Here is a 143,768-nt window from a genome sequence, read left to right on the forward strand (position 1 = left end):
CAAAGTTGAATTCACTGTCAACATATCGAGTACTGAATGTTATAAGATTTAGTTTGTTAAAAACACACAAATATGTATATATTAACAGCATAATTTCACTTTTAATTTCTTTGGATGTTACTGAAAGTACTTCACTGCTTCTTGTCTAGATTTTTTGTTGCAGAGCATTGCTGTTAGGTGCACTCTGTGCATGCATGTTAGCCATAGTTGAGAGTAAAAGCAGTAATCGTGCTTAAACACTCAAGAACTGGCAAGGTACTGAAATTTCCATTGAGGAAGTCGAGGAAGGCACATTGAGTGGTGTCTCTCCTTTGTAATGACTATGTCATGTCAGTGATTGCTTGTGTTATCCAGAGTTCTCAGAGCATTTCTAACATATGTTTTGTACTTTCACATCCCTTTTATATGATTTATTGTTTTGTTTATTTAGCTGAATGTTTGGGGATGTTTCCTTAATTGGATATGGTTATGGACCAACACTGGCACTGGTCAATGTTTATATTTTCTTACTTGTTGCCTTACAGGGTTTTTTGGGGCTTAAATAGACGTGTCTGTTTTGATTAATATTGTACAAGGTTTGATAATTAACTGATTTGTATTTTTTTCGGTAAAATTTTTATTTCCTAATAAATAATAAATTGGTCTTTTCTATGTCGTTTTTTAATTATTTTTACACTATCACAGTCTTGATAGAAAGAAAGTAAAAATGTTCTTTTTGATTTTTATTGAATTTATTAAAACAAAGATACAAAAACAAAACGTTTTAAGAGGGGAAATGTGAGACTATATCTGTCTCTCTCAGTTAACATGGTCACTGATCAAATTCATTACTTTACTATAAGAAAAGAGCTAAACAAGTATATGTTTTTCTATGTAAAGAATAAAACTTAACAGGACCTTAAATTTGAACAATCTAATTTTGACCGATGAGACCAACGTACCGACGTTTGGTGACAATATTAGCATAAAGTTTGGAGTAAATACAATATATACTGTATATACAAAATATATCTATATATTCCCTCATGCTAACTGTCAAGTACCATCGACCGTTCTTTATTGATGTTAATGGGTCATTGCCGATATCTGCTTGGTGTTCTGGTAGCAAATACTTCCACAGTGATGACAATTAAGTACAATTTTTCACATTTCAGCATTTGCAGATCTATTTGTGGAACTTGAATCCAGATTATGGGCCTAAAATTTGTGTTTTTGTGGATTTTTGGTAGAGCATATTTTAAATATGAGAGCTGGAATACGTAGCCACAATGCTACTTGGCTGGCATTTGTAAACCAGCCAATCGAAGAGCTGCATTTATTTCCCTTGGTGCTAATGGTCTGAACCCCAAAGTGTTTCCCCTATGCTTATTAATGAATATCAAGGTATATTTGGTATTTGAACTATTTTAATAGGCAGTTATAAACGGTTCTAGAGAGGAATCTTGAGTAGTTTAGTTATAGTATTTGTAGGTGTTTGTGGTCCTGCTAATACCGTGAATATAGAGTAAAGATTATACTGAATCCATGTAAACAGAAGAAATCGACAGCAGAAACGCCACCAGATATTTGCAAGAAGATTCTAGATGTGTATGACAAACATCTGAATGGTTCTGAACATAAACATAGAATTTTTGCTCTTCCCTTTTTGCTTTTGGACAGCTGCTATGACTCGTAAACGTAGAGGCAGAGTTTTACAGTAGAGCTGCTGGTTAGCATCTCAAAAGCTCAAAAATACCTGAACTATTACCCCAAATCCCAGAGGAGGCTTCATCAATGCAGAACAGGACCAGAGAGAAAAGAGAGAGAAGAAGGAAGTTTAAACAGCAACAGTCTTCAGTCAGAGGCGTCTTCAGATTCGTTGGAGGACTGACTGCTATTAGATAACCTTCACTATCCACAACAGCTCTTTGAAGATACTTGTATAAATTGCGTTTGGGATAAATAAAGTATTTTTGAATTGAATTAAATTGATAATATGTAGAAAACTCCAATTTTATAGTGTTATTTAAAGTATTAATTAGAATGCCTTCCCCTCAGTGACTAGACAACAGTGCATTTAGGTCAGGGGTGGGCACTCCTGGTCCTCGAGGGCCGGTGTCCTGCAACTCTTAGATGTCTCCCTGGTCCAACACACCTGAATCCAACAGCTGAATCTCCTCCTAAGTGCAGTCAAGTTCTCCAGAGTCCTGTTAACGACCTCATTATTTGACTCAGGTGTGTTGAAGTAGAGATGCATCTAAAAGTTGCAGGACACCGGCCCTCGAGGACCAGGAGTGCCCACCCCTGATTTAGGTGATTCCTCTTGACTTTGCACTTTCATTTTAAGTTGTCTTCGACCCCAAACCAAAATGTTCATCACAAATTTGGTTGTAAGCTAGATATTCACTTCTCTGTTTAAGCACAGCAGAACTATATTAATGATCAAATCCTACCACTTAAAAAGTGAAACCAGACTTCATGCTCAACTGAAACTATTGACTATCTATTGTGGTAATGTCTGGTCAGTTTAAAAATCACTAAGCAAAGAGAAAATAAAACGGATTGAAAGTTTCATTGTATTATCTGTGAGTTACAATGATGTATGCCTACACCTGGCATAGTGCTAATGCTATTAAAACCTCAGAAGCATGATAAGGTCATAAATTACCCTCACAAAACATCTGCACACGATTAGTTCTTCATGTAAACTTCAGTTATTTTTACCCAGTTTTCAAAGTATATACTGTGTATACCACAACTTCTTTCGAGGTTTTAGCTGTATGACTTTAGTTAGCCTACAAGCCCTAAACTACAAAACAAACATGGCCTCAAAGCACACAAAATGTTTAGCCTGTAGCTACAAAGTCAAAACATTTATTAGCAGTAGATGTTTCAAAATTCACACAATGTGGTAAAGAATTTCTGAAAGAGAATATGTTGCTGAAAAACTTACATAAAACATAATATGGTAGAAAGAACCAGAAAGATTTACTAACAGTCGCCCTCAGTTACCAGGCTAACCGCTATTGCTAGCTTACTAAGGCTAACAGTCTTTTTTTAATGCACTTTACTATTTTTATGTGATTGTTTACTTTTGAGTTGACAGTTTTCTTTGTGTTGGTGTTTTAATACCAGGTGGTGTTTATCTAAATTTAATTCAATTCATTTATAAAACACTTTATTAATCCTAAATTGAATTTAAATATTGTACTACCTAAGTTTCTTCAGAGAATTCCCACTAGCAGTCGGTATTACAGTGGTTCTCAAGACGCCTCTGACTGAAGACTTGTATTACAGTCTACTGAAGAGGATATTTTTCATTTATTAGATAGAAGAGTAGGTAGTATAGCCTGTTGAGGTAAGAATGAAAGTGAGGTGCAGAAGTTAATTGGACTGTAAATAACTACTTTGCACATGGCCACCGCCCTGCTCCAACCCTATTACTCACACATGCTGGAAGATTTATACTTGACACACTCTGTTGTTACAATAAGCAACACAATGGAGCCGGAAGATAATAAACAGAAGATTAAAAACAGGAAAGATTACTCTGCAAGATTTGTAATGTTATGTTGAAAAAGGAGAAAGAGTCCTATACATTTAATTTAGATCCTTTTCTTCCACCATGTTTGAATACTGAAAGAAAAAAGATCTGAAATGTCATTAATTCCTTCTATTTTCCCAAGATCCCTATAATGAACAAATCAAAACACCAGATAAGAAAACACACCAGGACTTTTCTAAAGTTTGTATTTCCTTTTATTTCCTGCTTTCACACCAAATCAGTTCATAAAAAAAAAGTTCTTCTGGAATCTAGACATTTCACACAGTCGCTTTTGTAAAATGATGCCGAAGAGGGAAAACACTTGAGGAACACACAGCTCTTCTGAAATGTCAAGTTTTTCATGTGATATTATGGGATTGACAAGCCACCTGTTGCATAATAAAGGAAATGTTGCAGCTGTTGAGCAAGGTCGTTTAAACTTTTAGTTTCAACTCCAACTGAACAGCAAACAGAAAAAATTTGATTTTTGATATTTTATTTCTCAGTGTAGCTTTGATTGATTTAATTATGAGTAACTTTTAAATAAGGTTCTACACAAGATCCTACAGACTTTTGTAAAAAAAAAATTGCAAATGAAAACCTCATAATCCTGTTTGTTTCTCTTTGATATAAATGAAAAAACTGATGAGATTAATGATAATGAAGCTGTCTATGTCATCGACTGAAATATATGTAACCTTATGAGTCAGACGACGTGCTGTCCTATCACATTTGAAACTAAACATTACCTCAGTTATCCGGTTCCAAGCATAAGAATCTCCACAGTGTTTAATTTGCAGTGACGTTAGCAGCGCAGCATCAACGTCTCAAACTGAGGGGTGTTCAGGATAGTTGGTTTTTAAATCATCACACAGGAACTTAATCTGCTCTAGCAGCTCTGACTTGTCAGGACACGGTCAGAGAATATTCTGGGTTTTTCCAAGTGATTCCATTTCTGAGTTGATTTGGCTGTTTTGGACCATAATGAACACCAACGTTTTAATTATCTGAAAAAGGCCACCGCATTATGTCTAAAAAATGTCTTTCCAGCAATGTTCTTGGTTCATTTCGAAGCAAACAGGCCCACATCATGACACATCCTCCACCGTTTTTAACAGTGGGCAGAAAGCGATTTTCAGAAATATTAATCCTGTTTGATGCCAGATATTTTTTTTGAAAGTTTATGTCTTTGATTCATGAGAGGTTCATTTTAACCAATTCTACATGCTTTTGTTTGTGATGGTAGGGCTGAAATTATTTTTTTCCTGGCTTGTAGATGGTGTCTGTTTTTGTAGAAGTTGGTAATCTCACAGATTAGGAAGAATTTATAGGCAAGGAGTTAGTAATTTATCTGATGCTGTATGTCCGGTTATTATTTACAGTTGTCATTATTACTTTGATTATTATTATTATGTATCTGTAGACTTTCTTGTCTTCTTATGAGAGTTAGTTTGCAACCATTTTGTCTGTCATATAATTTATTAGTTGCCTCTTTTGCACAGTATATTGAACAGGCACATGGTTTTAATTATACATTTTTGATCATTATTGAGTCAGAAAGTACTGTATATATGTTTTATTAAATTGAGACAAAGGGTAGGATTAAATAAGTGTTCACTTCTTCCTTTTAAAACAGAAAAATAATGGTAAACAAAAAAAGAACACCATATGTTCTCTTGTCTTTTCTATTTTGAAAAGTGGTTAAAAGAAGGAATGTAGAAGGTAAAGGTAATAAAGAACCTTGAAGGTAAAGCAGTAAAAAAAAGTCTGTCACATTTATTTTATAAAAACAATTTGACAAGTATTGTAAGTAAGTTGCATTTGCAAAAAACACAAAATCTTACAAAGTATTTTTGGTGTAGTTTCTAGTTCAAATATCTTACTATACTTGAAATAAAACAAAACCAGCTTACAAATAACTTTTCAGCAAAATATAGGAGCTTGTTTTAAGTAAATAAATCCTAAATATTAATTAAAAAACAACGTTCTAGGTCAATTTCACTTATAACATGGGAAACATTTCTTGGTATAAGTGAAAAAATTTGCCAGTGAAGTAAGAATTTTAAAAAAATATTAAGAAATGATTGACGTAAAACAAGCTCATCTTGCTGAAAAGTTAATTGTAAACTAGTTTTATTTTATTTCAAGTATAGTAAGATGTTTATACTAGAAACTACACCAAAAATACTTTGTGTTTTTTCAGTGTTTGTATTTTCCTCATTTCTCAGTGAGACTTATTGATACTTATTTTGCAAATTGATATGAAATGGAGGTTATAGGAGTGGTGGTGGTTTAAAGTAGATATTTTGTTAGAAAATATAATATTCCACAGTCTTTTTGCATCAACCTTGACTTTGTACAGAAAACCTTGGAGATAGAAACAATGATAACACCTGATCTGAGTTTATTTCTACTCCTGAAAATTCAGTTATGATCTTGTGAAGTTGAGGTTACTCAACACATCAGCAAAATGAAATCCACCAGGTTTGACCACATGGCTTCTTGTCATCTGCTCACATTCAAACTTGAAACTCACAGGATTCCACATTGTTGAAATGCATCGTCTCGTCTGGTTCTGACGAACAGGATTTTAGAAACTTTACGACTTAATTTTCTGAGCACACTTATAAGAAAAAGTGCTGTTTTTCTTTTTCAGAACAACAATGTAATGAACATTGATAGGGAATAAATCGACACTCTGATTCCAATCTTGTTTCTTGAAATCTTCTGGCAGTTACAATCAACGGAAAGCGTCATTACCAAGGAACCCAGGATGTGCTGCACTGGAGATGTTTGTTTCTCTTGTATTGGGAGACTGAAAAGAAATGCTGCATGTAGCTTCCTTCCTGTCTCGTTGTGTAGAACCACAGTGAACCCTGATTTAACCTCGCCGCACAAGGTACCGGCAGCAGTCTGCCTTTTAGTTATTATCAGGGTTAGTTCACGAGTACCAAAGGGTTTTTTTGGCTGAACTGAACATTTACGGACAATTTAGCCTAAAAGCCACTCTTATGAGCTGGTAAGCTCTGCCAGTAGCTCATCTTTGGTCTGACTTTTGTGCAGCTTTTTGCAGTTTTATATCTAAAAGGGCAGAGAGACCCAATTGAATCTCCCAATATGCATGCAATAAACCTAAATCCTTAAGCTGAAATGAATTCAACAAGCCAAATACTTGAGTTTCTCATTCTCAAATGTGGAGTGCAGAAAAGGAAATCTAAAAAATTGTGTTATCAATGCCAGTTTTCATTGACAGAGTGTGGCTAGATGTAATCTGAATTACTTACAAAACATTTCCAGCCAACCGACTGTGAATCAAAGCTGAATTTCCGCTGAGAAGTAGTGGAACTAAACAGCCAATCGTGTGTTGTTGCTAGGGAAAAATAACAAATTTGACCAATTTAATGTATTTGTGACGCTGGAAATTTCGCCCATGCCACAGAAAATGAAGGAAAGTTTTGGATCGCTATGGTTATGTTACAGAAAGAAGAAATGTACTCTCTTTTGGTTAAAGTAATCTTAAATGCTCTGCAGTCACCACTGCAGTGACACTGCTTTGGAAAATGTTTTTATACATTTACGATTTCTGTGTTCAAGTCACAATTAAATGTTTGTCACAGTTGATCATAACATGCTGATTGAAGGAATGAAAAGGTGGGTGGAAACAGTTCTTACTTGACAAACCAACACAATTATAAATTCATACAAACAAAAATCCCTTGTGGCGTTCCTCAAGGCACCATTCTCGGGTCACTTTTAATCAACATTCGCAAACAACTTTACTTAACCGGACTCGATGGAAGTAAAAGGCAGAGTTTGTTTTCTGTCTTAAAGTGAATTAATCTTCCTCTTTAAGTATGGTATCTTCATGAAAAAATGATAGTTGTACTTTATTTACGCAGAATAAAGTTTATTTTAGGCCTTCAGGGCTACAGAATTGAAATTTTTAGCACTAGAAAACCTGTTTATGTTGCACTTTTCAAAACATATAGTATTTTATAAATTTTATTAGGATTTAATTTGATTTTGATTTTTAATATAAATTCCAGAGATGTGCAGAAACTCTTTTTAAAACATATTAATGGTTTTTAAATGTCAATTTCTTCACCTCTGTTGCTTTATTTTTTATACAAATAAACATAACACCATGACAACGTGTAATAAAGCTGCCTCTTTCTAATAAAATGCAGTAACTTTGAGTTGTTTTTTGTTTAGTTGAACTTAAATAATATGTGTGTAGCTATTGCAAATTACCCTCAAACATGAACCAGGGGATGAAATAATGTATTATTGGTTAAATTATTGGTTAATAAGAAGAGGACAGACAGTCCTCAGGTCCTGCAGTGTTCAGTTTCATCATGACATTTCACTACTGCAGGAGGATGTATTTATCTGACGTCTATGCAGGGAGTTTTCGCAATGCAACGCTTCACTTCTGGGGCACGTGCACGTTCAGGGTGTTGTTTCTATGTGCACAGACTTACTCTGCTTTCATAGTGACAGTTTGTTACAGTGGCTCATTGCAACGTATATCATTGAATATTTCCTACCCATATCCTGGAAAAGGCAAGCTAGACCAGTTTAGCCACTTATTGCCAGTAAGGCCCCTCCTCTGCTGCTCTGTCTCCTCCCTCCTTCAACGCCCTCCCTTCCTTTTTGCAAACTGCAACCACTGGGTGACAACACCAGCTTTTTTCACCTGAATGAACGTTCTGTTATCTCAACAATTTAGAAAGGACCTACTACGTGACTGCAAACCTCGTCATCATTTGCATGACATAGTAGTGCTATACTGACGTAGCATTTAAAAAGATATCTGCCTCTGTAGTATTTCTTTTTTAGATATAATTTCCTGAAAGAAGTTGAACAGATTTCATGTCTGAATACAAGTTATGACAGAGTTTCCCCCAAAACAGATGACTTGTGCTCAAAAAACGCTAGACTTCAAGTATCTTTGTTCGCTTTTCCAACCCAGACAGGACTTCCTACTGAAATATGAATAATGGTTATTGCTTGTATGCTCGGCTCCTCCAATTTTTTGCAAACTTCCTGCAGCACATTTTAATTATAGGTATCCTTCGCTATGCATAGCTAAAACAGCTCCCCATGCAAGACCTAACTCATATTCGAGTGCAGGGAAAATCCCACAAAGCTCTATGAAAAACTTGTCGGGGTGTATGTGTGTGGTGTTTGGCAGGGTGTTTTATAGCTATATATTCTGCCTTAAGGTGGATAAATATTTTTCTCTTTTTAGTATACCGTCTGCATAAAGGAAATAGTGGTTGTTTAACTTTATTTAACTCAATTTCAAAGATGAGTATATTTTTGGGCTTTTAAGTAAACAGAGTTGACATTTTTGTCCCCAAAATATGTTTATTTTAGCCTATTGAAAATAGTATTCAAAACAAAGTGTATTTTATACAATTAGGATATAATTTAATGAATATAATAATGTTTTTCTTGACTCCTATGTAAACAAACTACTGGTGCTACTGTATTTTTGTGATTTGATTATTTATGATTTGCTAGCTAAGCTTCAGTTAAAACTAAAGCTAATTTTATAATATTTTCTTCTTTTACCAGATACATTTTTAATGAATATAATAAATATAAATGTTTTTTCTGGATGAATTATGCTGTACGCCGACGTACTACTTCTAATACTGTATTTTTACTATGTGATTAGTTATGCCTACCTAGCTAAGCTTCAGTCAGAACTATGCAAGTAATGGTTAATTTTCGGACTTCCCGTACTTATAATATATAGATTTTTTACATTTAAGTCAATTTAAGTCCCTAAGTTATAAGAGTACCAGATATATTTTTGGTGAATATAATAAATAAAGACTTTTTTCTGGATGAATCACGTTGCTCTCCCATGAAGACGAACTCCTGCCGCTACTGTATTTTTGCAGTTTGATTAGTTATGCCTAGCTAGCTATAATAAGCTTCAGTCAAAACCAAGTCTAACTTTCTCACTTCCCACACTTGTAATATCTCTTTTTTGACATTTATGTTACAATGTACTACATAAATATTTGATGAATATAATAAATAAAGTTGTTGTTAGTTTTTTTTTTTTTTATGAAACCTCTATAAAGACAAACAACTCTCGCTACTTTATTTTTGTTATTTGGTCTGTTATGGCTCGCTAGCTATCGCCTAAGTATCCATCCCAGCTAAAGCTAACTTATTGACTTCCTGTCTTCTTTTTTAAGCATTTGTGTCACTAACTTATAATGTAAATAAAATCTAATATAAATACTTGATGAATATTTATTGTCATTATTGCCAGAAAATAAAGATAAAGCTGTGTTTGGAAAATATATAGAACGTAAGCTAGGCTAACTAGCTCAACTAAGCTAGCTTATTCTTTTGTTATCCAAACAAAATGATAATGTAAAATGGAATACAAAGTTATTATGTTTTAAACCACGACTTTGGTTTAAAAAGAATCACCTCTTCAGGATTTTATGTTAACGACATAAATCTTTTAACATAATTTTGTTTTTACCAGCTTCTGGAATCAATTGCTTTAAAGTAAAAAAAAACTGAAACGCACAAAGCTGACAATATTTATTAGAAATAAAATAAAGAAAGTTGCATGTGAAAAACTATGTAGACCCCAGACCCCATTAACTTTTAGAAGAATGAATCTCTTTGTGTTTTTTCCACTTTGATGTTTAAAGTTTGCAGCAATCCTAACGTCTGCCCGGCGTTCGCTGCATTTCAAACAGGACAATGGCTGAACTTTGACTGAACCACTTCAGTTGATTCTTTTCTGTTTCAGCCATTTTGTTGTAGTTTTTCTTCTTTGGATCATTTTTACTGTTGAAGACCAAGTTTTGACTCTGAAATACTTTGATTCACAGAGGTCTACTCAATGACTGCAATGTGCCAAACACAAACCCAAATCATCAGCCCTTCATCACCGTGCTTAACACATGATATGAGCTTTCTAATTTTTTCTTATTTTTGGTTTTCTCCAACCATAATGCTGTATTTCACAAACATCTCTGCTTTGGTCTCATTTGTCTGTCGCAAACCAACCTTGTGCAGTTAAATAGTAGAGGCTTTCTTTACATGTTTCACACTTGTATAAAATGTTTCTCATCGTACAAAGATGGACTTCAAATTGTTTGGATTTGTTTTATTTCCAATAAGCAGAACCAATTTCTTCTTTAAGGCCCCTTGAAATCTTTTTGTCTTGGTATTGTGGTGGGTTCTTACTTTTCTGTTATTTTCTTTGTAGTCCAGACATTTTTCCACTTTTCTTGTTTTGTTAATTACTATTTTGCAATCTCTGTTAGAGCCTTGTTCAATTACCTTGGCTGCTGTTTGTTTTTACTGACATTGCAGGCTGGAGTGGTCTCTATGCACCCAAGTCAGAGTTCACACATGGAAGCTCTGTATCTTCCAGCAACATTTTTCTCTCAGTAGTTCCACTTTTGTAAATGCTTCCATCTAACTGTCTGGCCTGTGCAGAGCGCTCAAACACACACAAAGAGAAAGGGGGAACTAGAGAGTAAAAAGCACCCATATCACTCTCAGGCCAGTCCTGCGTGCTGCCCGTCAAAAGCACAGCAGGAACACTGGAACTTCAGCACAGCACAAGGTTTGCCAAGTTGGGGTGAAATCACCAGCCTGGGCAAATTGACGAGCATTATCTGACCTCAAGAATAGAAAGAGATGTGACAGATTGAGGACCTTGGGAAAAAACTCTGGGATTCTTGAATTCAGTTTACAATCCTTCCTGGTTATAATTCATTCTGGTTGTGCAAACAGAGGAATATACATGGTGGGCGTGTGACTTCCCCAGAAGTGTCCGTCTTTCTTGAAGTGTAAGACTGAGTTAATCATTGTCTGCAAATGAAAATATCTCACCAACCTTGGAAATAACAAATTGTTGTCTTACCAGAGTGGTCAGACAGACTCAAGACTCTTACATTCACTAAAACCTTATAAAAAGACCTGATAATGTTTTGACTCTAAGTGGGACTTTGTCTATGCCAACATAAAAACGACATTGCAAAAACACAAAGTTTTACCAAATATTTCTGGTCTTACTACTATTTCTTACTACATTTGAAATTAGACAAAACTAACTTACAATTAATCTTTCAGCAAGAAATATAAACTTGTTTTAAGTCAATAATTTCTTTATGTTGATGAAAAGGTTCTAGTTCCATTGTCAGATTATTTCATTTATAACAGGCAGAAAATGTTTTGTTATAAGTTAAACAATCTGATAATGAAACAAGCACTTTATTATTAATATTAAGGAATTATGTACTGAAAACAAGATCCTGTATCTCGCTGAAAAGTTGCTTTTAAGTTAGTTTTGTCTTATTTCAAGTGAACTGAGATATTTGCAGTAAAAATAAGACTGAAAATACTTTTGCAGTGGATTTGTTGAAAAAGGATTGTTGGATTTACTGAACCACTAAACAACATCTCCCACGAAATCTGAATCTCTCAGTTAATAGAAGCTGGGAAACACACATAAAAGAAGTCATAAACACATCATGCAGTCACCAACAGAGTAACCAAGAACAAACATTACACATTTTGTTAAGTGTCATAATCAAAATCATCAACACGCATCAAATTTGTTGGTCAAAGTTCCAGTGATAATGAGTTGGAAGCAACTCTAAACAGGTGGCCTTTAGGCTGGATTTAAAGGAGCTCAGTGTTTCGGCTGTTTTGTGGGATTACGTAGGAAAGCAATGGCCAGAATTATAAAAAAGACAGCAAACAAAAAAACTTTTTAATGACATTAAGAATTTACTCGAGGGGTTTAACTTTAAATCCTTTATAATTTGCATCTCTCCTCTGCAGAGCTGCTGATCGTTCACCATTTTCTGACCCCTGATCTTATCTTGTAACAGTACGAAAGGTTAGAAACCCCCAAATACCAGGAGGACGGGACACCAGCTCAAGCATCTGCCCACAGTCGGCGTCAGCAGGAGGGTGACACTTCGGATTCCCACCTGTGGCTCGGGATCCCTGACACCGTCAGGCCACAAACTAACAGCAGCAGCAGCTTTGTGCACCTACACCGGGGTATGACACAGGCAAACGCTGTCATGCTAGCTCTGGAGAATCTAGAGCGACAGCTCTGCACACACACCCTCCTACGCCCCACGACAACACTTGACATCACAGGACTCCCTCCTGAAACCACAGCCAACGCCCCCGCTGTAGCTAGCATGAAGAGCAGCCTCCCTCTCACACATGTCAGCCACCAGCAGCCCCCTGCATGTTTACTGACGTTAGTGAGAACATTATTTACATATCTGATCTCAGTGGTATTAAAAGCAGCATTACTTATCTGTTTTTTCAGACATAAAGAAGGCTGTAGTGACATAATCTACTGTTGAAAGTGATAGTTTTTGAAATTGTCTTTATATGTTTTAGAGTTAAATTTTGAAAACAAAATGATAATGATAGTTTAAGCTGTTTTTAGTATGTTTTTATGTCATTTTGTCTCAATTATTTCCATTCATTTTCAATATTCCAATCAGAAACATGTGTTCATGCTCTTTTGTAAAGGTTTGATGGGATTTTTTTTCGTCCTGAAATCTATTTTGTTTGTAAAATCAAGAAAATTGAAAATCATGAGCCATCCTCTCCATGAGACTGTCTTGAGAAAACAGAATGTTTTCAGTCAGAGGCTTCTTCAAATTCACTGTAATACAAACTGCTACAGGAGATCTTTTTTGCCAACAACCAACAATTTGAATTAATGAATTACAACAAAAATTATTTTCCCTTTTGGATCAATAAAGTATTTTTGAATTATTATTTCAATTAAATAAATGAAGAAATGAAGAAAGAAAGAAAGAAAGAGAGAGAGAAAGGAAGAAAGAAGAAAGAAAGGAAGAAAGAAAAAACAAGCAAACAAACAAAGAAAGTTGTCTTTAATTTAGCCATAAAATAATCACATTTTTATCTAATTTGTTTGTTTATTTGTTTAATTCATTTACAGTTTAAAATGGTCAGATGTTGACATAAACAAAAGATTTGAATAAAAAGTACTTGGGAGAAAAACATTTTTGTATGGTCTGCCCCTTCTCTCAATAGTCAATTAAGCAATTAAGCATCAATCAACCATCCACATCAGCACTGTGTATGTATAAAAATAACAATAAGTATTTTAAAAAACTTCTGATGGGTTGGCTTTTACAAATTATCTCTAAATACATTTTTGTGTTTGCTGACTGACTGTATGTACCTCTTTATGATCCCAAAACACATTTACAAGAGTACAAAATAGAGTAATCTAAAGTGTAGCTGTCAAATTTTCCCAGCTTCATTATTTTAAATACATATTACTGTCTTAAATTCCAACATATATGTAAAGAGACTTGGAACAAGTCAGTGTAATAATAATGACTGAATTATTATTATTATTACTATTGTTACTATTGTTATTGTTATTATTAATTATTTATTTATTTATTTTTGTTGTTGAGTTAATATGATTTGCAAAGTGAGGGAAATTCCCTCTACAACTTCTGTCGGTACTTTTTATGTACGTTGATGACTCATTTTTTTGATGTGCTACAGCACCCTCTGGTGGCCAATATTTTAAAAAGAACGTAACATGGGAGCAAGCTCTACTAATCGCACAGGCGGTATGTTTCGTTAGGATGGATGGTAGATAGTAACCAGTTATTTTCTTTTACTTTAGTAACCTTTTGGGGGAAAGAAATTAACTTTTAGTAGTAGTTTTACTGCAACATACTTTTTATATTGTTTGCCTGACGATTTTATATGTTTAATCAGATATTAAATTAGAGTAACTAATTCTACAAAATACTTTTTTACTCTTGAGTAATTTCTTCTATGGCTACTTTTTATTTTTGCTTGAGAAAATATGTGGAAGTAGTGTTGCTCTTACTTGAGTAAATTTTTTACGGTTGTTTTCCCCCAAGGTTAAACTAAAAGAACTCAAACACAACAATCGTCTGTCTATTATTTTGGTCTGACTGTGAGGTATGTTTGGGGACAGTGAGGCTTTTCGGGTGTAACAATAATTCCTAAATAATTTAATAGCAAATAATACAGATATGTAACAAATTTATCATAATGAATTTATTCAATGTCCTTTACAGGCGTATTAGGACATTTTGTGAACACACGTCGTGGAAATATAAAGTTTATTTTGGAATTATGAAAATTACGAGGTGTACTGAAAGGGAGCATCTAAAAACGGGTCAGCGGACTGGCCATAGACTTCGATGTGTGTGTTTTTTAAAGTTGTTTGTTTAATATTTTACGATGGATTCACATCCTCCCCCAAAGCCTTGGGAAAGGCGGATTCCAGGAGCTACTAGCGCACCTTTAAATTACAGGTAAAAAGGATTTATTTGGTTTATTTTGTCGGTCTTTGCTGCTAGCTTAAAGTAGCATTTGCTAATGTTGTGAGCTAGTTGATGGTAAAGTTGCTAAACCTGCGATCTAAACATTTAGCAGTGTTTTTGCAGAATAATTTGACACGATGAGTTTAACAATGCGTAATTCATCAGTTGCATGTTTTAGATTAATTAGTGAACAGCAACAAATTAATTAAAATGAGTAACTTCTCCTGCCTGCGGCCTGCTATTTACTTTATAGTCTTACGGCTGAATTTTACTGTTTTTGGGGGTTTTATAATTAAATATCATCGCAACAGTAGGGTGTTCAAGTTTCAATTTTTATGTTGAGTATTTAACTGGGCTATTGCTGCTAAAGATTGTCCTAAAAGCTGTTGTATAACGGAGGGCGCAGTGTGTTATAATGTTTATTTAATAGCCAATGACGTGGAATCTTTTGGATAGCAAAATGTGTTTAATAGAAGATTTTGTTTTTTTTACACAATTTAAATAAGTTGAAGCTAAAACTTTGCCACTGGAAAGAACATATTTGCAGATAAAAGTTTGTTTTTCTTATCTTAAATGCAAATGTATATATTTGTGTACATGTTTGGCTTAATTACTGCTCTGAGTATGTTGTTCTTCAAGTAAATTGCCTTTTTTAAGTCTATTCATTAGGGCTGAAACGATTAATGAAATTAATCGATTATTCAAATAATCATCAACCAATTTAATCAACCAAATTAATCATAAACTAGAGTATATAGAGACAAAGAAAGCCCATTTGCTTAAAAATCTACATATTCAGTGGAGCAAATAAGCCAGAACTGTAAAATATATGTATATATATTTATACATTTAAGATAAAAACATCTTTTGTAAAAAATGCTTTATGCAAAACTCCTCAAATGGGATAGTTTTAGCTTTTCCCAGTTCAAATTCACTAAAAGACTGCTGTGTTATTTTGCTTTAGGCAATAAAATGTTTATTTTCTTATTTAAAAAGGAGCTGAATTATTTATTTATTTGCATCTTTAAATTTTTTTTCTAATGTTGTACAAAAAGGCTACGTACTCTTTAAGTACGTAGTTAAATGAAAACTCTGTACAACCCTGTGCAGCTCTAGCATGCGCCAGTTAACAATCAAATTCTAAATTACTTGATAATTACTTAATAATAATCAGTTAATGACAATTAATCTGAATAATTTAATAAATCCGATTAATCATTTCAGCCATTATTGTAACAAATAGTTCTTAGTTTAGCTATCTCTTTGAACCCTTTTCCCAGAAAGCTCCTTCTTTACAACTCAGCTGTCTAAATTATTGCATGTTTGCTTCTTTTCTCACTGAACAGATCTGCAGACTTTGGACCGGCAGCTGTGGGGCCCTCCACGCCGGCAGGCCCTCCTGTTTTGACCAGAATGGCCCCTCCAGTACCTCCCCGCCCCATGCAGCAGTCCTACCGTCCATCCTACAGCTCTTTCACCTCCGCCTACAGTCCCTACGGGAGCTCCATCTACAACGGCTACTCCGGCTACAACCCCTATAGTTATGGCGGCGGTGGCGGCTACGGCCTGGGAGGCTACAGCCGCTTCCCTCACGCAGAAGAAGTCGCCCCCAGCCGGTTCGTGCAACAGGCAGAGGAGAGCAGCCGCGGCGCCTTCCAGTCGATTGAAAGCATCGTCCAGGCCTTTGCTTCGGTCAGCATGATGCTGGACGCCACCTTCTCAGCCGTCTACAACAGCTTTCGCGCTGTTCTGGACGTAGCCAACCACCTAACGAGGCTGCGCGCTCACCTCACAAGGGTTCTGTCGGCGTTCGCTTTGGTGCGAACGCTGCGCTACCTCTACCGACGGCTGAAGCAGCTGCTGGGGAGAGGGACGGACGCAGACGTGGAGGACTTGTGGGCCGACAGCACGACCGACGCCTTGGCTACAGCTTCGTCCAGAGCGTTTGGAGCGTCAGCCGAGGAACAGAGCGTGAAGTCCTGGCCGATCTTCCTCTTCTTCGCTGTAGTTCTTGGTGGACCCTATCTCATCTGGAAGCTGCTGAGCTCCACTGCCGGTTCTGAAGAAAGTGGTAAGGCTTGCATCTGATTTATCTCTAAATTTAAAGATATTCAGCCTCACAATGCTTGGTGTAGAGAATTGTTCTTAGTCAAAGAAAACAAAATGAACTGAAGCCACTGGAAGGGGCTACTGCTGACGTGCAGAGTATCCAAAAAATTTACTCAAGTAAGAGTAAAAATGTATTTGGTAAAAGTCTACTCAAGTACTGATCAAATTATCATTTAATATTTAAAATTTACATAATCAGACAGACCAAAATATAAATTTAAGTTTAAATGTTGGTATTTAAAAGACAAAAATGACAATAATTCATATAAATAAAAAGAAACAAAATCAAGCAGAAGGAAATTTTTCCAAATCTGTTTCTTTCAATAAAAAACTAACAACACCCGCAGGTGTGTGTCTGTCTGGTGAATCTTTGGTTAAAAAAATGTGGCTCTTATGTTTAGTTTTGGATTTGACATGAGTAAAGTATATTTGTAGATTATTGATAGTTTGGAGCCACTTACTGTTGAACTCAAAGGTGTTCAACACACCTTGTACTTTGTCCTCACTTTTAATCATGTTACAGCTAGGCCTGTCCCAATAAACAATAAATCAATTAATCGCATGATAAATTAAAGGGAAATCAATAATTTCCATTTGTATGATTTATTGTTTCTCTTTCATCTCTTTCTACCAAAAACTGCATGACAAAATCTTCAGTCTGGTGCTTCGGTTTCATTATGTACTACTTTATGTTGATCTAAAATACATGGAAGTGTTTTTTGTAGATTGTGTCATGAATACTTTTAAAAGTGTGTTTTTGTTTTGTTAATGAAGATGTTCTGCTTGTGTTCAGCCACCAACTGGGCCAGCGGGGAGGATGACCATGTTGTTGCCAAAGCAGAATACGATTTTACAGCTTCCTCAGAGGAGGAAGTTTCTCTGCGGGCCGGAGACATGCTTAACCTGGCTCCTAAAGGTGAGAACTCGTTAACATCTTTATGTAATATGCTGAAGGAATATCTGCTCCTCCAAAATATATAAAACACAATATTATTTCTGCTGGCTGATGAGATAGAAAATATATTTTCCTTGTAGTCAGTTGGTAGTTTCTGTGACGGAGAATTAGGACTACAATAAGAAAATAAAAAGTAAAATAAAATTACATGAGCAAAGTCACAAGACTCTTAATATTATGAAAACAAAGTCTTAATATCAAGAGAATAAGCTTGTATGAGAATAAAGTCATAGTATTACGAGAGAAAAGTCCAAAAACTGGACTTTATTACTTTGTGACTTATTGCTAGAATAAGTCACAAAATTACAAGAATAAAGTCATAATTTTATTACTTTATTCTCAAAATATTGACTTTATTCTTTTTTCCCCCGAAGAATTTTTGTGGTGCTAGTGGCCCATATTTTTGCGACAGTAGGCAGACAGGAAGGTGGGTGAGGAGAGGGGGGAAGGCATGCGGCAAAGGTCGTCGGGACCGGGAGTCGAACCCGCGGTGTCCGCGTCGAGGACTAAGGCCTCCAAACGTGGGGCATGCTAACCCCCTGCGCCACCACGGCACGCCCCATATTGACTTTATTCTTGAAATATTATGACTTTATTCTCGTAGTTTTATCCAAGAGTAAATTCATAGACTTTACTCTCGTAATATTATGACTATTTTTGTAATATTAAAACTTTATTCTAATAATATTCCGCCTTTATTCATGAAACATTGACTTTATCTCAAAATATTGACTATTCTTGAAGTACTATGAGTTTGTTCTCATATTAGTTCAAATTTATTCTCGTATAACTTTACCATCATAGTATTATGAGTAATTTTGCAATATTAACACTTTATTCTTGTAATATGACTTTAATCGCTTTAATGTCAAAATATTGACTATTGTTGAAATATTAAGAATTTATCCTTGTACGACTTTAATGTCGTCATTTTGTTTTTCTATTTTACATTTTTTCTTATTACTTCTTACTATGACATATTAAGAGCTTGTCTAATACGACATAAGTTTCCAGTGTTAGTTTAAAATCCTTGCTGTTTGCTATCCTCCTCGTCACGTTCAGAGCTACAGCCGCGGGTGCGTGGATGGCTGCTGGCCAGCGTGGACGGTCAGACCACGGGACTCGTCCCCGCCAACTACATCAAGATCCTGGGGAAACGGAGAGGCCGAAAGCACGCCGAGACGGAGAGGCTCGCTCAGGTGAAGCAACAGAGTGCCCAGACAGCCTCGCCTGCGCAGCCGCAGCCTGTTACGACCCGAGGTTTCACCCCTGACCTCTCCACGCTGCCCAACGCTGCGCCTGCAGAGCAGCTTCTGGAGTCTGCATACAGAGAAACTCCAGCTTCCTGCAGTCTGAGCACTGCAACCTCTGAGACGCAGTCCAACACTGTGCTGGACATCCCTGAAAAAAACGACCTCTGATGATGATGCCTTCGTGTGTAGAGGTTTATAATTAATTAGCTCGATCATTTCTTGTTTGCAGTCTTTAACTCTGGAAATAGACTAGGACTTGACAGCAGCGGTATCACAATGGACCTCATCAGAAATTTTCTAGAGTACTTCTTGATTCAGATCATTAGTCTGAATTCAAGGTTACTGATGGAAAGTAGTTTTTAAACAAATGCAAGGTTTTCTCTCCTCATTCAGAGGTTGCTTAATAAACTTTTGTGCAAGTTTGTTTTGTAAGGAAATGAGGTAAACTGGTACGTTGTCATTTTAAAGGACGGAGGCGTTAAGAACGTGATCATGTTAAGTTTGGGCGCTCTCTGTTGACAGGCGCCAGGTTTTCTGTGTTGTCTTTTGTCTGGAACGAATAGGATTGTTGTCAGAGCTGGAGAGGTGCAAGATGCAAATTTCCATCACTTTATTTGTCACAAAGTAATTTGTAAATATTTAATATAAACATTTTGAAAATAAATATTTTCAAAAACTGTTGTTTTTATTTGGTCACTGGTAAATGTATAAATGTCAAATTACCATGACACCTTCAGCAAGATGAAGTCCACTGTACAAATAAAACCCAAAACAGTCCCAGTTATAGTTTAAAAATAAAATTTAGAAGGAAAGGAGGGTGGACTCAGACCTGTGTTTCGCCCAGGGTCCCGAAAAGACTAAGATTGCCTCTGATACAGTTCCATCCATGGCCTAGAAACTCCTGAAATTCTGCTATAACTTTTAATTTTAATGTGCTATATGAGCATTATTAGAGTCCGCCATGTGGGCACCTCTAACAAGACTCTTCGTTTTATAAATCACGTCAATTCAATCAAAAAATACGTTACTACTCACAAAGGGAAGTTGAATGTAACTGATATGAGTCATTTAATATTAAGAGTTTGAAAACTACAACGTCAAAACACAGGCACATTATTCCCCGCTTAGTTTTATATTAATTAGCACTTAACTGACCCACCAATTGTCTTATTTTTTTGTTTCTGTTGTTTGAAAGGTTTACGAAGCAGTTTACGACATATATCCCGCATTTACGACAGTCGTCTCATGGTAACAGGACTCTTATGTTGCTGCAGTGCGACAACTGGGACGACTTTACAAACTAACGAGCTTTTAATGTGTATTAACAGCTTTGTTTAGTCAGGTGTTTGGTTTGTGTTTAAACGGAATGGCATGTGAATACTATTTTATACCGCAAACGAGGACGTAAATTTAGCGAACGCCTTCGTTGATGGTTAGCGTTCATGCTAACTAGTGAAGGCTTGTGCTGCCTTCAGGGACTATCGAAAATCATGTATTTAGGAAATAAGCTCCACTTATTGACCTGAATTTTACAATCATAAAGTGTAAGGCAAAAAAAGATGTCTTTTTTGAGAAAGTATATTTGATTTCTATAGTACCTTTCACTTGTAAAATAAAATCACAAACTTTCTCAAAGAGCGCATATAAGATAAATTGTGATAGAAGTACAAACAAATTTACTAATAATTTAAATAGTATATAAAACAATATCGAAGATATTTCCCGACATTAAAGTACATACTGATATCCATTTTAAAACTGAAACCTGAGTTGAGTGAAAATGAGATTCTGAAGGTAAAATTTCGGTGGTTACCTGAAGGCAGCAAACAGTCCGGTCCCGCAAAGTTAGCTAGTCTGGCAGTTAGCCGTTGGACCGCAGCATCAGCACCATTATCATCACCACAACGGCAGAAAGGATTCCGCTGCTGCCTTGACTCTGCTGGATGACGGTAAGCAGCAACCACGGTATCATTTTTCTGTACCAGCTTTTTCGTTTTTACTGTTTTGGTTGCATAAAAAAATGGGTTTGATTTGACCCGAAGCGGCTTATGAATCAGGAAGAGTTACTGGAGGCTCGGCCTGCGGTAGCACCACTTCCCACTGCGACGTCCCATTTTTATCATCACACAATTCAAATGCATCATCAGCCACCTATGTGCACTTTCTCGACTTGCTTGTATTGCTTGCATTGGAAACTGATTGATATATCTTCTTAATATTTTTATGATATAAACAATAGCATTAGTGAATATTTTTAAAAATTCAAGATATTTTTCACCTTTAAGCTGACACGTATCCAGTACAATTTAGGTGAAAAATATATAATATGTTTTAGATTTACTGTACTTCTGGACTCTGGCTAGGTGGTTTTTAACTTCAAGTCAAAAGTGATCAGTATTTGGAATTCAGGAAGTTTAACCCCACAGCATGATTCTGCCACTACTATGTTTCACTGGGAGTTTGGTGTTCATTTGGCAATGCAGAGTTGTTTTGTAAAATTTAAACCCAAAACTCACTTTTTGGTTTTATCCAGGTCTATACGATAAATCGATTTTAACAATTCATTAAATGTGCTGTTTATGACGACGACATTTTTGGAAAATGTAGATTTGTCTTAAAAAATAAAATAATATCTAAACAAAAGGAGGCTTCATGGATGCAGAGCAGAACTAAAGAGCAGAGAGAGAAGAAGAAAGTTCAAGCCATTTCTTCCACAGATCATAATATTCTCAACTCCAACATCTCTCTGCATGGATTTTCTCTGCTTTCTAACCAGATGGCCAAACAGAGATTTTAAAAGGAGCAGCAAAAGCAAATGAGGTGGATTAGCAGTGCTTGTAAACACCTGATTGTGTCATCCAGAACATTACTGTGGAATATTGTTTCTGCTGCCCTGAAATTGAGCTGCTAGCATGTCATACAGCAACAGTCTTCAGTCAGAGGCCACTTCACATTCATTGCGAGACTGACTGCTACTGGAGATCCTTCCCACAGCATCACAAACCACAACGACTGTTGGGTGATGAGTTACGACAACATTTAGTTTCCCTTTGGGATAAGTAAAGTAGGGTTTTTTTAGCATCCTGGTTGTTTCTGTGTCTTTCTATAATATTTTTTTATATTTGTTTAAATATACATAATTAATATTATTTATTTATTTGCACTGCCGTTGAGAGTCTCTACTTTTTAAAAAATTAGTTGTGCTTTCTTGCACAATGACAATAAAGTAATTTTGATTCTGACATTTCCTTCATGATTTTATTTTATTTTTTGCATGCAGTAAAATAATTTTCTAATGCAGTTGGAAATGTTAAATATTCTTTTTCAATTAAAACAAAAATGTTCAAGGAAATCAGGCTTTTTCAACTCTTTGCTGTTACTACATCATTGAAAAACAAAACAGTAACTGGCTGTTTCAACTAAATGCAATATCTGTGTTGAAAAGATCTAAAATAAATTTAAAAAGTGACTGTAGCTTTATAAAATCTAATCTGATTCTTAAAATGCAAACTCTTTCATTTTCTTTCAGAAAGTTCAGATCCGTTTGGTTCTTGTTGACTGAATGCATCTTGTTTGTTTGTTGACCGTCTGTCTGTGTAGAGATGAGTCGCTTCTGTTCGGACAACAATAATTTCCCCTATGACAACAATGTCCTGGTTCTGGACATGGTGCTGGGGTCTCTGTGGGGGGTCCCTCAGCCCATAAACTGGGAGAATGTGGCCAAACTGGTGCCAGGCTTCACTCCTAAGGAGGTAACTGCAGTGCTGCTGGGTAACTATGAATGCCTCCATCATCCATCTCCTCTTCATTTAATCCACCGTGTCCATCTTCTGCTCCATGGTTTATCAACAATTAGAGTAAATGAGAGGAAATCAGCAGCTTTGATGTGGTTTCACAGTGCGCCCATCGATTTGAGGAGCTGAAGGCCACGGCGGGGTTTCCCCAGGTGGATTATCAGTGTAATGACCTAACGAGAGGAAGCGGCTCACCGTCTGACAGCCTGTCTGCCCTGCTGGAAGCTGGAGATGTGATCAAGAGAGAAGGAGGCAGTCAAAGCTGCAGCAAAGTCGCAGGTCAGTTAACGCTGCCTCAAATATTCATAGATAAAACCTTCATTTCTGTTGGTTTAGGCAAAAATTCACATTCAATTTAGACCAAAGCTGAATCTGTGCAGGGCCTTGAAGGGGATCTATTATGCAAAATAATGAATTTGCAAAATCACTATTATGGAAATTTGTACTTCCATTTGGGTCTCTGCTGCTCCTAAAATCAGACCAGGTGCTTAAAGAAACATTCAGCTGCTTCTTTCAAATAAGTTAATGTTTTTTTGGTGTCTCAAAAATGAGCAGTTTCAAAAACCTCCCGGTTGTTAAGTTGCATTCTACGTTACCTAGCAACCCTAGCAAAGTTCCTCCTGTTACCTAGCAGCCTAAATGGAGTTCCAACAAGTTTGGTCAGCTGGTTTAGCTGTACAATAGAAAAAACAAGTCTTTTGTTGTTGACTTACCATCCAGAAAGCACTTGCTGCATTCTTGTTGGTTGTGCAGGAGCCTCCACTTCTGCTTTTCTAAGATGTATGGTTGTCTAATTGCGCATCTATTTGCAGCCATTTTCATGTGCGAGTGGAAACTTTGAGTTGGAGGGGGGCGTGGCCAGCAGCAGCAATTATTATGCAAGTGATATTTTCTCAGATTTTCTTAAATGGTCAATGCAAATGATGGTCAGTATAATTTTCAAGTCATGAACTATAACAGTATAAATAAATTTTACTGAACAGAGCTCCCCATGAGAACAATATTTTTTTCAAAAATAAAAGACTCAAAATGCACTGTTCCAAATTATTATGCACAGCAGATTTTCTAAACATTTTTGTAAATATGGACTATAAAGAACTGCAAACTGTCATTCTTTGATTGTGCAGCATTAAGTGGTCACATGTACTAAAATCAAAAGCTATTTCAGTCAAAAACATCTTAACAGGCCGAGTTACATGTTAATATAGGACCCTTCTTTGACATCACCTGCACAATTCTTGCATCCATTGAACTTGTGAGTTTGTGGAAAGTTTCTGCTTGAATTTCTTTGCAGGATGTCAATTTCTGTACTGAGATTAGATTGCACACAGGTGGACTCTATTTAGTCATTAACAGTCATAAGGCAACTTCTGGTTGTTCTCAGAGAAAAGGGGGCTGAATACTTTAGCACACCGCACTTTTCAGTTTTTATTTATATAATTTGTATACCACTTTGTGTTGGTCTTTCATGTTAAAATTCCAATAAAATATATTCATGTTTGCGGTTGTAATGTGACAAAATATATAAAAGTTCAAGGGGTATGAATACATTTGTAAGCCATTGTAATAGTGAATTGAACCTACATATTTTATTTTTATCTCCAAAGTGTGGTGCTGGAAAATTTGAAAACTTACCTTGAAAGTGCGGTGGGAAAAGTTTACCAACCCTGGATAAATTACATTGACGTTTGCTGTTCTAATGAGACAAAATGTGAAAAATTTCAAGATGTTTTGCTGTATTTTTTTCTCCTGATGTCTGCAGGCTCCAAGTCGCTCCCTGCTGGAAGGGGAGGAACGGTGGAGAAGGAGGAGTCGCAAGTCTCAGTGGAAGAGGATAAAAAACCTCAAAAACCACAGGAGTAAGTCGTATCTGTAGACCAGTCTCTCGAAAACTAGTGGTACGCGGTCGCCCCCTGGTGGTTAGCAAGGTACTGCATGTAAACGACGGTAAATGACGTGACGTCAGCTCAAAGTGCGACGCTACAGCTAGCTTACTCAGGGTCGTGTTTAAAAATAATAACGAATAGTGGCTTAAAACAAGGTCACTTAAAGAAAACTGAAGATACAAGTGAAAAGAAGGGAAACGTCAGGAATACGTATATAATCGGAGGAAGTTAAATCATGAGAGTAGTTCTGTGTCGTTCACGAGCGATTCGATTCTTTTGAACGACTCTACTCCGTGAACGTTAGGACTCAAGACTCGATTAATGAGAACTGTTCTTTGTTTTTATTTGATTTTTTTACGACTTTGTTTGCTTATAAGCATAGCTATTGCTATTTATTTAAAAGTAATTTAAGCAGTAAATAAAAACAAAGTTTTTTGATAGAAATGGGTCATTTTTCATTTCAGGAGACGATTTTTGTTTCTGACAAAGCAACTCAAATCTATTTTCCTCTTATTGTGCTTCTAAATTACAAAATAGCCATAAGATTATGTTTATTTCCATAAACACTTTCAGAATATGTAAATAACTCAAAATTTCCTGAGTAAACATTTTGGTGGTTTTGTCAAGGCCAGTCACATTTACAAAACAACGCCACCCTTCTCAATAAGATGAACAATAAGTGAGTTAAGGGAATAATATTTTCATTTCAGGTTGTATTACCATGTTGTGTTATTGTGGGGCAATTTCAAATTAGGTGGTCCTGAAAAAGTTTGAGAAACACGGCTGTACATAACTTCGCTTCACGTTTTGTATTCCAAGCAGTAAATATGACCCCTGTTCTCCAGTCTCAACATGGTGATCCACGTCTGTGATGAGACCAAGAACCTTAAGCAGGATTTCACCTGCCCCAGAGATCTTCTAGTCAAAGAGATGCGCTACTTCGCTGAGTATTTATCCGTGGACCAGCAGAGGTGGGAAGAGGTGGACATCTCGGTCCACTGCGACGTCCAGATCTTCGACTGGCTCATGAACTACGTCAGGAGGAACTCGGCAGGAGAGGGGAACAAGGACAAACCCCGGCTGGGTAAATTAGAAACAAAAGCACTGCAACATCTCACGTTTATTTTTATGCTTGCTCACCTTCTCCACCTGCTTGTTGTGAACCGTGGGTGGTGTTTGGTTTGTGTGTTCGGTGTCTGTCGGTTTCAGAGCCCAGCAACGTGATCTCCATCCTGATCTCCTCCGAGTTCTTAAAGATGGATACATTAGTAAGTGTTGTGGAGTTTATATATACAGTTCTAGAAAATTAAGAGGCCACTGCAAAATGATCCATTGTCTGATTTTACTTTATAGGTTTATGTTTTGAGTAAAATGAACATTGTTCTCTCTGAACTACTGACAACTTGTTTCTGAAATTCGTAGCAAAATTTAAGTATTTATTTGCAGAAAATGAGAAATGGTCAAAATACTGAAAAAGATGCAGTACTTTCAGTCCTCAAATAATGTAAAGAAAACAGGTTCATATTCACTTAGAACAATAATACTAAAGTTTTAACTCAGGAAGAGTTAAAACATTAGGTTTTCAATGGGTTCAGTGCAGTTATATCTTAATTTTTCCAGAATTGGGTTGCAACTAGTTAGAATTACTTGAGTAACCTTTTGGGAGAAATTAACTTACAGAAGTATTTCTAGTAAGCAGTACTTTTTACTTTTACTTGAGTAATTTTATTATGAAGTATCGCTGCTCTTACTTGAGTAAAATTTCTGGATACTCGACCCAATGTGAGTAACTTTACTGAGTGACCAAAAATGTTGTTAAAGTTACATAGGTTTTAAATTAAAGAAACTGATTTGGAAAACAGTTTCTTTTGCTTGATTTTGTTACTTTATAATCATGTTATTTATACATACATTGGTCCATTAAATACCAAAATTTCCACGTAACTTTATATTTTGGTCCATCTGATGATGTCATTTTTAAATTATTTGACCTGTTACTCAGTACCTGAGTTACCTTTTTACCAAATACTTTTTTTTACTATTACTTGAGTATAATACGTTAAAGTAATTTTGCTCTTACTTGAGTACAATTTTTAGGTCCTCTACCAAACTCTGTCTATATATTAGAGATTGGCATTTATCGTTTCGTTTATCATTTATCGTGATAAATGTCTTTTCATGATAGAAATTTAGATTTATCGTCACCATATATTCCAAGTAATGCTGCTTAAAACCCTCCGAAACTATCCCTATTGTCAGGATGATTTTTTTTTTTGGAGTTTAAAATCAGCCAAACTTCTACTTTTTTAATTTCAGATAGTTTTCAAACTACATTGCTATTCATTTTAGTGGAAAATGAAGCTACTACAACCAAACAAGTTCTTTTTAAGGCTTTTTGCATGTTTTTACCATCAGTGACAGTCAGTGTGACAGGAGTTATGCTCCATAGAAGCAGCTTCAGACAGTTATTTAATATTGATTTGTTTATCAAGCAGGTGAAAAATCTGCGGGAGTTTGAACATCTTCGTCTGTGTTCAGGTGGAGGAATGCATCCAGTACTGCCATAAACACATGAGCGCCATCGTTGCCACTCCCTGCAACATGAACTGCATCAATAGCAACCTGGCAACACGGATTGCCGAGCTCTTCAACCACAACGAGGCCGACGACATCCGCGACAAAAAAGATAAATTCAAGAGGTAGGAAGTTTAAAGCAACCCGCCTGTCAACAGGTGGCTAATTTAGAAGCTAACGCTGCTTTCCTCCTCTTCTTCTTCTGCGTCAAAGCAAACTGTTTCAGAAGAAGATCGAGCGGCTGTTTGATCCAAACCACCAGAACAAAGATTCACCAGGAAACGCCTCGACTCTCTACAGGTTGGTACAACCTCTTTGCTTCTGCAGTTTTTTTCTTTGTTGTAGAGCTTCTGAAAATGTGCTGCTGTTTTGTTTCGTCTCCGTAATGCAGGTGCGGTTTGTGCCTCAAGCTGCTGACCAAAGACACGGAGAGGAAGATTTCCTGCGTTCCAGGGAAAATCAACGTTGACGTCCGAGGACAGATCATCTATACGCACACAAGGTGCATAAATGTAAACAAGTAAATAAATGTAACAGAGGCTAGAGCTTTTAATTATTAATCATTTTATTACTAATGTAACTTCAGACCGCTGAACTCAGGCTGCACCTAATTCAGGTTCACCTCAGTTATTAAATCGTTTACACACATTTTCATATATATATGCATATATATGAGTGACATGCAGTGAGGTTCATAGCTGGTGAGGCACTGACATAATCATAATCATATTTACAAATATAGACCACCTGCATGTTATTTATATAAGGAAATTTCGCTCATGCAGACAACACTGGAGGGCAAGAAGACTATTCTTCTACATGTCATGCTAAGCTGCGCTGCCGCGGTAGAATAATCCCGTTAACTCAATCAAACTTGGACATGTAGATATTATTAATTTCGTGCTGTGCTCCACAGCAAAGGGAAAACCCGTTAAAGTACAACTCAAAACCACTTCTTTCTCGCTCTATGGATTGGCCAGGCTACACACATATGACATTGTCAGTTGCCATAGCAACTGACAACAACGCCCCTAAAAAAACACTAAAATATTTTCTACACAAAAAGCAGAACATTCAGTCTGTTGCAGTGGTATGGTTTTAAGCTTAATGTTTATTTTGCAATTATTAATAAGTGATTGCTGTTGTACAAGGATAAATATATCGGTGCACTTGACTGTATGGCTAGCTCCATGGCTAGCTCGCTGTTACTGTCTCTTACTCTGCAGTTGTGGAGTCACAATGTCTGGGATCATGAGCGCCCCCTGCCATGAGGCAAGAGAACTGCCTGCCTCACCTCAAATCTGTTCTCTGCCGTTTATGATCGCTTCTCAGCACACGAAACACGTTACACACACAGTTGGTGACATAAAACACTGTACATTATATAGATAAGCTTAATTATGGAAAATCAGTTCATACATTAAAAGTTTTTTAGCCATTTTATTGACGTACAGACAGGATGAGGAAACTCTCATAGAATGGCAGCCAGTGCAGTGTATGTATGTATATATATATAAAACTCTACAACAAAGAAATATATATTCTTAGTTTTATTGTGAGACTGTTCTTCATTAAGAGGTTATTTAATGTTGTTTTTAATGTGGTTTGGGTTCACAGAAAGAAGAGCTGGGATGTGCATGAATACACTACAGCTTTATATGAGGAGCTCAAGTCCTGGGTTCACGTTTACTGGAGAATCTGGGGAACCATCAACCACCTCACCTGCTCCCGCTGTCAGCAGGTCAGAGTCTCCTGACCCGACCCCAGAGTTGGGAGAAAACGATAGTTAGTGGGGATGATTATTATGTTTGGAATTTAGGTTGGAAGGAGAGTTGAAAGGAGTTGGAAACCTACTTCCTACCTTACCTCCACCCATAACTCCAACCTTACCTCCAAACCTCCTTCAACCATAATTTTACTCTCTTCTTCTGCAATTTTCACTAAAAACATTGCGCAAGCTGCTTATTTTTCTAAGAGTTTTCTGTGATGAGCTATTTTCTAAAACCCGTCTGTGTGTTTTGTGCAGGTGTTTGTTTGTGCAGAGCTGACCCAATGCAAATACCACCCAGACAGCGTGTTGTACCCCGGCATGGGCGCAGAGAAAGGCTGGCATGGGGCGGGAATATACCCCTGCTGCAACCAGAGGGTTCTCCGCTTTGACCCCACTGGGATACCAAAGGTTTCCAATTTAAGATATTTAAACTAAAAACCAGACCAAAAATACTTGAGTGTATATAGAGGGCCAAATATTTGCTCCTACATTTCTCAAAATATGGGAATCAATTTATCATTTAGCAACAAAAATCACAATTTTGTGTTGGAAAGTTCAAAACTGTCTAACATCAGAGAGATCAGGCTGACTGGTTAAGGTGTGTGTGTGTATGTGTGTGTGTGTTCGTTCGTTCAGGGTTGTAAGATGCGGGATCACATCGTGAACGTACCGGATGAGGAGAAATGCGACGAGGCGACGGCAGCTCAGACCAGAGTCCTTAACGACCTGCTGCTGCACAGAGACGCCGTGTGTTTGTCCAATGCGTCGCCGGCAGAGAGGTCCGTGTAAAGGCCATCGCCATGACGATTTTTGCCCGATTTCTGATAAAAGTTAAATGTCCTGCTTGTGCTCGTCAGCTCTGAGGAGAGTTCGCCCGGAGCAGAGAAAGTCCCAGACTGCAACGCTCTCCTGGAGCCGACACTCCTCGGACCTCTGAGAGGAGACGGCAGCTCTGTACGTCTCTTTAAAATAATTTTTAGTTCGTTTTTCTACAGATTCACATTCAATTTCCTTTGGTGTTTTTCACTCAGTTTTCCCTTTTCAAGAACTGGACTCTTCAGCTGGTAGGACGCTTCGTCGTTTTCAGAGATCCTGCTGACGGTTGTTGTGTCAGAAACTAAAAGTCTGCTCTTCCAGAGGCAGCAGTCTCTCCTGTCGGAGGACGAGGAGTACACCACGGGGTCAGAGGTCACCGAAGACGAGGTCGGGGACGAAGAAGAGCTGTCAAAGAAACAAGGTGAGAGTCTGGCAGAACAGTCAGATTGTGATGTTTAATCTGGTAGCAAAATATTTTTTGTTCCACCCACAACAAAAATGAGGAGCTCAAATATTGTTATTTAACAATAACTATGTTTGTTATTGTTAAAAATAACAAATAAGCTCATTACTGTCATTTCACTGAAACGTTCTGCTCCGGTCAGAATCACCAAACGTGTAAAAAACTACAAATATTTTTGCTGGAAAATTTCTGAGATTAATCTGAATATTTTTTTTAGACCTTTTCATCAAATTTTTGACTTTTCCAACTTAGAAGTTTTAACGTTTTTTCTAGAAAATTTCTGAGGTTAATTTGAAAGTTTCAGAGATTTTTTAACATGTTTTTGCTTTTCAAACTCAGAGGTTTCCTTGTCTTTTCAAAAACAAAAATTGAAATTAATCTCAAAACTTCATAATTTTTTCTAGCAAATTTTTAACTCTGAAATTTCCACGTTTTTTCAGGAAAATTTCTGAGATTAATCTCAAAAATTCTTGAAATTTACTCCTTGCTTTTTTCTTTCATTAGCCCTAATAAACTGTTGTACACTTAGCACTGAAACTGGAAGATATTTTGAATGTACAAAATAAAATACAACCAAAAATAGCTAAATAAAACTGAAATATAAATGATTATGTCTCTGTAAACAAAATCGCCTTTCAATAAATATTAATAATCAGAATGGAAAGTGTCAAACTCATTTTAAGTTGTCATACGAATAATTGATTAATTGCGATAACTTTGATGAATATTCAGCAGTTTTTTGCTTCCTCTGAATCTCCAGCTTTGTTTATTCAGTTCCTGTTTCCAGCCAGCAGGTGGCGACTGATGCATTCTGTTTATTCCTCTCTTCTCTGGTTTTTCCAGCTGCTAAGAAGGCGAAGAAGCCCCACAGACCTCTGAAGAAACAGCTTTCCTCTCCGAACTTCCAACGCAAAGACAAATCTGAGAAGGTAAGTTGCTGATTTCCTGGATTTATCCCTTCTTCTCCTTTATGGATCATTTCCAACTAACAGTGCTCATTATGGTGCTTGAAATCCTTGAATTTCCACCAGTTGTTTTGTAATAAAGTGCAATCTAATGTTTGATTTAAGGCTTAAATCTAGCAAATGTTATTTACAGTTGGAACCAAATATTTTCATACATCTAATAAAAAAATGTCTGAAGTTAAATCAAACTAAACTTGTATTGTTTTATAACCATTCAGAATGACCAATTTTCTAAAAGCCGGAAAACTTTGTGAGAACATTTTTGGAGTTTTTTTATAAATAATTTTCTTTGTATATTGTGTGTTTAGCATTTAATTTGAGCAGGAAGGTCATTGACCTTAGCACAATTTGTTTGGATTATTTGAATGTAATAAATATTTATTATTCTTAATTTCTCAATTACTTATTGATAATTTTATATTTTACACTTTAAAAGACGTTGATAAATGTTTTTTGTTAAATTAACGTTTTCTCAGATGTGAGAGATTTAAAAACATAAACATTTTTAATATTTTAGTTCATCTTCTCCTTACTGTAGAATGTAAAATACCATCACAAAACATTATTAATAAATAGAGGCGGACATTTATCGTATCATTAATCATTTATTGTGATAATTTTTCCCATAATAAGAATTTTGATTCATCACTGTCACGTATTGTTGGAATTGTTAGTTTTAGTATTTTCTCCCCTGTTTGTTCAATAATAGTCCCAGTAAATATCAATAAATGTAAAAAAATATGATTAAATATTATAGTTACTGTGGTCAGCTTAGTGATGCAAATCTCACTTTTTAATGTTAAAGAAATTGAAAATAGTTTTTCCAAGAGCAGTATTTGTGTTTGTCAGGCAATGATTGCAGTTATCTAAAAGAAAAGGAATAATAAATACCATTTATTTTCACTTTTATAGTGCCACAAAATATCATAATAGAACTTTAACTCTCTATCCTCCACCCCTACGTTTAACAGTAATAAATTATATCATATAATAGGGAATTTAAACTGTCTTTTTAGTTCATTTAACTCCAAAAAAGTTTGAAAACTTACCTTGAAAGTGCTGAAATTTTACCCCAGACTAAAACTTTATTGGCTGTTTCTCATATTTTACTTTAAGCTGTGTTTGTTTTTTTTCTTAGCCACAGTCCAGAGACAGCACACCTTTCACGTAAGCCTCACCAAACACCAAACACCTTTCTAAACCGAAGCTAAGCTAACCAGTGTGTGTGTGTGTGTGTGTGTGTGTGTGTGTGTGTTGTAGCGTGAGCCTCCAGAAGAGTAAGTGGGACAGTTCTCGCTCGCTGCGCTACAACCAGGACGCTCAGAGAGAGGAAGGTAAAGCAGGACGCATCAAATGCTGCTGACCCGGGAGGTAAACAGCATCAAACCGGGTTGGTTCTGCTCGTTTCAGACCAGCGCCGCATGGCGGAGCTCGTCGGCCACCTGACCAAGATGAGGTTCGGAGACCAGGAGCCGAGTAAATCCAAGGACACCAAAGAGGTGAGTGAGTCTACACTGCAAAAACACAGAACTCTACCGAGAATTTATTCTACTGAAAATATTTTAGTACAATTGAAATAAGACGAAACTAACTTACGAGTAACTTTTTAGCTTTTTTCAAGTAAAAAAAATTCATTAATATTGATTGAAAAAGTTCTAGATATAAGTGAAATAATTTGACAGAGAACAAATCATTTTCCCCACATTATAAGTGAGATTATTTCACTTATTTTAGTAGTACTTTTTAAATCAATATTAAACATCAGCTTATTTACTCAAAATAAGCTGAAAAGTCACTTGTAAGTTAGTTTTGTCTTATTTCAAGTGTTCTATGATATTTCCTGCAGGAACTAGAATAAAAACACTTGATAAGGTTTTGTTTTTTCGTATCCGGTTCCTCCTGCTGGGCGTCTGCAACCTTTCTTGCCCTCAATAGAACAAAATAAAACTCGATTAGAGCCAGAAATGTTACATGACTTTTTGAAAAAACGTAATTTCTCATTTTTGATAATCGTTTACTATTTTGTTTTTCTGAGTTTTAAAATAAAACATAAAAATCTTGCAAAAATGAAACAAAAGAATGGATACATTTTCTTTTGAGACGGTGATATTTGTAAAAAATTGAGTAACAAAAGCAAATAGGTAGTGAGGCTGAAATGATTAATCGTTAATCATGATTATTCGGTTATTAAAATAATCAACTAATTTAATAATCAGTTAAGTAGAGTAGGGTTTCAAAAGAACAAACTAGTCAGAGCAGTAATTTACCCAAAATTGTGTAAGAAAAAAATATATATATTTCATTTAATATAAAAAAACTTAATTTGTTGCATTTTAGGCAATAAAATGTTTATTTTTTTATTTGAAAAGGGATTGAATTGATTATTTTTGCATATTTTAATGCACTTCTAATGTATAAAATGTCATAAGTGGTTAAATAAAAAATCTGAAAAATGTGGCCATTTTAAAAAATCCAACTAATGAATTAATCAGAATAATCAACAGATTAATTAATTGCTAAAATAATTATTAGTTGTAGCCCAAGTAAAGTTAGAGTAAAAAATTACCATCATTAATTTATTTAGCCTGTCATCTTTCACAGTCATATTGTCACATTTAAAGAAAATATAACATAAAAATAGTGTTGTTCATACATTAATAAATGTCACGATTTCAGAACAAAATATTAGAAAAATAAAACAAAACCTGATGACAAGAAAAATAGATCTAAAAAATATTGCTGACTCTTTTAGTGTCGTTCTAAATTTAACTCAGTTTTTCCAAGAAACTGTTTGAAAACGGCTAAAACCGGCATTTACAAACATCCGTTTGTTCTCCGTGATTCTTACCAAAGTTTGGAGTCGCAGATTCCTGCTCCGTCTGAACTGGTGTTGGGTTGTTTCCAAACTGGTTTCTGTTTCTGCTGGTTCAGCCGGCCGGTGGGATCTACGCCCGGCTGGAGCTGCAGTTCAGAGGCGGCGCTCCGACCAGACCGACAGCGGAGAAAGCCCCCAGGTACGTTTGTTTTAAAGATTTTATTTTTACTTGAAAAAATGGGTTCAACAGTTTGAATTTAATCTACTGTATCAAATGTCAAGCTTGGCAGTGGGTGCATCATGCTGTGGGTTGCTTAGCTGCTTCACAGTAGAATATAGATACATAAACTCCATTAATATTGGGTCCATTTCTCTAATCTAGTCTAATTTTCTATCGTAATTCTGACTGGATTCTTGATGTTTCTTCCTGGATTAATTGTAGTTTGTAATCAAATAATCGACTAGTCTGGCGATTAATCGAATAATCTTTTGTAGCTACTTACACTAGTAAGAAAATTTCTTTGTTTAGATAAGAAAACATTTTATTGCTTAAAATGGAAAATGATTCAAACATCACTTTTAGTTTAAAGTTTGAAATATGGAAAAACTTTTTTTTTAAGTGTAAAAACTGATGCAAAAATAAAACAGACTTTAAAAATTTAAAAGCAAACTTAAATGGAGGCATTTAAGTTTGCCTCCATTTATGCTTTTTATGTTACACTTCACTTTCCTTTCAGGTTTTAAGTATGAAAAAATGTCTAAAATAAATATTTATAATCTATTGATTGATCAGCAAGTACATGCAATGTTAGCTAAACTGTATTTCTTCATAGATAAATTACATGACAGATTCTGTACCGTCAGTCGTTAAAGGGAAGAAAAATATTAGAAATACCTAAAAAAAATATAAATATTTAAAATTTTAAAATAAGAAAATAAACATTTTATTGCCTAAAATGCAATAACATAGCAATCCTTTTGATTATTCTGATTAATCATTTCAACCCTAATCTGAACATCATCTTCTCTTTTATGTTTTTCCACAGATCCAAGTCGCGTTACGCTCAGATCCGAACTACTTAACGATCCCGAAGTGATGAAAGATGGACAGAAACCCTGAAGATGAGGAGCCGTCTCCAGACGAGGGACAGGCAGGTGTGGACTTCCTGCTCTTTGCCGTCTCCGTACATGTGGACCTCCATCGGCCGCGCTGCGTGTTTGTGCAGCTGTGGCCGTTCCTCAATAAACAAGGCGAACCCCCATTGCTGCTTCATGAGCGCAGCAGGACCTCAAGCACCAGAAAACGTCGGCCATGTTGTTTATCTGAGAGATTCCCACGTTTTCCTCCTTACCGGATCTGATTTGTAATTTCTCTCGGTTTTGGTCAAAATGCTTCCATCTGTAACTGTATTCAACTAATAACACATCTATACACACAAAAACAAAATTAACAAGTTGCGTCTTTTGCCCACTAGGTGGCAGCATACAACCTTGGCAGAGGTTTTAAGTGATCAACTTTGCCCCAGTTTTACCCAGAACAAGTCACCTTTAGTCCCAACGCTCGGCCAGGTGATGCCAACAATGTGACCGAAGGGTTTTACTTCTTGGTGTGGATGAAGCGTCCAATCAGCTGCCAGCACCTTCTTGTTTAGGTCAGAGAGCTGGTTGCTGCACTGGGTGGAGGGTCAGGCCGGAGAGGTTCTGGTCGGTATTAATAACCCAGCTGCACACCAGGGCATAAGGGGACATGAAGAGGCAGTGTGGGCTGGGTTCTCCTCCCAAACCCCCTCATGGTGGGTGGGGGCTATCCCAGCTGTCCCTTCTTCTTCTCCTCGACAGCAGATGCCGAGAATGGCCGAGGATCTGTGGATGTGGGTGAGGGGGTCCGGTTACAGCAGGACTGAATTATGGGCCCACTGAGCGGCCCGGACGTAAGCACATCAAAGAAAACCAGGGGGGAGACAAAAAAAGTCCCCAAAACAAACTCAAATGTAGATTTAAGAGTGTAATCTGAAACAATTAATCGAGATTAATCAATTATTTCAATAATTATCAGCTAATTTAGTAACCGATTAATCGTTAACTGGAGCATACAGACTCAAAAAAGGCAATTTGCTGAAAGAACAACATATTCAGAGCTGTAATGAAGCCAAAACGGTACCAATTATTTTTAAACCTCTGGAATCTTACCTTTTTGATACCAGATAAATTAAGGCTGAAATGATTAATTGATTATTAAAATAATTGTTAACTACTTTAGTGACCAATTAATCATTAGCTGAAGTGCAAAAAAGGCAACTTTTTGAGCTGTAATTAAGACAAAACTGTACAAAAATATATACATCTTATATTTAAGATAACAGAAAAAACTGGCTGTAGCTGTTCTGCTATAAAAACCCCTCAAGTGGTTTAGTTTCATTTCACCTGGTTCAGATTCGTTAAGAAAATCTATTAAGGCCTTTCGCTAATCCAAAAAATAATCCAGATATTAATAAGTCAAACAGAAATGACTGAACTTTTCACATATTGATGTTAGAAATATTTCTTTTAGCTGCAGATGCAACATCTGGTTCAAATGCTCAAAGGAAAACTTACTGCATTTTAGGGAATAAAATGTTATTTACAAAAGGAATATACTCGTTTATTTCCATTTTTTAATGCATTTACATTATTGTATACACAAAGCTCAAATGAAAAAAACAGCAGAATGTGGCAATTTTTTTATTAGCTGATTAATCATCAGAATAATTGCTGAAATAATCATTAATAGCAGCTCTAAGAATGATTTAAATAAACTTTGTCTGCAAGTTACATTTCAACTTCTATTACTTATAAAAACCTGAGCAGAACTGATGGATGATTAATCAGAGTAGGGTTGAACCAATTAATAATCATTTAGTAATCAATAACTGGGACATACAGACAAAAAAAGGCCATTTGCTGAAAGAACACCAGACTCAATATTAATCAGAGTAATCTGAAATTATTTTTTCCAAAGAAGTTTCGTGATTGATCCTGGAACACTTTGCACTAATTTGATGGTTGAAAACAGATAAAAACAATAAATATCTTTGTTGTTGAACTTACATGTCTATTTATTTACTAATTTAACAGCAAAAGGATTTTTGAATTGAAAATGTTGCTTATTTCCAACATTTTCAATGTTGTTGAAAACATTTATTGGTTTTTGATTTAATCCAGTTACTTAATTAAACCCTGCATCTATCTCAATGTAATTTTTTAAATCAAGTCCCATTATTATTTGTAATCTTTAAAGAATAACCAATGGTCCCACAGCATGATGCATCCACTGCCTTGCATTTCTCTTCCTCCGATTGAGCTTGATTTCAGTCGCTCAGTCAAATCCTTCCCAGTCGTCCATTTTGAATTTTTCTCACCAAGGGTATTGGTGGAAAGGTTCAAATGGTTTTCTCTCCAAATTAAATTTAAGCTCATAATCTCTGAATTTTATGGTGATTTCTTTGCAGGAAACTTTTTTTTCCTTCCTTCTTAATCTCCCAGAAGATCCAGCAGCTGCGTCTGCTTGCATCAGAGTTGACGGGACGGCGGCGAGATGAACGTTTCGTCTTTCGGCGGCGGAGCGTCACCATCGGCTTTGGTGCAATACCAGTGTGTTAACAGAGATTAGTGGCCGGGTCGGTTTACACAGCAGCAAGCGCGGCCAAATGTGAGCGAGCGGAAGCGGTCGGATGTCGAGTCGTTCGTTCGCAGCGGGTCGTCTATCATCTTGCTCTTATTTTTACATCACCGTGAGAGAGAGAGAGAGTGGAAGGTTTTCCTTCTGCTCACTTTCACTGGACCGTCTGGAGTTTACTAAACATTTTTAAATAGAGGGCTCTTTTCCACAGTAGAATTCTGGTTCTGGTCCAATAATGGTTTAATTTACTGCAGATGTTTTTCATTCAGAACAGAATTTAAACAAAAACATGGACAGATGAAAATTGTTGGGCAGGTATTATTGGAAGAACTAATGGATGGACAAATGGGTAGACAATGGACAACAGGTGGACAAACTGACGTTTGGATAATGGATGGGTGAATTACGAATAGATGAATAAACATTCCCATGATGAAAATGTTAAATTTTCTATCAACCAAATGTAGATGGTTGATAAAAAATTGGACAAACGGACAGGTAGGAATGGAGGAGGTCAGTTTGACCAATCTTTGTTTAAAGGAAAAATTGGTCAAATAGACAAGTAGTTAGATGATTGGAGGGTTGGACAGATGGACAGGTAGATGTATGATGAGGAATTGGACTGGTAAATGGAGGAAACCAATTTGTCAAAGTTTTGTCCAGAGCCCTGGACAAATGGACACAGAGATGAAGATTAGTTTGACCAACCCTTGTCTAGAGGATTGGACAGTTATACTTGTAGAGATCAAGGAGGATTGGACAAATGGACAATTAGCTAGATGATTGAACAAATGGACAGGTAACTACGTCATTGGAGAAGTGTATTGATAGATGATTGAGACAATATATAGAAGAGTCAGAAGTGGAATCAAAGTACATTTTCCCATCCCACCCTCGGCTGTGGGAATGAAGACATCAGGCCCAAGCCGTGGTTATAAAATTCTCAACTTTAATCAGTTCAAAAAGTTCACAACAAAGTAACACCTCGAGAAGGGAGATTAGCCGTTAGCGATTGGGTGCTTATTTGGATTTATACATTCTTTCTCAATTAAACTTGTTGGCAATTCAGGTTCTACCAGGTTCAAAAAGCGTCTTTGTTTATTTGGACAGAACTTTAAATCAGCTACAAACAAAATATCCAAAACAAAATAGAAAATTAAATGTAAACCCATATTTATTTATTTATTAAAATTTGCTCTGTCAGGTAGTGTCCTGACGCACTACTGCATGGTAAACAATCTAAATTAGTACAGTTCAAAAAAATAAAATGGTGAAAGCCATCTGAGTTAAACAGGAGTCGTTATAAAGAAGCGACCAACCAACCAGGAACCCATAAATACGCCCCGCCTCGTCCGGAAAACATCCCCATGATGAACAATCCTCTTAGAGGAAAACGAAACGCCGATGTCGACTGAGCGACAGCACACACACGCACGCACACACCCACAAAAAAAGAATAAAAGAAAAAACAGTGTTCCCATGGTATTCAAGATGCTATACAATTGGGATGATATGCACAAATCCGGTTTAGTTTTCCCTAAAAACGAACAAAAAAAGAGGAAAAAAATACCCCCTGCTGATAGCAGGTTGGTTTTACTAGAACTTATGAGCAACAGAGCCTTCATTCGTTTTCTGTTAGATTCACATTCCAAGGAAACACGATCATCTGAAGCTTCTGCCGGCGCGATGCCGCTAACAGAAGATATTTACATACAAACACGTGTTGCAGAAAAAAACAAAAAAACAGGAAGAACTGGGAAACATAATCAAAAGGTGAACAAAAAACAAATCTTTGCCCTCCAACCGATTGTTACAAGTTTATCATGCAGGTCTGGGATGGACCAGAGACCACCGAAAACGTTACCGCCGGAAAGTTAATACGCAAAAAAGTCTCCATACAAAAACACAGAGTTATGTAAAAAGGGGCCACAGAGTGACGCGCTAATCATTTACAAGATATTATTGGCATTATTTTGGTCAACAAACATCCGGAGGGACAGCCCGCGCTGCAGAGGCTGGGCTGGGCTAACTCCCACCGTACGCCACCAAGTGCCTCTCTTAGGTTTTGTTGTGATCGGGGGTTTGTTGTTGTTGTTTGGATACTGTACAAGTTTTGCCTGAGCTGCAGCTCAGTCGCACATCTCCTCCGGGATCTCGTGGGGGTTCAGGATGCCCGGTACCGACATCTGGATCTTGTGTTTCTCCTCTTGGGCCTGACGGAGCGACGCTTCCCTTTCCTCCAGGAACAGGTCCGAGGTGTCCTCGCCTGCAAACTCCTGCAGAAAACATGGCGGTTAGCTCAGCTACAGGGCCGTTAGCTTAGCCAGGAAGTCAAAATGAAACACAAGGACATAGACAATCTTTCCTACGTCCTAAATCCGCTATGGCCGCCTAGCAGTGTGATGTCACACACATAAGACAGCTGCTCTCTAACAATCACTAGCATTGGTTTTAGCTGTTAAATTGTTAATATAACACGCTAAATCTTAAATGTACACTTGATATATAAGAGAAGGGACGCAGTGCTTTGCTACTAAATTTCAACACTACCACAACTTGGTCACATGGTCAGGAAAAAGTTTTAATTAAAAAAAAAAAAAGTAGCGAGGGAGAGGGAAGTAGTTCAGATATGCTAACTTGACTATGACAACCTTGACATGTAGATGTGTTGTGGAATTCAGTGTGTTTCGGTTCAGTTAAAACATAAAAAAGGTGACCTAAACACCAACTCTGGCAGATCATAAGTAGAGCAGGTGTTTAAATTATCTAATCAACCAACCCAATGTTAGATTAGCTAACAGCAGCGCTAGCTAATCAACCACCAAAGTGTTTGAGTAGCTAATCAGCCACTAATCTAGCACCAGACTGAAGTCTCATCATCCAGTTTTTGGTAGGAAAAAGAGAAAAGTGATACTTATTGCAACAGGTGTACGGTTTCAACTATAAATAATAATAAACTATTGCACTTTGTTAAAAAAAACTTTACACAGAAATCTTTTAAAACATATTTCAAGCTTTTGTCAAGATTTTGTTACGTTTCTTTTGCTAATTTTAAACGTTGTATAATTTAAGAAAGATTTTTTATTAGTCAGTGTTTTGTGATTTAATGAACAAACGTTACTAACCTAATAAAATTCAAGCATTTTCAAGCACCTTGCTAACAGAGAGGACGTGTTTGATTTCCTCGTGTCGATCAGAGAAACTGATTTATTCCGACAACAAACTAGCTGAGGCCGTTCTATAGGCGTCAAAGAGAAACCCGACCATGTGAGCGCGAGTTATTTGTGGAAACAACAACTAAGCGGGAAGCTATGCCGGCTCTGATAACCTCTGGGAGAAAGAACAGCAGCAGCAGAGTGACATCGATTCATAAAAACGAGCAAACCTCACCTTTATCTGCACCAGGAAGTCCCTCAGGTGCTCCTTGAACGCAGGAATGTCCTGGTTTAAACTGAACAGCCCCGTCACAAACATCTTCACCTGAGCGCTGTGACGGATGGAAGCACAAACATCCATGAACGTGAGCAAACGCTCGCCTAAAATCACACGGTTTGTGGCGCTTGGACTCACTCCTGTAGGTGGGGGAACGCCGTCTTCAGCAGGTTGGCCACGTATTCCTGGATGAACACCTGGTTGTTGGTGGGACTGCCGGGGTTCAGAGCCACCGTGATCTTCCCTTCCTCCACCAGGTTGAACATGTAGGCTAGGATGGACGCGTGCATCGTCAGACCTGTGAGGAACGGGAAGACTTTATTATCGCTTTTATTCATCTTTAACCACAAATCAAACCTCCGGTCACTAGGTGGCAGCAGTGATCAAATTAACAGACTGCCTGTTCAAACCAGTAGAAGAAGACCTAGACTGAGTTTAAACTCCAATTAATCAGCTACTAAAATAATAATAATATAAAATAAACAAAGGCTGTTGGTTTGTTATATAATATAAAATAACGGAAAACTTGTTTGACCGATTAATAATTTGATTAATTGATTAACCATTTTAATGACTAATTATTAATTAAATGATCGAATAACAATTACTTAATATAAAATTAATTGATTAATGTTTAATCAATTAATCATTTGATCATTATTTGTACAATTTTGTCTTAATTACTTCTCTGAGAGTGATGTTCTTTCAGCAATCGGCTGTTTGAGTCTGTATTCTCCAGTTAACCGTCAACTAAATTAGTTGACTATTATTCCAATAATCAAATAATCATATTTAATCCGATTAATCGTTTAAGCCTTACAATCGGTACTCCATAAATATCTGCTTTTGTTATGCCCTTTTTTTCCACAAACGTCACCATCAGTTAAAAGAAAATGCATCCATTTTTAGCAAGATATTTGTTTTATTTTAAAACCTCAATAAAAATGAAATAAACCTGTATTTATTTAAAAATAAACACAGTTCTCGGTATGATTGGTTTGATTGTTTCAGCTCTAATTTCAATGCAGGAACTGTAAAAGTTTGTGTGTTTTATTTGTGTGAACTCACCGGCGGTGTGTGACGTGTCGGTGACCACGGAGAAAATGTGCTGCAGGATGTCGCAGAAGTACGTCTGGTAGAAGCTCTGCGCCGCGGCTTCCTCCTGCGCCACGTTCTGCAGCATCGTGTAGAGAATCTGCAGACCTGGAGGAAAACAAACACTTCTAGAGTTCCTGACGTAAAAAATAAAAATCTACAGCTGGGCTTTAGTCCATCGTAAACATGGCTGCTGCATGGTCCAACATGTCTCTGCAGAGTTACTGTCAATAAAACAAAAATGGCGTCCAAAGATGATGGAGTTGATGGAGGTGGAAATCAGGGTTTAGTAATTCAGTCAGGATAAATCTTTGGGGTTTCCCCAACTCAAATTTAAGACTTTTTAAGATCATTATGAATGAAAATTATGAAACTTTAGACCTGGTTACATTCTTACTTTAATTACGGTTTCTTTTAATCTTTTTCCCAATTTGTCGTTATCGCTGCATTTGCGGCTTTCGATTGTCTTTAGAGTAAGAACAGAGTTTCTGTCGCACCAAATGCTGCTCTTAGATTAGTTTTAGTTGTAGCAACGACGGCGGCCATTTTCTAAGAAGCTAAGAGATCGTTCAAGAGACGTTTCTAGAGTCGGTTTGTGGCTCTTGGCAGCATCTTTGTGTTTCTCTCACTGCCTATGTCTCTTACACGGCAAAAACACAAAATATTATCAAGTAATTTTGGTCTATTTTCTATTGCAAATATCTAAGTACCATTGGAATAATACATAACTATCTTAAACCTAACTTTCCAGCAAGATATAGATGCTAGTTTTAAATAATTAATTCCATATTATTGCTGAAAAAGTACTTTTTTAATGGCGGCTAAATTAACTTCTAACATTGAAAAAATGTCTTGTGATAAGTTAAATAATTTGCCAGTGAAACAGGTACTTTTTAAATCAATAATAAGGAATTATTTACTTAAAACAAGCCTCTAGATTTGACTAAAATGTTACTTGTGTCTTATTTCAAGTTTACTAAGATATTTGCACTAGAAACTAGACCAAAAATACCTGGTAAGATTTTGAGTTTGTCCACAAAATGCCAAGCAACCAGCAAGAAATTTGCACTTAACCTATGATACACAGAAAAAAGCTAGCTAGCTAGTTAGCAAGGGTGTAACGTTAATGAATGAACGCTCACGACTCAAAAGTTTTGCTTTGACAGAAAACTCCCACAAGAAAGAAAAAAAATTATAACATATTTAAGGCCAACTTGCACTTTTAAAAATGAACTTAAGACAATTTGAGGCCTTAATTTTAGAAACAGAAATTTAAGGCTTAAGTGATGCAGACATCCTGATTTTAGCGGCGTTTGTAAAATCCAAATTTTTCGTTGAAAAAGTTTGTTTGAGGCGTTTGGGGTTTCCTACCGGTGTCGGCCACGTTCCTCATGGTGTGTTTGAAGGCCCAGATGATGGAGTCCAGCACCAGTTTAAACTGGGCGGGGGGGATGGCGAGGAATGCTGGGAAGCAGTGAGAGTTCACCGCTTGCAGTAAGTAGAAGAAGTGGGTTCTGTGTTCTGGATACTCCTCAAAGTTCTGCTCCATTAAAACAAACAAAGTAATTATTGTAAAATTTACATTTTAGACACGTAATTTGGGTCTGTTGGTGGTTTTTCCCACCTTGTTGATCATGTTTAGCGTGCACTCAAACACGGCGTCGAAGATCTGCGGGATCTCGCTGGTAATGTGACCTCCCAGCTTGTTGACGATGGTTGCCATGGTGCTGAGAACCTCAGGCTCTCGGGCCGCCGGAACGTTGCGCTGATAGTCGATGAGGACGGCGTCCAGGAGTGGCGGCACGAAGTTTTCTCCGACCTGGATGGAGAAGAAATGCCGGACCTTTCAGTAACACCAGTGGGAAAATACTGGGGAGTGTTAAAACTGTGGCGCGTGGGCCATTTGTGGCCCTACGACTGATTTTGTCTGGTCAATCAAAAGCCAGTGATTGGTAAAGATGGAAACGTTTAAGTTTTATTAGAACAAATTAAAATTTAAAACATGGAAACTGTTACAAGGTCTAAAACAAAGTATTTACGTTTTAATAAATACTTAAGTAAGTAGGATCAGAAATATCCAACAACTTTTACCAAAAGCACAAACTGGAGGCACCCAAACTACATTTAAACTTTGCTGAACATAGCGAGTGTTTTTAAAGATTGTTGCCGATTATAGATTAAAAACAAAATCAGTCGTTGTCGTCCCTAAAAGGTGGAAACTGCAAGTTTTTTTTTACATGAGATTACATGGATTTTACGTGTGTACTGTAAACTTCTGACTTTTATTGGTCATTTTAAAAAAAAAAACATAAAAAAGGGTAAAATATGTATTATATTTCCTTCCACTTCAAAAAATTACTCCCTGCTTTTTGCCGGTTAAACATTCAATCCAAATAAAACAAAATAATGTTATTATTGAATGAGGCGTGGTATCTCACCATCTGCGGGTCGTTCGATCGGCTAACCCAGCCTGAGATCAGTTTCAGCGTCTCTCGTTTCACCGTCCTCATGCTCCGGATCAGCGGCTGCTTCGTCACCATCTCACCTGCAGCAGAGCAACGGGTCGCACACGGTGAACACATCGCTTCAAACTCAGAGAAAGATTCGTTACGTTCGCAAAGGTAAAGCAGGGTTTAGACCAGGGGGGTTCAAAGTGCGAGGTAGGAGCTTTATTCTCATAATTATATGACTTTATTGTCGTAATTTTATTTTATTTATTTTCTTACCGAGGCTCTAATACTCTTTTGTATTTTTACTCTCAAAATGTTTGTCCACCCTGGTTTAGACTCTGTCTGTCCTGTGCGCCGCTAACAGTGACGAGAACCCAGTGGCATGTGCATACCCATACCGTTGGTCTGAATGGCGGCAGAGATGTTCTCGCTGAGGCACTTGTAGACGTTGAGCATGTCCAGGTAGATCCGGCCCAGCTGGATGACGAACGGGTGACCCACGGCCTTGCAGGCCCGGACGTTGGTCTTCAGGATGCTGCCCAGCTGCTTCACCGTCTCCGGGTCCTTCAGGATGTCGACGTTCTGCAGAGAGGCGGCACCGGTTACCACTCTGTACAACGTTTTTTTGTTTGTATGTTTTTCAAACAGGAGGAATGTTGTTGACTAACCTTGGTGGCCTGCTGGATGATGCTGTCCCACACCTGATTGGGCAGCAGCATGTATTTTTCTATCAAATGCTCCTGGACCGCCTGGTCCGTCTGGGCTCCGATCATATAACCCACCGCCTCGTAAAACGTGTGAACCTGATCAAAAACAGGACAAACATGCATGAAATGCTGGCATTTTTATAACAAACAGAACCACGTCGATCCGGAGAATTTTTTTTTACTCAGAAGTCGACTTTGCTGCACCAAAATCAGCTTTTAATTAATTAATGAAACTCAGCAGATGGTAGCAGGTTTTTGAAAGACAGTGACTAAAATTTTGCTTTATTAATTGGGAATAAATTTACTGAATCAAGTTCAAAATAATTAGAAAACAAGATACTTTTATTTTAATACAGCACATTTGCAAAACTATTTTAAACGATGAACAGAGGTGGGTAGTAGCTAGTTACATTTACGCAACCACACTTACTTGAGTAACTCTTTTGAAAAAATAAATTGTTTCAGGAGTATTTTTACTAATTTTATTATGAAGTAGCACTAATCTTCAGTAAAATTTCAGGATTTTCTATCCACTGAATGAAAGACAAACGTTTTTTGTTTTTTTTTCTCCGAAGAGTTTTTGTGGCGCTAGTGGCTCGTATTTTTTGTACAGTAGGCAGACAGGAAGGAGGGTGAGGAGAGGGGGGAAGACATGCGGTAAAGGTCGTCGGGACCGGGAGTCGAACCAGCGACGTCCGTGTCGAGGACTAAGGCCTCCAAACGTGGGGCGTGCTAACCCCCTACGCCACCACAGCACGCCGCAAGACAAACATGTTTTAACCACAAACTCACCAGACTCACCTGCAGTTTCTGTTAAAGTTTCATCAGTTTTTATTGAAAGAAACTGATTGGAAAGATTTGTTTTTGGCTAATCTGCTGGCTATTTTTGTGGATTAACAGATTAATACATAGATATCAAAAGGTGCCCATTGGCTTTTTTTTTTTTTTTTACAGAGTCTGTACTAAAGCTAAAACTGAACATGTATAGAAATATTTAAAGTCTTTTTTTCTTCCATCTTAGATGCAAAATATGTATATTTTGGCTTAATTACTCATCTGAATATGCTGCTCTTTCAGCAAAATTGTCTGTTTTGAATTTCCTCCTTTTAACTATTATTCGATCACTAAATTATCTAACAACTCAATAATCAGTTAATCATGATTAATAATCGTCTGGAGCTGACCTGCTGCGGCTGGAGGTCGCAGATGATGGTGTTGATGTTGTTCAGGATCTCGTCGATGAACGGCATCACCTCGCCCACCTGGACCTGGATGAAGTGGCGTCTGCACTTCTGCGCTATCTTGATGAAGGTGTCGCACGCCATGTCCTGGACGCCGTCATGGGTTTCTGAGAAACAAGAAGACAGAATATATTTTAAAAATTTGAAAAATAATTCCCCTTAGCTCCACCAGGTGATGAAAAAGGCTTTTGGTTCTTTATTTTTACCGTGCATGAACTCAAACAGCTTGTTTACGACGGTTTTAAGGAACTTCCAGTGAGCTCTGAGGAAGCGGGGATACTGGCCGACGATGTACATGATGTTGGAAGCGATGATGGCCTTGTTGTCTTTTCCTCTCTTCTGCTCACACAGACCCAACAGATCCTAAAAAAAACAAAACACAACAGATCCTTTAAGATGTGTTCTCACTTACAGCTGCAACTAACAATTATAATCAGACTAAAAAATGTGGCAAACGTTTTGTTTAAACTTTTTTTATATATACAAGATTAAAATATGTTAAAAGATGCAAATAAATAAATAATTCAGTACCTTTATTAGATAATAATAAAAACGTTTTATTGCCTGAAATGTAACAGCATAGCCTTTCTTTCTGCTCGACTTATCAATTTAAATGAGAAATATAATTCTTCTTTAACGGAAATTGCTAGGAACAAATTGTTTTTATTTTAATTTCATATTAAGTAGGGCTAAAAGCATCCACATTAATTATTGTATTAAACCTTGTTGATATTAGTTTTATGAAATAAATTTCTTATTTTTGCTGCTGGGAATAGACTCAAAGATTAGAAAAATTAACAAGAAGAAATACCTCTGGAATCCGTTTTATTATTTTGTCTCATTAAAGAAATAAATGCAAAAAGTAAAAGTTTGCATACTTCTACAATAATCAGGAGCTTTGTTTGGTTTTATTTATTCCATTTGTTTCAGAAATCGCCGTTGAATCGTTCTGACTAAGTTATTTTATGTTCAACTAATTACCCAAAAAGTTAGAAAACTGGCTTTTATTAAGACAAAAAAGTGTCTCTTTGTTCCATTAAAATATTGTTTGATTTACTGCTGAGCTTATAAAAAAAAAAAAGTATTTGGTATTTTGGCCCTTATTGAAAAACATTTTGACACCCCAGACTTATGTTAATAAGAAAATGATTCGTATATTTTACCTTAATGACAGTAACGAGGAATCGCTTCTCGTCTTCCTCGTGCATGGCGCCGCTGATGGACCCGATGGCCCAGCACAACGTGTTGAGGTTTTTCCAGGACCATTCAGACCCGTTCACCTGGTTGTGAAGCTTCTCCGTCATGATGCGCTCTGTGTCCGCGTAATCCAAGTGAGTCAGGTAAACTGCAGGAGGGCGAAGCGACACGAGGTCAGACGGAGTAAAGCGCCAAACCAACAGATAGTTAAGTCACCTAGAACTTTGAAAATATGAGACAAATTACTCAGAGGTTTCTGTGTTATTTTCTTGAATGGTTCTGGGTGCAGCGCCCCCCACAGGTGAGGAGGGCAACAGGTTTTTCAAACAGGTTGGTTTGTTTGACGCAGTACAGCATGAAAGCAAACCGCCTAAAAACCTTAAACTGAAGTCTGGAGCGATTTGAATGCATATGTGAACGCCAAGCAGACCAGAGACTGCTCCAAAAGCAAGAAGTGGACAATAAAGCAGGGAATTCTGGGTAAATACAACCAAAACAAATGGGCTAGTGTAGCGCTAGCTGGAGAAACGGGTTGTGGTTTTTTTGTTTTTAACCAAAGACACCAGAGAAATAAGGCAACCGTTAAAATTTGTTTACATTTTGTGAAGAAGGTCTTCTTCATAGGTTTTCGTGTGGTTTTCTTCAGTAGTTCTTGGTGCAGCGCCACTACAGGCGGGGAGGGGAACAGGTCTTTCAAACGGTTCAGTTTGTAAGCCTAAAAACCTTGGTTTCAGTTCGGGTGAAGTGAACTCTGGTTCGAATGCATATGTGAACGCCAAGCATACCAGAGACCGCTCCAAAAGCAGGAAATGGACTACAGCGAAAGGTATTCTGGGTAAAATACCCCCAAAACAAATGCACGAGTCTAGCATTAGCAGGATAAATTTATTATGGTCTTTTACCAAAGACAAAGACCCTAAAATTTGATGCTAATCCATTTTTGTTTACATTTTGTAAACGCTCATTGCCTTCTTAAGTGATTCTAGGTGTAGCGCCCCCCACAGGCGAGGAGGGGAAAAAGTTTTGTCAAGCGGATTGGTTTGTTTGACAGTGCAGTGTGAAAGCGCACCGCACCACCTGAAAAATGTAACAAATGTTGCAACTTCGACCTCCAATCAAATGTAATAACATTCTGGGTCCATGCTTAAGGCCAGATTTACTCATGTCATACGATAATAATCTGATTAAATTAGCAGAACCTGAAGACAGAGCAATAATATATCTGTCCTTAAGGATCCCTGCAGAGAATGTGAACTCCAGATGCCCCAGTTATCAGCTCATACCCAGGGTTTCCCTCATGTTCTTGTAGAGGTTGATGGAATCCGTGTCCTTCATGAACTCCCGGACCACCTCCCCCTGGTCGTTCTCCACCACCAGCACTTCCTCCGGCTTAGCCATCCGACTCACCATCAGGAGACGCACCTGCCCCGGGATATAAAAATCATCTGTCAGGACATGCATACTTCAGATGTATAAATTTACTTTAAGGCATTACCAGAGGGGGGAAATATTTACTCTACTTTAGAGGGTGCTGATTTATGAGTGCCAATGCAAGTTGGGTCTCTTTTTGGCAGCAACGCGTCTTACAGCGGTGCCAAATAATTCTAGTGCGTCTGTGAGTTGAGGCGCTGCAGGATTCAAAAGGTTAAAGCTTCTCAACCTCGTCCGTGTCAACTGCTCTACGTCATGATTCATTAATAAAACAATAAGTATGCAAAAGCATCGCTGTCAACATCTCAAAACTCTGCACAGCAGTTACATCATGCATTCAGAGCCCATACAGTCGTCATGGGCACAAATCTGCTTTTATTTTAGAGCTTTTGATAATTTATTTGACACAAACGACTCGAGTGATTTTATGATAAGAATCAGATGCAAAAGCTGCAAATGGACATTTAAAAACCCATTGGTGAGAAAGTATGTCTTTATACTTATTGTGCACATTTATAATACGTAATCTTAGCCATTTTCAACCCAAAAAGAGAAACAAGAGATGCGACATTTTGCTGCACCTTGGAGAGAACGGGGAGATAGAGCTGTCTGCGAGGCGGCACATCAAAGTGCTGGTTGCCCGAGAGCAGGGGGGACGTAGACGTGGAGAACGGACTCTCTCTGTAAAGTTCAGCAGCCAAGTGGTTCCAGTACTCCAGACAAATTTTAAAGATCTCCGTCTCTTCAACCTCCGACACCAGCAGCATGTAGTGGAGTGCCTGGATGAGAAAGGCAAGTTGAGATACAGACGTTACATCTTTAATTTGACTTTTTTCCTTAAAAATAAAGCCTGAGAACTTCCTCCCACCTCCATTAGTGTCTCTCTGAGGTTGAGCCGCTTCTCGATGAGCTGCCCGTGCTCTTTGAGGAACGTGCACAGAAACAGGCTGAGGTTCTGGATGAAGTTCTGCTCGTCGTCTTTCCCGTTGGCGTAGGCCAGCCGGATGTTGGTGTTCAGCGGCAGCATCTTAACAGAGACGTTTCTCGGTAAAAATCCGACTCTCAGACGGCAGGAAAATGAAAAAAGTTTGGGTTCAACCCACCTGTTTGAGCTGACACATGGTCAGAGTGAAGAGGGTAACAAACTGCTCCTCGTACTGGCTCACGCTCACGCCGGCAATCTCCGTCAGGCACTTTAACGTCACGTTTCGGAACATGGGAACGTTCAGGAACTGCAGGGAGATTTCAGATGTTCAACAAACTAACTGGGTTTCATATAAACCGAAAAACAAAAAAGTATCTGGTGGGAGAGTTACTCAAAATCAGAGTTGAGTAGTAACTAGTTGTATTTACTTTTGATTTAGTCACTTTTTTGAAAGAAATTTAATTTTTGGAGTATTTTTAATTATTTATTTTGAACAGACAAAGGTAAAATCAGAAGAAAAAAATAAAACAAATGATCATGCCCGTTGAATGCAATTTTATATAATCTGATCGAAAAGCAGCAGGGAGACGATACAAGATGATCTTAAGATTTCCTGCCCCTCTCATATTTAATTATCCCCACACTGAATGACAATTATATGTTTTTACTACACTGTACTTTTTCCTTTTTTGAAACTAAGCCATAGTTTTTACTTGAGTAATTTTACTATGAAGTATTTCTATTCTTATTTGAGTAAAATTTCTGGATTTTCTGCCCACTGAATGAAAAACAAACATGTTTTAATCAAAATTCACCAAACACAGATACACATCTGCAGTTTTGGTTAAAGTTTCATAAGTTTTTTTCTCGAAAGAAACAGATTTGGAAACAATTTCTTTTGCCTTATTTTTTTTATTATTTGATACCTGTATGAATTATTGTCATTTCTGTCCTTAAAATACCAAAATTTCCACTTTACTTTATATTTTTGGTTCATCTGATGACATAATTTTTAAATATTAAATTAAAAAATGTTTTACTCTTGGATGGCTACTTTTTACTTTTACTAGAATAACAAGTAAAAGTAGTGCTACTCTTACTTGAGTACATTTATTAGGTACTCTTCATGTAATCCCCACCTTATACACCAATGTGCTGATTAGTTTGGTTTCAAAGATGTATCCCAGTGGGATCCAGTTGAGAAAACGCAGGAGCGTCTCCAGGGTAGCGTGGACCAAAGGGGCATTCTGGGAGTTTTCCTAAAGGGCAAACGAGGACAAAAATATGTGAAAACCAAACTGGTATGTGATGGATCATAAATTAAGGAGATGGGGTGAATATCATACCATGACAAACTGGCAAAGCTGGAAAATCTGGGAGAATTCATTGCACATGCTGAAAGGAAAAGAAGACATTAAAGAACATCAGCATTCATAAAACCAACAAAATAAACGAGAAGGTTAGAAAAAGCCACCAAGGTCAGACTGAGGAATTTAACCTCTCAAACCCTTGGCCTCTTCTTGAGGAAAAATATACCCAAATTAATTTAATACATCGCAGCAAGAACAAGGTTTATTTGAAATGTTCTAGTGTCAAAATACTGAAAAAATATTTGGGGTCTAAACATTTCTGCCTCAGAACTATACATTTTGCTGTACGATAAGTTATTGCGATTAGCGATAATATTGTTGTTCTGAGACTATTTTCAACTAAAATAATCGCATAATAATGGAAGAACACATTCTCAAAGATCAATAAACTTTAAATTTTAATGAACATTTAACACCGAAACTTTAAGAGATTTTAAATATCAAAAATAAACAAAGCAAAAACAACAAATAAAATGAATCAAGTCTTTGTAAACAAAATTGTACTTCAAAAAAAAGGTTTAGTTGACACCAAAGCATCAAACTGAAGACATTTGCCATCCAGTTTTTGGTAGAAAGAGGGAAAAGAGAAAAACAATAAATCACCCGATGGAAATTATTGAGCTCGTTTTAATTTATCATGCGGTTAACTGATTTATTGCTTTATCGAGATATCAATAATTATCAATTCGTTTGTTTTAAATCTCTGGAAAACTGGTGGCACTGGCTTTCCAGTTTTATCCAATTTTCACTCCTCGCCATTGTTGTTTTATTTTTAAGCAGTTGTGAGGCAAAGTTTAAAACTTTAATCTGCTGCTGCGGAACTTACTCGACAGGCTGTTGCTAGGTAACCAAAGAATTGGTGAGTTGCTAGGTAACCAGAATGAGTGAGTGAGTTGATTCCACCAACTTAGCTCAGCTGGCTGTGAGAGGTTGAGTGGCTGAAGTCTCCCCTCTGCCTACATTTCACAGAATGCTGTGCGGTTCTGGATCAGAGTTCAGTGAATATTCTATCAGATGTATCATATATTGATCATGTGTTTATTGTGATACATTATTGATTTATTTTCTTGCTCTAGTTCTCTCATTATCCTCACTTCTCTGTTTTTCTTCTTCGCATCGGGTCACAAGTGTGAGAAACGGATTTTTGGTCTGTGAATTATTGAACCCAGATATTTAGTCGTACAGTTTGAGCTAAAATATATTCCCCAGCTTTAGGCTACCCCCAAGACATTTTTTTTTTATCACAAGTGCTTCTCAAGTTTAATAGAAAACCTTCCTCTGACGGTGAGATTAATGAGTAATGTTGAGGATATTTAGTTGGTTCTAGAGTGCAGTGTTGATCAAATCAGTCCAGCGTTAGATTCAATCTTTTTATGTAGGATATTGGGGTTGATCTTCAATCCAAAGCTCCACAACAGTCCTGTATTTTGTTGTAAGTTTCTGCTTACAACCAAATACATGTAGTTGTTGCATAATTAGATTTTCAGGGGACAATCGTCTCACATGAACATCCTGCGGGAGAGACGGTCAGCCTGCTGCTTGCTCAGCATGTCCTTTTTTGGAGACATTTCAGTTTATTGAGGGCAAACAAGACAGCTTGTAAATTTTTTTTAAGAAGGTAACTTGAAAAATAAACAATTTGAATCACTAACCGCCTGATGGAAGACTCCAAGACTATAAATAGTGTAGAAAATAAGACTATTTATAGTCCAGAACAACACATACTTCTGTAACAGTGATACTACTATGAAATGATAAACTGTTTAATTGCCTTGTTTTACTTTAACAGCAGTCTTGTTTATTGTAGTCAAAAACAGCAAAGTACAAACAGAAAGGTATTAGTCACCTTTGCTAATAAGGTAAATAATTAATGTTCATTCAGTGCAGCAGGGATTGTTAAATTAAGATATTTTTTTCTTCTGATTGTAGTGGTTTTTCATCTCAACCTGGAATGGCTGCATTCATCAACAAAAGCATAAAGTTAATATTAGGGCCGGGGGATTATCGTATTGTTTATCATTTATTGTGATAAATTCTGATTTATCGTTGTCACTTTTTTTTTTTTGCCTGTAACTGTTACAAAACCAATTGAAATAATTTTGTTCCTTAACATACCAAAATTTTCACATAAATTTACATTTTGGTCCATCCCATGTTAATTTTAAGTATTACATGATTGACAATTTGATCAGTTACTCAGACTTTTTACCAAATACTTTACTTTTGAGGAATTTCTTGAATGGCTACTTTTTACTATTACTTTAGTTAAAATATATTTGAAGTAGTTCTACTCAGAGTTGGATAGTAACTAGTTACATTTACTTGAGTAATCATTTTGAAATTTTTTACTTTTATTAGTACTTTTGCTACTCTGTACTTCTTGAGTAATTTCATCATGAAGTATTTCTACTCCTACTTGAGTAAAATTTCTGGATTTTCTACCCACTGAATAAAAAAATTAAAAAACATGTTTTAACCAAAAGTTCACCAGACACACACATGCAGTTTCTGTTAAAGTTTCTTAAGTTTTTTTTTTATTGAAAGAAACAGATTTGGAAACATTTTCTTTTATCTGATTTTGTTATTTTTTGTTACTTATATGAATTATTGTCATTTTCATCCTTAAAATACCAAAATTTCCACTTAACTTTCTATTTTGGTCAAGTAGTGCTATTCTCACTTTAGTAATTTGTTGAACTTTTTTCTTTCACTTGAGTAAAAATATAGTTTAAGTACAGCTACTCTTACTTGAAAAAACTTTTGGGTACTCTACCTAGCAGATGACAGCGACTTCATTCATTCATTCATTCATTCATTCATTCATTCATTCATTCCACAAACAGCAGCAGCAACATGTCCGACTCTCACCTGTCTTTCAGGTGCTTTGCCTTGACCTGGGTCATCTGTCCGCTGGAAAAGTCAAAGACTTCCTCACTGAGCAGCTTCAGGATGACCATGTTGTTCTGACAGAGGCTCTCGCTGGTGCGGCTGGCGCCTACAATGTCACTGATAAATGTGGGCCAGTGTTTGGGCCACTCCTGCTTTAGGATCTGTGAACACATTTTATTAAATGCATCAAAATCAGTCGAAGAAGAAGCAAAAGGAACGTTTTCTACTGTCATCATAACTATAAAACTACCTTAATCTTGAAATAGTTACTATAGTTTACTTTTTGTTTTCATTAAATAAGGTTGTATGTTCCTCTAATCAATTTAAAATAATATTTTTAATAGGGTGTAAATAGAATATGCTGAATAACATCGATCATTCCAACCATAAAAACATTGTCACCTCTGTTTCCCTTATTTGGTCTGCTGTTTCACAATATAATGGCACCAACATTGGTCAGAAAATAAAGTTTTAAGAGACATGAATCAAAATTAATATGATGTAAATCCAAAACTTGAGGATTTAATAAACATGAACTCTTAGAAAATTATTAAACTTACCTGAACCAGGATCATGTTCAGCTTTCCAATGTACACTTTCTCTTTCTACAACAGAGAAAAAAGGACATGAATAATCCTTTTATATAATAAAGTTGAACAAACTAAATTATTAAACCAGTAGTTTTTGTAACGGGCTGGACAAATCTTTATAACATTTATAAAGTTCAACTAAACCTAAATCATAAGCATAATTACCGTAATCATAACATTACAAGCTTCAGTGGCTGGTAAACTAACATTATTCCTAAAAATTCACCCACTAATTTGTTGATTATTTCAATCAAACGTCATACGTAGAGCATTTTTTATACAACAGAGCAAAAATTACACATTAAAAATTAAGTAAAATAGCAAAAAATTATAAAAAATAATGTTACAAAAGAAAAAGAAAAGTGGAAAAGAAATTTTAAAAAGTGTAAAAACAGGAGAAGAAAAAAAAAGAGCTTGTAAAGAAAAACTGCTGAAAATCATGTTATGCTCCTTTTTTTTTGTTGATCTATCACAAATAATCCAGACAAATTTCACAGAAATTGTAGTAATTTTACAAACACAAAACACTTCCAGCCCTTTAAAAAGTCATCTTCTGCTTAAAGTTTTTTAAAATAGAGAACATTTCCTAGACAAATAGCAAAAAAGAAGAAAAAAAAGAGTAAAAAGAAAAATATGCAAAGAATAATTTAATTAGAGTGGAGGAAGTGTGGACAATTATTTAGATTAGCATCCAAACTAAACTAAAAGTCCATCCAGTTGTTTGTCCAGTAACACAAACACAAAGTAATACTTTAAAATAATTGTAACTTACTGGTTTCCTTCTTGTTTTTCAGTAAGTTTGGTGTCACAGAACTCATTATTCTGATGTTATCTTAAAGATATACTGACCTCTTATGAAATGGTGCAGGTGTTGACTTTATGACATCAGAAACAAAACATCTCATTTATTTTAAAGTTCAGTAAAGTTAAAGGTCAAACTAGGCAGTCAGATTCTCATCTATTCCATATTTGGATTAAACATTTTTGCATTTCTCTCCAGAATGAAGAGCAGAAAAGGTTTTGCTTCCTTTCCCATAAGAACAATCAAAACATCTGAGCTTTTAATCCAGCCTGAGACGGACCGAGACGTCCAATTTAACCCTGCGACCTTCTGCGACTGAAAACTCTGCAGCAGGCTGCATGTTCTCCACCCAGTTCTTTAACTGCCGCTTCTTTTCTCCAAGTATTCATATGCTGGGAATCTACTCATATTTTATCTCTATGTGGGTTTTTATGTGACCGACAAACAAAAAGTAGGAAGTAATTATGAAAGAATGCAGAAATTTTACCCAGAAGAAATTTTCTTGGATGATAAATTGTTCCAGAAGTTATTGCGATAAAAGATTATATTGTTGTTTTGAGATTATTTTAAAGTAATAATAATGCAAGAACACATTCTCAAAAATGAATAAACTTTAAATTCTATTGAATGTTTAACAATGGAACTGGAAAACACTTTAAATATCCAAAATAAAAAAAAATAAATAAATAAACAAAATGAATTATTGAGTCTCTGTAAACAAAATTGTTGTTCAAAATCAGGATTAGTTGAGACGAAAACACCAAACTGAAGACTTTTACTATCCAGTTTTTATAGAAAGAGAGAAAAACTATAAATCGATTGAGCTTCTTTCCATTTGTAAACACAATTGATTGATAAATTGATTTATTGCTTATTGTGGCAGGCCTAGCTGCAACTAACAATTAATTTAGTTACTGATTATTGTGACAATTCATCAAATATTTGTCACAATAATTTGACGATTATTTGATTTAAAAAAACTGGCACATTCTATAGATTTTTACATTTGAGCTTTTTACTAATAAATATAAAAATAGAAATAAATTAAAATATGCAAATAAACAAATTCAAGTTCTTTCTTAAATAAGAAAGTAAAACATTTTATTGCCTAAAATGCAACAACGTAGCATTCCTTTAGTGTACGATAATGATTTATAGCAAATTATGCAAGTAAAACAATATTTATAAAAACATCTGAAAAGCTCAACACTTTCTGCTTTATTTATTGATTGTATTTTTGGATTAACAGTTTAATAATTACATAGTTAAAGGTTTGGGGTTTTTTTGCAAAATTTGAACCAGTTGAAGCTAAAATTGCTGTTTGAGAAGTTCTGGTTAGAACACATTTTACAGACTAAAGTTGTTTTTTTAGTTTCAAATGCAAAATGTATGTATTTTTGTACAGTTTTGGCTTAATTACTCATCTGAGTATGTTATTTTAGCAAATGGCCTTTTTTGACTCTGTAAACTCCAGTTAATGATTAATCGATGACCGAATAAGTTGACGACTATTTCAATAATCTATTAATCGTCATTAATCGATTCAGCCCTACCTTTAAAACTCACATTCAAACTAGTTTTGCACATCTAGAAACAGAAATGTGTCCCATTTTTCATTGTCATTGGATTAAGCGTGTAGGTCTGGGCTTTAATTAGGCCTCTGGAACACATTAATATGCTGTAATCCAAACTGTTCCATTATAATTCTGGCTGTACGTTTACGATTGGTTTCTTCGCTCCTAACAGGTTTTGGCCATGAGCCTCTTGTCTGCTTTCCTATTTAATTTCCCTTTGGGAAATAAAGTATTTCTGAATTGATTTTGAATTTGATTAATGTTCTCCTTGTCTGGCCTGTCAGTTCAGCTGGATGGCCTCGTCTTTGCAGGTTTTCAGATAGTCCACCATCTTTTCATTATTGGGATGTTTAAAGCTTGTGATGGCGTTTTATAAGCTAAATCTGCTTTTAACTTCTGAAGAACTCCCCCCTCCCAACTTGTCAGCTGTGCTAAGTTACACACAGGTTGACAATTTTCCAGTTGTGTGATCTCTGGAGGTAAACATTAGCACTAAACTTTATTGAAAGGTATTAGAGCAAAGAAAGGTTTCATGCATATATTAAAAACAGTTTTTTCAAAACTGCTGAAAAAGCATGTGATGTCTACTTTTGTTGATCTGTTATGTACAAATTTGTAATAATGTTGCAAAATGTGTAGATGTTAAAGGCACAAAACAGAAAACAGAGCTAACTTCCTAGACTACAACACAATGTAAACATTATTTAAAGATTCACTCACCTCTACACTTGAAGCATCCGATGAAGTCTTAATAATGAGCCCAACAACATACTTTTTTATACCTGGCAAATACACAAAGGCATCAGAAAGAGAGCGTTAGCGTCGCCAACAACAACATTTATGTCAACATATTCTGACATGACGAGCTGCCTGAAGGAAATTACACAATAACCCTCAATCTGCTGGCATCAAGCTAACTACCCAACTTATCCCACATTTTTACACTTTTAAGAAAAGAAGGTGTGGCCCTCCACTTTCATACTGTTGCAAAGCCAATTGTAAACCACGAATATTTACTGCAACTACCACTGAACTGCTGCAGGGCAAAAACATTCTGGTCAGTTCAGTGGAAGTTACATTTCCTTTGTGTTTTTTTTTTTACATGCAAAACTATCAATGTGATAGGTATGTTTTAAAAAAGAAAAAACACAAAGGAAAGAAACACTAAGTTTCAGCACCCTCGCTTTTGGCTGTGCTGGAAATGATGTGCTGGGGTGTGGTGAGAGGAGCCGAAAACGAGGCAATACTCTGACACAAGGGGGAAAAGACATACTTGCCGGTCGCCCTGCACTGGGTTTGCCACTTGAACAAAATTCAGGCATCTACGGTCAGAAGCAGGTAAGTCTTAGGTCAATGGGAAAAATGAATTTTTAGTAAACTTATAGAAGAATGGAGGGAGGCAGAATCAACTGATTTGACATTGATTACCAATTCTTTTTCTCTCTCTCTTCAAAAACAATAAAATTGAGGGCAATTATCAGTTATGTCTTTTTATTTTTTAGGCCTTAAAGCTGTTGGTGCTTAAAAAGCAAGCCGATGGGCAATTAGGCAGAAATTAAAATCTGGACATTAAACCATTTATGGTGTTTTTCAGTAGCATAATCAGATTATTGTACCAACACAATGCACATACATGGCATCATCTGACGTTATGCATCTTTAAAAATCTACGAAGGAGCATTAGGGCCAGGCTAAGATAAAAATCTAACTACGAGACTGAAGTCGCAACAATGTAAGAATAAAGTTGCAAGAATAGTATTATGAAAATGAAGTTGTAATAATAAGTTGTAATAATCCCAAATTAAAGTCATAATGCAAGAATAAAGTCATCTTTACCTGATTAAAGTTGTAATAACGAGAGAATAAAGTCATAACGTGAGAATAAAGTCATAAAAATGTAAGAATAAAGTCGTTGTTACCAAATGAAAGTTGTAATAATGCAAGAATGAAGTTGTAAGTAATTTGTTGTAATATTACCAGAATAAAGTCATAATTCGAGAATAAAGTTTGTTACCAGATTAAAGTTGTAATAATTCAAGAGTGAAGTTGTATGTTAATAGTTGTAATATTACTACAAGACATAGTAATGCAAGAATAAAAATAAAGTTCTAATGTTATCAGTACAAAGTTGTGTGATAATAGAGTCATAGTAATACCAAAAGGAATTCGTAATATGAGAATAAAGTCATATTACAAGAATAAAGTTGAATGACAATGAAGTCAGAATCACACCAAAATAAATTCATAATGAGAATAAATTGAAACATTTCCAGAGTAAAGTTGAAATAATGAGAATACAGTCATAATGTTACCAGAATAAAGTCGCAATAAGTTATACTTTGTCATTTGTTTTACAAATAAGGAAATACTTTAATTTTTAACACATCATAACATTATTATCAGCGGAAGGACTTTTAAACAATCATAAAATAGTTTTTTGAAGAAAGAACCACACGGTTTGCCAAACTGCTCACATTAGATCTTAAAAACGCTCTAACTTTATTTTCTAATTAAAACAACTTTTTCTATTAATCTACCAACTCTCTTCTGGTAATATTGCATGTTTGTGCTCATAATATAATGCCTACTCTCGTAATTAAAAATAAATAAATCTCTTAGCCTAGCCCTAATATTACTTCTACCAAAAACCTACCTCAGCTACACATCAAGGCAAAAATGAACATTAAGATTTCTGGAAAAGTCTGTCTCTCTTGTGACCAGAAAATTTCCCAAAAACTGCGTAGGACTCTACAGGGAACAGTGGAGAGGGTAACTGCGTCAAACTACCCCTTCCTCACTCCCTATGACAGCAAGAGGGCAAAGCAGCAGATCAGAACCATCAGATCCCAACAAACTGACATAAAAACTGCAAGCCAGGGTGCTACCATTTCATTTCATTTAAATAGTGACAGTATTCATCTACTACTTTTAAGAGATGCCAACAAATCTAAGTGAATTTTAAAAAACTGCTGGAGTGTTTGAGTTTTAGTTGCTTTTTCTTCTAGCTGGTCCCAAAAGTGAGTGCAAGCCAGTGGAGCAGAAAACAGTCTAGCATGCTTAGCAGGGGAATACTCTTCAACATGGCAACCACACGTCACAACATTTAAACCCACATTAAACGCCGAGTACTGTTACATCCACCACAGGGTGAACGCTTACCTTCACATTGATTTCGGGGCAGAATCTTCCATCTTGTTTTGATAACTGTTTCCAGTATCTGAAGAGCATAGTACTGTAAAAATGCAACAAGGAAGCAGCATTAGCAAGGAAGAAAAAAAACTTTAACACTTGAGAACAAGAACTGTGTCACCTTAATACAAACCAAAAACAGTTTGTTGGCCTGGATTTCTAAAATTGATTGGACTGATCCATTTCATGCAGATTTTGCACCTTGCCTATGAAAGTCTCTACACAGAGCGTTACGCTGAAAACGCTGCAGATGTCCTGCTGTTACTTCCAGCGTCGCACCAGTTAGCAAAAGGCACCAAAAACATATGCCGACCTATTAACCATGCAGAGCGCAGACGCCTCAGATTGAGGTCAAAAATGCTACAAAAGGCCATCTCAGGTTGGGAATCAAGAACTTGCAATTGGATATTTCACAGCGTATCATTTCAAAATGAATTTTTTTAAGTAACTGAGGCTAAAAAGACAAATAGCTGAGGAAAACTAAACCATAGCTTTATTAAAACTGCATAAAGGAGAAAGTGATGAAAGTTGTTACTTAACGAGAGACGAGAGACTAGGCCTGTCACAATAAGCAATAAATCAATTAATCGCATGATAAATTCAAACAAGCCCAATAATTTCCATTTGCATAATTTATTATTTCTCTTTCTACCAAAAACTGGAGGATAAAAGTTTTCAGTTTGGTATTTTGGTCTCAGCTAGCCCTTTTTTTTGAAGGATAATTTTGTTCACAGACACTTCATAAGTCATTTTGAAGTGTCTGTAAAAATATAAAATATTTTTTGATGTTTAAAATGTTTTCCAGTCCCAGTGTTAAATGTTCACTAGAATTTAAAGTTTATTGATTTTTGAGAATTTGTTGTTGAATTATTATGCCGTCACCGTTATAATTGGGATTTGTTGCATGTTTTATGCTGCTGTCTTGGTCAGTTTACTCTTGGAAAAGAAATTTCTTTTATTTCAATTAGTTGTTTTTCCTGATTATATAAAAGATACTCAATTACATTCATACCATTACATTACTTGAAAATGGTCCAAAACAACAGTATTATTGTTTATCGCAAGAAATTCTGGGACAATTTATCGTTCGGCAAAATTTGTTATCGTGACAGGTCTATGACAGACTATACCTTCGTATAAATAAACACTCAGGAATCTATACATTCGCACATTAGATGAAAACTTTTATTAGGCAGGGTGACTTTATAACACCTGGTATAATTCCTAAAAACAAGAACTGGATCTGCAAGTCAGAATTTGTGGATTTCCTGTGACTTATACATTACACATGTAAGATCAGGTCTTTCTGGATGGATGACTTTCCCCCTTTGTCATTGTAGAAATATAGCAGGGCTTTCTTTCTTGGTTAGTTTTCCACTAGACTTGGTATGATTGGGGACCAAAGTTGCAACATTTGTTATGTTTTCAGTTTCAGCAGTTTGCTTCCACGCTGCACTGTGTCCAACAAAGAAAAATCTTAGAAGAACCTGTACACCAAGAAGTACCAAAAGAAACGCCAGACAAACTTCTGAAGACAACACTAAACGCAACTTCCAGCTTGAAAGGAACCAAAAATGGAGCGGCGTCAGATTTCAACAGTTGTAGGATTTACCTTTTGTCTTTTGCAAAAAGCCATTTCTCCCGCTACCGCTAGACTCGTGCGTTTCTTTTGGTTGTATTTACCCAGAGTACCTTACACTGTAGTCCACTTTCTGGTCCGCTTGGCGTTCACAGACGCCTTAAAACCACGCAAGAGTTCACTTCAATCGAAGTTAGATCTAGGTTTGTAGGTGGACCAGAGTTTGTGTTTTTGGTCAGCATCAGACTTTGACAATGTCCTTCTCTGTAGTTGTGTAAATCTACAATTCTTTTTCTGACAGTTTCACAAAGTTTTTTCTAAGGAGTTGATGTAACTCTAAATTGTAGGCTAATATGAGCTTTAAATTATAATATTTTTAGCTCAACAAATGCATTCCCCAGCAAAAATGTACAGTTTTACTTAGAGAATGAAAAGAAGAAAATAATATTTAATCACTGTACATATGGCTGGACGATACGGCTGAAAAACGTATCACAACAAACATTTCATATCAGTCGATATCAATAATTATTGATTAGTTTTTTTGTTTTAAATATCTGAAATATTCCCATCTGGTGGCGTGAACTTTCTTGTTTTATCCACAGTTTTCACTCCATGCCATTATTTGTTAGTTTTAGGTTTAATCAGTTATGAGGCACCGTGGAGAAAAATGAAACTGCAGCTGTGCAAGTTACTCAACAGGTTGTTGCTAGGTAACCAAAGAATGAGTGAGTTGCTAGGTAACCAAAGAGCAAGTGAGCTAGTTGATGCCACCAACTTTACTTAGGTGGCCGTGAGAAGTTGAGCAACTAAACAGCTTCCTCCAACTACATCTCCCATAATGCTGTGCAGTTCTGGATTGGAGTTCAGTGAATATTCTATAGATTGAACATGTATTGATACTGGTCATGTGTCTATCACTGCATTTATCATTACTGATTTATTGTCCAGTCCTAATTGTATGTCTTCAAAATGAGCATTGGCTTTTCTTCTTCTGCTCATAATCTGACCCTTTACTTTGGTATGGTGCCTGTCACAATAAAAAAATTAACATTATGTTGAATTAAAACGAGCGTAATAATTTCCATGTACATGACTTAGCGCTTTTCTCTTTTCTTTACTTCTACTAAAACCTGGATGACATAAGTCTGGTGATTTGGTTTGATTAAAATATTTAAGGAAACTTTTATTTAGAGAAACATCAAAATTCATTTTATTTGTTGTTTCTGTTGTTTTGTGTCTGTATTTTTGGATATTTAAAATGTCTTCCAGTTCCAGTGTTAAATGTTCACCAGAATTTAACGTTTATTGATGTTTGATCATGTGTTCTTGCACCATTACACCATAACCATTACTTGAAAATGTTCTCAAAAAACAATATTATTGTTTATCACAATAACTTCTATTTATCAGCTAGCTAAATTTGTTATCATGCAGGCCTGATGGTGCATTGTTTAATTCTATCCCACATGGGCAATATGCAACATTTTAAAGTGGTATAATGGTAATCTTACTGCAACAGTTTACATACCTTCTGATTGAATTCTTATCCTTACAATTATTTCATTGTCTATCGATGCCACAGTAATAAAAAAAATGTTTTCCAATCCAAGTTAATGCTTTATATTACATGAAGTCATAAAAGAAAACGGAAGTGAATCTAGTTTTACCAGATCATAGCAGGACGGTTAAATGGTATAAAAAAATAAAATAACTCCCAACCCCATGAACTGAGGCAGGAACACAAAACTAGTTCATCACATAAAAAAAGCAGGTGTTTCACCGCACAATGGTGGCCTGACTGAAATATTTCATTAATCTATTAATGAGTGCAGAAAATATTATTAAGTGGTACAGTGGGATTGGGGGGATTAGAGGTCAGAGCTGCAAAATCTGCAAACCTGCAGATTTGATTTAAGTATTTATACTTCAGATTCTAAAAGCATTTAAAAATGCTTAAAACTGCCTGTTTTAATAGTTGAAATCACCAAATTAAACTTTATTAAGCAGTAATGTGCACAGTGAAAGGCGTCTTGGTGCTACAGCAGAAGCTAAGAATCACAGGCTTCCTTATCTACAGTCAATCAGAGCCAAAGTAAATAAATGCCGCTCCTGGATTGGCTGGTGTCGAGTAGTGTTGTGCCTCTGTATTTCAGCTTCCCAATCTGGATTTTCTTTGGAATATTTCATATTTGCTTTAAGAACAAAATGTGCAAAACAAGCATGCTTTCCAAGAACAATTTGCAGGAAAAAAAATCAGTGAATACTGAACTGTGAACACTGTAAATCAGCTAAGAATGTTAAAGCAAAAAAATTGGAGGGAAATCCGTCACAATTGCAATAATATAAATACATACCCCATGTTAATTTTAAATAAATCTACATGGGCATGACTGAATTGATTCCTCTACAGAGTGGCACCATTTTACTCCCATTAATCTCTATAGAAACCAACACTTTTATATTTTATAGCACATTACTTGTACACTTTAAAAAAGAGGTCACTGTTGCATAAGATATGTGCCTGTCCTCAGATTCAGTTAAAAAGGTTGAGGTGTGAACAGAACCAGACCTAAACAGGAAAATAAAGCCTAATGCATTTTTATTTTAGAAAATATTATCCACTAATCCCAGCAAAAAAATCCTTATTCGGAAATTAGCTCCAAACAATGCAATGTTTTTGATACCCAATCCAAGATCAGGCCTTTTTTCCAACTTAAGTGTGTTGAATTGTTACTTAATTTCATCATTTATAACCCAAACTACGTTTCTTTATCTGGTGCGTCATAAGGAACAGCGAGACCAGCCGCAGGTTAAGTTCTACAAAAAAGGCAAATAAAACATTTACTTCAGAGATATCACTGTTTCTTGAGTTGACTGTTTCAACGGTAGGGATCATCAGTTCAAGAGAACATGAATTTTAGAGGGGAGAAAAAATAAAGGAATGACTTGTAGAATAGGATGTTATTAAAGCAGGATCACCAAAGTGCTACAGATAATATATGCTGAGAGATTAAAGGTGAAATCTCCTTACAGGCACAGTGACAGTGCAACACTCACAGGTGTCAACTGAATGGCAGAACACATGGATTGATGCGTTTTTATTTCACCTTTAACTCCGAAAGTGCAAAAATCAGCACAGGAGACAAGAAGAGAAACTCCCAAATCTTTTCTAACGATTGCTACCATAAAAGGTTCTGGCCATTTTTTTTATTTAATTGAGGTAAACAAAAGAAAAGGGAATAAAAGGAAAGATGAGAAGTAAAGAAGAGAGCGTAGTCAGGAACAGAGCCGTGATCCCTACAGCTGAAATTAAATCATTTAAAAATTGTCTCAGGACAATGGATCCTACTGACTGCAGCCTGCACTCCCCCTCTGTCCAGTGAAACAGATGCAGGAAAAAAAATGGATGAACAAAATTCAGTCAAAAGTAATTTAAAAAAGGGTAGACCTTTTGGAGGCCTGCCGTCAAAGCCTAGCTGTGTCAAGATGCACGGGATGACACACCCTCTTTCTTCCTATTACAAGCCATAAACATAATGGAACATTGTGATTAATATCAAATAGTCACAACCTGAATGTATTACATTAAAATATATGTTACAATTACTTTATTTCCAGACCAAAAGCCAAATGTTTGAAGGTGTTTACCTTTGGCTTCCTCTCTTCTTCTACTCATTTGGCAAATTACATATTTAAACCTAGAAAAGTACTATTAACATGTCAACTCAGACATCAGCGACTTATTGTCAATCATTAAAAGCAATCTTACAGAAACAAAAACAAAGCACATTTAAACAATGCATATGTTCATATTACTTTGAGGAAGCTGCACTTAAAATGCTTTCAAAGTTGGAGTCAGTTTCAGTTTCGCAGTTCTGGCTCTCTTAGGGTTAAAAAACAAAATGAAACTCGGTGGATTCAATTCTCTGAGTGCACAAAGCCATAAACTAAAATGACATTTGTTTTATTCTACTCATGAAGTGTAGAAAACTGTGCCAGATTTGTACATGAGAGAAAAGCTGCTGGCTTTTATGTGCTTCAAATGTTTATCTGGGTGGTTCAGATTCCTTTTTATTTTCATTTGAGTAACTTTTGCAAGTTAGGGCATGGGTCAACTTTCTAAATGAGTTATATGTGCATAGCTAAATGGCTAACACAGTATAATACTTTATCAATACATGATAAAGAGCTTGTAATATGTGTTTTATTCAAATAGAAATCTTCCTCAAAGCAAAATTAAATGCATTTCCAGCTTCACTTTCTGAATTATGGCGAGCTTACTTTGGTGTTCATGTTTTGCGAGAACTCCAGGATGGTGTCCACTCTTGTCCACGCGTCTGGATGCTCTTTTAAGTGTGTCAACACTTCCTGCGCCATTCTTTGCTGCGATACAAAAACAGAGGGAACTTTTCAAGGTTCATACCAACAAAACAGTTTATTTTAAAGAAAAGAATATGGTAAGAGAAACTAGATTGTTGATTATTCCGGGTCCGGTTTGGGTTAATGAAGCCAACAACGTACCTGAGGTCCCACGCCATGATATAGGCAGTTCACCACATTATCCAGCAAGTTGATATCCAATTTCTGGTTGAAGTCCAGCAGCTGTTGTGCTGCATGGTCTGCTAATATTGTCATAACTGCTGGCATAAAGTCCTGTAACAAGGACAGGGAGGGGGTCATGAATGCACAGAGCACACTCAGTGGGCAAAGTCATGTGAACCGTTCGTTAGGAAATGAGTCCAAACAGCTGACAAACATCACAAACATCATTTAGAGAGCTGTCACTTTGAGAAGTTAAACTCATGGTGTCACATGTCTGACAATGTTTTGGAGGAAATAAGATGAATAGATGAAGAAATTTCATTCATCTTTCTTATGGTTCAGCTTTGCTTATTCTAGGTTATTAGGCAGAATAACAACTCTTGATATTCCCAGCCTGGACTATACAACACCAAAACTATTGAAGATGTAAATTAAACAGGCGATTGGCTGCAAAATGTGACTACTAAAAGGTAAAATAGGTCAACATCGATTAGCAAATTTGAGCAAGCAACAGAAATCCAAAAGTCTGTGATTTTGCTTAGTTTGTGTAGACCAAACATTTCAGTTTCCTCTTATAGGACCCTGAGCATGCGGTTTGAAGCAAGCTTGCTTACAACACACCAAGGGCTAAAGTCACACTTTATTAAGGTTTTAACGAGCCACGTGCCGGATATACAAAGCGACGTCATATTGTTTACATCTGCATGTAACGGAATTCAGTCCAAAAACAGACTCCAACTCAAATCCAAGGCTAGAAATATACACTCAATCTGACATGGAGCTCAGTAGGAAGTTATTCCCAATATCTCTGCCGAGACGGGTGTAAACAACGCGCACACGATGCTATAATTAGCCCGCAAATGACGCTCCATTTGCAGCTAGTCGTTACACGAACTGGTCACATGTGGTCCTTTCACTGCTCACTACAACCACTCCCACCAAGGATGCCAGAGACAGAGGACGCCCATGCAAACACGTTACTATCAAGCTGGTTCATCACCACTATGAAGTTGGTGTGCATTATTCTTGATGCGAAACTCTTTCCGGTATTGCTTGGATACAGATAGCAGAGGTTACGATGCGCACCTAGCAACATAAACTTAACATCCGCTCGGATCATGCACAGGAGTGGATGCTGCTACAGTCAGTGGGAGAGGCGAGGGTTTAACCAGAAAGCACATGGTTACTTATTCATCTGCGTTGTCGCACTTTTTGCTACAATTTCTCCCTATGACAAAAGTTCCAGCACTTTTCCCCCTGACTGCTAACATTAGCTTAACTAATACAGTTGCGAACGCTAGCTAGCGGTCAGTCAATGGCTGCTTGGTTATCCCTACTGATGCTGGCAATGCTATCCGAATTCACTTATTTTCAAAAACACCGTGACAATATAATGTAGCGTTTAAACAGCATATATACGTATCCCTACAAATATATGCATTTTAGTACTAAAAAAACACAGCACGTTTGCATTTAACCCTGGTTACCTACCTAAAAGTCCAAGGCTCTGACTCAAAAGAGCGGCGTTTGCCAAAAGAAGCTACAAGGTTAACAGTGAAGCACTTCACTGTTGATTTGGAAAGATTTCCTATTTTTGCTGCTGTTTCAGCGTTGACTAAATCCAGCTCCAGCAGCGAATGATGCCTAGCTGCTAAGAATGTTAGATTCCCAAAACTACAGTTACGGAAAACCGAGCGAGCTTCCTTTCCGATACATTTTACGAAAAAATAAAAGTAAAACCTTGATTCACTTATTAATTCGTTACTCTTGTGATTTTTCCGGCGGGGCGGTATAAAGGTTGTGGTGCCTGCGCCTCCTCTCCTCTCTCAAGCAACTAACTCACAACCGGTTGAAACCGGTTCAGACTGGGAGATTCCATCTCGGTTTAGTTTTCAGCCGATGGCGCCGCGTAAAAGTTTGGACCGAGATTCCGCCCACCTAGCGCGCTGATTGGCTGAAACCATGACGGAGACTCCCTTCTCAGAGTCCCATTGGCTAGATGAGCTGTCAGTCTATTTCAATTCGCTCAAGCGCCCACGCGACTTCTCCGCCCGGAGAGAAAAAGAGGGCAGACTCCCATGCAGAGTGGACTTCTGCACGATTCAGCGCATCAAACTCAATATCCTCTCATTCAAATGGTATTTTTCTTTATTTATATCATCAATAAGTTAACAAAATGCATTACAACCCAGGCATATTTCACAAAATTAGCAAAACAAGCCCAGGTTTACGATTATAACCCGTCGGAGTGAATGTTCTGCTACTTTTTAAGGCAACATACCCTGCTATGACAGCGACTGTCACATTCAGGTAACACTAGAGGGGCTGGACGATATGATGAACCGCAAGCGCCATTCATTTGCCTGTTGCTTGTAAGCTGGTAATTTTCCACCAGCCACGAGTGGGAGTGGTTATGCGATCACCGGGGTTAGAAAGCGACCTCAAGGAGATTTTGGCTCCTCTTGAGTGACTGACAGCCCTGCAGATATCGGGGAGACTGCAAATATCAGTGTCAGCAGCATCACAGGCAGGACATGTAGCGACATGCTGCGTATTTTCTTGCAAATTAGGCGCTTTTAATGCACAGAGAGGATGCAAACATGACAGCGTGTTTTTTTTCTTCCTCCTGCGCTGCGGTCACGTGGTGCCGCGCGGTTCTTGATGGAAAAATACTGGGATTTCGTGTGTAGAGGAGAGAGTACACAACCCAATAAAGTCACTCGGAAAGGATTTTTTTTTTCTCAAAATGCCATTTACCCAGCAACACTGTCAACGCTTATTTTTTTGTCATGATTTGCATTTTTTCCATACCCAATTAGGTGCAATATGTATTTGTGCATGACATTTTTCAACCTTCATCCAAAAACTAAACCAAAAAACATGTAGTCTTACACTCAATCACAAACATAGGCACAAACATCTATAATAAACACATCAAAGCTGTTAAATTATTTGAATAATTCATTTATAGAAAGAAAAATAATAGATTTATTACATAGCAGCATATTTAAATCACTTGTTTGTGACTTTAAGCTTGAAAAATAATTTCACTACGAATATTACAGACTAGTTAAAAAGGATCTTTTAACACAAATTTTCATTGGTTAAGAAGCTGACAACATGGAAAGTTAAGTGGAAGGAAAACAATCAGGGGAAGAAGCTCCCTAAACTATGATGATCCTAGAGTTTTAGGAAGCTTTATAATACATTAACTGTGATAAGAGTCAATGTTTAATGAGCCACGAGACAGGTGTATCAACAGCTGTCACATTCTGTTGATAAGCTTTAAAGAGTTTCGTTTTTATGGAGTGTTATTCGCGGAAATGAGAGGCTCGCCATTCACAGTGTGCTTTTTGCAAGCACATTAATGGAAAGTTGAGTGGAATGAAAAACATCAGGAAGGAAACATTCATAAACAACTTGGATCTTAGAGGTTTAGGGAGATTTATGATACGTTAACTGACTGGAGTCTGTACACAGATGTACCAACAACAGTTTCCAGCTGTTGCATATTGTTGATAAATTTAAAGATTATTCTCACTGTTTACACTGAGCTTTAATGGAAAACTGAGTGGCAGAAAAAAACAAGAGCTTAGAGGAGATTCACAATGAATCCCATGTCCTTTCTTCCACTAAATACGATGCCTTTTGCATTTTATTTGTAAATTAATTTTGGAACTGGCACGGGAGGAACAGAATCTACATATGCTGACACATTTATGGAGATAAATACCTGCCTATATGACTGTGGTGTCACTATGACTAAATAGCTAGCTGACTAGTTTTATCTAAAAGCCACATAGTGAATTTATAAAGTGTTGTTGAGTACGGTGGCCGACAGGTGCAAATGCGCAGCAAAAGAGAAAACATGCAAACAAAAAAAAAACACGCGCACAAATTAAATGCGGCAAGCAAAAAGCGAATAAAATGCAGCAAACAAAAAGAGAGACGCAAACAAAAAAGAAGACACCCCCGAATCAAATGCAGCAAACAAAAAGTGTTGAAAACGGAAGTGCTCCAGACCACTAGGGGGAGTCAAAGAAAATAGTATTCATTGCTATGGGACCAGATGCAAGATTCAGAGAAAGAAATTTGAAAGAAAGTATTTGAAAGAAAGTAAAGGTATCTCTCTGAATCTTGCATCTGGTCCCATAGAAATGAATACTATTTTCTTTGACTCCCCCTAGTGGTCTGGAGCACTTCCGTTTTCAACACTTTTTGTTTGCTGCATTTCATTCGGGGGTGTCTTCTTTTTTGTTTGCGTCTCACTTTTTGTTTGCTGCATTTCATTCGGGGGTGTCTTCTTTTTTGTTTGCGTCTCTCTTTTTGTTTGCTGCATTTTATTCGCTTTTTGCTTGCCGCATTTAATTTGTGCGCGTTTTTTTTTTTTGTTTGCATATTTCTCTTTTGCTGCGCATTTGCACCTGTCGGCCACCGTAGTTGAGAAGAAGAAGAGACACAGAAGAGTCAACAAGAGTCCATTAACCCGTTTAATCCCAATTTTTTTCCTGCAAAATAAGTGCATGCATTTCAATCCTTGGACTTCTCTAACACATATTTATGAATTATTACATTTTATGTTGGTTATGTTAGTGAAAATGTAGGTTTTATACTCGGCAACAATTGTTGCCGGTGGGAAACTGCATAGTCTAAATTACACAAATCTGGCCTATTTATACATATAGAAAAATAAGAAAATCATGACATACATAACCTATTATAACAAAGAATGGTTACAAGAGTGTTCAGAAATATTTCAGATGCATAAAGATTCAATGCCACATCCAGATGTCATTGTTTCAATGTGCCGAGTGACCTTTGACCTCATTTAGTTATTTCATCAATCAATCAAAATCAATCAAATTTTATTTGTATAGCACATTTCAGCAGCAAGGCATTTCAAAGTGCTTTACATCATTACAAACACAGAAACACAGTGCAACATAAAATCAACAATCAAAACACGACATTAAGTCAAGTTCCATCAATAAATTTGTAATTGATTACGTTTCAAATACAATCCTAAACAGGTGGGTTTTTAGTCGAGTTTGCATTCATAAAGGTTTACCTGTTACACTCCTACTGTGTTATATGGAACAAAATACCTGTTGCTATTTTTATTCCCACTCACTCTCACAATCACACAGTTTAAAACGACGTAGACGCATTTTAATGGGTTTCTGGCATCAATGAGGCAAAATCAGGTGAAAATGTTAGTATGAGCAAATATGCGAATGGGAGGACATTCTCCCTGTTCTAGCAGACCAACAACTACACCTTGACTGTGTCCTAAAGTAGTTTCAGACGTGGCGTCACCTTGTAGTGGTCATCCAGTGCATAGGCCACACTTTGTGGCCCTTTGGGGGGTGAAAAAGGTGAAGGGTTCAGCTGTGGGAACGACAGTGATGTAGAAGACATCATTTTGATGTTCCTTCAGGTCTAGACGATCTAAAATATCTGATAGTTTTAACCTGTATGGGAACAGCAGGACATATAGAATAAACAGCAAATCTATGTACACAGCACAGTGCTGTCTATGTATTATGCTAGCGGCAACAATTGTTGCCATGCTTACATTTGCTCTTATGATCAAAAGATGAATGAAGGGATAAAATTTTCTTTATATATCAGTAGAAGACTCTTGAAAGAACACATGTTCAAAATATTTTATTTATATTTGTTTATTTAAATATTTTACTGACTTCCTCTTGTACAGGTATGAGACAGACATTTACATCCAGGGTCACAGGCAGGAAGTAGAGATCTGATCATATGGAGAGATACTTTCACACTAGATACATGAAATTGATACTGCTTAGAGTAGACACTCTATTATTTGATCTTAAAACTTAAATTAGCTGCCAAAAGTCAGAAAAATTCTTTTAGAGCTTCCAGAAGTAAAAAAAAAAGTCTGGCAGCAATTGTTGCCGGTGGGATTAAACGGGTTAAAGGCAGAAATTCATGCAAAAGTAAACTCGACTACTGAGTGCAAATGTTCTACTGTACATGCAAATACTTTTTGGTAGGTTGAGATTTCTGTATTTTTAAATAGAATTTTTATTGCTCTGTGTACATTTTCTAAGACTAGACTTTTATTTTGAAGCCATATTATGATAATCAAAACTGTGATAAAAATATATATTGTGACAGTTCTTTGTCCATATTGCGCAACTCCCACCTGAAAACCCACCTGTTTAGAATTGTATTTGAAATGTAATCAATAACAAATTTATTGACGTAACTTGACTTAATGATTGATTCTATATTGCATTGTGATTCTGTGTTTGTTATGATGTAAAGCACTTTGAAATGTCTTGCTGCTGAAATGTGCTATACAAATAAAATTTGATTGATTGATTGATTTGAACTCTATTTCGAGCAAGAATCCAAATATTCTAAATTTTAATATGAAGTCTGAATTTAATCCAATTAAATTAATGCAAAATTTAATTCTGCATTACTTTAGAGTAGCACTAACTTCAAAATTGATGCATTTTCTCTACTTTTAAAGCATTAATTGTCTAATATTTCTTCCAATGATGTCTCTTTGGAGTTTTCCAAAACCTTTGCACTTTACTAAAACCATTTGAAATCAGTTTGCAGTTCCTAAATTCACCATGTGTCAGAAGTGCAACCTTCCAGGAAGTGTGTCTTAATATTTAACTAATGATGTCAAGGAAAAGTGAAAAGCTTCATCCACACCTTCTCTGCAAGATTTTGATTTTGTTGTTTCACCTGTCATGTTCCGCCCCTGCCGGTGTGACCGCGTCCTTGGAGCAGACACAGTCACTCAGCTCCTCCCAGACAGTTGGCCTATATGTCCCAGAGCCTTTGTTATTAATAAACAAGATTTCAAAGCCTATTATCTTTCCTGGAGAGCCACTGAAGAAGCTGCGACTGGCTGTGTGTATGCTGCTTTTACACTACACAGACTGTAGATCCGGCTTACAGGTTCGGTTCTGGTTCTCTTCTGGATGAAGCCACAAGCGTGATATTGCTGAAGGTAACTTTCTGCACTGAATTCAGCAAGTATGAAAAACCAAAACACAAAGACAAAAAGCTACAACAACAAAACGCCACAACGCAACAACAAAATGCCATTATGCAACTAGAAAAGACCATAACGCAACTACGAAAACTCACAACAAAGCAAAAAGCCACAACACAACTTTGAAAAGCCAAAACACAAAAACAAAATGTAAGAAATGCCACAACGTAACAACATAAAGCCACATCGCAACTAAGAAAAGCCACAACGCAACTAAGAAAAGCCACAACGCAACCAAGAAAAGCCACAATGCAACCAAGAAAAGCCACAATGCAATCAATAAAAGCCACAATGCAATCAATAAAAGCCACAACATAATCAATAAAACCCACAATGCAATCAATAAAAGCCACAACGCAATCAAGAAAAATCACAACGTAATCAATAAAACCCACAATGCAATCAATAAAAGCCACGATGCAATCAAGAAAAGCCACAACTAAGACGCAATCTTAGTAAAGCCACAACGCAACTAGAAATTATACAATGCAACAACAGAAAGAGACAACGAACTAAGAAAAGCCACAACACAAAAACAAAATGTAACTAAGAAAAGCCACAATGAATCAACAAATACCACAACACTTTAACAAAAGCATTTCTTTAAATCTCTTCAACAGAATGCAGCGGTTCAGTCCATCCTGTCGATAAATCTGTGTTGTATCTCACTGAGCTCCAGCTCCATTTCCATTTACTGCCTCATAAATCTTCCTAAGGCTTAAACCTTTTTTCATTCCACTCAACTTTCCTGTGACATACTTGAACACAGCCACCTCATGGCCTTCCCTCCTCATAGAAGTTGCCAATGATTATCTCCTGGTCATTGTCAATCCAGAATTGATGTGTAGACCCAAACATAACATTTCTGCATTAAAACAAACCCTTTATTTTATTATTAACCTGTCGTATTCATATTTTCTGAAAAAACTGAGTCATAAAGATTATACTGCAACATTTCTGGATTGAAAATCTCTTATTTTATCTTTTGGAATAATTAATTTGACCATATGTGATTCTCAGATGCAATAAATTAAATTAAATGAATGTCTACCTGCAGCAAAAATGAAAACAGACTTTTCTAGTAACAAATAGAGTACTCCACTTTTAAAAAAAATATCAATCAAGTTGATAAAACATGTCTAAAGTCCTTCTGAGTATTGAGTGCAAGATAAGATATTTTCATAAAGGTCTGCAGAAGGCCTCTGCTTTGGTAACTGTTGTGGTTTATCATTTACATGTCCTGCATGTCCACAGCTGCACGCCCCGACTGATTTTGACTGTGTCATTGGTTATGCAAATAAAGAAGCACGCAGGTTGAAACTGCAGAGTGTTTTTATCATAAACATCTTTACGGAGAAAAGACATGAATGCATAAACAGTACAACGGAAATCCGCAAACGTGCAGGTCATTGTGTTCATGTTTTCTGGTATTTGCCCCTATTTTCTAAGGAACTTTAGTGGACCTATAGTCATGTTTTTCTTAGGGTTAAATGTTCCAGAAGTGGTTCAAATTTGGATAAGTGTTAATGCACTATTGGGCAGAAGAAAATATAGAAAATATAGTTTTTGTCCTAAACAGTCCCTCATAAAACTTCATAATAAAATTACTCAAGTAAAAGTAAAAATACAAATTCTCCTAAAAGTACATCTTTTTTTAAAAAGAAAAGTTATTAAAGTAAATGTGGCTAGTTACTACAGAACCAAAATGAATGGAAGTCAATGCAATGTCTAATTAGGATATAAATACAAAGTCTTAAACAATACTTTAAATGTTGCAGATAGATATAAACAAGTTTGATGCTAATAAAAAGCTAAATTAACCCATACAAACATAGAAGGATGCATTATTTTTACTTAAGATAAACATTTTTACAACTTTATGACACAATAATGCTGATTTCCTGTAAAAGTAAATGTCATTACAGAAGTTTCCAGCCCTTTTTCTGCTTCTACTCCACACAAATGGGCATTTCTCTCAGTGCACTGCTGGAATTTATCATCAAACTTGTGTGAAGTTTGGAAGTGAGTAACTTCAAATCAGGCGCAGGCTGGTTAAATCTTGTTCTTTCTGGTTAGACCTCAGTAGTCCATTTACATATATACTCATTGCATCACACTGGGGGGGCTGACCTCCATGAGGTAATCACCAGAAAAAAAAATGTTGTGCTGGCTCATACTGCTCTTGTCCTCCTGCCTGAATGGTCGCCTTGGTATGCAGCAGGAAAAAGCAGAAACAAACTGTCTGACTCAAAGTACGGGGCTTGTTATTGTGCAATATAGTCACACAAGATATTCTGGAGAAAAGCACTCAGCTCACTTGGTGTTACTTAACAGAGTTGTTTAAGTCAGAAGTGGGAAAAAGAGTCCAAATACACCTTTTTATCTGTACTGGTAAAGAAGTAACAATGACCTCTTCAGCAATCAGAGATTAAAGAGAGTGTTTTATTGTCCTACAGCGCCCTCTGCTGGAAACACAAAATAAGAGCATTAAAAAAAACTCATGGCCAGACTGAATTAGTACATTTCTACGACTAATACGTCATTTCTACGACGGCATATCAGGGTCGTAGTCGATAGAAAAACAAATAGCAAATTTTCTCCTAAAATCTTCGAAATTTTGAGATTAATCTCAGAATTTGTCTAGAAAAGCCTTGGAGATTTCTGGGTTTAAAAAGTCAAAAATTTCTTACAAAAAATAATTACAAAATCTGAAATGTTAAGATTAATTTTTTGGACATTTCTGATCTCCATAAGCTGAAAATCTGCAAGAAAAAAAAGGAAAATTTGAGATTACTCTCAGAAGTTTTCAAGAAAAACCTCCAAAATTTGTGAGATTGAAAAGTCAAACATTTCTTATAAAAGAAAAACTATAAAATTTTGAGATTAAACTCAGAAATTTTCAAGAAAAACTTTGGGGATTTCTGAGCTTGAAAAGTCAAAAACTTCCTACAAAAATCTGAAACTTTGGGATTAATCTCAGAAATTTTCAAGAAAAACCATAGGGTTTTCTGAGCTCCAAAAGCTGAAAAATTGCAAGAAAATATCTGAAACTTTTTAATTATTCTAAAAAATGTATAATTTCCAATAAGCATTTCCAAAGTTTTTTTTAAAGAGTGATAAAAAATCAAATCAGCAGGCTGACTGCTGCCAAAAAGGGACACATCTGTTCTAATTCACTGCTTTCTTATGACAGCAAGAATGAACGTTTAATAATAAGCTTGCAGCCATTATCAATTTACATTGAAATGGACTCTCCTGCATTAACCGGAGGCAAATAATATCATGTTTGAAGCAAGTTGTCATGATGAGATGATCAGATGCAGATAAGACTTCAGAGAATATGAAGATATGCTAGCAGAGGATTTTATTTGGTTTCAATGTGACGCTAAATAAAGTGATGTACTCTGTTTGCAGTTTCTCCTTCCAGAAATCTCTCACACTGTCATCTCTTCCAGATTCCCCAAACCAAAATATATTTATTTTTAATCCAACTGCAGCTCACAGTTGATCTGACAATTTATGAACTTCACCAAACAACATATCAAGTGTTATTTTAAAAATATCTAAATATTTATACATTTTACATAATGATTAACTACACTGTAGGTAATATTTTCATTAAAAAAGAAAATGTCCTACTAGAAAATTATAATTTTGCATTAATTGTGTGAACATTTCTATCAACTCTAACACAGAATTTCAGCATGTTCATCATATTTAATTTATTTCCATTTCTATTAATACGAAACTGAAATTTTCTGTATTTTTACAGTATTTCTCCAGGTACATTCAAAAACATTTTAAACATTTCTCTTGTTGAAAAACTGAAATTGTATCGTATTTTAACTGTGTATCTCCTGGTACATTCAGAAACATTTCTATTTAAATACTGAAATTTCCATATTTTTACATTTCTCAAACATTAACATGAACACAAGAAAGAAAAACCTGTTAGAAGTCTTAACAGAAAGTTCTTTCACATTTTAATACATTTACCCATTTCTATGGAGTTTTTTTTTTTTTTTTTACAATCTAGATTCTAGAAGGAAAGAAAATTATCAAAAAGTAGAAAACAGATTAATTGTTGGAACAAAAGCTTCTGTATCTTTGAGCAAGTAAAGATAAACTACTCAAGGCGTCTGTTGCAGGATTTGTTTTTAAAGGTTTGTGTCCAATTGTCTTTGAATGACAAAAACTTTCTGTTCCTGGAAACTATTCTTAATCTAACAGAAAACAGCTGTGCTCCACCAATATGTTGATGGGAAACTTATTTCACAATTCATTGGTCCACAGTTGGCCGCAGGGAGGCGCTGTTGTTTGCACTTTTGCGTTGCCTTGGTTCAAATGTTCCAAATAATTTCTACATAAAAAACTTACAGCTTTCTGTTTATTTACGTAAGTAATCGAATTTAAAAAAAAAAAACAGCACTTCTAAACTGGCTACTAGTCTGAGTTTTTCTTTATTTTTAGGTTTTTTTAAATAACAAACAACACTGTATTCTATTTTTGTACATTTGAGGTGAGATTTAAATATATTCACACCCTGAGAACAACCACGTCATTGCATCCGGCAATTCAGCACTGAATTGTGTTTATTTGTTTGTTTTGGTCCACGTGGTCCATTCCAGATCCTAAAATAAAATATAAGCAAACATAAAACATGACAGTCAAAAATAGGCTCCTCATTAGGGATAAAACTTATCGATTAGCGAGTTAAAATTGAGTTTTCTCTTGCATCAAGTGGGTCGACCATCTTTCAATAACATGAAGGGCTAAATTATTTATAATGCTGAATTTTAAAAAAGAACATTATATTTAAAAAATTATTTACATTTTTTTAAACAATTTTAACAATTAAATTTTTTAAATAATTTTAATATACAATTTGAACTATTCTTAACAATTATAATTCCCTCATAACTTGGACATCTTGGGACCGTTTGTGTTTGTGTATAAATGATTCTGCTTAAAAATGACCAGTGGCGCCCTCTGCTGGACGGCGGCCAAACAAAAATTTTTTTAAAGAAGGTCTGAGGTGCAGTATGTAACTTTTATAAAAAAAAATTTTTTTAAAGTATTTCTTGACACTATTACTATGTTGTGACAATTTGCTATGAGACAGATGGGTCTCTTTCACTTCCTCCCCGAGCTAAATGCACCGCTCCAGACCAAAAACAACCAATCAGAGCCAGAAGGCGGGGTTTAACCCTGTCAGTCAATCTCATGTACACGCTGCTAACTGTGCTAATGAGTAACTGAAATAACTTACAGTTACAGCAAATCCGTTTATCCACCGTCATCAAATTAATTCATGCTAGTTAGCATGAATGAATGCTAAGTAGCACTAGCATTCACGACAAGCTCTGCTAGCTGCAGGGTAGCAGAGGAGGGGATGAGCAGCACCACACTGAGGGGTGATTGATAGCACTAAGACCCTTCTTGCTCTGAAACAACCAATAAAAGCCAGGAGGAGCTTAATTTTTATACTATACTGTTATGACAGTTCAACAACAGTTTTTTTCTGCAACTTTAATCATTTGGAACTAATTTTAATTTAATAAACCATTAATCGACAATTGTAAGTTCACTAATCCTTGTAGGAAATATACTTCTTTTGTTATTCCCTCTCTTATTGAATCATTTATCCCTCTATTTTTTCAGTAATAACTACGAAAGTCTAATTCTCACTTGTATGTTTATTAAATCTTTTGTCATCTACAATGAGTTACCCTGATCGATAGGCCAATTACTGCTCAGCCTCCACATCTGCCTGTCTGCTGTTCAGTAATAGCTTACTGCTGCAAAGGAAGGAGGGGACAAGCCAAGAGGCGCAAGAGGGGTAAAAGGAGGGCAAGAGAGTGAAGGAAGGAAGGAAGGAAGGAAGGAAGGAAGGAAGGAAGGAAGGAAGGAAGGAAGGAAGGAAGGAAGGAAGGAAGGAAGGAAGGAAGGAAGGAAGGAAGGAAGGAAGGAAGGAAGGAAGGAAGGAAGGAAGGAAGGAAGGAAGGAAGGAAGGAAGGAAAGAGGGGGCGGCGAAAGCAGAGCTGTGATGCAGGCAGTGAATCACATGAGCAGAGATCTGTTTACAAACCGAGAGCTGCAGATGAGAAGTGGAGAAGAGAGACGAGGGAGGAGAGTGAACGTGAGAGGAGCCTGGATCAGAATTAAGATTAGCGCCGTTGTCTTCCTGTGTTACCGACGCTGCGCCGCGGGTTCTGCGTATGGAGCAGGGAGGCAGATGGAGGCGCTGCCATCGACTTTCCACGGGGGAACCTGCCCGGATAACAGGGAAATCCATCCGTGTCGTTTTCCTTTGTCTCTCCACAGCAGGAAATCGAGGCCATTGATAAAAAGAGTGACACAAGAATATAACAGTGACTTGGGATTGCATCCGTGACTCCACGTAGGTTTCTTTGTCATCCACTGAAGATACAAAGGCGGATCTGACAGTCGATGGGAGTGTTTAGTGGATGTCTCCTTCGTGTTTTAGACTAAGTAAACCTGTTTTTAGTTACCAAACCCAGAGAAATTGTTGAGAAACCCAAAACTTTTCCCGGCTGGGTGCCGGTCAACCTTTCACATGTTATTGGATGCATCCGGTTCACTGGGGTTACGGTAAGTGTTTTGGATCCACCAGCTGCACAGCCTTTCTTCATGTTTTGCGCCACACAAACTGTGGTCCCTCTGACTCTGATTGAATTGCAACCCATTAAAGTTTGACAAAGGAGGACCGATACAAGCAGCTTCAACGATTTTGGAGTCAAAAGGCAAATTAAACAAACTCCGCCCATCTAAGATGTTGCTTCTTTTATGCTTTTGGCGCAGTCTATTATAAATTAAGAAGTGTTTTGAACTTTTTCAGGATCAAATTAAAGTTTATAAGAGTCACCTGCAATCTTGTTGGTAAAGGTGCTACTTGTCCTTGTCTATGTTCCCGTTAACTACACACCAAATGTATATTGACCACTATTTTTAGATTTAATAATTTTATATAATTTTAGATATTATTCACTAATTCATATGTTTTCAATCTGGACCTTCTATAATTGATAACTCGGTGCTGCCATGCTGATCGCGTCCGGACCGGAAGTACGTCAGTGGAAGATTTAAATCTAAAATATTTTAATTCGTTATTCTTTCAAACCAACCCATTTCATTCTAAGTCAAGGTGCCACGTGACAGTGTTGGATATTCCAGCTTAAATAATGTTTAATTGAACTGAAATAATATGACAGTAATGCAAAATATGCTACATTAACATTTTTTAGTCCCTCAAAAATTTACTAATTTTTGAGGGACTAAAAATTAGTCAAAAATAACTGTACTATTTAGACACAGATAAATAGTACTGCTTAACAGACACATTTAAAAGTTGTACAATTAAATAGACATTTTGTTAGCATGAAAAGCATACAAAGCATACAAAACAGGTATTGTAGATCGCATGGTTAGCAATTAGCTTTGCAATTAGCTTTGTTTTTTCCCTCCAAAATATGCTAAATGCTTTTGTCTAACAGAAAAACACTTTCTATGACAAATCAGATTTTTTCCAGGTATTATCCATCTTTATGAGATTTTTCCCCCCACCCATTTAGTTAATCTCAAGTTTAGAACAAGTTAGTTTAAAGAGTTATATCAACATATTCTATAGCTGAGAACCTGCAAACCTTAATTCTTTTTTATGGTTATTACTTAACTTTTCTTTAACAATGACAGCCCATGAAGGCAGATCTTTTTAAACAGAATCTAAATGTGGATGTATTGAATGGGACTGCAGATGTTAAATGTTTTTAAGCTAACATTTTGATTTTCTTCAAAACTAACCAGATTTCAAAACGCCAAAGCATTTTTTAGATGAGACTGAAGCTGTACATATATAAAAAATGATAATAAAAAGGAATATTTTTTATTACATAAAAAATATGCTTGGAAAAATGTGTATGCTACAGTTAATGCTACATTTTAGCATTGTTGTTTTCCCTCCAAAATGAGCTACAGGCATTTTTTTAATACTAATTGTCATTATGAAGATTTTCATACTTGCATAATTAATTACTGACAATTTCAAAACAAGCTAGCTAACCTTCGGATGCAGTATTTTCATATGTAGAGCATGATGTCATATTTGTAGTTAAATAGAGAAAAATCTGATTGTTTTTGATTAAAATGTTGCCAAATTGATCTATAGTGACTCTTTGGCAGCACAGCTGCTTTGGAAGTATTTTACCCACAAGGCCTTGCAGGATTACTTAGTAGTTTGCCAGGCGCATGGATTCACATGTAATCTTTGAAAAAAAAAATCTATTAGTTCCTGTTTGGCTAAACTTGATTCAAGGTAATTTTCCATTACACCCCATTGAAAACCAAGTCAAACCAACTCAAGTAGAGTTCAGATAAGTAGGTATAACTGGAAAGGAGTCTTTTGATTTTTCTTTCTTTCAAAACTAACCCAATTTTTCACAGCTTCAAAGTTACCAACACCCACAATGATAGACGTAATCTTAGATAATCTGGAATTGGTAGCCATTCAGTATGAAAAAATATGACAGAAGACTGTTTGACATGTTATGCTACATTAAATGCTACGTTAGCATTGTGGTTTTCCCTCCAAAATGTAACCACAAGAAATCTGGTTTGAGGCCAATACCAATTTTTACTAAACTCTTCTACCTTTATGATGAAGTAAATATCTGGCATGGCTACATGTCCTTCAGGGGTTGCCATCATAATGTTTCAGTGTGCTGCGCTTAATTATTCCGGTTTTCTGCAATTGCCAGGTACATGCTTAACTGTTTTTTCCTTTTTTTAAAAAAAAAATTCAAAATCTTTTTTAATCAACTATCCACATAAATCTTGACTATAGACATGGAACTCAATTTTTATATAAACTCCTAATAACCTACTGTTACTCTACATTTCCTTTTAAGTTGGTTTTACAAGAATCAACACAAAAATGTACACCACATTTTTTCTTTTTCCTTTGAGCAGACAAAACTATGAACATCAGCAGGAAACATCTACAGAAACAGCTGAACGGTTCTAGATCAGATCAACTACCTCACCTTAACCATGTTCAAGTTCAGACCTGTTCATGCATGCATGCAGCATTTGCACAGTGGCCTACCTTTTGGTCCTCCACTATCAATGATTTACTAACATAGTGCTAAGATTACAGCTGCCTCCTCTTTAACCTAAACGTCCAGCCAAACACTCGCCTTACCAGCCCTCTGTACTGGTGTGAGCTTTGTGTATTAAAGCGTGACTCCTGAGCAGGAGTACAAGCTATTATGTCTAACCGTAAAAATGTGCTAATTGCATCCTTGCACTACACTGATGGAGGTTTGTGTGGAAGGAAAGCAGCTCCGTTTAATCACCAAAGGCTAAGAAAAAAGTTTATTCTCAATTAAAATATTTGAGAACCCAACATGAAGGTGCAACACATTCCTGTGACATGCAGGTGCTATGCAGTGTGAAGAATATTTGTAAAAATGTGACTTCCTCTCATAGAAAAGCCAGAAACTGTTATACAAAGCACCAAACAAGAGATCATGTATGAGAAATCTGACTCAAGGCAAAAATAAAACACTTCAAAAACACAAAATGTAGACAAGTATTTTTGGTCTATTTTCTAGTGCAAATATCTCAGTATCCTTGAAATAGGATAAAAATTACTTACAAGTAACTTCCCAGCAAGATAGTGGAGCTTATTTCAAGTAAATGATTCCTTAATATTGATTTTAAAAAGTACTAGTTCCTCCAGCAGATTATTTTAATTCTAACATAACATTTTTCCCATATTATAAGTGAAATAATCTGCCAGTGGAACTAGTACATTTTTGTTAATATTAAGAAATTATTGACTTAAAACAAGTTCCTGTATCTTGCTGGAAAGTTAAAATATTTGTGTTTGAAAGCAGCCAAAAATACTTGGTAAGATTGTGTTTTTGCAAGGAAATCACAAAAATTACATAAAACTTTCTGAAATAATGACTGAAAATTAATGAATATTCTGACTTTGGAGCCAAAAAAAACCAACCCACAATATGTTTTTTAATTTATTTTTATCAAGTAGAGGAAAAATTGTACAACTACTTGATGCAGAAAACCATGACAATAATGACCCTTTGATTTGATTTTGTAAAATAAATACCTGCACTGGAGGTGGGTGGATCGATCCAGAATATTGATGATATTGAGTTAAGGTCAATGCAGTTTCAGATTCTTTGGATTGTAGTTTTTCAACTCTACCTCAAATACTTTGTTTTGATTTGTTGCATTCATGACATTTTCACTGTAAACGTTTATGTTTGTTGGATAATAAAAGATAATTTCCTATTTGGTTCCAGCCAAGTCCCTAATAAAAACACTTGTTTCATTGAAAATATGATGCTAATTCTGTCTAAACCAAGCTTCTATCAATATTCTGCTGGGACTTTAAAAAGGGATATAATTTAATCTATTAAGGTAAATAATCTCTACCCATGATTCCCATTTTTAGGGTGTCTGTGTGATTTTGAACTGCAGGACTTCGTCCCTGACTGCAAGATGACAAGCGAAAGTCTCTTTAACCTGCCACTTAATACTTACATCATCCTCCTGGGCATCGGCCTCTTCATCCTCATGCTCAGCCTCATCTACTGCTGCTACTTGTTCAGGTACACTGTAAAACATCTGAGGGTGGTTTAACTTGAAAATGAAGCAAGTACAGTCAACCAGAAATTTTGATTTAATTTGCATTAATGCATTTTTTATTAAAAATCACTTTGAATTTTGCTCAGAAATATTTAATTTGAATCTGAGCAGACATTGTCCTCAACCACTGCAAACTGACAAATGCATTAATATAATAGGTTTAAGTGAACTCTGGCGCGGTTTGAATGCTAATCTGAACGCCAAGCAGACAACTCCAAAAGCAGGAAGTGAACTATAGGGCATTCTGGGTAAATACAACCAAAACAAACGTGCAAGTCTAACGCTAGGGGAGAAATGTCTCCTGGCCTTTAACGACAAAAGACAAATCCTACAACAGGTAAAGTCTGACGCCACTCCATTTTTGTTCACATTTTGTGAAGAAGGAAGTTGTGCTCAGTGTCTTCTTCAGAAGTTTTCACGTGGTTTTCTTCAGTGGTTCTTGGTGCAGCGCCACCACAGGTGAGAAGGGGAAAATGTTTTTCAAGAGGTTTGGTTCATTTACATAGTGCAGTGTGAAAGCGAACCACACCAACTGAAAATGTAACAAATGTTGCAATTTTGGTCCCCAATCGGCCCAAGTCTACCAGACCATCAGGTATGAAAACACACTTGAAACTGTTAGTTCACTCAACTCTTGGAGATGTGACAAAATTAATCAAAAGCTAACACAACTCACTAATATTTGACAAACGTACGTTCAAAATCTAAAACTTGCCAGATTTCTTTGAATTAAAAAGTAAAAGCTAGTAGACACAACTAAATGCAGCTCAAATATTTTACAGTGAAGAGTCCAAGTTTTGATGTTTTTGTGCAGCCCTGCTCAGTGTGAGGGACGTTACTGCTCAGGTTGTTACATGAATTTGACATCGTACGAATTCCAGGACTGCTTGAAGCGCCGAGCATCCCCAGCTGATTCATTTAGCATGACAAGACTTGTATCAGTGGAGATAGATAAAGAAACACATAATTTGCACAGTAGGAATGTTTTTGGTGACAAACTTGTAAGATTTCTTTTAGCTGCATGCGGGCATGTTATATAAAATTCTGAACCAATCAGCTATAATTATTCACCAATATTTAAGTAGGCCAAAGACATAAAATCTCTCCTTATATTCTTTCTATCCTACTTTCTGTCTTGAGTGTTTTCATTCCTGATAGTAAAGAAGATTAGGGACCAAAATTGCAACATTTTCAGTTGTTGCGGTTTGCTTTCACACTGAACAGTGTCAAATGAACCAAACTAATTGAAAAATTTGTTCCCCTCCTTGCCTGAGATGACAAAAACCTCTGACATAAACACAACTTTCTTCTTTACAAAATGTAAACAAAAATGGCATCAGATTTTAGCGGTTGTAGGATTTCTCTTTCGTCTTTGGTAAAAGACCACAAGACATTTCTTCCACTAGCGCTAGACTTGCGTGTTTGTTTCTGTTGTATTTACCCAGAATGCCCTGTGCTGTAGTCCGCATCCTGCTTTGAAAGTGGTCTCCAGTCCACTTGGCATTCACATATGCATTCAAACTGCACCAGAGTTCACTTCAACCAGAACAAGACCAAGGTGTGCAGGTGGACCACAATTTGCTTTTTTGGTCAGCATCAGAGTTTGATTCTGCATTCACACCTCCATAAACAAACCAGACTTTCTAGGCAAACGCCTGCAAACCACTCTACCGCTTTTCTACTTTGGGTGTTTTCACACCTGATAGTCCCATAAACCTGGTTTGATTGGGGAACAAAAGTGCAATATTTGTTAAATTTTCAGCTGATTCTCAACAACATGTCTCATGTTGCCATTTTGTTTTTAGACCAATAAACTGACTATTTTCTTGCAGACTTGGCCCTAAGCATGGCTTGTGTTTGGCTCTTCAAACCACCTTTAAAACAGCCTACTGAGTTTTATTTTGTTGTTTCTTTACAGACTAAGAAGACAAGGTACAAGAGACAATTATGGCTACAATGAGGTAACATCTTGTTACTGAAACATTCCTACAAGACTGTTTTCATTTGCTTTTCTGTTAGGTAAACTAAATGATTTCCTTTGTCATCAACAGGTAGTTCTAAAAGGAGCGGGAAAGAAACTGAGTCTTCTTGGTGTAAGTTGAATACATGTCGTAAGCTAATACGAATTTAGGGATTGAACATTTAAAGTACTTCAGGTTCTTATATGTTCATTCATCGGACTGAAGCCCGCGGTTGAAGTTGCCGTAGCATCAAGCACACATCTAAACTTTTCAATTATTGCTATAGCTGTAAATATGGGCAAACTGGTGGTTATTTTCTTGAAGCCTTACAAGGACTACCGCACATCTACCTTAGTTCAATGACAAGTTGTCTTTTCTTTCCCATTTTGAAGAGTGGCAAAGAGAAGAGAAATAGGCTTCAGAGTTATGCCATAGTCCCTTGGTACTCTGATCAAGAAGATTTCTAGGATAAGTTAGTTTTTTTTATTTGCTGAAGTGGTTTCATGATCTGGTATTTTCTTTTTCCAGCAAACTTGTGCAGTATGTTTGGAAGAGTTTCGCAGCAGGGATGAGCTTGGAGTGTGTCCGTGTTCCCACGCTTTTCATAAGAAGTGAGTTCAATAGTAGTACTTGTTGATTACCATGTTTTTACGACAATGTACAACTGATATGATGTCTTTAAGTATGCAAAGCAGAGTTTTTTGCATGCTTCAAACTTCAATAAGTAGTTTAACAGACATCAAGAAGTCCTGTAGCTATTGCTGAATTTCTCGCTGCTAATTACGTCAAGTTTCTTGAATATATTTTCTTTGCATGTTTGAACTTGAGCACAACTATGCTAACTGAGACTTGTGTCCTGCAGCAAAAACTGTGATAGCCATGATTTTTTGAGTCATGTTTTTCCTCTTGTCTGTCTGCTTTTACCCTAGATGTCTGCTGAAATGGTTAGAAATCCGAAATGTGTGTCCGATGTGTAACAAGTCAGTTTGTCGAATCCAGCATGAGCCCCAACAAACACCTGAGCAGCCACAGAGTCTCTCGGAAGTCTGATAAAGGAGCCCTACGCAGCAATGCAGAGCACTCTCCGTTCAGCTGAACACTCTTTAGTTTTTTTTTTCTTTTTAAAAATAGAAATATTTTTTTGAGGCAGAGTTACTCTTGCAGAAATTTTAAAATAAACATTGCTGTGATCAGAAGAACATTTTTGGAAAAATGTATGAAGGGGACACTTAGACACAAGGTAATGGTAACAACATCTTAACGTGGGGTTTGTAAATCAAAGTAAGAACGCTGAATGTTGAATATCTTGTGCTCAAGTTGGTTGAAAGTCAACTTCAGGTTGTGAGTTGAAATATACTTTATTTCTCATTTTCCAGACTGATTGGTAACATTATAATATCCTGGATTTTGTGCAAACAAAAACTGACAGTGGTGCAACGAAAAGACACTGCTTTGTGTACACGGTAGCCATATTGATTAAAACTTTCCAGTAATCTAGCTGAGAAAGTTCTTGTGACTTTGAACTCAACTTGAATGCTAACATTCTGAGTACATAGGCTCATGCTAATGCTAAGTGCCTTAAAGTCATGTAAGCATGTATTAATATGTTTTAGCATTATATTTCAACCTGTTCAGTGCCAGTAGAGAAGTGAAGTGACCTAACCAAGGCGTAGACTATGTATTCAGGGCTAGTGGTAGCAAAAAAAAAAAAAAAGTGACATACAGTGGACCCCTGTTTGATTTTTCTGAAGAACTTTGCCTCCAAATTATTTACGTAAAATCTACTCATTAATTGGGAAGCTGAGAAAGCTAGGCGCAATGCTACGTGACACACTATTGGCTGGTGTTTGGGAAACAGCCCATCTAGGAGCTGCATATATTTTCCTTAGCGCTGATTGGCTGAACCCATAAGGACAACAGGTGTGTTAGGTCCTGCGGTAGTGCTGCAACGGTTTTCGTTTTCATATTATTGCAGGTTAGAAAGTAGATAGTTTGAATTGTTATAATTAGCAGTTGCAAGCATTTTAGAGGGGTTCTTAAGTATTCAGTATGTTAGCTCTTCGCGGACGGTTATACTCTCTAACCTCTGGGAATGCCGAGAGCCCACTGTATAAAGTTGAGTTGTTTACTGGTGGTTAATGTCTTTTACGTGGAAAAGTTTGGTGTGAATTCAATAAGACGAAGTTCAAACCACACGATTCTTTCCAACAAAACATTGACAAGATGTAACAGACACAGAAAAGAGTCAATCGGGCTTACTATAGTACACACAGACTGAATTGATATCTCTCTCGCATAGACACGAGCCATCAACTTGCCCGCCATATTGTGAGTGGCTTCTTCTTGGATTTACTGGCGTTTGGCAACAAACTTTTAGTAGCATTACCGCCACTTACTGGGATGGCATGTGGTTCGTGATGGTCTATTATGAAGTTATGTTATTATGAAGATGCGTAACAATGATAAGAGGTTCTGTACCTCATAAACAAACATACTTTGTTTATGTTTTTTCTTAGACCATCAAAGGTAAAACAGAAAGACCTTGACCTGTTAACTTGAAATTTTTGGAACAGAACTACCCTCTTTCATACATTAAAAAAATGCCACCCACAAAATGGCAGTGAAAAAACTGACAGTGGTGCAGGATCCATTTTCAAGCAGCATCCCTTCTTCCAATGCTTATAGGTGACTTCCTCTGACTTTAAAACGGTTTGGATCAGTTAGAAATTGTGCTATCAAGTTGTGAATGTTCCCGGATGATGTTTTGTAGTGAAGTTGATAATTTCTTCCTCCAGTTCTGCCTCAGAGAAATGTTTTCATGTCAAATGCTCCCCATAGACTCCCCACCTTGTGAAAATGGTGTCTTTTTTTCTCTTTTTTTTAATTAACAAGACTTTAATCAAATGAAGACTTGGGAAAAAGCGGGGATGGGGGGATTAAGCCCACTATACACCAACACAGAAAGAATCAGAACTCTGTTTTGATCCATGTTCTCTCAAAACTGAAATTAAGGTTTCCACAGGTTCTCTTAAATATGAAGAAAATCCACACTGGTTTTTTTTTTAATTTACAAAACATGGCAATTACAAACTAACCAGCCTATTATATCAAAAATAACAAAGAATATGAGCTCTGTTAAGAAAGCTACTCTGGGAAAAAGAAGCTCAAAATAAATAAATTAATATCACATTCATGATGGGCTTAAGCTCGTCCCCATGTGATTTTTTAAAGTTGTAACTAAATTGTCTGCACTGTAAAAAAAGTCAGTAAATTTACGGTACAAAACTGTAAAAAACCAACAGTTTTTGACCGTCGTATCCAAAAACATTGCATTACCGTAGAAATTACATGGAACAACCGTAAGTCGAAACTGCAAAGAAAGTCAGTAAATTTACGGTAAAAAATTGTAAAATGCCAGCAGTTACTGACCAGAATATTCACAGCATTATACTGCCGTAGAAAATACATGGCATTATCATAACTGAATAAACATATATCCTAAATAATTGTGACAGTCACGAATGTAGAAAATACAGAAATATAGTGTAAAAATATAAGTAATTGTAAAGTTCTTAAAAAATTGTAATATTGCCAGCAGTTAATTACCCTAAACTTAACAGTAGCAATCAGCCAAAATTACAAATTTTGCTGATGTTTAGATCTACAATGTAAAAGCGTAAACAAGACTGCAAAATAATTTTTTACAAAGAACAGAATGCTGGTGTGATATTTTGGTTTCTTTTTTAATAATGCCTTTAATACACCAAACTGAAATCTCAGCAGTAGACCAGGCATCGATCTGGCGATCCACCGATTGCAAAGCAAACTCCTACAGCCAACGCCACCATCATTTATGAGAGCATTTGATCATTAACATTAAGAGAACTGTATGTTAGCCCCTCTTGCTTGAATGAAGCTGAAGTTGGTTTCCAATTGCTGCTTCCAATTTGGGAAATGGCTAAAGGGCAATTCCACCTAATTTTTCACTGCAATCAGCATCTTTAATTTACTCTAGCTAAAAAACTACAACACCTAGACTCTTCAAATCTGGACTAGATTATTCTCAACTCATATCAGAATATTTAAAACCAAGTGTGGGATTTGTAAAACCTTTATCTGATTTGTGAAACTTCAATAAAGAACAATTCTAGTGTTATCCAAAATCATACAAGTTGTAAAGTCACCCATCATTGAAGTTTCACAAATCCCACACTTGGTTTTGAATATTGTGCTATTAGTAGAGAATAGTCTAGAGCAGGGGTCCCCAAACTTTTTCCTGCGAGGGCCACATAGCTGTTCCTTTCTCTGCTCGGGGGCCGGTCTTAGTTTTTGGAGAAAGATACCTTAGAAACTTATTGTCGGCGGGGGGGGGGGGGGGGGGGCTGTTCTGTCTTTGAAACTGTCGACGGGGGGGGGGGGGGGGGGGGGGGGGGGTTGCTGACTACGACACATTCGCGGTCGCTTTTAGATAGATTTTTACCCAGAATGGAAATGGAAAAAACCGTGAGTGAAACGGTGACTGGGACTGACTAGTATATATTTGAGGGAAAGTTAGTTTAACATCTGCTCAAGAGCCCCCTGGTGGTTGAAGAGAAATCCACAAACCAGAAAATACAATATATGAAAAAATACACTGAATGCTCTCTGGTATGAGGAGGCGGGCCAGATCCGGCATTGCCAGACCAAATGACGCAGGCCGTAGTTTGGGGACCCCTGGTCTAGAGAGTTTTTCATTTTGTAATTGTGATAAATAGTAGGGTTTACAGTAAATGGAGACTGTTATTTGTCATGTAAACAAATAATTATCTAGTTTGCATTGCTGCTTGATCCTTCAGCATCAGCAGCAAGATTCTTTTAACTCTGTTCCTGTAGTGGTGTCCTGAACTCAACACAGTAAAGTCACTGTGCTAACTAAGGTTGCTAACTAGGGTGCTGAGAGCCCAGTAGGCCTGGTCCTTGTCAAGATGCTGCTACTGTCTTTGAAATCAAATTTCTGCTATTTTTGCACGTTCAGGAGGAGAAGGGCAACACATCACAGGTGAGTCCCTTTCACGGTTTCAACTGAAGTTAGCTAACTTTAACCAACTGACAAAGAAATGTGTAGTTTCTGAGCCATGCTGTTTATGTACATGCACTGCAGCTAGATATTTTTACTATATGGAACATTTAATCTTCACAGATGCAACACTTCCATTAATGTTTCTGTAGGAACGGCTGCATAGATTATATTTCTGGTCTACTTCAGACTACATGTGCTTAAAGTTATTGTTAATGGCAGAAGCAACTTTTTCCAAGTTTGGTTCAATAATTAATTTGAATTACTTTGAGTGTGAAATGTTCATGCATGCAAGTTAAATCTCTGAAGAACATGTTAGCTTTTGTTTCAATACTTTGGTAATACTTAGAAGTATAAAGCTTGGCATCAGAGATATTATTTAATATTTTCCTTTGACCTCTTGACTCTCACACCCAAAATACTTGCACTAAAGTCACTGGGTCCATGACAGTTGAAGGATTTGAAGATAAGAGAATTTAAATATTAATATTTTACAGCTTTTCTCAGTTTGGGTGCATCTCTCAGAACAGAATTGAAATTCTTAAAACTACCTGTTCAATCTTCAAATTACTGTGTCACTTCTGCACATCAAAAAAAGTAGTTTTGCAAGTTTTGCTTTTGTACATCATGTAGCTGGTTATGTACACTTCTATGCTTTTATAATTGTAATTTGCTTTTATCGTCTTGATCAAAATATGTTAACCCTCCTGTTGTCCTCGGGTCAAAATGACCCGCCACTGTGTTAAACCCCCCCCCCCCCAAACAATCCCCTAAATGTAATTTTTTTAACTTGAGATTTTAAGACTTTTCCTAGATTGGCCCAGACAATAGAAAAAGTTCAGTGTTGCTTTTATTCTCATTTCCATGTAAGCTGTACAAAAAAAGGTACAAAGATGGTCTTCAGGTCAAAATGACCCGTGAGGCAAATGGAGTTGAAATCAAGGTCACAGAGTTATTTACAAACCATAAAATGTTACAAAGTTTTAGTTGTGTCTCAGATCAATCAGTAGCAGAAGTGAGCAGAGAGTGGAAGGCCAATTTTCCGAGCCACAATGCCAGTCAAACTCTTTCACACCTACTCAAGACTGATGCGATTTGATGACCGTGAATCAAGACCAGCAAGACGTATGACAGACAAACTTGCAGCCATAAGAGAGGTATGGGACAAGTGGGTGGAGCGGTTGCCCTACCTCTACAATCCAGAGCCTGATGTAACAGTGGATGAGCAACTGGTTCCATTTAGAGGTAATCTGTTTTCATATTTGTAATAAAAGTGATTTTCACTATTGATTTCTTTGACTGTTTTCTGTGACACTGATACTAATCACTGATGCTAATGTCTTTTGTCCAAAGGTTGTTGTCCTTTCCGGCAGTATATGCCCAGCAAGCCAGCAAAATATGGGATCAAGTCATGGGTGGCTTCTGAATCAAGCTATGCTTGGAAAATGCAAGTCTATACTGGGAAGTCAACCAGTGGATGCCCAGAGAAGAACCAGGGGTTGCGAGTTGTGCTTGATGTGACAGAGGGACTGAGGGGTCACAATGTGACATGTGACAATTTCTTCAACTCTTATGAACTCGGACAGCAGCTCCTGAAGAGGAAGATCACCATGGTTGGTACAGTTCAAAAGAACAAGCCTGAGCTCCCACCTGCACTGCTTGGGTCAAAGGAGAGAGAGGTCTTCTCCTCAAAGTTTGCCTTCACACCCACCACCACTCTAGTTTCCTACCTCCCAAAGAAAAACAAGAATGTAGTTCTTCTGAGCACACTGCACAAAGACGGCGACATTAGTGACCGTGAGGACAGGAAGCCAATCATCATCCTGGAATAAAACCGAAACAAAGGAGGTGTGGACAACCTAGATAAGGTGATTGGAGCATATAGCTGCAGAAGAATGACTGCCCGCTGGCCCCTGGTCATCTTCCACAACATCATTGATGTGTCCTCCTACAATGCCTTTGTGATTTGGATAGAGATCAACCCAACCTGGATGTCTCATAAGCACAACAAGAAGAGGGTGTTCCTGGAGCAGCTAGGAAAGGCACTTGTAACTCCACTCATTGAAAGAAGGAAGCATGTCCCCCACACAGAAGCCTCAGCAGCAGTTGTGAAAGCTATTCAGAGTGCAGCAGCTCCTGATCAACCTGAGGATCCATCTACCACAGCCACTTCCTCAGCTAAGCCAAGTAAGAGGAAGAGATGTCAGTTCTGCCCTCAGACTGTAAAACACATACTGTGTGCTGCAGGTGTAAGAAATATATCTGCAAAGGCTGTGCACTTGCATACTGCCCTACATGTGCCAATTAGTTGAATGGGTTATGTTATTTTTCATATTTTTGTATTGTACATCCTCTTGTTCACTGGAGAAAAGTAAAAGAAAATTAGTCACTGTGATGAATAAAAATGCATTCGAAACTCATTTTGCACATTTTTTTTCTTAAGCTATAGAAATTCAAGTGGAGAGGGAAAAGTCAAGTATTCACACATTTTGTGGTGAGTGACAATATACAAGATAGAATTTGGTGTTTAAAATTCAATTAAGCTGCTTATATTGGGGGTTTATTGAAGACGGGTCATTTTGACCCGGAGGATAAAGGGTGTATACAGAAAATGAGGACAACAGGACAACAACGTGTCTGTGTTGAATTCTCAACTTCCAAAATAGCATCAGTTCATTGTGTAAGTCTTAACATGCATAAGTCTTAAAGTTGTCATAATGTGAATCATATATTAATTAATTTATATTCTATTATTTTCTAAATCTGTCCTGAATTGGTAAATTGCTCCCAAGTGAGTCCTGAGTTTCTCTAACAGGTCAGTGTATGAACCATTAGCTCAACCAACGATCAACCAGTTTTCTGAAACAGATTGGAGGTGCATCTTGTGAACCATCAGTTGGCAACATTATGCTCTATATAGTCAGAACACAACACAATGTTACATGTCTGAGAACTGATGAACAAGTATCTGGGCAGAGTGAACAGCCAGAGAGAAGAAGAGGAGTGAGGCTGAGGAGGAAATAGTTGGGAGGAAAGCAGAAGAAGAGTCAGAAGAGGCTGAGGACATCTGCCAGTTTCCATCAGTCCAACATCAGGACATGGCTGAGACCCACAACATGATGCTGATGGAGGTCCTCCCACCCTACTGTTCATTCCTTAACCCCACTGAGGAAAAAAGATTCCTCAGTGGAGTTAAGGAACAAAGTGACTATGGAAATTAAAATGTAATGTAATTTCTACAGCACTGTACAGTTTTCCTTGAGGAGATTGTCCTGTGGCTCCTTTTCTACTTTTTTTGTTCTCTGCATTTCTGTCTTTTTCTTTCTGAATCACCATGGCATGGTCCATGAATAAATTATAGCAAAAGCGTAAATCAGTGTTTCTCAATCCTGGTCTTCAGCGTCACCCTGTCCTGCAGGTTTAGGTATTTCCCTTCTGCCACACACCTGAATTGTATCTCTGGATGATTAACAAGCTTCTGCAGTACTTGATTGTCATCCAATCATTTGAATCAGCTGTTCTGGAGTAGAGGCACATCTAAAACATGCAGAGCAGGGGGGCGTTGAGGACCAGGGTTGAGAAACACTGGCGTAAATGATCCTTTTGTAGTCTCTTCTCATGACTAATCGATTTGACTGTCTTATCTGTACATAGAGAGACTATAACTTATTATTTTGAGTCACTGATATGTTAACAGACAGGATTTTAAGAGCTGAACTAAGGATTTTGAAAGCAAACAAATGCTATTTTTCCTGTTTCTACAAATTGTTTTGAGAAATGCGCTTACTGTTTTGTAAATGCCAACAATGACTCGAGAAATGCACCAAAAGTGACTGAGAAAAACTAACCTAGCATAAATTGTCTCAGCTGTATCAATTTGTTTGCCTGTATGAAAAGTGTTCACATTTACAGCTTTGTTTCTGCTAGCTTGCAGGAAATGTAACTTACATAAATGGTTGAAGACAACCTATTGGCCTTCATGAGACTCAGATAAATGGTGAGTATCTATTTCATAAATTGCCTAAAACAGTTATATTTGTTTTTATTTGTTTTTTGTTTGTGTATTTTGTCTGGTTGCAGACCAGAGGATCACACCTGTTGACAACAAACAAAGGTTTAACTACTGAATTTTCAGTCAGAAATGATCACACCACCTGGTTGAAGTACCTGTGTCCATATGCAAGTCAACAAAGGTGAAACAAACATTTAAGCGAATAAGATGTTCATGTAGTGCATCTTTCTAACTTTTTCTTTTTGTTTTCCAGCAGAGAGGAAACACCCGATTGACAACATGCGAGTCTCAATTTCAACCTGTGACTGGGAAGACTACAACCATCCTGAGCAACGTCTGATCTCAGCGACTTGTGACTCTCAACCCAGAACAAGAATCCTTTTATCACCATTTTGTCTTCTACAATATGTTATCTCTTATGTGGACACATACTGTTTGTTTTGTTTTTGTTTTCCAGATCTCAGTAATACCGTGAGGAAACTGGACATAAAATAGAATCAGTTCTTTTTTTAACTTGACTTTTTAAATAGAAATTGTTTCTTTAAGTGGATTACTCGTAATCTGTATATTTGTTTAATTAGAAATTATTTTCTTTATAACTTTCTGTATAGAAATGCTTGACAAGTTACACTTCCTTGGTTGTTGTACTATAATTTGTATGGTAAAATTCTGGTAGGAACAGAGACCAGTAATTTACCATAAGTTTTTTTTGGGGGGGAGGGTTTACAATAAAATGTCAATATATCATACAGTCTGGATGTGTTTTTCACTCATGTAGATATTATGCCTCAGTCAGCATGACCGTATTTACTACGGCAAAACCACATTTTATTTTTTTTAAAATATTTTAGGAAGTACGGTATTTTACCGTATATTAATAATACGGTAAAATCCTGCATGTACAAAATACGGTGAAAAACTGGCAGCTGTGGTTGCCAGAATTTTACCGTATATTAAAATTACGGTAAAATCCTGCATTTACAAAATACGGTAACAAACTGGCAGCTGTGGTTGCCAGAATTTTACCGTATTTCAAAAATACGGTAAAATCCTGCATTTAGCAAATACGGTAAAAAACTGGCAGCTGTGGTTGCCAGAATTTTACCGTATTTTAGAAATACGGTAAAAAACTGGCAGCTTTGGTTGCCAGAATTTTACCGTATTTTAGAAATACGGTAAAAAACTGGCAGTTTTGGTTGCCAGACTTTTACCGTATAAAGACGGTAAACTTCTGGCAACTCAGCTGCCAGTTTTTTACCGTAAAATGAGGCCGTTTTTTTTTACAGTGTGTATTATCAGTAAAACCTGGATTGTGTCAGTGATAATAAAATTTTTTGATGTATTTCTCAAATCTTGGATTTGTGATACCTCAAAAAAAAAAAGGGAGGGATAGAATCAATTTATTCTCAACAAAAAATAATTGCTTTTGCTGAACTAAAAAATTGTTTTCAACCATTAAGAGGTAAACAGATTCTTTAAGTTGATGTCCTGTTGGTGGGATGCACACCTTAAACCTAATTATCAGTATATTCAATGTTGTATGGTACTCTGTAAATACAAAGCTGACTTTTGTAAGAAAAAACACCTACAAAAAACAATCAATATAATCGTTCTTTTAAATGTCATTTTAAAATTTGTGTTGATTTTTCTTTGTGAATAATTTTATCGTGATAAATTAAAAATGTTATGCATTACACTGCCTCTGACTGATATGTAGACATTTATTAGATGCATACATAAAACTGAAATCAAAATAGCAAGAATTTTACATATTTCAGTGTTTGATAGAATCTAAGCAGAGCTTCAACATGCTAAAATAACAAAAGGAAATGGGAGCATAAAAGATGAGTAATCAATTTATTGCAAATAACCATTAAACTGAAATTGGCTGTTCGTTTATATTTGGCTGATGAAGCTATTTATATAATAACGATCTATTAGGGAGCTCTGTCACTCCTAGTAACGCTTTTATTTCGAAAAAACCATACCGGAAGCGGTGACGTTATCCAGGCTGCAAACTAAGCGCGAGGGAAATTCAGTTGGACGAAAGATAGTGTAGCAGAAAAGTATTTAAATTGTGTCATTTTTATTTTGTAGCGCGTTAAAATATAAGTTTGTGGAAATATAAATCGAATGACGCTTTTGTCTGCGCTAAGAAATTGTTAATATTAGCATACAGTTAGGCGCGTGTTATTGTTTTGTTCTGCGATTCACGGTGCGGAGGCTAACGCTAGCCGACTAGTGCTGTGTTGTTTACATGACGAAAAGTTTAAGGATAGAAGGGTTCCACATTTTAACACAAGCAGAATTAAAGGGCAAACTTGTTTATCAATTTACTAACAAGTAAAAGAGACTAGAGAAAGTATTGTAGTGCGGTTCACAGCCGTCGAGGATGTCAGTTGGTCGAAGAAGTCATGACGGAACCACCAACGTTACAGGCAGCGACACTGACGACGAAGTGCGTAAAACACTAACGTTTTCTTTAAATCGGATGTGTTTTATGTTTAATAGTTTTCTGCTGTTGCTTTGTGTGATTTTAAACAAATTCACGTTTTTGTTTTCCACAGACCAAGCTTCCTCTCACTCAGTTTTATCCTTACATCCGCTGTACTGTTTGCTGCGGCTTCTTCATCGATGCCACCACGATCACAGAGTGCCTGCACACATGTGAGCACAAAACTACGGAGGGAGGGTCAGCCTCGATTATTTCACATTAAAGCTATTTACAACATACAAATTTGCTTATTGGAAATGAGTGAGACTATTAAAAAAAACAAAAATTTGTGCATAGAAATAATAGAAACCCGAAGTTAGCTTCGGGAAAATGGCTAAATTACAATTACTCCTAATTTTTAACTACCTTAACCGAGTTTAATCAGCTCTAATTTAAAAACTACAATACATAGACCCTTAAAACCTGGACTAGATTATTCTCCACTGAGATTGATTCGTGGAAGTTCAATAAAAGATGATTTGAGCGCTTTTATTTTCAATTGAACCACATTACAACTAGTTCACATTGTTGGGGCCTGGTGGGCAAATTATCTGTGATTTTGATCAATCACCAGCTACTACATAACTCTTGCACTGACTCATGCTTTAATAAAAATATTATAACTTCTACATATTTATTAAGAGTTTTTTTTATCTTAGAAACGGGGATCTCAACCTTGAATCTAACTAATTCCCACCTTTGGCATATTTTGGCTTTAGGTTTTAGCACTGTAGCCATAATATTTATGAATTAGCCACATCTCAATGCAGAAGAAATTTTAAAACAGGTCAAACTTGTTCATTTATCTTTACAATGGGCATTGATTGTGTGATTTTTACAAAATGTTGAGATGATTTTTGAGTCGTGCAACAGTTTTTGAGTGAAATTCTTTCTGTATTTAAGCTCAACAAGCAGTATAATACATTAATATTGTACTTAAACGATGACTGCTTGAAAGTAGACTTGTTGGCAAAAAATTTGGAGGATATGAACTTCCAATATCTTCAAAGCAACATAAACATATCTTTACCTCAAGCATCTCTGCTTGCAAGGCTCTCTCATTTCTCTATCTGCTCATGTTCAGGTAAATCTTGAATAAGTTCAAGGCTCTCACTCAAACGGTAAAATAGAAAACGTCTTAGAACTAGTTTTCTTCTGCTTTTTCTTCAAGTTTGCAAAAGCTGCATCGTGAAGCACTTCTTCTCCAGCAACAGATGTCCAACATGCAGCATCGTTGTGCACGAGACGCAGCCTCTTTACAACATCAGGTGAGTTTTTTTCCTCCAGCAGCAGCAGTTGCTAACTAATTACTCTCCCTGTGTTTCTGTTTGGTATGCAGCCGACTGGGAGTTAATTACTTTATGTTTTGCAGGCCAGACAGACAGCTTCAGGACATTGTATATAAAATGGTTCCTTTCCTGGAAGAACGTAAGAATGTTTGAGAAGACACTAAAACCAAATGTGTGTTCATCTGAGCTTCTGGTGTGGTGGTTTGAGTTTTTTGTGAGCATTTTATGTTGTTTTTTTAACAGTTGAAAGAGAAAAAATGTGTAATTTCTACAAAGAGAGGGGGCTCGCCATGCCAAAACCAGGTGACGACATCCAGCCTCTCTGGATTTATAATCAAATTTCACATAGATGAAGTGTGCCACTTTATTGCTGACTGTATGTGACGTGTGGTTTGATCTTTGCAGTGTCTGTTTCACCTCAAGGTCCCATTGTGCTGAAGAAAAGGAAAGATAACTTTCACAGAGCCGTGTTCACCATCCCCCCTGAGCTGAATATTTATCTGCTCCTGGAGTTTGTTGGGTACATTTCCATATTATGTGGCATAGAAATTATTTAAGCATTTTAAGTCTGGTACTTTGGAGCAATCATTCTCCATATTGCATAGTTTTTGTTTGTATTTTGGCACACCTAAAGACAATTTAAAGAGACCAGTAAATATAACAATAATGTTTTAAGACTTTGAGAGGAAGCTGGGTACCTTAATTTTTGTAGATGGGCTTCTGAATTTAAAGGCAAATTTTTATTCAGTAAAGTTTCAAAAATAAATGAATAAATGTATGTTATAGTTACTTGTGTGTTCTCTTGTTAATGTACGGCATCAAAGTCATATTTCTCTTGACTGTTTTGTTTTCAGGGCTGAAAATGGGATCTCTGACTTTAAGGTAAAGGTATAAGATCTTTATAGCAAATGTTCATAACACAAACAAATATTATTAGTGCATTATAACAGTAAATGTAACGCTAGAAGTCCTAAAGGGTTAATTTTATCTCACTGTCAGCTTCTTAACTCTCCATTACACATAGGAGGGGAAAAAGGAGAGAATTTCCACCAAAATACGCAGACAATTTCAGTTTACAAAGTAAACTGAAGAAACTTAGAAATTTTGAGATTAATCTAAAACATTTTCTAGAAGAAACATGGACGCTTCTGAGTTATAAAAGTTGTTCATTTTCAACTTTTCATTCTCAGAAATGTCCATGTTTTTCTCCAGAAAAATATTTTGGTGGAAATTTACTCTTCCTTTCTTTTTCTATCTACAATTATCCTAATATGACGTTATAACTTTTTGTATCCTCTGATGTTGAACGCTTCTGCGTCTCATTCATTAGCTTTTTAAAAATTTTTGTTCAAGTTTTTCTGTCCTTTTGAGAATTTCCTGTTTGACAAACTATAAAAAAAATTGGATTTCCTTTATTTGAAGACATTATCAACACCTTGTTGAGATTAATTAAGTTTTTTTTAGTTTCTTTTTATGGAAAACTTGTAAAAATAAGGGGAAGTGTTGATGCTCACAAGTCTTTGGCTCCTCCTAGTGGTTCTTCTGAAGATTACAGTAGCCTTTGATTCAAATGGAAAAAAGGCTCATTTAAGATTAGCAAATACATTTCACATACATGAAGTGTTACTTTAAAATTGAGAAAATTTATATTTTAGTCATTCAAATACACTTTTCACTGTTAAAGTTGACATCTTTATCTTGTATATCTTTAAGTTAAAGTCGATCCTCTCTGCCGTTGTTTCAGCCTCTAGAAAGGCCGTACATCTGCGTGTCGGGCGAAGCCACCATCCGACACGTGGAGCTGTTCATCCGGAGGAAGATGGAGCTCAGCCCCAAGTGTCAGGTCAGCCTGCAGTTTAGATTTCCCCCATGCTAGTTTTAATACAGATCATTTTCAGAGGGAGAATTAAGCAGTTTGGTGATAAAAAATCAAACGTCTTTATGTCACTATTGTCCTAGAAAACCATATTACAGACTGGTATGCTTTTCAAGAGCATTATTTGTGTTTGTGGGACTATAATTGCTGTGTCATGCAGTCAGAATCATAGGTTTACTTGAAAAATAAATGATAAATGGTTCTTATTGTCACTTTTACCATTATCATAATAATACCACAAAATATTCTGATAAAACTTTAAGTCCATATTGCCTGAAAATGGATTTATTCCAGAAATTAGGTGCACAATCTGCATTTCACTCATTATTACAGAGCAAAATATATATATTATACACATACATATTATATATATTGTATATTACAAATACAAGAATAAAGTCATGATATTACAAGGATACAGTCTTACAACAAACTGGAAATAATACAAGAATAAAGTTTTAATATTACCAGGAAAAAGATGTGATATTAGAACAAAGTAGCAATTTTATGAAAACTCCCAACATGAAAGAGGAATGTTCAGCATCTCTTGAAGTTTTACTTTGGTTTCCATTTTGCAGATGAAGAAATAATTCATCTTTTAATACTTGACCATCAAATTATCACCAGAAGCAGGACTTTAACTGTATTTTAAAAGAACAACACAAACTGAGCTGCTCACATCAGATAACCTCATAAATTTAGAAGCTTTTTTCTTGTAATTTTAAAACGTTCTTTTGGTAAAATTGCGTCTTTATTCTGCTGATATATTATGACTATATTCTCATAATTAAACATTTTTGTAGCCTGGGTCAAATACTCCATTGTACAACTCTTCTTTAAAGGGATGATAAAAGCTACTTTTTGAAAACATTTCCTATCATTTAAAATTTCTTTTATTTTTTATGAAAGTGAGAAAAAAATCCATTGAAATCAGATGTGTTTTATTTTTAAGTCAAAATGCTTAGCCTAAAAACATTTTTGAATAATTGAGATTTTCTGATGTGAACAGTTTCTGTTTCCCCCTGCAGGTGGATCTGGTTTGTGGAGATCACCTCCTAGATCATCACCAGTCACTGAAAGACATTAAGAAGTTTGTGGGTAATGAAGCACTACAGGTAAAAACACACACACACACAGTAACATAGGAACATGCTGCTGTATGCAACTTTTATCAAACATATTTTTTACAGTCACTATGTCATGACTGTATCTTATGAGACAGATAATCTGTGAAAAGTTCGAGCTCCCAGTGCTAAGTAGAAACAACCAATCAGATTCCAGGAGGAGGGTCTGAGTGCTGTCAATAACCCTCTGTGTGGCGCTGCTCATCCCCTTTTCCTATTCCAAGCTGCTAAGGCTAGTTAGCATAGCCACTAATGACAGCAGATAAACGTAAGTCGTCTCTCCGCCGTTAACTCATTTATCAGCGTGTATACAAGATTGATTGACAGCGCTAAGCCCCTCCACCTGGCTCTGATTGGTTGTTTTTGGTGCATTTCTTCAGACGGCAATAGTAGCTCAGGGAGGAATTGTAAAATATTTATTTATTTTATTTTTCCCCACAGGTTATCCGTTTCATTACAAACTGGTGACAGATTTTATTTTTTATAAAAGTTACAAACTGCAGCTTTAAGTTAAGACTTGTTGTTGCATTTCCTTTGCAGGACGGTCTGCTGGTGCTTCACTTCGGTTTGGTCCTCCCCTGCCAGACTTGAGCAGGAAACTTGACCCGAGTCTTCACAGTTTCACCGGATCAACGGCTCAGATTCACCTCTTTTCTAAATCCACTGAGGACGATTAACAACCTGCAGCGACAAGCTTGAGTATTTTTCCTTTTTTCTTGGACTTTGGTTGAATCTTGGAGACGATGTTCCAACAGATCGGACCTCCAAACCGGTTCTGGATCAAATGAAGCAGTCAAGTCGAACGCACGCATCCATCTGTGCCTTTACCAATATTTAATCAATATTTGAGAAGGCTCTGTATATTTTTGAAGCTGTATGTTTGATTGTGACTTGATGTGAATAAGAGAAAACCTTTTTATGTTTGCGTTTATGTTGATGATGAGTGGAAGTAAACTTCTGTCTGACCCTGAAATGTTAAGGAAAGCCTTTAAAAATGTGGAAAACACCTGATAACTGAGATAATTTGCTCAGTAAATGAAACAAGACTAACTTTTCTGTTGCCAGTTTCTCTCTTGGAGGCTTTTAGTCAACCAAGTTTAATTGCTGCTGTTGATAAAACGAGAAGAGAAGCAACATCTGTCTAGTTTATTCATTTTCTCTGTGTTGGTGGTTTTTGGGTCAATGTGTGATCTACTTTTTATTTATTGACTGACTGCTTTGATAATAAAACAGTTTGCTTCAAACAAGAAACAATGTTTATTTAAAATTAGTTTAAATAAACCCACCATATATCTTTTAAATAAATTCAGAAGTGAAACACGTTTTTTTTTTTAAATGATTGAATGCGGGTTTAGATTTATTGACTTAAATATACACTAAAGGGAAATTTTGTGCCTTTTTTCTACATATAACAGCCATTTTGTCTATTAAATGAATATAGCAGAGGATGATATTTATTTTATTTTAAAGTATATTTTAAATTATTGTCTGAGTTTCTTAAATTAGTCTAAAGTGGTGAAGCTACATTAAAAACCGACTCTTTTGTAAGGACATATTAAATTTCAGTTTTATGTTTGTCTACTAGTTCACGTTTCAAAGCTGCAGCAAAATTACTTTGTTGTTGCAAGCTTCTGAAATGCTTAGTTTTGGTCAATTGGGGTTTTTTTGTTTGTTTTTTTGTCTCTAGAAAAGTCTCAACATACTAGACTTTTAAAGGTACACCTGAAAAATCAGTTTAAATTATTCTGTCCAACAACATTGCCAGAAAAAAAATATGGAGTCAAAATATTCAGACTGATCCATTTCCAGGTACAACTGTATAAGGTAGACAATCTACGATTTACAACTTAGTTAAGCAATCAGCAACAGGTTGCACAAAGCGGACCTTTGAATTGAGATGTATTTAATATGGCCGCATCAACAAGCAGGAATCAGAAGGGAAAACAAAAAATTACCCAACTTTGCAGGTTTGGTAAAGTTTGGATTCTTTTATTGATTTTATTTTAGTCAACAATCCTAAAAAATAATATAAATTTATATATAACATGATTTTTTCCCCCTAAAATTGACAAAAAAGAAAAACAAATTCCTTATGGTGTCATAAAAGTGCATATATTTATACTTATGAGAGTGTGTATTTTTTATCCTAAGGGGAAAATATATATATAGTTGGTATCTATATACTGTATATATATTTTTTATTTCTTTTTCCTAGAGGTGGCCCCTCCTGCTCTCCTCTTGAAGCGCCTCTGCATATTGGACCAATTACAATAGATTTTTACAATTTAATGCATTCACATTAGATACTTAGTTACATTCTTATTTAAAGGGTATTATTATATCACTTCAGGTACAATCCATGGGTTTAAAACAGGAAAATACCTTAATATTAATCCCAAAATGCAAATTATACCAAGATGAATGGTCAATTATCCAGCCAGAACTATAAAAAAAGAACTACAAAAATGGCGTCTAGACTAGACTAAACTTAAGATCAATTCAAACTTGTGCACCCAGTTCTTGTTTTAAAGTTGCATAATAGTGCAATTACTATGCAGCATCAAAGCTGTAACCCTACGTTACAGCTTTGATGCTCATGATTGGGTGTAATTTCTCCCCTGCTTGTGTTCAGTTGTTGGAGTTGATGTCTGCCTCTTCTTTGTCCTCGCTGATGCCCTTGAAGCTTTCCTTCATGGCTCCTCCTTTCTCCCTCTGGCTGCTTTTGTACGATTCGGTCGAGCTTCGAGCTTGGTAGCTGTAGCTAGCCGTGCCGAACGACATCCCAGAGTTGAAGTGGGTCTCCTCTCCCTCCAATAGTTTTCTAACAGAAGCAAAACAAAAACAAACGTAGAGAGAGACACACATTAAAACTTAAAATTTTCTTAAAAACAAAGTCAGAAAACATTGATTAAAGTTTGTAAAACTAATTACCAAAGGTTCGGCTTGCTTAGTTTGACTCCTTGTAGCTCATGTGACTAGAGAAAATGCCCAAATTATCACTTCTCCACTTGTTACCACCTCAGAATAATTTCAAAGCGTAAAAATCGGAAAAAATGTGGTTCCCTTCCATCTAAATAATCACTGAAATGTCACAGAACATCTTAACCAGGCTTGATTTTTACCATTTAGCTAATCCGCTAGTAGTGTAGCTAAATCTTCCACTTTGAAAACATTTAGCAGATGGATTTAAAGCTTTGATTTCACCTGTCTGTTTTTGTAAACTTTCAGTTGAATAAACTTCAACATATAGAGAGGTTTTGGTTATTGGTCGTTTATATTCATGCTCTTATTGTGAAGTGAGTGAAAATTGTTTACGCAGCATTTCCGTTTCCTCTCCTCACGTTTTCAAAATAAAACACTGACAGAGAACAAGACATAAACATAAATACAATATCTAGTGGTTTTGTAGGACATGTAAATTACAATGTCAGAATTAAATTGGTGCTTGAGGGTTGTTGTCTTTGAAGAGACAATATACTTTGAATTGAAGTTAGCGCATTAGCTTCTGCTAAATACCATGTTGGTGTGGTTCTTTAGCGGAACTAATATCTATGATTAGTAGCGTAGTGTTAGCACAATTAACTTTTTAGAGATCCTCAGCATTTTCTTTAGATTAGCACCTGTAAGCGGCAATCTCGATATCCAGAGCCATCTTGACATTGAGCAGGTCTTGGTATTCCCTCAGGTGCTGAGCCATCTCACTCTTCAGGTTCCTCAACTCCGTGTCCAGGTGGCTAATGGTGTCCTGTCACAAAGGAGAAAGTAGTTCAATCTTGTTCACATTAGTTCATTTCTGTATCATGCTATACATAATTCCCACAAGTCTGAACCGGAAGTGATCCGCACCATCTTAGTACTCAAACACACACGCAATGCATAGCGGACCCAAGGCTTTGAAACATTTAACCAATGTCTGAGAGAAAGACGCATGAACAAAATGGCTGCTGTCAGGTTTGACTATGTCAGATGATGTTGACAAGCTACCTCAAAAATACTACGATATAGTTAACTTCCTAGTGAACAGGAAGTGTTTACAACATTTAGGAGCTTCACGATCTGAAATCCATGGATGCACACAATTAATGTTTAAACAGATTTGTAAAGGACGTACAAACTGTGTGAATAACAAGGTTCTGGTGACTGGCACAGTGAGTACATGTAGTAACATACACATAGACAACATGTCCATGTTAGCTAGCAGATGAAAGCTACGTTAACTAAGCGAACTTTGCTAGTTTGGCAGTAAGTACAACAGTAAATATCACTGGTATTTACCATAGTATTACAGAGGTGGGTACAGTACTCAAAAATTGCGATCGAGTAATAGTTGTAATGTACTTAAATTGCTTATATGTATAGATAGGAATGAGGTGAGAGCTACGTCCAAGCTTGTGGCTTGTTTGTTGTTGTCATAGGAACTTCCTGCCAAGATGCCTGTCAGTTACAAAGTTCATAATGTATAGTGTCTGAAAGTCTCTAACGCTGTTGAAGCTTTGTGATACTTTTAAAGAAGCCTCCTAGAGTTTATAGAGGATTTCCTTTTTGTCTTCAAGGCTTAACCTTTCACCCATGTAAGAAGCCAGCAAAAGCCAGATGGCTTTTCCAGATATAGCAGGTCGGAGATTAATCCAATAGACATGAAGAGTCACTTCAGTCGTCTCAGTCTCACGCGCCTAGAAAAACCCAAGGATTGAATCTTAACCCCACCTTGAACTGTAATTAGTCGTTTACTGCCAGAACGTTCTCTCATCTGATTGTACTTCAGAAACAGTCAAGAGAAAACTTGACTGTTTATAACCTGATTTTAAAAGTACATATTTGGTTGAACAGGTTGGTTTTTACAACATTATGCAAACTAAGAACCGCCACCCTCGCTATAAATATATTTTTTGTGGGTTTTCTCAGGATGATAAATCTTGTGACAAACCAATGGATGGATTTTCCTTTCAGTTATTTAAACATTAACCGATAGTAAATGGTAAATGGACTGAACTTATATAGCGCTTTTCCAGTCATTTTGACCACTCAAAGCGCTTTACACTAGAGTCACATTCACCCAGTCGCACTCACAAACACACACATTTATACACCGATACGCAGATCGGTAGGTAATTTGGAGTTAAGTGCCTTGCCCAGAGGCACATCGACATGTGGCAGTACAACCTTCCGATCGCAAGACGACTACTCTACCATAGAGCCACAGTCGCCCTTAAACCTGTAAAGTTGAGGCCCATGAATTCTGGGAAGTTGAGTTTTGAAAAGTTTAGAAGTTTCACCTTAAAACATGAAGGGATTCTGTTGAGTAACAAAAATATAACTTATAGAAACTAAATCCCAAACATTGTCCTGACGTAGAGTGAGAACCTGAACTACTCGCCTGCATGGCTGTGACCTCGGCATTGTGCGTGTCCTCCATCTCGCCTATCTGCCTCTCCAGAGACTCGTTGGCGCCCCTCAGGGTCTCTATCTCCACCGTCTTGGACTGCAGCTGCCTCCTGAACTCGTTGATCTCTTCCCTGCTGGCCCTCATCGCCTCGTTGCTCCGGCTCGCCTGCTCGCTCAGGCTCGCGAACTTGCTCTTGTACCACTCCTCGGCCGACTGCAGGTTTTTGGAGGCAATGGACTCGTATTGGCTGCGGATCTCCTTCAGAGCCGAGGTGAGGTCCGGTTTGGCGAGCTCTATCTCCACGGAGACCTGCTGTGCCTCCATCATGTTGCTCAGCTCCTCGATTTCCTCTTCATGCACCTTTTTCAGGAAGGAGATTTCATCCGACAGCGACTCGACGCGCCGCTCCAGGTCCAGGCGGACCACCGCCGCGTCGTCCACATCCTTCCTGAAGGACCGCAGGGTTTGCTCGGCTTCCTCCCGCGCCCTCGCCTCTTCATCGAACTTTACGCTCAGCTTCTGAAAATGGAAACACACCGAGGGTTGATTTCAGTGCTGGGTTGAATTTACATTAACCAGAAGATTAACTTTATCTAGTGTATGGGTTTGCAACCTTTACAAACCAAAGACAGGGGCGCTCCCAGGACATTTCTATAGTGGGGACCAAACCGGTCCGGCAAAAATTTTAGGGGGCACAACAAAATATATATGTCTAAAAAAATTAATCAAGTTTTTTTGAAATCTAGAAAATACATAAAATTTCCCAGGTTTAAGGGAAAAAAAACAAACAAACAATGAACTACTTGGGTTTCTATGAAACAAAAGCAACTTTTGCAAATATTTTTTGTAATTTATAGTTTCTTTTTTAGAAAGAAAGTGAGAAAAAAGTTAAAGGGGCAATATTATGCTTTTGACAACAGTACAGCAAATTTAATCAGATTAATCACATTATATGTGCTTTAGCTTTGAAAGTGTGAAATGTAAAAATTTCCAAAGGTGTCAAAAAGGTAGAGGAATACATATAGTATCGGTCAGTATTGGTTATCGGCAGTACCTGCAATATTGATATTGGATATCAATATTGGCCCAAATTTTCATCTCAATGAAATTTGACAGTAAATATATACTATCAAATTTGCGGTTATGTTTTAAAGAATCACAATTTTATTTTGGGGGGATTTTAAAACTAAGAAAAACATAAAACATTACATTGAAGAGAATTGATTAATTGTTTTCTATGCAACTTTAATGTTTGATTTAAACCAAAACACAACAACTTAGTTTTGAAAGTAGTGAATTTGTTTAAATATTGCTGATAATAGCATCATTGATTCTATTACAATAAAATATACAAAAATCTACATTTTCCATATCTATATTTCAAAAATGTATTGGTTATGCAGTTTTTTAGAGCAGAAGTGCCGAAGAGCCCCTGATCTGGTGTCACCTGCAGCTCGTCCTCCATGTTGTTCCTCTCGATCAGGATTTGGTTCTTGTCCCGGTTCAGCTCGTCCAGCTGGCAGCGCAGGTCTCTCATCTCCTCCTGGTAGAGAAGCCCGACGCGGGAAGGCTCGCCGTGTTTCTGCCGGAGGCTCACCAGCTCTGTCTCCAGGACTTTGTTCTGCTGCTCCAGATGCCGGACTTTATCGATGAACATGGCAAAGCGGTCATTCAGACCCTGAACGGCGACACAAAGGCTTGTTTACAGTCAAATTAACCTTTATGTAAGAAAAACTACAGAATATTCAAAACAAGTGGTTCTGTTTGGATTTGTGTGATTTTAATTGCAAGCAGCTGCTTAGGGTCTCCACTCCAGCAGGGGGCCCCCAAGAGCACCAAGGTTACATGATAAGAAAAAAATAAATATATCTGCGATTTTTAAAACTTTTACATCGTAAAGAAAATTGCTGCCACTAATGGGAAAATATACAATAGACATAGGCAAATTATTATAGTCTGACAACTTTTTTTGTTGTTCAATTTGTTCTTATTCTGTTCGATTTGTTTTTCCTTAATGCATTTTGTTTTTTAAATTCTATGTATTAACACTTTGAGTTGCCTTTGGCTTTGAGAGCAAAATTCTGTTGCAAGGCTCCAATAATAATAAAAACAAACAAAAAAATATCAAACTTGTTTACTGTAAATTCAGTGTTTATCAGCATACATTACTTTCAAATACTTAAAATAATACTGTACAGTTTAACACCACGCTGCATTTCACAATAAAAATATATATTTTGTTCATTTGCTACTACTGTGAGGTTAAAATCAGTAGTCATAACCCTGGTATAATGTAAGCTAATTATAAATAATGCTAATCATAGCATGAAGCGTTTAATGTTGACTTGATTGTATGGAGGCCCCAAATGAGAAGTTGCCCAGCGGCCAAAAAAGGTTTGGGTCGGCCCTGCCTGCAGAGACGGAGCTGATGGGAGACAAAGGACGTTACAGGAACCAATTAACTCGCTTTGCCAGGAAGCAGAATAAGACGGGATTACTGAGCCTAATGTATTATCTCTGGGCACATCCTTAGACGCTGTAAGATAAACTTTTGGACAGATTGGTTTCATGTTGCGTGAGTTTCAAAGGTACAAATATGTTTTAGCTTCTCTGTCTGCCAGTCATGGAATAGAAACAATTTCCTTTACTCCTAATGTAATGATTTATCAACTTTATCAGAGAGTTTTGTACGTCATCTAACTGAGAAATTCACTCTTAATGTCCCACTTAGTTCTCAATAAACTGTTATTTTACAATTATTATAATAATTAATGGAGATATCGTATAAAAATTGGCTTATTGTACAGATTTTTTAGTACTTAAGCTTATTTCATACAATAAAAAAAAAAATCAGAAAACTAATATTTTATTTCTTAAAATGCAATAGCATAGCATTCTATGGAGCTACATTAGTCTCAAAAAGATTCCCAGCGCATACAAGATTTGTAAGATAAGGTCCACAAGCGTACAAAAAGATGTGTAAGTGTACAAAATAATTCACAAATGTGTACAACACAATGCATGAATGCGTACCTCAACATTCACATGGGTGTTAACTGTCTATCAAATTTCCACGTTTCAAACTGCACAAGTAGCAATAATGTATAGAAACTGAGAAACGTGTGCACGAATAGCCAGCTGCGGACGGATCTGTCAACTTTAACATACGCATTCTGTTGTTAGCGTTGTGAATATTTTTTAGACTAATTTAGCTCCATAAATTCCGTTAGGATATACTTGGTCATTTGTAGAAAGGGATGCATTTGCAGATAAAATAATACTTTTCACAGAATTTGAGCCAGGTGAGGATGAAACAGTCCTGTTTGAGAAGTTCTGTATAGAGGATATTTACAAACAAATAATTTTTATCTTAGATGCAAAATTTGTGTATTTTTTGTTCAGTTTTGCAAAATTTTTGCTCAGTGTTGTTTTTTCAACAAATGTCCTTTTTTTTAGTCTCTATACTCCAGTTAATTATTTCAGTAATTGATTAATAATGATTAATCCACTACATTTGTTCCACCCTAATCCCACCACAGCATTTCTAACAGTTTGAGGTGTGGCCTTTGACTAGGCCGTTGCTAAGCGTTGATTGTTTTCTTTTCCAGCCATTTGGTTGTAGATTTTCTGCAGTATTTGTTGATATACAGAAGAACTCAAGTTTGACTCAATGAGATGAAACATCCAGGAATTGTGGCTTCAAAACAATACCACATTGATAATTACTATAAAAGCAAATTATATGGAAGACCAAAAGTACCAAATTACAACATTTATTTTTTCTAAATATGGAAATAAGTACATTAATCCTTTATAAAATGTACTGTATTCAGTATATGTTGAAAGTAAATATAATTGTTTCAGTATTTCTTTCATTATTTCATAGTACTGTGTTTGTATCAAAAACCAAAAGTGTCTCAATATAATACATTAATATATAAATATTTGCAGTTAGGCATATTGCAGTGGAAACACACACAAAAATATCTAATTAAATACATTTAATTAGATATTTAAATGATTGAGTAACTATCTTTATTTCAAAGTTAAATTAGGAAACATGAGCAGTTATTTCAGTATTTAGTGATGTCACAGTCCTGTGGTAATATTCACAACCAATCTTGAAACAATTTAATACAGAAATTAGTTGGTAAAAAAAATAGCCATTAACAGTACAATTTTCAAATAATCATTTGTGGTAAATTGTGTTAATTATGTATTTAATATATATTTTTTTCCATATTTACAGAGATTTTTTGTGAATTATTTCCTTATCAACAGTAATTTGGCACTTTTGATCTTCCATATTAATGACGTTTAATGCATTTTAAAAATATTTCCCAGTATCAGTGATGAAAAATATTGTTTTATCTTTTTTTTATAAATCAGATAAGTAAGATATGCGCCTTAAATTCATAATATTTACCAAACTCCAGCAGGTTTAATTTCCAACATTTGCTCATTTTAATCTCACATACCTGCAGCTGCTCCTTCTCGTTGGTTCGGATCACTTTGAATTCATTGTTGACCACAGAGGTTTGGCTCAAATCGAAAGAACCGGTCGGAACTAGAGAGAACGGAGCGGAGGACCGACCGATGCGTCTGTACATCCCCGCAGAGGACGCGCCGTGGCGGGGCGCGGTCGTGGCTCTGGGCCCTGGGAAGGGCCGAGGAGCCGCGCTGCCCATGCGGGAGGCAGAGGTCGGGAAGCGGGCAGAATCTCCGAAGATCTTGCGGTAGGACGACACGGTGTGTCGGTCTCCGAAGCTCATCTTGCTCTGACTCAGAGGCAAAAATGTCGGACCTAAAGAGCTTTAATGGGTTTAGAGGGCAGCGGGTGGAGCCAAGCCAATTACACCCAAACCATGAAGGAGGACATCTGTTCACTTCGACTTTTTTTTCCCTTTAAAGGTGCTATACGTAACTTTTATCAAAATACATATTTGCATTTGTAAGTTTTTACATTTACTCAATTACATTTGCTTCATTAAGTTGTTTATTTAAATTACCTTTAGGTGTATTTGTACTTTTTACTTTTACTTGATTAATTATTTCTACTCTTACTTGAGTACAATTTCTGGATTCTCTGAATGTTGAGAATGTTTTAACATGTTTTAACCAAAATTTCCCCATAAACAGACCTGCAGTTTGTGCTAAAGTTTCATACGTTTTTGTATTGAAAGAAACTGATTTGGAAACTTTTTTTTGCCTGATTTTGTTACCGTTTGTTACATATATAAAAATGTGTGTATTTTTGGAGTTTAAAATACCAAAAATTCCACTTAACTTCATAATTTGATGATATTTTTTCTTTTTAATATTAAATGATTGATAATTTGATACATTTCTTGGGTGGCTACTTTTTACTTTTACTTGAGTAAAAATATATTGAAGTGTAACTACTCTTATTTGAGTACAGTTTTTGGGTCCTCTCCCCACCTCTGAATATGTATTAAAACCATCACCATGTTCTGATGGGACATAAGACAGATAATTTGTGAGCTATGAGCTCCTATAGCCCCCTGAAGAAATGCACCACTCCCAGCTGAAACCAACTAATCAGAGCCAGGAGGCGGGTCTTAGCGCGCTCAATCAGCCACATGTACTTGCTAAATATGCTAATGGAGGAGAAACAACTTACTATTACAGGAAAACCGTTTATCCACCATCATCGGTGGGTATACTGACTAGCTTAGGCATTCAGAACATGCTACGCTAGCTGCTGAGAGCGCCACACATAGGGTGATTGACAGCACTAAAACCCGCCTCCTGACTCTAATTGGTTGTTTCTAGTTAGTACTGCGAGAAAGCAGAGGAGCTAAATTTTTTCACAGATTATCTGTTTTATATTAGGACATAGTGACAAGTTCAGCAAATATGTAGGAATGTATATTTTTTTAGTAAAAGTTAGATACTGCAGAATTTATATTTTTATTATTTAATGTCTTCCTTATAATCACAAACTGATTTTTACTAAAGTGACGGACATCAGCATCTGTATTGGCTGATGTTCGTCTTGTTACATATCAGTATCGGTCCGATTCAGCAGGCTAAAATCTACAAATTAAATTTTAAAATTTTTTAATTTATCAGATATTTTGCTCGCGGTTTTAGATGTAGTTTCAGTCCTTTACCACACGAGGGCGCAGCAGGACAAAACGTGGAAATGTGAGCCTCGGAGAGGAAGTAATACAAAGTATTCCCCTCAAGTAAACCGCCAAGACTGGGCTAGATGTTAAATACACGCAGAATAATAAAAAAGAAACTTAGATGGGTTCAATCACAGAGTTTTTAAACCTTTAAGAGAAAATAAATGAATACGGAGAACAGTTGTTGTTCGGCGGTACTTCTGTTGCAGTTCCCATCTCCAACACTAGAGGGCAGAGCAATTCAGAACACGTCCGTTCCAGCAGCAATTCATATAATTATATATGTTATATATATATATGTTATATATATATATATATATATATATATATATATATATATATATATATATATATATATATATATATATATGTTATAGAAATGATATAGATTAGTTTAAAGCTGATAGTTGAAAATTTACACAAATTATTTTTTATTTTATTCAGCTGTCAAAAACCTTATGATATTTGAATATTTGACTCAGACTCGAGGTGAAATTGATTGAATTAATTCAAATTGTATAAATATAATTCAATTCAGTATAAATATAAATAAAAAACTATAATCAAGCTTTTTCTTCATTCAGTGAAGTTACTCATCAGACATTTTACTCATACAAGAGTAGCAACACTTCAAAATAAAATTACCCAAGTAAAACTAAAAGGTAGTAGTAAAAATACAAATAAAATTAATTCCCCACCCCCCAAAAAAACTTCCTTTAGTAAGTGTAATTGAGTAAATGTAACTAGTTACTACCCATAACTGGTCATCATACTTCATGTAATCTGTATTTAATTTGCTAATCTGATCATAAAGGATTTCCCCAAAATGACCGTTTTTCTTTCACATCTTACCTGAATTTACAAATGTACAAATTTAGCTGCTACTTCTTTATTATAACATCTATATTAATAACGATTTACTTATTTATTTACTCATTTCTCGCGTTTTAAAATGAATCTGACATGTTTACTATGTATTTTCCCAGAGTACGTCTCTCTCTTTATAGGCATGGCTTCCGGACAGCGTCCCCGCGCGGCCCCCCACGCTACCACGCACAGAGGAAGAGGAACCGTGCGGTGGGCTGCGTGACTGCTCACGCTTCCGCGCAGCCGCTATTGGCTGCCCCCGTGTTGTGTGGGCGGGACACGAAACTCTGAGTCAGCTGTGACTCACCGCACAACACGTCTGTCACCGTTGAGACGAGCTGATGCGTTCATGGACAGTGGGAATAAATAAATACCTTGAACTCAGCACGGTGCCGGTGTCCCAATTGGCTCTATTTACAAAAACTTCTGCAAAAGTGTTGTTTACATGTTTGTTGGGGAGAATAAGGTAGGTATTTAAATGCTTAAATTGATTTTATCATTAAAATATAAACAGCAAAGGTTTCTTGAAAGAGATCCAAAGCAAAGCTTATGTATTAATATGTCTGAAACCTTTATCAGATATTTTTGGTTAATTTATCAAAATGGCAGCATGTTTTAACTTTGTTTTTAAAAAAATGCCAATTGACTTCTGCATATTTTGTAGCTTTGCATGAACATTTTACCTCTTGCATCTGTTAAATGTAAAGTAATTGACTAATAAAGTGTTATATAGATTTCTTTTTATTTAATCCCCAATAGTGAAACTTTGTTAACTCTCAGTTCTTTCATTATTCTGAGGAAACACTACTACAAATTAAATTTGACCAAATTTGACCACATTTGGAGGAAGTTAGTTTGGTCACATTTGACCAAAATGAGGCTTTCTGACCGACAATGCTAAATGAAAAGGAAAGTAAGCACTGCATATCGACCTGAACTCTACTCTCCTATGGTGAAGCACGGTGGTGGCAGTGTCATGTTGTGGGGGAGTCTTTTCTACATCAGGGACAATGTGAGATTAAAAACAGAATTCTGGGAAAAAAGTCTGAATTCTCAAATTAAAGTCCGCATTTTCAATTTTGAGATCAAGTGACTGATTAAACTCAGAATCCTGGAAAAAAAAAGAAGTCAAAATTCTGAGATTAACGCCTGGATTTTCAGATTAAAGTCAGAAGTTTGTGGCGAAAGTTTTCTGAGATTAAAACACCAATTTTTTAGATTAAAGTCAGTTATGAGAAAAAAACATCAGAATTTTCAGATGAAAGTCTGAATTTTGAGATTAAAGTTAGAATTCTGAGATTTAATTCAGAATTTTTAAAGACAGAATTCTAAGAAAACGTCAGAATTCTGAGATGAATGTCCACATTTTAAGATGAACGTCTGAATTTTGAGATTAGAGTGAGAATTCTGAGAAAAAAGTCTGAATTTTTAGATTATAATCACAATTCAAGTCACTACCTTTTCAGAGATTTTACTTGTGTTTAATTTTTTAACTTCTCTGTCCATCATAAATAACATATAAATTATGAAGTGAACTCTGCTAATGTAAATATCAAATATTTGCTTCGTGATATTATCTAAAACAATATTCTGTTTGGGCCCCCCGAAGCCTTCGGACCGGCTCTGTGCCAAATAATCTAAAAATAGCTTTCTGAGTCGCTGACAGTGCAGGGAGCTCCCATTTCCTCCTCGATTGCGCGGTGCTTGAACGCACCACCAGCCTGGCTGATGTTACTTCGCCTTGGCTGGCTTTCCACAGCGGACTTTGGGTCTTCAGGTGCGGCAGCCAGCAGACCTCTCGGCGCCGGACGGAGTGGATTTCCTCCCCGAACACATTTTATTTCTCCACCTCTGTGTTCCGGTTCGGTCACCGTGCTGGACGTGTCTCCCACGGAGGGTGAGTGTCTCAAAGTGCGGGCTTGAACTCTGCGGGGTTCCTGCGGTTCACTTGTCAGTCGCGGTGTCTCCCGGGACATTTCCGTGTCAAAAACACGTTTGTTGTTGTAAAGTGTCTCGGTTTGTTTGGTGTTGACTGACTGGGACGTTTCCAGTCAGCCGAGTGGAAAAGCGCTGCGTGAAATTCCCGTTACGTCGCCGAGGTGTTGTCACTCGTCATAAAACCGGCGTGGCGCCAAATCTGCGCCGGAAAAAATGAGGAATTAAGCGGAATTTAATCACCGGTTTGAGGTGAAACAGGAAACGTTGAGTAAATTGATCGCTTGAATGTGACTTGATTGAGATTTTACAATCGGATTAATTTGGTTTAATCTGGTAAATGATGAAACATTTTGAATTTCACAGAACTTTCATCACAGTGATCAGATTTAAATATCTAAATTATTATTTTTTTTTAAATACATAGATAAAAAAAAGACCCGATTTGATTATTTTCCTCATGTTTGAAAACTGATTTTAGCTCCTGGTTATCTGTCTTGAAAAGTTTGAAAAAGTCCTGGAATTTATTTGGACTCTTAACGGAACAGGAACCAGAGGTAGAGAATATTTCAGTTCCTGAGTCTCTGATCCGCTGTAAAAAATGATTAAAATAAAGTTGATTCAACAAGGAGGTTTTTTACAGTGGCTGTTAAAGAAGAGATGCTTATAGAAATCCATCCATCCGTCCTTCTTTCTATCCTTCCATCCATCCGTCCTTCTTTCTATCCTTCCATCCATCCGTCCTTCTTTCTATCCTTCCATCCATCCGTCCTTCTTTCTATCCTTCCATCCATCCGTCCTTCTTTCTATCCTTCCATCCATCCGTCCTTCTTTCTATCCTTCCATCCATCCGTCCTTCTTTCTATCCTTCCATCCATCCGTCCTTCTTTCTATCCTTCCATCCATCCGTCCTTCTTTCTATCCTTCCATCCATCCGTCCTTCTTTCTATCCATCCATCCATCCATCCATCCATCCTTCTTTCTATCCATCCATCCATCCGTCCTTCTTTCTATCCATCCATCCATCCATCCATCCTTCTTTCTATCCATCCATCCGTCCGTCCGTCCTTCTTTCTATCCATCCATCCTTCTTTCTATCCATCCATCCATCCGTCCTTCTTTCTATCCATCCATCCATCCATCCATCCTTCTTTCTATCCATCCATCCATCCATCCGTTCTTTCTATCCATCCATCCCATCGTCCGTCCCTTCTGGTCTATCCATCCATCACGTCTCTTTCTATCCATCCATCCATCCTCCGTCCTTCTTTCGATCCTCCATCCATGCCAGCATCCATCCTCCCATCCATCCATCCTCTTTCTATCCATCCAATCCATCCATCCATCCGTCCTTCTTTCTATCCTTCCATCCATCCATCCTTCTTTCCATCCATCCATCCATCCATCCATCCATCCATCCATCCTTCTTTCAAATCCTCCATCCGTCCGTCTTTCTATCCATCCATCCATCCATCCATCCATCCTTCTTTCATCCATCCATCAGCATCCGTCCGGCTTCTCTATCCTTCCATCCATCCATTCTCTTTCTATCCATACAATCATCCATCCATCCTTCTTTCTATCCATCCATCCATCAGTCCTTCTTTCTATCCATCCATCCATCCATCCATCCATCCATCCATCCATCCTTCTTTCTATCCATCCATCCATCCATCCGTCCTTCTTTCTATCCTTCCATCCATCCATCCTTCTTTCTATCCATCCATCCATCCGTCCTTCTTTCTATCCTTCCATCCATCCGTCCTTCTTTCTATCCATCCATCCTTCTTTCTATCCATCCATCCTTTTTTCTATCCATCCATCATTTTTTCTATGCATCCATCCATCCATCCATCCATCCATCCATCCATCCGTCCTTCTTTCCATCCATCCGTCCTTCTTTCTATCCTTCCAAACGTCCATCCATCTGTCCTGTCATTCATTCATTCATTCATTCATTCTATCTATCTATCTATCTATCTATCTATCTATCTATCTATCTATCTATCTATCTATCTATCTATCTATCTATCTATCTATCTATCTATCTATCTATCTATCTATCTATCTATATCTATCTATCTATCTATCTATCTATCTATCTATCTATCTATCTATCTATCTATCTATCTATCTATCTATCTATCTATCTATCTATCTATCTATCTATCTATCTATCCCTCCATCCCTCCATCCATCCATTGTGGATTACTGCTGTTGCTGCAGCTTCGTTATGCAACAGAGTTTCTCCTAAAGCTCATTCTGCCTCCTGATGGGGAGCTGCACTGAGACTTGTTGCTGCTGCTGAACACGTGTGTGTGTGTGTGTGTGTGTGTGTGTTTGCGTGGGGTGTGTGTGTGTGTGTGTGTTTGCGTGGGGGTATGTTTGCTTTGATTGCCATCAGTCTTAAACATTCACACACACAAATGCAACAACCTGGTCATCTTCATGCGTCTCTCTGTGTGTGGACCGCCTGGCGACCCGTCCAGGCCGCAGCAGATAGATGCCGCGCTGATGAACCTGTCAGTGGGATTACAGGAGCAACCTTGCTTCTAATTTAGCTGTTAATCCAGATTAAGGTGCTGCAGGTCCTCCCTGCTTCCTGCTCAGACATCGCTCTGGCAGGCGAAATCAGCATCCGCCTCGCATTTAAACGCAAACAACCCAGAACCTGAACACATGAAACAGCCTGGTGGAACGTACATGAAATAGGGAAGTGCAATGATGTCAAAAATTAATATCACAATATATATTTGAAATACAATAATTCACATTTTATGCTTTAAAAAAAAAGAAGTAAATATTGGATTTGGCCAAATAAAATTACTTCAAAACTGTTTTTGCTACTTTTATTTATAAACCGTCATCAGAATAAAAAATAGATTTATATATAAACACAAAATCACCCATTATGTTTAGTGTGTCAAAGAAAATATAAAACAGATTAAAAAAAAGTAAATGTAAGCTTATTTTGGCCAACAAAAAGTAGTCTCAAATCCAGAGGCGTAACTTCCTGAAGGAAGTGGACATATCTCCACCAACTTTGGCCTGACGGGGACAGTCCCCACCAATATTTCCTGCTTCTTTCTTTTTCCTTTATGTTCCTGCATCCATGTGCGGACAGTAACTCGGCAGCAGCTGCACGCTGTATTCAAAGCAATAACAGGTAATGCTTTTTAAAATTCCTTTGTAAAACGTAAATGGAAAGTCCACTCAGTGATCTAGTGGGTTGGACGTCATGTGACTCACTGCGCTGTTGCTTTGCATTGAGTCAGGAATGTCGGTGGTGGGAAATTATACAAGCAAAGAATCTGAAAAAGGGACGCAAAATTTTTATTGAAAACCCTGTGACAGCAAGATAACAAGGTCCAAAGGTAATCGCTTCACAGGTCAGTAAAAAGCTTTAGTTAAAAACCTATATAAGAAAGTGGAGAGCAGGTCAGCTATGCTAGCTTAACTTTTATCAACATGTACCCTTGCTGTGCAGTTCGGAGTATTTCGGTTCAAATAACACAAAATAAGGTGAACTACACACATTTTCTGACAGATAATCATGATTGCAGGTGTTTAAGTTTAAGTAATCAACCACTGCGAGTGTTCAGGCGATCACTTCTGTGTTTTTGCGTACTTTTTGTGTGGGAAATGTTTTGTGGGTTTTTTTTGTGTTAATTCCTGATGCACTTAAACATATTCTTTGCTCTGCGCTCCCGGGGCTGTTGTTATTGGTTGCCGTGGCAATGTATTATATTTCTTTCCGACTCTCGGCCTGTTACAGACCATCTCCTTTTAATGCAGTTGGCATTCACTGTGGAGAATTAGACGGCGAAAGAGAGGGAGACGGAGCGGTGTGAACTATAAATAGACATTGGGAGAGTGGTTGTGATGATAGCATCGGCACTCAGTAATCCCTCAGTAAGAACGCCGTTACTCCACTGCGTTTCCTCCACTCATGCGGCGTTATCTGCTGGACCCGAACTTCTGACCTGCTGCTCAGCCTCCCAACATGCAGAACCTGCAGTAAGCTTATTAAGATGGACCTGCAGGTCAGAGAAACCCCACCCTTCTGGTCTGAATGGTCTCAGACTGGAGTAATTGCTTTAAAACTGTAGCGTGGATGAAGCTAACTGGTCTGCTAGCAGGTGGAGGTGCTAATGCATTTAATTATGAGTCAAATATGATAAAAAATTATACTAAAATATTGGAAAGAAGACTAAAAAATAATCAGTGAGGTAAATCACTGTAATTTTGCAGCAGTGTGTTGATATGCATGAGGCTGTTAGTCAAAGACTTGGTAATAATCAGCTGAATTATGACACATCTTGCATGATTTTTGCACAATTTATGCCAGTTAATTCATCCATCTGTACAAAAACACTGAGCTGTGGATACAACAAACCTAAAATATAACTTGAAAACATCCAAAATGGCTGACTAACCTTCAGAAGGTCTGATGTTTTGCCTTCTATGACTGAAGGCAAAGGAAACAAAGAGCCGTCACTTTTTCGTACAGATGATGCCAACTTATGTTAGAATGTAAAAAGAAAACAAAAATGGACTTAGAACGGAACCTTGTGGAACACCACTGATAATCGCTACACATTGTCTGTTTAAAAAAACACAAGAAACATAACTGGTTCCGATTTGCATAATTGCTCAAAACATGCAATAGCTAAGGTAGTTTGAGGCATATGACAATGACTTAGCAACAACCATAAAGCTGTTAGTGAAATGTTTGGTCTGCAGTGGAAATAATCAGCAGAAATGTGACGCATCTCTCAGGCTCTGAGACATGATTTTTGCACAAATTATGTCAATTAGATTGTTCATCTGTCATTTCTTTAACGGAAACACTGAACTCTGGATATACCAAACCTAAAATTTAACTTAAAAACTGTCAAAATTGATTTCTTAAAACAAACAATGGAAACATAAAGATCCGTCACTCTTTGTACCCTGCAGCATGTTGTACAGATGTGGTTACAGTACGCTAACTGTCCAGCGTTGAGGACGTTTTGTGCTGCAATCAGAGATCCAGGCTAGACAAGACAAAACAAGTTCAGGTCTGAGGCCCATTAACTTAGTGTACAAACATGCTGGTGTGCAGAAAAGCACATGGAGAAGTGGGATCGAATGTCGGTTAGAGCAGCGTTAGTAGAAAGAAGCCAAAGGAAAACCTGAAACATTAATAATGGATGAAGCGAAGATGGATGGATGTACATAAAGTCATTCATACGCAGGGCGAATCTTTGGGTGGATATCATGTTTCCTCCCTCTGCACAGTGACTCAGTGCTGCACTACCTGTGTAGTAGTCTGTTACATCATGTACTCTGCTGGAATACCCCCTCCCACACATGTCTCCTAGCTGAGCATGTGCGCTCAGCGCCTAGCTTCACTCACATTGGTACCACTGTCAGTTTCTAGCGATGAGGAACTGAGAAGTGTAGTAAACACCTAAAATGCTGTGTGAAGAGAAGGGAATATATGAAATAGTTAAATAAGTTTGTCCGTAAACTGTACATACAATTCAAATATATACATACACCACCACTATTGTTTGGCTAAACAGGCTTAGCAAGTTTCTATTCTTAGTGTAGCTCTAGTTGGATGGTTGAGTCTCTTTTTGGCAAAGTTGGTGAAATTTAAAGGGGAGCTATTATGCAAACTTCACATCTTTCAGGTTTTGTTCTTCCATTTGTGTCTCTTCTACTTCTAAAAAAAGTGCTTAAAATATTAGCTTACCAATAAGTTGATGTTTTTTGGTGTCTGGAAAATGAGTTGTTTCAAAAATCTGGGCACTGTGCCGTTATCTAGCAACCCAAGCAGAACTCCAGCACATTTGGTGAGTTGGAAACCACTTGCTGCATTCTTGTTGGTTGTGCAGGTTGCTCCACTTCTGCTTTTCAAAGATGTATGGATGTATAATTTCACATCTGTTTGGAGAGATTTTCAGGTGTGAGTGTAAACATTGAGATGTGGGTCGTAGGCAATAAGGTAATGTGCTTTGGTGACTGGAAAATGAGCCGTGGCGAAAACCTGGACAATGCTCTGTTACCTAGCAACCCAAGCGGAGTTCCAGCACATTTAGTCAGCTGGAGACCACTTGCTGAATTACTGTTGGTTGTGCAGGGGGCTCCACTTCTACTTTTCAAAGATGTACGGTTGTATAATTGCGCATCTGTTCGCAGCCATTTTCAGGTGCGAATGTAAACGTTGAGTTGGGGGTTGTGACCATCTGCAGATTATTTTGGACTAAAAGTGTCAAGATGTCCTAAAGCAGCTCATAGGCAGAACTGACCAGACTAAAATCTCCTTATGTAAAACTTTGTACAAAAATGTAATGAACATGTCTGAGTAGACCATAGACCTATCCTAGCCTGTTCGAGGAAGGTCACCTTTAATAACCTGACCTGTCAATTTTGTTTGAAAATATGCTAATTATAACAAATAAGTTGCTAAGTTGGTGACTATTGTTAATTTAGGAGGTAGATAAGGTCGGTTTCTCATGAAAGTGTCAGCCGAGCAACGTAAAATTAAGGAATTAGGGGCCAATTTCTTGGTGCACGCCCAGTTTTTAGTCTTTACTGCGTTTGAAATTCTCAGCTACGTCCAAATTTCAAACATATTAAATGTGATAAGAAGCTGAAGGTAGTTCTTTTTTAATCCCGTTACTTTAAATTCAGTTCAGTTTATTTATGTAGATGGATCAAGGCAGTTTACAAAAACAAATCATTCCAATTGATCACAGAGCAGAGACACAAAAAGACACAGATGAACTGATGTAGGAAAACTTCCCATGTTTATGAAAGTAAAGATTTAACAGTCAGTTTGTCCTTTCACTAGCAGCATAACTGCAGCGATGGATGAGAATAACCTAAGCCAGTCTAGCTTCAACTGCATCAGCACTGCTGGAAGCGAAACATCCCCACACCCTGATGCTGCCACCACCATGTTTTAGGTTTTAAACACCCGTCTTGACTCAAACAGCTCCAACTTTGCCCTCATAAGGTCAGCGTCTCAGTTCTTTGCAGAGCGCGCTCTCTTTCATCAGCTGTAAGTGTTGCTTTGGCAGCTTCAGGTTTCTCACATTAAAAATAAAGTCAGCTGAGGATAACTGTTAAATGAGTGAGAGACAACCAACGGGCTGGCACTGATTTGGGGATATTTGGCTTCCAGTGGCTGCATGATTATGACCTGATGATTATATACTTTGTTCCACGCTGCTGTGACGGTTTGGCAGCCATTTAACACGCTGATATCCGTGTCAGCAGCATTTGGTGAGATTATTGTTTGGGTCTCTGGCTGGATGATGACGTGCACAGCGCCGTAATTGAGCCTGGTTCTAGTTAAAACAAAAAGCAATGAACCCTGAAGGCTGTAAACATAGACGGTTAGTTGGTAGATCAACACAAAGTTCATATATTATCGTTCTTTTTGAAAAACAATGATAAAATCTGAAAAGTGCGTTGTGTTTTTGCGTTCAAATCCCTTCACTCTGATATTTATCAATAAAAAAGTACAGTTAACTTCAGTATAAATGCAGCTTTTCTGCAAAAACTGCAGACGTTTGTTTGGGAACAAACAGCTTCAAGAATACCAAGGAAGGTCACTTAGAAAGTTCAAGTCAATTAGATTATAAAACAATTTCCAAATCATCCAAAGGAAACTTTGAAATGCAATTAATCTGAGCAGCTTAAAAGCCTAAACTATAAGAAAAACTTTAACATTTTGCAAAAAATCCTTTGTTCTACTCAAAACTAAACAAGTCGCATTTTCAGCTTCACCTGATTCAAATTTTGTAAAAAAAAAATCTCCTAATTAGCACCTATTGCTATTCAATTATCAATCGGTTAATACCAAAAATAATCAGCAGATCAGATTAAGTCGAGCAGAAAGGACCAAACTTTTCACATGTTGATGTTAGAAGTTTTTTTTAGCCTCATTTGTAGCATTTTTCGCTACAAATTATCAACTGTACACTAAAAGAATACTGTTCTATTACATTTTAAGCAATAAAAATGTTATTTTCTTATTTGTTTATTTGTATTTTTAAATGTTACCAATACTGTATAGAAAACGTTTAAGCGTTTTAGTGAAAAATCTGCAGAATGTGCCAGTTTAACAAAAAAAAATCTATTATTAGTTGCAGCCCCAAACAGCAGTAAATTATGTTAAAGTTTAGTTGTAAGATGGAAAATTGAGGATACTTTAGCAAACATCGCATTTCAAACACCTGAAAATGACAGAAGATGCTTCCATTCTGCTTTCTGCAGCTTGATTTCCTACATGCATCTTTACAGAGTTAAAGAAAGCTGCATGGCTGCACGTAAAAACATGCATGCACCACTAACGCAAACTATGCATTTACTGCACACTTCGCGCTTCAAGCCTTTTTTTTTATCTTTCTGCAGACCAACACATGTTCATACGTCTTTATTGTACGCGCAGAGAGAAGTGCGGACAAAGGGCCGGGCGTCTGGAAATGGGTGCTGGGAGGCGGATGAAGACTGGGGGGGCTGATGTAAATTTGGAAGGGCAAAGGTGGGGTGGGGGGGCAGGAGTATGTGTGTACATCTGCATATCTATCTGCGAATGACTGAGAGCATGCAGAAACTCATCTGCTTGTGAACCTGTGTGTGTGTGTGTGTGTGTGTGTTGCTTGGCTGTTTGTAGGCTTGTGTGTGTGCTCTTTTGTTTTGCTGTGAGTTGCTGGGTGATGGGACCAGCTGGGAGGGCTGAAGCCATTCACTTCCCTTCTGCTGCCCTGAAGACAGCCAGCATGGAGGGGGAGAGAGAGAGAGAGCGAGAGAGGGAGCAGGACAGAGGAGAAAGACGGGGAGTATCTGATGTTGGGGGATGTTTATGCATCATCAGGGAGAGATATAAAAGCGGCGAGCGTAGTCGGAGAAAACAGAAAGAGGAGTTTTGATCGCGGCTCGGAGTGAATGAAGAGATTCATGAGGGAAGGCAGGGGGAGGGAAAGTGTGTCAGACTGAATCGTGATAGAGCAGCGGAGCTGACTCAGCCAGTCTGGCCTGGTGTAGGAGGGCAGCAGCAACAGAGGAAGTAGCAACGCTGTCTGTTAGCAAGGATAGGAGAATCTGACTCTGCGCTTACCCAAAGTAAAAAAAAAAAAATACTAGATTGATGCTGAAATATTTCAACAAATGTGTGAAAAAGCATTCACACCAGCTCTATTTAGTTCGCTTTAACTGAAGTGTAGTTCCTTTGCCAAGATAATCTTGTAGATTCGGTTGGATTGGGGACAAAAATTGCAACATTTGTTGCATTTTGAGCTTCTGCAGTTCGTTTTCTCACTGCATTGTTTCAAATGAGCCAAACCATTTGAAAAACCTGTTCCCCTCTTCGCCTGTGGTGGCGCTGCGACAAGAACTACAGAAGGAAACGACATAAAAAATCTCTGAAGAAGACACTGAGCACAACTTCCTTTTTCACAAAATGCAAATAAAGTGGAGTAGAATCAGATTTTAATCGTTGTATGATTTCCCTTGTTTTTGATTTTATTTTACTTTTTAAAATGTGCGCGTTCTGCTGCTGTCGTTACGATGTGTTCACACCAAACATGTTTTGAGCGTCAGGCGCGTCTGGTTTACATTCAAAGTCTGTGAGGTGGCGCGTTGAGCGCCCGGTGCATTTCGAGTGTCTTGCACGTCGCGATTTGAACCGTTTGGAGTATTTAACGCATCAAGCGCATCCGACAAATAGACCGGCAACAGAAAACAACAGCTAGAGCGATTTTGACACGCCCTCGACGCTCTTCCTCATAGACATTGACTGTAAACCAGACACGTTTGGTATGAACGCACTATAACACGTCTGCATTCAAAGTGCACCTGCATCCAGGCGGGTTTTTGACATGCGTAACGCGTTTGTTGTGAAAGCAACGTGAGACTCTGATGTTTGTTTTGGTTGTTTTTACCCATAATGCCCTGTGCTGTAGTCCACTTCCTTTTGGAACATTTTCTTGGTGTTCACATACGCATTCAAACCGGTACGCATCATAGTTTGATCACGCATTCACACATACCCAAACAAACCAGACTTTCTAGACAAACAAACTAGAGTTTGATTAAAGCGGACTAAAAACGACTGGTGTGAATCTACCCTCCTGTTCAAATTGTGACTGAATAATAAACTTTTGTACTTAAGTTGTTTACATATTAAAATAATCAGTTCTGACTGTGTTCACAGACTTTATTCAATCAGAGTTTTCATTTTTGATTTTATTTCAGTTTTTACTACAAAATGTTGATCTTAGGACGTGACGTTGTGGCTGTGAAACTTTTTCATCGAAACTACTTTCATACCCATGGTTTCTTCTGCACATGTACAAATTATGCATGTATATTTTGTCTATTTTAACAGTGAGTTTCTCATTGCTGTATGATTTATATTTTTCTGTTAATTCACACTCGACGACTGGGTGGACACACTCAAACTCTGACTGACTCTTATTATCTTGCAGATTTGAGTGTTTCTTACAATTTATGGTATCAGGATCTCTAATCTTAAATATCGCCAATATAAAACACTGCAGAAGCGTAAAAGTTGGCATGTGTAAACAACAAAAAGTTCTGCCTTTTGCAGAATAAGAAATATTTTTGATTTAATGTTTAATTTTTACATAGTGACTGTTTGTTTGAGACATTTTTCTTGCCTCTTTTATGACTCCGCCCCTCCGCTCCACAGAAGTGGAGGGAATTGCCATGGCAACCAGTTTTCTGAGAAGGTTTTTCTTTATTAAAGTGAGCTCCAACTATTTATTAGATCTAACTGAAGGAAGTTAGCGGCTTCTTCTGAAATTTTGGCATCTTTGTCTCTGTTTCAGTTTGACTGTTCATAGTGCAGGTGTCCACATCACTTCTAGAAGAAAATAGTGATTTCAGGAGTTACTTGTAGCACAGGAAATATTAGTATGATGCAGCACTATCTGCTGCAGTGACAATTTAAATGCAGAAAAATGAATACAGTATATTACTAAATTGTAAATATGAAAAAAATCTACTTAAAGTAAAGATGGAAAGGAGATTTGTTGTTTTAAGATGGTTGTGGATTGGTTTAGATTATTTTACATGATATTTTCTCTTTTCTGTTCTGTTTTAGTTTGGCATTTTTAATGCAAAAAAAGTACCAAATGGCTTTTTTGTGACTCTCACATACATAAATCTTGAAAAGAGTTTTCTAGAGTGTGGAAAAACTTTAGAAAAATAAAAGAAAAGGGCGAACAACCGGTTAATCTCTAAAGTTGAATCGCTGCCGCTGCTTCCTTGTGCTCCATGACTTCTGAGTCGGCTCGCTTTCCGTCGATGATTAATGACCTTCCTGTTTTGGCCTACACTGTCTCCCTGCACACAGTTTTTACTGCACTTCGGGTTGACTTGTGCTTTTAAAAACAAATCCCCCAAAAACTGCAGGATTTATTGCTGAAGGCATCAAAGATGTGTGTGGGTGAGGAATGCATGCATGAAATTACACTAAAACAAGTCTGAAATAGGCAGTAACTGAATATATTTACTATTACTACTGCTGTTTATCTTCACTTCCAGTATTACTTGCATCACTAGTATTTTCTTACAACCGTAAATATTCAGCACAGAACTAAAAGTTTATGTTGAGTTATTGGCACAGTACGTAGACAGAGGGATCTATTTTCTATTTATTGCAAAGCTAATGGTGACTTGTTGGACTGGAATGTGTCTCACCAACCAGTTTTCAACCAACCAGTTAACCTTTTTCACACAAGTCAACCCTAAATCAAGTAAAACAAAAACACTTCACTCTTGTTCCTAATGTGTCTGCGCTGAAAGTCAAGAAAACATGTATCTCCAGCTAAATAATTCATGATCTTAAAACATTTTTGATGCATTAGTTGTGGCTCAGTTTGACATTTGCACTCTGATTAATTAATCTGATGAGAAAACAACAATTCATCTGGGAGGTTTATGGAAAAACAATGAGGGTGAAAAGGACAGACTGAGAAAGAAAACAACTTCTTTCCTGTAAGTCACCTGACACTGTAGGCGTCCAACCCGTCATGAATAAACACATCTCCCTCCCTTTTTTATTTTCTGTTTCTGTGTCTCTCTGTTTAACTTTTGCTCTCATTTTCTTAGGCTCAACTCCCAATCTTAAAAGTTAAAAATGTTTTGCACTGAGAGGCTTTAGTCATTTATGTTTAGGGTGTCTTATGTCCTTAAATGTGCAGATGTTGTGCACACAAATTCAAAGGAAAGAAGTCAAATATGCGTAAGGTTTTGTCACCGTGCCTCATAACCGCTTAATAATGAACAGCCGTGTGAAGAGAAAACTGTGCATAAAACAGGAAACGTCATGCTAACAGTTTGGTAGCATTTCAGATAATTAAAACAAACAAAAAACATAAATAATTATCAATATAGACTGATACGAAATGCCTCTGTCGGGATATGGTTTTCAACCATATTGTCGTATGAACCTCTCCTCCACTATTAAACACAAATATCTAGTTTATTGATGAAGTAATGATCTATATCAGGATAATTAAAGACAACTTTCTGATGCCACATTCTTTAGCAATGCTGTCACAATAAAAAAATTAAACTGGACGATAAATATTCCCAGACATTATTGCTATAAATGATAATGCTGTCATTTTAAGACCATTTTGAACTGATAAAATAATTATAATAATAATAGCAAGTTCACCCCCTCAAAATTCAAAAAAACTTTAATTTCTGAAGAACATTTAACACTGGAACTGGAAAACATTTTAAATATTCAAAATAATTAAACAACATGACAATTATTAAAATGGATTATGAAGTTTTTGTAACCAAAATTATCTTTCCAAACATAAATCATTCAGCTAAGTCAGGGAAAACAGGCAAAAGTTTCAACTACGTCATAAATGTTTGCAGCACTTTTCAAAATTCTGACTGTTCAGTTTCTTTAAAGTGGAACATTTCTTTAACAAATTGCAATTAATTGATTTAATTAGCTATAATTTACTTTTTCACATTTATTTTACAGTCATTTTTAAAAGTTTAACTTTAATGGGGAGAATGAACGATGGTGCATTTTGTATGTATGTGTATGGAACACAAACAGGCTTTTGTTAGCTTTGTTTTTACCTTTTTTCCACATTCAAATCAGAAATATTTGGCGTAAATGAAGAGCGATTCGTGGATATTTCATATAATTAATAAACCTTCTGTGGGGGGGGTTTGTGACTGAGGCAACAGCTGCGCATGGGGCAGACGGGGAAAAGATGGACACCAATAAACAGACTGGTAAAGAGACAAAAGGAGAGAATAGGAGGAGGTGGAGACAAAGGGAGAGGGAGAGAGAATGGGAAAGAAAGCAGCTGGGTGTTTTTTGGCTTCCCCTCCCTGCTCCCTCCCACCCGTCTTCCTCTCCATGTTGGCCCTCTGCACCACGCCCAAGTCCGACGGTGTTAATATTCTCGCCACACACCCTCAAGTCTCCCAGCGCATGTGGATGCCTCTTTCTGCTTTAACTTTTCTACTTTACAGCTGAGATTTTAAAGGGTTTCACTGTGCAGAAAACTCAAAGATGTTTAGGAATCTTCTACTAACGATTCGGTTCTGATTTTTTGGGGCAACAGTTCGATTCAAAACAATTAATCAATCTGTCGGTGTACAAAGGATCCTCATAATGTACTCCAGGCATTTTTTAACAGATTGAGAAATTGTCTTTTTCACATTTATTATGTTAACAATCTATTATTAGATGGAATTACTCCCTGCATCCTCCGTTTTGCTTTGCTTTTGGTTATTTAGTGAAGAATTGTACAAATGTATGACGAAATTGCTCACCACATCAGATAAATGCTTCTGATAAATGCTCTTTAAAAGTATTGATGTGAAAAACAAGATAATGGGAGTGGATAAGTTGAAGTTAAATATCAAGTTCCCGAAGTGCTCAGTTTTTGTTTTGCAAACTTTCCATACGGTGAAGTTCATGTCAAGGTTGGTCTTGCGACGCATTTATACGTTCAATGATTTTTACCAAAAATTAAAGAGGACTTGTAATATAAAATTCACATTTTTCATGTTTTTGTGCTTCCATCGAGGTTTCTACTTCTTCTAAAAACAACCCAAGCATAAAAAAACTCAACACAAAAGTGTTTTTAGTGTCTTGAAAATGATCTGTTTGCTTGAACTTTTATGTTTTACAGCAAAAAATTTTAAAGTATTTCATTGCGCAGAAGACACAAAAATGTTGTTACCTTCAGGAATATTTTAGTATCTCATGATTCGATTTTGATTTTAGGGGAAATAATTTGATTCAAACCGATTATTAATAATGATTCCTGCTTCTGTCTACCCGGGATCTGCTCCAGACATTTTTGTAAGACTAATTGGGTAATAAAACAGCAGTTTCTGCAGATTTCTCACTAAACAACTGAAGCTTTTTTTTATACGTGATTAGAAGGCATTAAAAGATGCAAATAAATAGTTTATTTGTAGATGTGACCTGAATTTAAAACTGTAAAACAAGATGGCTGCCTTTGGGGCCTGACATCATTCTGAACTGTGTAAGCCGACAGAGCGCATTGGTGGAGAAACAAAATCCTAATTTTTCCAAAAACGTAGTCTTCCAAAACCAAAACAATCCATTAATTGATCAAATTGATTTATTGCCCAGTCACAGGTGCAGCTAATGATTACCTGAGCGTTTTATTATTCTGACGATGTTAGATTAGGTTAAATTGGCTTTTTTGAGCTTTACCTCATCTTATAAAGTTATTCCATTATCAAAAACATACCTGGAGTGTTGATGTGGTTCTTTCAAGCATGTTTAAGAAATCGTTTAATCTCCATGGCAACCACTGAGCCGTGCAAAACACCTGGGTGGAATTAGCTCCGCCTTCGAGGCGCAGCTCCGCTTCAGAGCTGCAGTTTCTAAGCTAACAAGCTTCCGCCTCACCTAGCAGCTCTCCCCCATGACTCCTTCACTCAGCTCCTTCAGACTAGCCAGCAGCAATTAGCAAACACCTGGTGGAACTGCACATCTCATTATACGAGCAACTAAAGGGTTAATAGAGGAGCCATGTTGCGATGACTTTCTGAAGGTGGAGTTTTAGAAAGAAAATGAATTTTTAAAGAGACAAAGGCCCTATTTGAAGGCATTAAATTACAAAGTAAATTTTCTTTTATGTCATAATTGATATGGATAACATCTTTATAACAACTGAAGCTAACATAGTTAGTTTATTGTGCTTGTAAAATACATAATACTGTTCCTTTAAATACAAAAAAATATATATTTTTTATACAGTTTTGGGTTAATTATTGCCCTGAGTGTGTTGTTCTTTCAGCAAACGGCCATTTTTTGAGTTTGTATGTTCCAGTTAGCAATTAACTGGTTACTAAATAATTTGATGACTATTTCAATAATCAATTCATCATGATTAATCTGATTAATCATTTCATCTGTTGCATTAATATATCCTTATTATGTTTTGAAAAAGAGCTCAGCTTGTTTCCGGTATAAATGGACCCAAAATGGTTGATGATCTAATTCAGATGACCGTCATCTACTCCAGTCCATCACATTACCACCCGGAGGTGGAACACGGTGATGGATGGAAGCGGCGGGTAGCTTCATGGTCTGAACGGCGAGCGAGACCAGAGTCACTGTGAGTCAGGTTCGCACTCTCAGCCTCATGAAAAGGGAAATAAAGACGGACCAAAACGGCCGTATACGCTTGCTACGTCTTTGGATGAATGCATCTGAAACGTGAGTACCCGGTGTGGTAAAATGTGGCTGCTGCTCAGAGCAGGAAGTAAAAGAAGAGCAAGGAATAAATAAAGATAGATAGAGGCGGGGAGAGAGGGAATCTGTCGGCACTGCTCTCCAGTTGGTGTTGCTATGGCCCTGCCCTCCCTGCTCACTGAGCCATTTCCTGTTTTTGACCTGAAATCTTTATTTAGAGCCATCCCTTCTCGCTGCTCGGCATTCATGAGTCAACTCGGAGTCCGGAGAGATGAAGACAAACCTAAAATCCGATCTCCATTCACTCGCAGGAACATGTTCATGCAACCCAAGCGAGCCTCGCCGCACTGCAGCCGAGGGTTTCCCTGAAGCTAAACAGTTTTTTTTGATGCAGATACTCGATATTCACAGCTCGACTCAGGCCTGCAGCCGCCGCCATCGCCTCCAGCTGTGGTTATAAACTCCACAATCTGACTGGACTTTTGGAGAAGGCAGCTCCAAAAGTGAAAGTGCACATTTCTCACCGTCCGCTGGAAAACAACGAGCAGAAATACGCTCTGCAGAAAGTAATAATGAGGAGAATTCAACTTTGCATTTCAATTTTTACACTTGCAATCAGGCCTCTCACAATAATACTTTACACAATACACAATAATAATTTAGCTGGACGAGATATTGTCCCAGAAGTTATTGTGATAAATGATAATGTTGTTTTGAGACCATTTTCAAGTATTGTAATGGCAAAAACACATTCTCAAAACTGAACATTTAACACTGGAACAGGAAGACATTTAAATATCCACAATAAATAAACAAAACAACAAATAAAATGAATTATAAAGTCTCTGTAAACAAAATGATCCTTCAAAAAGAAGCTTAGTTTTGACCAAAACACTATATTGAAGACTTTTGTCATCCAGTTTTTGAAAGGGAGAAGAAAAAGAGGATATAAATCATCCAAACAGAAATGATTGAGCTCATTTTAATTCATCTTGCGGTTAATTGATTTATCACTTATTGCAACAAGCCTACTTGTAATGTGATTTGCAGACTCTGTACCTGCTCAAAACTCATAATATTTTGCGTATAAATATGTTGCAGAAAGCGCGTTTTTCAGCTGAAAGGTTTACTGTATGGCTAATTGTTCCATTCCAGGGCCATCATTTCATTAGCACAGGTGTAATTGTAAAAAGAGCGTCCAGCTGACTTCTACTACGACCTGGTCCAGTCAGAAGACCGGTTGCTTGTAAAACACGACCTAACAGTCAGTAGATTCGGTTTGATTGGGGACCAAAAGTTGCAACATTTGTTACATTTTCAGCTGCTGCGGTTTTCTTTCACACTGCATTGGGTTAAATGAACCACACAATTAGAAAACATGTTCCCCTCCTCGCCTGTGGGGGGCGCTGCACCCCCACAATACAGAAACCTCTGAAGAAGACGCTGAACGCAACTTTCTTCTTCACGAAATGTAAACAAAAATGGAGCGGCATCAGAAAAAAAAAGTGAACCATTTACCCAGAATGCCCTGCGCTATAGTCCACTTTCTGTTTTTGGAGTGGTCTTCATTTAATTGTGGCAATTTTTAAATAAAAATTATATATATATTTTTAGATTTAAAATGTGTATTCCCCATCTGTTTGAAATCTAGATTTTTTTTCTGTATTTATTTTACTTTTTATAGTGTTGTCAAATGTCCACAATTTCCATATATCCTATAATAAACAAAGATAAAAAATAAATTTATCTAGATGTATCTATTTTATTTTAGAAGCTTAGAATTATTTCAGAATTTATTTGGTTATTTTATAATCCTGAACACCAAATTGCATTGGATTATTTTCACATTTAATATATATTAATTATTAATTTGAAACCTTCTAATAATTTTATTTATATGCTACTCTATCTGTTTGGAATTTAATTTATTACATATATAACTTTTCAAGGATTTATTTATGTAGTAAATTCTATATAGAGTCTTCATTACAACACAGGATTGTACAGTAAATAAATCAATCCTGAAATTATTCTATATGCTTGTATCATATAATGAATATTTGCATTTGTTTACCTGCTTTATTGTGTATTTAAAAATATTTTAAGCATGCAGATATTTATGGATACATGCATTCATTAGTTAAGCTAGCTTATTGTTTGCATTTGGAACTTTATTTAATCATTACTAATACTAATAAGAAAAATATATAATTGTGGAACTGTTGGCCCCGAGAGACCATAAACAAATCTAATAAATTCATAAATATTTGGATTTATTAATTAAAATCTGAATTATGCAATTTATAACTACATTAAATGTTAATATATATATATATATATATATATATTTTTTTTAATTTGTTTGGTATTTCATTAATTTAGTAATTTGATCAAACTTTGCCAGTCAATCTGCACTGACTGAGTGAAGTTACGGAGTTTGTTAATGTGAGTGTGCGTGCCCGCGTACACGGTATTGGAGGTGGGCGGGGCTAAACTCCGCTCTCGGGGCAGCTGCTCGGTTTCAGCTTCTCCTGCTGCTTTCACGCAATCCTCGTACATTTCTCTTACTTGCCCAATTAGATCATGACAGGCCAGAAACAAATTAAAGTAGATAAAAACATTCACGCTGTTGTTTGAGTTGAGGTGTTTAGTATATAGTTAAACGAATTAGTTAATAATTGCTGCCTGTTCCTTTTCTTTCTCCGTTTTCGCGAGATAAACGTTTAATGAAACCTCTAAACAGATTGTTCTTCGTTTTTTACGTTTGATTTAAGGTGGAAAACAGTGACGTGCATGGCGTTTTATTAATAATATTGGCTTCACTTATAAATTGTGAACGCGGAAGCTTTAAAAAACGGTCTCGTTGTAGGTGAATCCGACAGGCCGTGAAAGCATCAGCGTTCCAACGAGCGGAGGCTGTTTTCTCCTCCTATCAGCGCCATTGTGTGGCGGAGTCTCCGGGAGTGAGGACCGATTGTTTTTCTGTTGCCGACTGGACTGTTTAAATACCCCCTCATGTTTCTCTGTGGACCCCCGGCGGATCTGGATCTGGTAAGCCTCCGTTTCGATGTTTGACCCCCTTGTTTTTTTTTGTTTTTAAAAAAAGGAGCTAAGTTAAACAACGCCGAGAGGGGGAAACACACCGGCATGAGAGCGTTAACCTATTTGTAATGAATAATAGAGACGGCGGCTGCTGGTGTTTCGGTATCAGTACAGTAAGGTGGTGGAGAAGTTTTGCTACTGTGTGTGTATCCGCTGTGGATTCCAGTTACTGACACAGGGCGGTCCTTCTGCTTCTTAGTTTAGGACTGCGGAGAAAAAGCGTCTGATAAACTTTCCACAGACCGTAAAAAAAGACAGTTGGGCTGTCCCAAAATACACTCAGTGACTGGACCTCACTTTTTTATGGCTTATTATGTGTACAATACTGTAAAAACGTCATAAAATGACCCCGTTAAGTCAGTTTAATGACAAATGTATACAAAAACACGATTGAATTAACATTTAATTCAGTTTATATAACAGTTTTAGTGTCATAAATGTGTGTTTTCTGAGGGATTTTGTTGCTAAATACCAGAACCAGGAGCTGTATTAGTGGAGGGGCCTCTGTTTTGTAATCTGCACCACAACACAGCAGCCACCTTCTGGTGACAGCACCTCTTCTTCACTTCTTGTTCCTTTGGTTTTTACCCACAAGCAGCATGTAGGTCACGCAAGAGGTCTTCTACTACTGCTTACGTTGTCCAGACAGGGACCCACGGGACACACACACTGTTTTGATGGGAGCTGAGGTGAATAAACATGTCAGGAGTTGCAATACAGGTGCATCTCAGTCAATTAGAATATAATTGAAAAGATAGTTTGAAATGTTAAACTTGTGTAGCGTTTATTTTCGCTAATTTGCAGCTAAAACTTCATAGAAAAATCAGAATATTATGTAGAAACAATAAAAAAAATATTGAGAACCTCCACAAAAAACTTTGTAGTTCACAAGAATGCTATTTTTGATATTAATGGGAAGTTGAATGGAAAGAAAAAAAGTGTGTTTGATAGAAGATCCACAGGCAGTTGTTAGTGGAAGATGAAGGGAAATCCATTAAAGAGTTTGGGGAGAGTCGCATTAATCAAGATTGGAGTAGAGGTGGACAGTAAGTCAACAACAATATATATTGCGATATTTATTGACACCAATATCAATAGATAATACATCGTGTGCAATATTCAGTAAACTTTGATCCAGAAACGCACAGCATTCTGGGAGACGAAGTCAGAGGAAAGACTTTAGCCGCTCAACCTCTCATTGTGAACTAAGCTAGGTTAGTGGCATCAACTAACTCACTCATTCTTTGGTTACCTAGCAACAACCTGTCGGATAACTGCGCAGCAGCAGTTTAAAGTTTCTTCACTGTGCCTCATAACTTCTTAAAAATAAACAACAACTTCATGGAGTGACAAGTGTGGATAAAACAAGCCGCTAGTTTTGCAGTATTTCAGATATTTAAAACAAAAACTAATCAATAATGATCAATATCGACTGATATGAAACTTGAAAGTTTTTCAGCCACATTGTTCAGCTCTTTGTTGGAGTCAGAGATTCGAGAGCCGCCACACACAGACATATCCAGGTCAAGTTTTAAATATATAGATTTATTACACAAAGCGTAATAGCGGACATTTATTGTTTGCCATAAAGGTCTGTAAATAAAAAGGAAAGAGTGCGTCTAAACAGATTCACATCCGTTCAAATGTTTTTAAATCGTGCACAGCTTATCAAATCAAATAGTGATGCACAAATATTAATATCTGTATCAGTCCTGATATTGAAGAAATATGCTTTGCTCTGAGTGACGTCATGCTTTTTTGTTTTTTACATTATATTTAGAATTCCTTATTGCACCTTTTGAACCATTTAAAAGAAAGTTTGTTACAACTTATTTTTTGTCAGTTTCTTTATTTTTTTTCACATTGGCTGTTATATTCCTAACTGAACTGACAGAAGTAAGTAAAGTTGCTTAGTTTTTAAATGTTTGACCAAGTTTGTTGGTGTGTTTAAATGTGTTCTACTGGCGCAGAGTTATCAAATAAATTTGTATTTCAGTAACGTATATGTGTTTTAAAAACAAAGAAATGTCGTAAGTCAATTCAGCATTGTTTATATATATCAGATCGATGTCAACTAATACTAAACCTCAGATATTGGTATCGGTTTCGGAAGTGGAAAAAGTAGTTCAGTGCATCCGTAGTCACTAAACATAGAAAACATAAATGTGTCACATTTAGCTGTTAGCTATTGAAGATCATCCAGAAGTTTTTTGAACGTTAGCTTATTTGTTGTCTATCATGTAGTTGTTGTAGTTTGTAAAAAAAATATATTTTTTGGCCCGTTAGTATTTTTGACCTGATTTTAGCCCAAAAGTTTGGACTTTGATGCATTTAAAGCTAGAAAAATTACATGATTCTGGTGTTGATGTTTGCTAACTTTTCTTTCCTTTTTCTGTGTTTATAAAAATAGATTTTTTTTCTGTAAAGGTAAAAAAAAAAAAAATTAGCAGTTTTGAGCTGACGATTTTGTCACAAAAGTTTGAACTTTGATGCATTTACAACCAGAAAAGTTTAATATTTCAGGTTTAAATATTTTTTAAATTTTCTGTGTTTTTAAAAAAGAAATGTTTTTCTGTGTCGGGTCAATATCGGTTGATACTAAACCTCGGATATCTGTATCGTGTCTGGACGTGAAAAAAGTGAATCGGTGCATCCATAGTTATTAAGCATAGAAAAACAAGTTGTGACATTTATGTCTGTTTTTTTTATTTTTAATTTATCAGATTTTGTGACTTTATCAGTTAATTTAGGACGTTGTGTTCAGAACAGCCACTCGCCTGCAGCTGGATCTGAACATCTGGTGCTTGGCGGGCTTGGAAGAGAGCTCAAACTCGGTGCATAAATGCTGCAGAGCCAGTTTCCGCGACGCTCCACCACAACAGCAGGCAGTGTGGCTGAGATGAGTAAATTTAGGATTAAAATCAAGGCATAAGGTGCGGTAATAAGGCGGGCGCTGGCTTCGTGTCGACGCTCGGCACCAGAATCCTGCGGCTGCTTTCTCCGTCGGAGAAGAACCCGCTCATCAGCAGCAGCATGTCTGCTGACCTAAATCTGCTCTCTTCTTCTGCCTTTTATTTATAGACTTAAGAGTGAGTGCGTACGGGGAAGGAGTGTGTGATCAGAGACGCTCTCCCGGACCAGAAAATTTGGGATGTGCACGAGTTTGCTTTGATTGCACATGTAGGTTTGACCTTTGGAGTGACGGCACGGTTACGTAAAAGTAACCCTTGTCGTCATCAGAACACTAGATTGTATCTGTTTTGAAGGAGTTTGGTCTTTGTGGATGTGTGTGTTTTCCCAAACATTCACTTTTAGGATCTGTTTGTCTAATGACTTAGTGCAGAGTCTGACTGCAAACAGAAAGAGAGACGTTTTATTTCAGCCTTGTCCCTGACCTTTGCACCCCTTTGTCAGTGTTGCTGATATGGACTTTAATCAGCTACCGAGGGCTGGTCTTTCACTTTGAACCAAGGGTGTTCAATGTAGGGTTCAGAGGCCATTTGTGGCACCTGGATTGATTGTTTGAGGCCCCCCAGTCATAATTAAGGCATCATGATTGCAAATTGTTGATGGAGGGGGAAAAAAAGTAAATATTCAATAGAAAAAATGGGAATTTACTAGAAAAAAACAAGCAAATTTCTGAGTTTGTAAAGTTGAAAATTTGCTTGTAAAAAAAAAAAAAAACTCAAAAAATTTTATATTAATCTCAGAAATTTTCTTGAAAAAACTTTAAAATTGCCTGAAAAAAAATCAGAATTTTGTCTAAAAAAGAAAAAAACACTTGTAAATTTGACTTTTGAAACAGAAATTTCTGTTTTCTTTTCTGCAAAATGTCTGAGATCAATCTAAAAGTTTCTAAATTTTGTTCTGGCATTTTTTTTGTACTTTTCAAACTCAGAAATTTTCACGTTTTTTCTTTAAAAGTTCAGATTCTGGTGGACATTTACTCCTCTTTTTTTATTTATTTATGTATTTTTTCTCTCAGCAGCCATAACAACATCGTAAAGAATAAATTAGGGCACGCTTTTAAATTAAAATCTACTCACAATAATGTTAAATGCCACACAAAGTGATCATCTTTTCTAAACTTTGTGCTTCCCTTGGTGCTTTTAATTCCTGTATTAAAACTTGGGTAAATACAGCAAGTGTTTTCAAATGAAAACTGACCTAGATCCTGTTTTTAATTCTGATTGTAGATGAAATATTCTTTCTTAGTTTTCTTCATTCAAACACGAAATAATAAACAAATTTGATGCCTTTCATATAACAAGCAAAATTCATTTGAAGTATTGGTTTCTACTAAAAAGTATGATTCCCTGATAAATTAAGATAGTTTAATTAGTTTGTTAATGAATAGATTAAAAAATGACATCATTTTGGTGACTTCAGCTCTTAAAAATGGCATTTTGACTTGATGACTTTGGCCCACGCTTGGACTTTAATGCATTTAAGGTCATGAAAGTTAAATCTTTCAGGTGTTGAGATGTTTGCTGACTTGTCTGTCATTGCAGTTCTGTTTTTTTAGGTAGATTCTGCATTATTGCGCCGCGCCACTGTAGTGTTTTGCAACCAGGTCTGTCATTACGTAAGAGCCTGTGGTGAATTCTCTGATAGCCAGCTGACCTCTGTCATGTGAGCATTTGTGATCAGTTTGACTCGGGGAACATGCACACACACACACACTCCTACGCACACACACTGCTTGCATGCTTATTTTGGTTGTGGCTCATCTTTACCATATTTTCCCGTCTTTCTTCGGTTTCGCAGAAACTGGAATCATTTTCATGTGAGGCAGACATAATGTTAGCAGTTTTATCCACTATTTAAAGTGATTGCAGACTTTATTTCAGGCACACTGATGTTGCATATAAATGTAAAATAACTTATAACGTATACATGTGCAGCCCCATATACTAATACTTTGTTGAAGCTTTGTGTCCAAGCCGACCAATAGAAACGTTGTTGCTAACATCCACTGAGACGAATAGAAATGCGTCTTTCTGCCATTTTCCAAAGGAAGTCTCGCCCCAAGAAATGTGAAACAGAATCTGCAAACGTGATTTGAAAAGAATGCAATTCATAAAACTTGGTCTCAAATAAAAATTGGAAAAATAAAAAAAATAAAAAAGAAATCTGAGAAAAATAATAAAAAAATTAAAATGGTAAAAAAATAAAATCTGATGCAAACATTTTTTTGAAAAAATGAGTTGAAAAATTGAAATAAAACAAAATAAATCTAAAAATAATTAGAAAAAATGTCTGATTTGATTTTGAAAAAAATAAAAGAAGAATCTGAGAAAATTACTGAAAAAATTAAATCTTTTTTATTTTCTTTTTTTTCTCCGAAGAGTTTTTGCGGCGCTAGTGGCTCGTATTTTTTCTACAGTAGGCAGACAGGAAGGAGGGTGGGGAGAGGGGGGAAGACATGCGGCAAAGGTCGTCGGGACCGGGAGTCGGACCCGCGACGTCCGCGTCGAGGACTACGGCCTCCAAACGTGGGGCGTGCTAACCCCCTGTGCCACCACAGCACACCCCGAAAAAAAAATTAAATCAGAGAAAATAACTTGAAAAAGTATCAAAATGTACATTCAACTATGGACTACACATTGTAAATTACTCTCAATATATTTTGTATTGGGAAAAAATTCTCAAAGTTTCATTTTGAGATGCTTTTTTTTGTTTTTCAACAAAAGATTTTTGAAATGTGCTATTGGTTTGCAATTATATTGGAAGAAATTTCCCGCCATTGATCTCCTCCGCCTTGCAGTCATTCTCCAAATCTCCGACTAGTTTGGTTCTGGAATCTCACTGGGCTTTTCCAGAACTTTAAGTTTCTTCTTTTGGAGCAATTTGTTGATTTGGACTTGTTGTAATGCTGGAAAAAGAAACACCTTTACCTCATTTACTTTTGTTACTCCTTTTGAGGGTAGAGAGACATTTTCTTATCAACAACTATAAACGTTAAGGAGCCCCACAGATCTTTGTGTTTTCACAGAAACTATCTGATTTAAATTTAAAAAATACTTTGTTCCTGTTTTTTGTTCGTTTGCTAATCATGAAATCACTTTCTCTTTTCACGTTTGCACTTTTTTGCTCCTTCACACTACAATAACACAAAATCTTACCAAGTACTTCTGGTCTATTTCAAATATCTCAACATATTTGAAATAAGACAAAACTTAGAAGTAACTTTTCTGCAAAATATAGGAGCTTGTGTAAAGGCAATAATTCCTTAATATTGATGAAAATGTAGTTGATTATCCCATTTGTGAAAAATGTTTTATAAGTGAAATAATTTGCCAGTAGAACTATGAACAGGAGTTGGAAAAACATTTCAACGAGGTTTTATAAACACCAGCTGGTCATTTTAAAACACCTGAGATCCTAAAGAGTGCAGCACTAAAATAAAATAAGCTAAAACAGAAGTTATTCAAGTGTTTTTTAATAACTTTGATTTTAGTTATGAATTATCTCTGACATTTAATCGGATTTTTAAAAAAAAACTTGGTACATTCTGCAGAATTTTAGAATTTTTTAAACGATAAAAGATGCAAATAAGCAATTTAACTCCATTTTTGATATAATAATGCACATTTTATTGACTAAAGTGTAATAAGAAAGCATTATTTTAGTGTATGACATGTGAGAAGCTCAGTTCTTTCTGCTTGACTTAATATCAATACAGTTTAGGGAAATTTTTTTTGATTATTTTCTCAATTAACAAATCAATTAAGATGTTTAATACGAGATTTTTGTGACATAATTTGAACTGGATGAAGCTAAAACGATTTCGCTGGAAGAGTTTTAGAGTTTTTTGGTTTTTTTACATCTTTTCTACATCATTTTCTTAAATGGAAAATGTATATTTCTTTGCGCAGTTTTGCCTAAATCACTGCTTTGAGTGTATTGCTTTTTCAGAAAATTGCCTTGTTTTGAGTCTGTATACTCCAGTTAATGACTAATCGATTAAAATTAGTCGGTGATTATTTGAATAATCGATTAATCAGTTTATTTGTTTCAAGTCTCATTCAAAGTTGGCTCAAATTTTGACATCGGTGTATAGGCCTGTCGCAATAAATCAGTTAATCGCAGGATAAATTAAAGCAAGCTTGTTAATTACCATTTGGATGACTTATTGTTTTTCTCTCTTTCTACCAAAAACTGGGTGGTAAAAAGTTTTCAGTCTGGTTTTTTTGGTCTCTACTAGCTCTTGATTTGAAGAACAATTTTGTTTATAGAGACTTCATAATTATTTTTATTTGTTGTCTCAGTTTATTGATCTTTGAGAATGTGTTCTTGCATTATTATGCCATTACCGTTATATTACTTGATATTGGTCTTAAAACAACAATATTATCGTTTATCGCAATAACTTCTGAGACAATTTATCATCCAGAAAATGTGCTATTATGACAGGCTTATTGGTTATTAATATAAAGTTTGCCATTGGCATTGCTGTCTTCCTTGGTATTATATCAAACTCTGGATTCTCCTTTGCCCTTGAGACTCTTCAAATCAAAAAGACAAAACATTTTTCAGTGCGTAATCGTCTATCTCCTCCACTTTTCTTTAATCAGAAGTATCAGAACCTTGATTTGCTGAGTGGTGCGTGTTGAACTGTGTCACGGTGTCATTTTCATGTCTGCGGTTTCTGATTATGCAGCTGCTAGGAAGTGACTCTCATTGTGTGTTTTCCTGGTTACCAACAAGAAGTCGATGATCAGATCTGATATCGGGATGAATAAATCATGAATGTGGATTTTAGGAATGTGTCAGAACCAGTTTTAATGATTCGGCTGCCATCTTGGGGTAATGGTATCTTAATTTGTGTAAGTGAGCGTAGTGGGGTCTGGTCACAATGTGCTATCTTTTCCTCTGGGTTTGATCTGGAATGTGTTTACTAGGACGACATTGTGTGTGTGTGTTTGTGTGTGTGCATGAGAGAGAGTAAAACACACAGTGTTATAATAGTTTTGCATTTTTCTTTATGGTTTAGTTTTATTTATTTATTTTTTTGTCTAATTCAGTTTGTTTGCTAGTTCTTAATACACTTTCAAGAGAAAGTGTTGTTTTTAAAAGAAAC

General features: G+C 36.7%; 8 protein-coding genes and 1 long non-coding RNA gene across 15 annotated transcripts in view; 7 read left to right on the plus strand and 2 right to left on the minus strand.

Annotated features, from left to right (window-relative positions):
• Nucleotides 1-14,697: 14,697 nt before the first annotated feature.
• pex13 (peroxisomal biogenesis factor 13) lies at nt 14,698-19,862 on the plus strand. The gene is made up of 4 exons (XM_005795239.3): nt 14,698-14,877; nt 16,233-16,957; nt 17,789-17,911; nt 19,013-19,862. Exons 1-4 carry the CDS (start codon nt 14,804-14,806, stop codon nt 19,369-19,371), a joined length of 1,281 nt encoding a protein of 426 aa, XP_005795296.1. The 5' UTR covers nt 14,698-14,803; the 3' UTR covers nt 19,372-19,862.
• A 592-nt stretch (nt 19,863-20,454) lies between these two features.
• On the plus strand, nt 20,455-36,327 carry kiaa1841 (KIAA1841 ortholog). Its single transcript, XM_023326916.1, has 21 exons — nt 20,455-21,152; nt 22,804-22,955; nt 23,102-23,276; nt 24,760-24,856; nt 25,729-25,967; nt 26,093-26,151; nt 27,422-27,582; nt 27,671-27,757; nt 27,849-27,959; nt 29,075-29,198; nt 29,484-29,636; nt 29,865-30,007; nt 30,086-30,182; nt 30,260-30,292; nt 30,366-30,465; nt 31,351-31,436; nt 32,611-32,639; nt 32,733-32,806; nt 32,883-32,971; nt 34,404-34,486; nt 35,334-36,327. The coding sequence occupies exons 2-21, from the start codon at nt 22,806-22,808 to the stop codon at nt 35,368-35,370; spliced, it is 2,127 nt and encodes a 708-aa protein (XP_023182684.1). The 5' UTR covers nt 20,455-21,152; nt 22,804-22,805; the 3' UTR covers nt 35,371-36,327.
• Nucleotides 36,328-38,870: 2,543 nt separating this feature from the next.
• On the minus strand, nt 38,871-68,829 carry LOC102216981 (exportin-1). Of its 4 annotated transcripts, none has more exons than XM_005795156.3 (25): nt 68,453-68,829; nt 66,941-67,072; nt 66,701-66,802; nt 60,808-60,880; nt 58,369-58,430; nt 55,243-55,287; nt 54,662-54,843; nt 51,770-51,818; nt 51,563-51,682; nt 50,602-50,730; nt 50,367-50,525; nt 50,080-50,277; nt 49,351-49,489; nt 48,034-48,215; nt 47,077-47,233; nt 46,814-46,977; nt 45,591-45,725; nt 45,321-45,504; nt 44,911-45,017; nt 44,097-44,291; nt 43,844-44,012; nt 42,446-42,580; nt 41,516-41,675; nt 41,336-41,432; nt 38,871-40,221 (listed from the first exon to the last, which is right to left on the minus strand). In XM_005795156.3, exons 2-25 carry the CDS (start codon nt 67,064-67,066, stop codon nt 40,075-40,077), a joined length of 3,216 nt encoding a protein of 1,071 aa, XP_005795213.1. In that variant the 5' UTR covers nt 67,067-67,072; nt 68,453-68,829; the 3' UTR covers nt 38,871-40,074. The 4 variants fall into 4 exon arrangements, with proteins under 4 accessions (XP_005795213.1, XP_023182686.1, XP_023182687.1 ...); XM_023326918.1 differs by having other exon boundaries at nt 45,315-45,504; XM_023326919.1 differs by lacking the exon at nt 68,453-68,829 and adding an exon at nt 58,922-58,970 and having other exon boundaries at nt 45,315-45,504; nt 66,941-67,043.
• An 11,194-nt stretch (nt 68,830-80,023) lies between these two features.
• LOC102216720 (RING finger protein 122-like) lies at nt 80,024-88,388 on the plus strand. 2 transcript variants are annotated; one of them, XM_023326915.1, is made up of 6 exons: nt 80,024-80,621; nt 84,531-84,661; nt 86,617-86,659; nt 86,750-86,791; nt 87,188-87,270; nt 87,589-88,388. In XM_023326915.1, exons 2-6 carry the CDS (start codon nt 84,552-84,554, stop codon nt 87,707-87,709), a joined length of 399 nt encoding a protein of 132 aa, XP_023182683.1. In that variant the 5' UTR covers nt 80,024-80,621; nt 84,531-84,551; the 3' UTR covers nt 87,710-88,388. The 2 variants fall into 2 exon arrangements, with proteins under 2 accessions (XP_023182683.1, XP_005795212.1); XM_005795155.3 differs by having other exon boundaries at nt 80,026-80,621; nt 84,505-84,661.
• Nucleotides 88,389-92,621: 4,233 nt separating this feature from the next.
• LOC111606504 (piggyBac transposable element-derived protein 3-like) lies at nt 92,622-94,107 on the plus strand. The gene is made up of 2 exons (XM_023327100.1): nt 92,622-92,960; nt 93,069-94,107. Exons 1-2 carry the CDS (start codon nt 92,768-92,770, stop codon nt 93,545-93,547), a joined length of 672 nt encoding a protein of 223 aa, XP_023182868.1. The 5' UTR covers nt 92,622-92,767; the 3' UTR covers nt 93,548-94,107.
• A 1,455-nt stretch (nt 94,108-95,562) lies between these two features.
• On the plus strand, nt 95,563-96,163 carry LOC111606758. The gene is made up of 3 exons (XR_002752233.1): nt 95,563-95,712; nt 95,796-95,908; nt 95,981-96,163. It is a non-coding gene; the product is annotated as an uncharacterized LOC111606758 (long non-coding RNA).
• Nucleotides 96,164-97,591: 1,428 nt separating this feature from the next.
• On the plus strand, nt 97,592-103,755 carry pcgf6 (polycomb group ring finger 6). 2 transcript variants are annotated; one of them, XM_023327091.1, is made up of 10 exons: nt 97,592-98,185; nt 98,295-98,419; nt 99,393-99,489; nt 99,594-99,649; nt 99,754-99,813; nt 99,916-100,030; nt 100,365-100,392; nt 101,255-101,353; nt 102,415-102,501; nt 103,051-103,755. In XM_023327091.1, exons 1-10 carry the CDS (start codon nt 98,142-98,144, stop codon nt 103,099-103,101), a joined length of 762 nt encoding a protein of 253 aa, XP_023182859.1. In that variant the 5' UTR covers nt 97,592-98,141; the 3' UTR covers nt 103,102-103,755. The 2 variants fall into 2 exon arrangements, with proteins under 2 accessions (XP_023182859.1, XP_005795294.1); XM_005795237.2 differs by having other exon boundaries at nt 97,616-98,185; nt 98,295-98,394.
• Nucleotides 103,756-103,909: 154 nt separating this feature from the next.
• On the minus strand, nt 103,910-112,754 carry LOC102237659 (alpha-internexin-like). The gene is made up of 5 exons (XM_005795236.2): nt 112,375-112,754; nt 109,344-109,574; nt 107,888-108,415; nt 106,131-106,255; nt 103,910-105,331 (listed from the first exon to the last, which is right to left on the minus strand). The coding sequence occupies exons 1-5, from the start codon at nt 112,666-112,668 to the stop codon at nt 105,139-105,141; spliced, it is 1,371 nt and encodes a 456-aa protein (XP_005795293.1). The 5' UTR covers nt 112,669-112,754; the 3' UTR covers nt 103,910-105,138.
• Nucleotides 112,755-116,661: 3,907 nt separating this feature from the next.
• Nucleotides 116,662-143,768, plus strand: part of sertad2 (SERTA domain containing 2) — a 36,466-nt gene continuing 9,359 nt past the window's right edge. The window contains exons 1-2 of one of the 2 annotated variants that reach the window (XM_023327048.1): nt 116,662-116,809; nt 135,453-135,634. The gene's annotated coding sequence lies outside the window, so the exon portion shown is untranslated. The remainder of the gene's footprint in view (nt 116,810-135,452; nt 135,635-143,768) is intronic. The other variant, XM_014469655.2, reaches the window with a different exon arrangement.

The sequence above is a fragment of the Xiphophorus maculatus genome, chromosome 22, assembly GCF_002775205.1.
Source record: "Xiphophorus maculatus strain JP 163 A chromosome 22, X_maculatus-5.0-male, whole genome shotgun sequence".
NCBI lineage: Eukaryota > Metazoa > Chordata > Actinopteri > Cyprinodontiformes > Poeciliidae > Xiphophorus > Xiphophorus maculatus.

What these genes read in the sequence shown, in the direction of transcription:
- pex13 (XM_005795239.3), top strand. Translation starts at nt 14,804, where the DNA reads ATGGATTCACATCCTCCCCCAAAGCCTTGGGAAAGGCGGATTCCAGGA. An exon ending in AGCGCACCTTTAAATTACAG is followed by an intron (nt 14,878 to 16,232) that starts GTAAAAAGGATT and finishes CTCACTGAACAG; the next exon opens with ATCTGCAGACTTTGGACCGG. An exon ending in GCTTAACCTGGCTCCTAAAG is followed by an intron (nt 17,912 to 19,012) that starts GTGAGAACTCGT and finishes CGTCACGTTCAG; the next exon opens with AGCTACAGCCGCGGGTGCGT.
- kiaa1841 (XM_023326916.1), top strand. Translation starts at nt 22,806, where the DNA reads ATGAGTCGCTTCTGTTCGGACAACAATAATTTCCCCTATGACAACAAT. An exon ending in TGAGAGGAGACGGCAGCTCT is followed by an intron (nt 30,183 to 30,259) that starts GTACGTCTCTTT and finishes TTTTTCACTCAG; the next exon opens with TTTTCCCTTTTCAAGAACTG. An exon ending in AGAGCTGTCAAAGAAACAAG is followed by an intron (nt 30,466 to 31,350) that starts GTGAGAGTCTGG and finishes TGGTTTTTCCAG; the next exon opens with CTGCTAAGAAGGCGAAGAAG.
- LOC102216981 (XM_023326918.1), bottom strand. Translation starts at nt 67,066, where the DNA reads ATGCCAGCAGTTATGACAATATTAGCAGACCATGCAGCACAACAGCTG. An exon ending in TCCTCGTTACTGTCATTAAG is followed by an intron (nt 47,234 to 48,033) that starts GTAAAATATACG and finishes TGTTTTTTTTAG; the next exon opens with GATCTGTTGGGTCTGTGTGA. An exon ending in GAGGAACGTGGCCGACACCG is followed by an intron (nt 42,581 to 43,843) that starts GTAGGAAACCCC and finishes GTTTTCCTCCAG; the next exon opens with GTCTGCAGATTCTCTACACG.
- LOC102216720 (XM_005795155.3), top strand. Translation starts at nt 80,597, where the DNA reads ATGCATCCGGTTCACTGGGGTTACG. An exon ending in AGAAACTGAGTCTTCTTGGT is followed by an intron (nt 86,792 to 87,187) that starts GTAAGTTGAATA and finishes TTCTTTTTCCAG; the next exon opens with CAAACTTGTGCAGTATGTTT. An exon ending in TCCCACGCTTTTCATAAGAA is followed by an intron (nt 87,271 to 87,588) that starts GTGAGTTCAATA and finishes CTTTTACCCTAG; the next exon opens with ATGTCTGCTGAAATGGTTAG.
- LOC111606504 (XM_023327100.1), top strand. Translation starts at nt 92,768, where the DNA reads ATGCCAGTCAAACTCTTTCACACCTACTCAAGACTGATGCGATTTGAT. An exon ending in GCAACTGGTTCCATTTAGAG is followed by an intron (nt 92,961 to 93,068) that starts GTAATCTGTTTT and finishes TTTTGTCCAAAG; the next exon opens with GTTGTTGTCCTTTCCGGCAG.
- pcgf6 (XM_023327091.1), top strand. Translation starts at nt 98,142, where the DNA reads ATGACGGAACCACCAACGTTACAGGCAGCGACACTGACGACGAA. An exon ending in GCAGCGACACTGACGACGAA is followed by an intron (nt 98,186 to 98,294) that starts GTGCGTAAAACA and finishes TGTTTTCCACAG; the next exon opens with ACCAAGCTTCCTCTCACTCA. An exon ending in GGTTCCTTTCCTGGAAGAAC is followed by an intron (nt 99,650 to 99,753) that starts GTAAGAATGTTT and finishes TTTTTTTAACAG; the next exon opens with TTGAAAGAGAAAAAATGTGT.
- LOC102237659 (XM_005795236.2), bottom strand. Translation starts at nt 112,668, where the DNA reads ATGAGCTTCGGAGACCGACACACCGTGTCGTCCTACCGCAAGATCTTC. An exon ending in CCGAGGTCACAGCCATGCAG is followed by an intron (nt 106,256 to 107,887) that starts GCGAGTAGTTCA and finishes CCTTTGTGACAG; the next exon opens with GACACCATTAGCCACCTGGA. An exon ending in ATCGAGATTGCCGCTTACAG is followed by an intron (nt 105,332 to 106,130) that starts GTGCTAATCTAA and finishes TGCTTCTGTTAG; the next exon opens with AAAACTATTGGAGGGAGAGG.